Source organism: Dipodomys merriami, unplaced genomic scaffold (genome assembly GCF_024711535.1).
Source record: "Dipodomys merriami isolate MVZ:Mamm:240054 unplaced genomic scaffold, mDipMer1.0.p SCAF_12, whole genome shotgun sequence".
In the NCBI taxonomy this organism is placed as follows: Eukaryota; Metazoa; Chordata; class Mammalia; order Rodentia; family Heteromyidae; genus Dipodomys; species Dipodomys merriami.
In genome coordinates this window covers 39,456,146-39,585,765 of record NW_027202493.1, presented here as the reverse complement: position 1 = coordinate 39,585,765, position 129,620 = coordinate 39,456,146, and the positions used below count along the sequence as shown (strand labels likewise).

The following is a 129,620-nucleotide window of genomic DNA, read 5'->3' as shown; positions in this document are numbered from 1 at the left end:
GGCTTTTTATTAAAGTAATACAAAGAAAAAGGAGACAAATAGAATAAAATCAGCCTATTTGCAACACAATTTCAAATTTGGAATGGTACAGTTTGTCAGTATACATTGTCTGTTCTTTATCTGGATTATGAAAACAAGCACTTTCTTAGTTGAAGTAATTCTATACTGGTTTAAAAAAAAAAAACCATAATGGCATTATTGTGGGAAATCTTATTTTTTTTCCCCTGTGCCAGTGCTAAGGCTTGATCTCAGGCCCTGGACACTGTCCCTTCACTTTTTCCACTCAAAGCTGGTGCTGTACCACTCCAGACACACCTTCACTTCTGGCTTGTTGCTAGTTAATTGGGCAGGAAAATCTGTGAGAACTCTTTATCTCCAATTAATCACCAAAAAGCCAGATTATAGAGTTGTGTCTTGCACAGTGGAGCTCTAGTCTTGAGCATAAAAAGGTTTGACTTCAAACCACAGGACCTGCATACACACTCAGCCTCCTGAGTAGCTAGGATTACAGGCATGAGCCACCCCTGCCCACCAATCCTGTGAAATTCTTTCTCCAATAAACTACTCAGAAAAAGCCTGAAGTGGCTCTGTGGCTCAAGTGGTAGAGTGCCAGCCTTGAGCACAAAGAAGCTAAGGGACTGTGCCCAGGCCCTGAGTTCAAGCCCTAGGACTGGCAAACAAAAGGTGGGGGGTGGGGAGAAGAGCTGTGCTTGTGGAGCCAGGCATATTCAAACTCATGGAGACTCCCAGAGAGCAAAATTTCAACTCAGGGTACTGAGACGGTGGCACAGGGGCCATGTCAGCCCCTTCTTGACACCATCCCAGAAAAGGATTTGTGTACTAGTCAGGTAAAAAGTCTAAAGGGAGGGGTAGTGCACACAAACATGCCCATGCTGGGGCTTGAACTCGGGATCTTGTACTCTTTGCCTGGCTTTTTCTGCCCAAGGCTAGCACTCTACTACTTGAGCCACACTTGTGCTTTAGCTTTTTCGTGCTTCACTGAAGATAAGTTTTTCAGTGATTTTCTCTGTCTGTGCTCACTTTGAATAGCAATCCTCAGATGTCAGTCTCCTGAATAGCTAAGGATTACAGTGTAAGCCATCAGCACCTGGCAGAAGTGGACTTTTTCATTGTCAAAGTAGGCTAGAGATAAGACATATTAGCAAAAACAGAAAGACGACTTTGTCATGAGCAAAAGCACAATTTACCAGAATAACATTGTTAGGTTTATGAAAAGAGGTAGCTGAGTAAGTAAATACCACGCTCGTGGTATTCAGGTAAGGGGTAGGTTTATTCATCGTTCTGGCTGGCACCAGGCTATGTTGGCCCTCCACGTGGGTGGGAAAGGCCTGGGAAAGAGAGAGGTGGGAAAGAGAGGGAGAGAGAGAACTGTGAAAGAGCTGAGAAGGAAAGAGCTGAGAGAGATCATCTGGCCAGGGCTAGGCCTTATCTAGGGTATGGGTGGAGAAAGGTGTGGCCACAACAAATCAGACATGACCTCAACCAATGCAGATGTAACCTCTACCAGTTGTGCCAGTTGCCTAGGTAATGCAAGCACTGGGTGGAGACTTCTCACCATCCAGGAGTAGACCTTACACCCAGCAACTAGGTAAAGGTAATAATAAAGATGCACTGCACACATAAATTGTCATGTGAATTCAAACCCCTTTGTACAACTAAAGAAAAAGCATTTCAACAATGTCTTCCCCTCCCTTTCCCCACCCCGGGTGGTCATAGGACCTGGGTGCTGTCCCTGAGCTTTTTTATTCAAGGCTATCCCTTTACCACTTTGAGCCAAGGCAACACTTCTGGTTTTCAGGTGGTTAATTGGAGCTACGAGTCTCCTGAAGTTTCCTGCCTAAGGTGCCTTTGAACTGTGATCCTCAGATCTCAGCCTTCTGAGTAGCTAGGATTACAGGTGTGAGCCAGCACCCTGGCAAGTTTCAATAATTTTGAGGACCAATGAATAGAACAACTAGCCAAAAAGATTTAGAAAATAACCAATGAAATAGTAGATTATGAGAAAAAACCCTTCACTTAGTATACGTTTATGTAAAGGATGTTCTATCTTTTTTGTGCCTGCACTGTCCCTTAACAGGACACTAGAGCACTCCCACTTGAGCCACACAGCCACTTCCATCCTTTCCACCTCCCTGGAGATAGTTTCAGGGACTGGTGTGGCTTTGAATCACAATCCTCAAATCTCAGTCTCTTGAGAACCAAGATTACGGTTATGAGTCACTGGCACCCGACCACGACATCTATTTAAAGACCAAAAACCTTCATAGAGACATATACACCCCAAATAAAAATATCACCTCTAAGTCTAGGTGGTGATATTGGTCAATTCTATAAAACATGTATGAAACACATATTACTGATTTTATACAACTCTCCAGAAAAGTTTAATAGAAACCAGTGTAGTCATTAATATATGAGCTGTACAGAGACATTACAGAAGAAAATCATAGGCAATGTCTGGTGAATATAGATATGAAATAGAAAGTAATACCAGCTGGGTAGTGGTGGCTGATGCCTGTAATGCTATCTACTCAGGAGACTGAGATCTGAGAATTGTGGTTTGAAGGCCCCTGGGGCAGGAAAGCCCATGAGACTCTTATCTCCAACTAACCACCAAAAAAGTAAGTGGAGCTGTGGCTCAAGTGATAGAGCACTGTCTGAGCAAAAAAGCTCAGGACATATCCAGTCCCTGAGTTCAAGCCCCAAGATCACAGAAGTAAAAAGAGAGTAGAAGGAACCAAGGAAGACAGGCAGGCAGGCCACCCAAATCACACCCAGAAATAAGTGAGAAAGTAATCATCGTGACAAGTGAAATATAGCCTAAGAATTCAGTTAACATTTGAAAGTCAAATTTATTTTATTAGCACAGAGAAGGAAAGCCCATACAATATTTTGACAAATTTCAGCCAGCTTTCCTGGTCAGAATTCTTAGTAAACTAGAAATGAAACTAGAAATTTGATCTGATAATGCTTTCTTGAAGAAAAAGTACATGAACATTGTATCCAACTGTCATAGGATATTTTCCTTCTAAGGTCAGGAGTCAGATAAGCATTTAAACATCTTAATTTATTAACATGCTCAGAGAAAACAAACTGTTGTTACTTAAGAAATCATAGTGCATACAAAATCTTAAACAATATACAAAATAACTAGAAATAATATAAACAAGATAAAAAAGTGTACTAAACTCCATTGTATTTGTGTAAAGCAGTGACACTTTGAAAATAAATCTGTCAATTCTACTAACCAAAAATATTTAGGAATGCTTTTACAAGACCTGCAAGATGCAAACATCTGCAAAAACATCCTGAAGATTAAGAATCTACATAAATCCATTTGATGATCTGGAAGACTCAAGATGGTGAAGATGTTAATTCCTCCCAATGATTTCTACATTGCACACAAGCCCTATTAAAAATCTCAGCAGGACCAGGTGCTGGTAATTCGCACCTATAATCCCAACCACTCAGAAGGCTGAGATCTGAGGATTGCAGTTAGATAACCAGTCCAGCAGGGAAGCCTAAGAGACTGCCAAAAACTAGAAGAGAACCAGTTTTGAGGGGAAAAAGTAAAATTGACACCCCTGAGTTCCAGCCCTGGTACTGGCACTGTATAAAAGATCCAGGAGGCTTTTACAAGGTGAACATTTTATTACAAATAAAATGTGTATGGAAATACAAACCACACAGGAAAGGAAGCCCCTAACTGCCTAGGCTTCAGTAAGGTGGGGGGTGGGGTGGAGGAGTAAGTTTTGGTTTTTTTCAATAGTGTTAGAAGACCGGGGTAATAGGTTTGAAGAAAAATGTGCACCATAACCCGGTCCACTCTGGACATGTGGACACGGGGACCTGCGACCGGTGCCGGGCATCCCTTCCTGGACCTGCCTCCCACCGCTGAATAACCACCCTCGGTCCCCTCCTCGGCTGTCCAGGCTTTCCCCGCAGCCGCCCTGCCGAAGTCCACCAGCGATCTCACTCTGGAGGGGACGCAAGGTCCAGTGGTAGGGCGCCTGCAAACCCCGGTACCGCCGAAAAAATAATAAAATAGGGAGAGAGAAATCCATCCAAAAGGCAAGGTCCCTGGGGCTTGCCTGAAACCCAGGAGCATGGTGACGTTTACCTGGCACTGAAACCCAACGACAGGACGTGAGCCACGGGGCACGGGTGGACCAGGGCTGCAGGGAGACCCTCACTTCAGCCTCGCCCCTCCTGGCCTTCGGCTTGTCTGCCTGTCCTTCTGCTCCCTGTGGTAGCTGAAAGCAGAAGTTGAGATGAGGCAGAAAGGAGTAGGTGTGTAGAAGAGGAAGCCAGGGGATCAGAGAGTTTTTGTTTGGTGTGTGTGTGTGTGTATGTGTGTGTGCGTGCATGCGTGCACCTGCCGGTAAGATAAGTGTTCTTAATTGCCTTTTTTTTTCCTGCTCAAAATCTGGTGCTCTACCACTTGAGCCACAGATCCATGTTAGGGCCAGGTTAAATTAAGCAGGTTGACCAAGGAAGAACGGAATTTGACTGGGATAATGAAGTCTCAGGACCTAAGTGCAAACTTGAGAAAGAAGAACAAAATTGCGGCTTGCCCTTTGCCGAGAATTGCAAAGTGAGTAAAAACAGGACCGAGAGTCTGCAAGGCTGACCACCAATGTCCCAACGTTTTCTGTGTGATTATGCTTGCTCAGCAAATATACCAAAACATGAAACTTGACCCTTTGCAGTCAGCTTTGATTGATAAGAATAAGGCCAAACTTGAAAGGTAGGATCTCCCTTTGAAGAAAACCTCCAGGTTAGTCAAAAACCCGGAGATAAAGGCTTTTTTGGATTGTCCAGGAATCAATCGACAGTAGGACTCCAAAACCACTGATGAGTTGTAGCTTTAAATTTTATTTGAGCAAAAGAATAAAGCACTGACGCGTCAGGACCATGCCCAAGGATCTTAGGGCAAGGCCTTGGGTGCCAGCCTGCACCAGCTGCTAAGCATTTTTGGCTGGAAGGGGAGAGGACTTAAATCTGCACAGTTGGGGTCTTTGTCCATTTTGGCCAATGGTCACTCCGAATGTTTTCACAATTTCCGCCAGGGCCTTCTGCCTAGGGACTCTTGACAGGAAGCTTGGGGAACAGAACAAAAGATGGGAATGACACATTTAGTTAGTAACAGAATCAGAGTTACAGTTCCATTTACAACCACAAAAAGTTACAAAATCATTCATTATTGATAAGCAGAGGCTTCTAATTGTTACATGGCCCAAGTACCTAAATCAAATATTATATCTTCAATTTTCATACAACAATAGCTTGAGTAAATCAGGGGGTTAAACACCAGGTTCCTGAGATTCTATAACAGAAAAACTAGGGCGGATTTAGGAGTATGTTCTGGTCAATGTCAGCTAAACCCAAAACTAGGAACAAAGGGAAGATCTAGGATGAGAACTATGCATTAATTGATTATTAAAATTGTAATCACCATTTATAAAATCGTTCTGCTTTGTAACTTGCTTTCTTGCTGATTTTGAAATTACCACTGACCCCCTGTAAGAGGCCTCTGTGGTTTTTGCCTTTATATTCCCTGACCTATTTGAGTTTGGGGCTGTTCTTTGTCCCTCGAAATGACAGAGTGGTCCCTGTGCATGAGAAATAAAATATCCTAGCTTCATTGTGTCTGGATCTCATTCTGGTATTCAGGAAACGTTCTGGATAAAACAATCCACTTCTGGGATTTTCCTGGTTGATCATAGATAATTCTTCTAGACTTAACTGGCCAAGCTGACATCAAATCACGAAGCTCAGATTCAGTTTCCTGAGTAGCTGTGATTACAAGTGTAATTATTTTAAGGACCTGGCTTAAAATGACTTTTTAAAATTGTCACTATGAAGGTGCTGTACAGAGAGAGGTTACAATTACATACGCAGTTCATCCAACCCTAAAGAGTCGGACCGGATGCGTGCCCATTCCATAGGAGGGCCCAGTGGCCCATCTTTGTGTTGTCCCTTTTCCCTGCAGATAGACACTGGAAACATGATGGTAAAAATTACTGATGTGGTGATCTGATTAGTATTGCCAAAACTGCCCCTTGGATGTGTTAAAATTAAGACCTTAAAAACAGGGTTAAAAAGTTTATTTGTATAATGTGACTTGCTTTTAATGATGTTTTACAATTCGGATGTGTTTAAAAGTTATAAAGGTGTTAAGTCTAGCTTCTTGGTACAGTTATGATGATTGTAATTTTTGCATTAAGGAAAAATTGTTATTTGAGTTTAAAATTTTTAGTGTGTATCTGTTTTAAAACAAGCAGCCAAGAGACAATGAGTACACTTAGCCTCAAGATTTTAAGGGATTTTTTCAGAACATTTCAGCAAATGAAACTAAAGTATAAAGTATTAAAAGAGATTAATAAAAGGCTTTAAGAAATTAGGAATGGATTTTTGGATATGAAATTTAAAAGGAAAATTGTTTTTAATACTTGCCTCAAAGTGTACAAATTAAAAATTAGGATTACCAAAAGAATTGCTATTCCAGTTTGCTCTGACAGTTTTTTTTTTTTTTTTTATCAGTTTCCAGCAGGCCCAGAGCAAAGCACAGAGGATTCTTACAAGTTTGTCAGATGTAACTTTGGCTCTTAATAAGCTTCAAGTAAGAGTATGCTTAAAAGCTACTTCTATGTTGACCACCTTGTTGCTTTTAATTGCAGTAAAGTGGCCTTTTTATAAGAGTCATTGATCTGCAAACTGGTTCGAAGCCAGCCTGGGCAGAAAAAAGGTCCCTGTGAGACTGTCACCTCTAATCAGCCAGCAGAGTGCTGAAAGAGCAAGCAGAGTTGCTTTGGGACTCAAAGTGGCAGAGTGCTAGCCTTGAGCTGTAGAGCTGAGGGACAGCACTCAGGGCCCGAGTTCAAGTCCAGCGACCAGCTAAGGGAAATGCCAATGAGGCATTTATCTCAGTGTAGAGAAGACACTCCCCGGGACAAGAGCAGTAAAGGAGCATCCAGAGGCAGTAAGCCACTGCTTGGATGGCAGAAATGTCAGATCCTAGAGTCATTTCTGTGTGGCCCTTCAAAAATTGGTCAGAGCCAGGAGGTCATGGGAAGATAGTTGGTAAGCATGCCTAATGGCCATGACTATCTACCTTGTAAGGGACAGGAACTTGCCAGTCCTCTGTGATAGTAGTAAAAAGCTAATGTTACAAAATTTGGAGGATAGTTTAAATCTCAACCCCTTTATGTGCCAAAAGCTCTAATTGGCAGTAACTTTTGAGCTGACACCAGCTACATGAAATTCGTCTGGTCAGGAAAAAAGTTTGTAAACCTGAGAGTGTGTTTCTACTGATATCTTCCTGAAGGTCTACATAGGTAACTTAGGCATTGTTAGGGTCACTAGAGATTGCATTCCTAAGTCATCCAGAAAGATGCTTTTACAAACCAGAGTGCTAAACAAGCTACACTGCTGTAGTCAGAGAAAAGTTCTGTGCAGTTGTAAAAAGTTAAAATATTGTTCTTAATGACATCTAATACATCTAACCCTGATAACCTCTTTGTAAAATAGACTAAGGTTATAAGTTCCTGGCTAGGTAGGATCAACACCCCTGAAGTCAGCTTGAAGAAGTTACAGAAGATGGGCCTTCACCCATCAACCCCCTTTAAGATCAAGAGTCCAGAGTCAGTTTTGGAAAAACGAGGCAAAATAGATAAAAATAATTAATAGTGTTAACAGGTGTGCAAGTGTGGAGACTGCATCTATCAGAGATAGTTACAAGACTAAGCTTTCTGTGCTTATTTACAAAAATATCTGGTTAGAAAGAAAGTTATTTTGTTAAATTGCCCAGGGCTATTGTCTAAACGGTCCTAAAAATCAGTGGGTCCAAGGCCTGCCAAACCTATGTAATGTATCCTTAACCAGTCTGTGTAGAAATTTGCAGCCCAGCACCAGGTGTGACAGTTCCTTGGGGCCACTGAGAAAGTTCAATGACAGCCTGACAATCACCTGGAGGAAATCTACATCTTCACACAGACCACCTCCATCCACCTCCACCAGTGGTAAAAGTAGACTGAACTCCTGCCTGCCTTATTCCATCACCTAAGACTGCTTCCCGGTTGAAAGCTGCTAAAGCTAAGATCTTGTGGGACATTCTTTTGGGTGATATCCAGAAACCCTCTCTATTCCCACAGTGGATACTGGGGGCAAGTATATCACTGGCTTGCTTGCCTTAGGCACTTCAGTGCATAGTGACTGGAAATCTACTCTATAGTCACAGCCTAGTTTGGCTCTGGTAATAACCTGAGTGTGTTATCAATGCAGGTAGTACCTTTGGGCCTTATTTGCTTAATAAAAACTAGATTGGGGGGCCATAATCATGTTACACAGAACTTACAAATACTCTTCCGTGCATGTTTCTGGCTCAGGAGTATGATATTTCCAAGATTGAGAATATGATCTAAACAGAGGGGGGGAATGAGAGAACAAGGTAACTCTTATCTTGCTCAGGCGACATTTTATGTTTAACTTTCTGCCTTTGTCCTAAGCCCTGTTGACCAAGATGTTTCTGAGAAGTGTCATTGTGCTGAGAGGTATTATTATGTGTTGAAATTGAACAGAACTTGTACAAATTACCACAACTACCCCCCCAAACAGATGGTCCATCCCGTTCTGTAACTCCCTGCTGTCACTAACTGCCCTGGAATGTTCCTAGCCCTAGCCCGGAGCCAATCAGTTTTGTATTCACATGTAATTCTGTTTGAACACCTGGATAATGTCTCTTTTTGTCACTTTGTGTTTTTTGCCTTTATAAACCCCACTGAAATGTTGCTGGGGGGGTCTCCTCCCTCTGTCTGCTGTGTCAGAGTATATGGGACTAGGCGGAGCCTAGGCTTGTTCTGAATAAACCTTGCATTTTGCAGTTCGAGTGTCTGAGTCTCTGGTGGTCTTTGAGGAGTGGGCACTTCACATCAATTTAAAAGACTTAATTGGCTTATACTAATTGTCCAAGTGGGGTTTTCATTTTTATATTTCCATATAGTCACACTGTAGGGGGGAGGGGCAGTGAGATTATTCAGTCCGCAGTGAAAATGTAAAACATTTTACTGAGCAAGTGCCAGGACCACACCTGGAGTTGGGATCCTAGGAAACAGCCCCCAGTGCCAGCCCACAGGGGCTTTTAAGCATTTGGGGACATGTGGGGGAGGGGGAGGATGGTATTGGTTTTAGCCAAGGATTGTTACAAGAAATGCACACTTTAAGTTTAAATTTCCCTGCCAAGATTTTCCCGCCAAGGTTTTGCTTGTGGGAAGCAGGGGAATAGAACAAAAGGTGGTGATGGTCCCCTGGGTTAGGGCTCCCAGTGCTCAGAAAACAGCAGAAGCAGAGTCACAAAGTTACAATTACAGTTACTAGCTAAAGTAATGGGTTACCAGGGAAGTCTTATCCACAGCACACTTACATTTGTATCTTAAAATCATTCATTATCCATTTTACACAATCCAAGTCAAATATCCTATTCCATCATCCCGTCCTCCACCATGTGGACACAATGGGCTCTAAGCAGACTCACTCCCTCTCTTGGCTGCCTCCTCCTCCTCCTAATTCCAACAGATTTTATGGTTCCATTTTCATACAAATATATTCCTTGATCTGGCCGCCAGAGGCTCATGCCCTGTAAGTCTAGCTACTCAGGAGGCTGAGATCTAAGGTTGGGGGTTTCGGAGGGAGGGAGAGGGAGAGGCAGAGGGAGGAAGAGGAGAGCGGGGAGAGGCGGAGGGAGAGGGAGGAGAGAGAGAGAGAGAGAGAGAGAGAGAGAGAGAGAGAGAGAGAGAGAGAGAGAGAGAGAGAGAGAGAGAGAGAGAGAGAGAGAGAGAGAGATGTAGAGAGAGGGAGGGGCAGATTGAGGGGAGGGGGAGATTGAGGTGAAGTGGGAGGGGAGGGAGAGGAGACAACCGGGAAACACGGGAAAGCTGGTAGGTACTGCACATGCCTCTCCGGGTCTTCTGGGCGGGATCTCCGAAGATGTTGCAACACCACTCGCGCAGACTCTCGCGCTGCTTTAAGAGGGCACGGCGAGTGCACCTGGCGTTCAGTTGCACGCGCGGCGCACGGAGAACGCTTCTCCTAGCTCCCGCCACCCTTACGGAAGAGCCGAAGCACCCCACCCTGCTGACCCCGCCGACCCCACGGAAGAGCCGAAGCACCCCACCCTGCTGACCCCGCCGACCCCACGGAAGAGCCGAAGCACCCCACCCCGGGGGCCAGGCCCGGACCATGGCCCTCGTCGTCTTCGCCCAGCTGCTGCTGCTGCTGCTGGTGAGTCCTGAGCCGGCCCGGAATGTAGCGGGGAGCGGGATGCCCAGGGGCCCGGCCGTGCGCCGCCGCCGCCGGGCATGTGCGGGCACCGCGGAGCCTGCCGTCGACGGAGGCCCGGGACGACCCGCCGCGGCTGGGGAGAAGCCCACCGGGCAGGAGGGGGGGCCGGGGCCTGCACCCTGACACCCCCCTCCACACATTTCTTTCCTGCCGCGGATTCCCCCCCCCCGGGTGGGGTACTGTAGCTCCCGCGTCGGGGCGCCATGTCGGGCAGGGTGGAGAAGGTGTGAGTGTGCCACCACCTCCGCGGGTGTGCGTGAGTGTGCCCACCCAACTCCGTGGATGTGTGTTTGTGTGCCCACCACCTCCGTGGATGTGCGTGAGTGTGCGGATGTGTGAGTGTGCGCCCAGGCACTTCCAGGAAGAAGCTTGGCTGAGGAAGTGGAGATCAGGGTGTCACGGATTCTTTTCCGGACCAGATCTGAACTTCCATCCTCAGCTCGCAGCACCCTTCCCCGCCCCCCCTTTCCTGCCGGTGCTGGGGACGGAGGCCTCGCGCCCTGGCTCAGCTTCCTCTCTCGGGGCTGGTGCCCTGCTGGTTAACTTGAGACCCGTCGCCTGGATTGTCTGGGTTGTCTACCCAGGCTGCTTTGATTTGTTAGATGGCTTTTGGTTTTTCGATTTTACGGCCATAGAATTACCAACAGGAGCCACCCACACGCTGGCTAGGGGAATTTTTGTCACTCTTTTTTGTTTTTCTTTAGTCGCTAAACTGTACCCAAACAGACATGTTGAATGGAAACCTCTCTGGACAATTACAACTTTGAAAAAAACACTTTTTTTAAACTTTTTAATTTTTTTTTTCAAACCATTTCCTGGTGTCCGAGGAACAAGAGAGACTGACAGAGAGCAAAGGAGCGAAAGGCAAAGTGGGGGGAGAGATGCCTGGCTTTTAGTTAAGTTGAAGGCCCAAGTAATGATGTTTTTATTTATATTTATTATTTATTTACTTTTATTGTTTACATATTATATACCATATATTTATTTTATTTCTATTTTATTATATATAACATAACACGTTTATATATTATATTTATATATTATTTATATGTTTATATTTATTATTTATTTTTGCCAGCATTGAGGCTTGAACTCTGAGCTTCTTCTCTGAGCTTTTTTTGTTGTTTTATTTATTTATTATTTATTTTTATTTTGAAAATACCGTATAGAGGGTTACAATTACATGGGTAAGGTAATGAGTGAATTTCTTTTTTTTTTTTTTTTTTGGGTCCGGTCCTGGGGCCTGAACTCTGGGCCTGCTTGCTGTCACTCAGCTCTTCAGCTCAAGGCTAGCGCTCTACCACTTGAGCCACAGCGCCACTTCTGGCTTTTTTTTCTTTCTACTTATGTGGTGCTGAGGAATCCAACCCAGGGCCTCATGCATGCAAGGCAAGCACTCTATCATTGAGTCACCTTCCCAGTCCTTGAGTGAATTTCTTATCAAGCATTGTTGCCTCCTCCTTTGTTTGTCTCTGAGTTTCTTTGTGCTCAAGGCTAGTGCCACTTCTAGCCTTTTCTGGGCAGTTTATTGGAGATGGGAGTCTCATGGGCTTTTCCTACAAGGGCTGCCTTCCAACTCCTGATCCTCAGAGTTCAGCCTCCTGAGTAACTAGGATTACAGGCATGAGCCGCCAGTGTCAGTGAATCAGTGTTTTTATAGAACAAAAGCAATTTCCAAGTCCCTGTTGTAGAAGCACTGGCCAATTCTACCTTCCCAGGATACGGGCCTGTGAAACAAAACAGTGCCTAAAAACCCAAGCAACAAAGCAACCTGTTTTCATTGCTGCAACAAAATGCCTGAAGCAGGGTCAGGTGTAAAGAGGTGTATTTTTAGCTCACTGTTCTGGAAGGTCCAGGGCAGTGCCCCAGGTCTCACCAGAGACCTGTTGACTGTGTGGCATCTTGGGTAGGAAAGGTGGGAACCACAGGGGCGGAGTCTGAAGAGGAGGAAGGTGTGGACTGGAGAGCACTGGGGTGAATCCTGACTCAGGCCTTTTAAGATCAGGCTGGCAATGATGTAAAATCACCTCACCAGTGCCTCCTAACCCCTTAAAGTCCCACTGTTCTTAACATTGCCAACCACACAGGATCTCTTGGAGGACTCACTCAAACCTATCCAAATCTGTGCAAAATCCTTATAGGATTTACATTATTATTATCTAGGAGGACTCACTCAAACCTATCCAAACCTGAGCAAAATCCTTATAGGATTTACATTATTATTATTATTAGTGTGTGTGTGTGTGTGTGTGTGTGTGTGTGTGTAGGCGCGCGCACACGCGCGCACGCGTGCATGCATGCTGGCCCTGGGGCTTGACTTCAGAGTAGCTTTGTTCAAGTAATCTATGGTTTAGCAGTTTCAGCACAAACAAGATGGTTTCTGAAATTCAGGTGTGCCCAAGGTTAATATGAGCAGCAGAAGGGTTACTGCTTTAAAATGAAGTTATTTTTAGCTTTTCAGTTTATGGGACAGACACAGAAGTGACACAAAGAAACCATAAAGTTTATCTGGTTTGCAAAACATTTTCACTTGGGAACACAGCCCCATACTTTCCCCCTAAAGAACAGGTAGTTGTATAAAGGTTCTAAGCAAACCTTAAAATTAGACATGAGAAAATACATGATTTGACTTTTACTTATACAACTATCTGTGGGGCTGGGAAGGTGACTCAGTGGTAGAGAGCTTGCCTTGCATGCATGAGGCCCTAGGTTCGATTCCTCAGCACCACATAAGCAAAAAGAAAAAAGCCAGAGGTGGCACTTTGGCTCAAGTGGTATAGTGCTAGCCTTGAGCTGAAGAGCTGAGGGACAGCGCCCAGGCCCAGAGTTTAGGCTCCACAACCGGCCCCCCCCCAAAAAAAAAACCAAGAACATACTATCTGTATACATGATTTTACATGTGCAGTTTTAGATACACCCAAGAATATGCACACACACACACACACACACACACACACACGTATACCTTGCTTAACAGAAACTAAAGACATTGAAAAAGAACACTTAGCATTATTACAGATAATGTCCTTTTCTGTTTGTTTTTTGTTTCGTTTTTGTCGGTGGCAGGGCTAGAACTCTGGGCATGGACAAAGTCCCTTAGACTTTTCTGCTCAAGAATCGCACTTTACTGCTTGAGCTATAGCTCTACTTCTGGCTTTTTGCTGGTTAAATTAGAGATAAGACTCTCACCTCGGATTTTCTTCTGGCTGGCTTCAGAGCTGGCTTCAAAGGAGGATCCTCAGTTCCTTTGCCTCCTGAGTAGGTGGGGTTACAGATGTGAGCCGCTGGCGCCTGTCTAGAACGGGCATCTAAGAACCCAGGTTACTCATTTATTGTGTAAAGATCGGTGGAGAATCAGATACAAGACACAGCACTTCCTTTTGCACCCCTTCCCTCCTAGGGCAATATGATTTAGCAGCAGGTGGGGTGCACATAAATGACTCAAGGTCAATGACAGTGAAGAGACTGGAGGGACCATGCCAGCACAGGTGATGGATCATGGAGGCAAGAACCCTAGCAAAGTCTGGCCTGGGGGAGGGACGCAAGTGAAGGGTGGAAGACTCTGGAAGGCTCTAGAAGGCTCTGAAGGCTCTGCTCTCTCAGCACCTGTTAGGGTAGGGTGGGGACTAGCAGTCTTGTGACTAGAGGGCTTGTGGCTTTGTACTCAGATGAGTACTTCCGCCAGCTCACACAGATTAGGATCCCGCTAGGTTAATTTACAACTTCTGCACTGCACTTTTCCTGCAGCCAGCCCAGGCCACACCATGAGCCTGAGGGCTTGTCTCAGACCCAACACTAAAGAAAAAAAAAAAAAAAAGAACCAAGTCTGGTGGTTCGTACCTGTAATCCTAACTACTCAACAGGTGAAGATCTGAGGATTGTGTTGTGAAGTCAGCCAGGGCAGGAAAGTCCATGAGACTTGGATCTCAAAGCTGGAAGTCGAGCTGTGGCTCAAGTAGCAGAATTTCAGCTTTGAGCATCAAAAGCTAAGGGACAGCCTCAGGCCCTGAATTTTTTAAGTCCCAGTACCAGCCCCAGAAACAAACAAACTCCTCAAAGGAACAGGTTTTGGTGGAGATATGGAAAGACTGAAACCCTTGTGCTATATTGTAACACTGTGGAAAACAGTATAGCAACTCCTTAAATCATTACAAGTAGGATTGCCATATGATCTCAAAGCTGGCTCTACCACTTGAGCCGTGCCCTCCACTTCCAGCTTTTTGCTGGTCAGAGCCTCTTGGATTTGTCTGCCTGGGCTGGCTTTGAACCATGATCCTCAGCTCTCAGCCTCCTGAGTAACTAGGATTACAGGCATTAGTCACTGGTGCTCATCTTCAATGAGATTTCATATAGGTATGGCCTTAGGAACATTATTCCCAGCAGCCAAAGAGCAGGAGCAACTCAATTGTCTATCCACAAGTGAATAGAGAAACATTGTGGTCAACACAAACAATAGAAAAGCACACAGCTTTAAAAAGGAAGGACTTTCTAACACTAGGCACTCTATGGATGAGTCATACAGACTTTAGGCTGACTGAAAAAACACCAGCTACAAAACCATGAACACTTTCCACTTACATAAGGTAACAAGAGGAAGTAAGGTTTGGGCCTAGGGTATGGAGAAACAGTGGTTTAATGAATTTTGACTGTTTTACATAACAAAAGGCGTTGCAGATATTGTTTGCTCATGGGTGTGTGAATGTGCTAAGCCTCTTTAACCTATTTAAACCTAGTTAACCTATTTAAAATCATTTAGATAGGAATTTTGTCTGATTTATATTTGGCTGCAATTTTTTTTTTTTTCTGGGAGGTGTCCAGTTCTGGGGCCTGATCTCTGGGCCTGGGCGCTGTCCCTCAGCTCTTCAGCTCAAGCCTAGTGCTCTATCACTTGAGCCTCATCACCACTTCCGGCCTTTTTCTTTTTTTGCTTATGTGGTGCTGAGGAATTGAACCCAGGGCCCCATGCATGCAAGGCAAGCGCTCTACCACTGAGCCACCTTCCCAGCCCCGATTGGCTGCAATTTCTTAAGTGTATTTACATGAGACAGAGACATCCACATATGTGGTCAGCTAGTAGAATTATATATGATAATATACTGTAAATGCAATCTAATTTGTGATACTGGGGACTGAATACTGATACTCGGGGCCTGGTATTCTAGCAATTAGACTGTGCCCCTGTCATTTGGGTTGTTAGTATTTATTTATATATTTGTATATTGGTTGGTTGGTTGAAAGTTTTAGAATAGGGAAAATGATCCAAGTTCTGTGTTAGTTTGAAGGCTGAGGGTGGGGGAGGGAAGGAGTGTGAGACAGAAGTGAGAGGAGGCCTAGAAGACACTAACACCAGCTCTGTGTTTTCTCCACAAATCAAGCCTAACCTAGCCACAGCCGTTCCACTGCCCCATCAACCAGCCACCCTGCAAGACTTGAAGCAGAGACCCATGGAAGAATGTCCACCAGGTACCTCCTAAGACTGACCCCCTTCCTAGCCTTCTACACTACCCTGGCTCCGTGTTCTTCCAGTCTCTGTTCCCTGCAATTCCTAGCTCCTTTATCCAACAAGTAGTTATTGACCCGTTGTCAAATCCAGGGTTATGAAGACTTATCTCCATTTTTACTGCTAAGATTCATCTATTTTGATTGATCTAAGGGTCTAGAGATTTTTAAAAAATATTTTAATTATTATTGAGGCTGGGAAGGTGGCTCAGTGGTAGAATGCTTGCCTCACATGCTTGCATGCATGAGGCCCTGGGTTCGATTCCAGCACTACATAAGCAGAAAAAGCCAGAAGTGGCACTGTGACTCAAGTGGTAGAGCAATAGCCTTGAGCTGAAGAGCTGAGGGACAGTGCCCAGGTCCATAGTTCAGGCCCACAACCAACAAAAAATAAAAAAAATTTTAGTGTGTGTGTGTGTGTGTGTGCGTGTGTGCGTGTGTGCGTGTGTGCGTGTGTGCGTGTGTGCGTGTGTTCGTGCATGTGTGCATATGCTGGGGCCTGGGCACTTTCCTTGGGCTTTTTTTGTTCAAGGCTAGCACTCTACCACTTTGAACTACAGCACCACTTCCAGTTTTCTGGTGGTTAATTGGAGATATGAGTCTCACAGACTTTCCTGTCTGGGCTGGTTTCAAACTGTGATCCTCAGATCTCAGCCTCCTGAGTAGCTAGGATTACAAGTGTGAGCCACAAGTTTCTGGTCAGTGCATACTTTTTCAAAGACATACCCAAGAGATCACTTGAGAAGGGTTTTTGGTTCCTGAATGAAGTAGTCCATCCTGCCTGCTAGCTTTGTCACTTACTCAAATCATCAGCAGACAGCAAATTCTGATCATTATCAAAGGCTAGCTTGTTCCTTTCCAGGAATTGACAAGCTCAGGAGACATTTCACTCTTGTAATCCATAATTCAAGTTGTTTCATGAATCTTACAATATGCTTCATTTAGTAATTCATTCCAAGGCAAAGAAAAACAGAAAAAGGAAACACTATCCAAACCAAAAAAAAATTACTAGCACCATCCTAAGATTATTCTCTCTTCAGAGTGTAAAATTATAATCAGAGTTCTACAGGATCAAACAATTCTTTTTTGGGGAGCGGTCATAGGTCTTGAACTCAGGGCCTTGGTGCAGTCCCTGAGCTTTTTTTTTTTTGTTCAAAGCTAGCACCCTACCATTTGAGTGAGCCACAGCTCAAAGTCCAGCTTTTTGCTGGTTAATTAGAGATAAGGGTCTCATGGACTTTCATGTTCAGGCAGGTTTTCAACTTAGTTCCTCACTTTCCTGAGGAGCTCGGATTACAGGTGTGAGCCACTGGTACCCAACTACTTGATCTTTTTTAGCAAGAAGTTGCTGCATAGTCACAGTGACTAATTTCATAGGCATGATCCCCTGGCACTGGAAAGAACACAGTTTTTTTTCAAAAATAGCATGTTCCAGGAATTTAATACAATTATAGCTATGACACATGGCCTTCCTCAATGGGGTGAGGCACCGGATGGGTTAATTACAGTCACTTAAATCTCCATCCTCCCCACATGAGATCCCAGATGTCTGTGTAGAGTTTCATAGAATTGTGCACCCTTTCATTTATGTGATTCAGTAGGAATGGCCTTCCTCTTATTTTGGATTCTAATAATTTGTTTATCTTTCAAAACCTTCCCCTGGAGCCTTGTGCTGATGGCTCACACCTGTAATCTTAGCTACTTAGGAGGCTGAGATCTGAGGATCGCTGTTCAAAGCCAGCCCAGGCAGAAAAGTCCCCATGAGACTCTCATCTCCAATTAACCACTCAAAAACCAGAAGTGGTGCTGTGGCTCAAGTGGTAGAGTGCTATCCTAGAGTACAAAGAAGCTCAAGGACAGCACCCAGGCCCTGAGTTCAAGCCCTACAATTAATCAAAAAGAAAACCTTTCCCTGCTCCATTGGCTGGTATAAGTTTGTTGATCTGGTCAGAGAACTAACTTTTGGTCTCATTAATTTTCTTGGTGGTTTTTCTAGTCTCTATTTTGTTGACTTCTGCTCTGACCTAGGTTATTTCCTTCCCTTGGCCTGCTTCACCTTAAGCATTTGCTTATTTTTTCAGTGTGTTACATTAATTCTAGGTTGCCAATATTATGAGTATATTAGATTTTGAAAACAGTATTTTAAAAAACCTTCAGTGTTTTATATTGGCTTTAGGTTGAAAGGGTAACATTTGGGAGATTTGAGGCCAAAAAATACATTGTGAAGGGAACTTGGCTTTTTTTTTTTCTGTGTTGATACAGACACTAAGAATTTGAACCTCTCATGTCCCTTCCCTTATTTTCTGGTCAGCAGGGCTTTCATAAGGTGTATAGTAGATGCAGAAGCAATAATCCACTCACCTACTGCTTTTTCACCTGCATTTCAGGCTTCTATCTATCAGGGAAGGTTTGCTTGTCGTGTAAAGCTGGTGAGGAGTACACCAGTCACAATAATTCCCTCGATAGATGCAGGAGCTGCTTAGTCTGTAAAGGAGGTAAGAGCCAGAGGCCCCGGGGCATGGTGGAGTGGGATGTTGGAGTGGGAATTTCAACTGATGTGTTCCCAGAGACCTGGCTTCCAGCTTACCACAGGGCGGGCAGGCAGCGCTCCAGGAGGGCCAGCTGTGTCAGGACGCAGGCAGCCGTGAGCTACTGTGGAGAGAGGCCATCCAACATGGCTGAGGCAGGCTGCAGTGGAAGGGGAAAGCTCAAGAGACCAGGGCATTCAGAAGCGCTGCCCACTGAACTCAGTTATGGATCTGCCCTGAGTCTCCTGTACACTGCCAGGGATTTTGGATACGTTGGCAGATTACAAGTCACCTCCAACATTGGTCTGCTTAGCATTTGACCAGAATCCATTTGGACACAGAGGGGGAGGATACAGGGATATGGAAGAAGAGACCCTCATTAGGTCAGACTCTTGCTTGGTGCTGGTAGCTCAAACCTGTAATCCTAGTTACTCAGTAGGCTAAGATCTGAGGATTGTGGTTTGAAGCCAGCCCAAGCAGGGAAGTCTATGGGAGTATGGGAGTCTTGACTTGACTAGCAAAGAGCCGAAGTGGCACTGTGGCTCTAGTGGTTGAGTTTTAGCCTTGAGTTAAGCCCAAGGAGTACTGGGAATGTGGCTTAGTGGGTAGAGTGCTTGCCTAACATGCATGAAGCCTGGAGTTCGCTTGCTCAGTAGCATGTAAACAGAAAAAGCCAGAATTGGCACTGGGTCTTAAGTGGGAGAGTCCTAGCCTTGAGCAAAAGCTCAGGGAAAGTGTGCAGGCCCTGAGTTCAAGGCCCAGGACTGGTCCTAAAACAAAGCCTAGGGACATGGGTTGGAGCAGTCATAGTTGGTAGAGTACTAGCCAATGAGCAAAAGCAAATGCAGCAACAGCAACAAAAACAGAAAAAAAGACTCTCCCTAACCTCAGGCCTCTCTTTGCAAAAACCTTCCATAGAAACTCCCATCTTAGGCCTACATATGTATATCTGTTGGAGTGGAAAGGGCTGGGTCTCACAGCTGTCCCTGAGCCAGGCTGTCTTCAGTCTCTGGCAGGTGCAAGGCTCTCTTTACCTCGGTGCCTTCATATCCTAAGGTCTATCTCTCCCTGATCTCCAGCAGTGCTAGGCTGTAGAGAGGTCACCTGAGGGCATTTCTCTTTCCTGGAGCTCAGAGATGATTTGTGTTAGACCTTGTGGTCTGTCTAAAAGACTTCCTACAAGAGGCAACACAGTAAATAATAATCATTCCTTTTGTGTAGCCCTGCATATACTGGTGATAGCAGAGAGGGACTGTCCATTGTGTACCCTCTATGTGTGAGTTGCTGCAGAAAGTGGCCCTAAGAATTATTTCCTATGGGGCTGGGAAGGTGACTCAGTGGTAGAGCGCTTGCCTTGTATGCATGAGGCCCTGGGTTCGATTCCTCAGCACCATATAAGCAAAAAGAAAAAAGCTGGAAGTGGTGCTGTGGTTCAAATGGTAGATCGCTAGCCTTGAGCTGAAGAGCTGAGGGACAGCGCCCAGGCCCAGAGTTCAGGCCCCAATACGGGACCCCCCCCCAAAAATGAAAAGAATTATTTCTATGTTCAGCTGAGCTGAATGGGGGATGGTGGGGAATGCCTTGAGGAAGGGCATGGAGGCAACCAGAGAAGCTCATCCTTCATACTTTTGCCCTGTCTCCAGATCAAGTACAGAAGAGTCCTTGCACCACAACCTCTAATACAGTGTGCGAATGCAAACCTGGCACTTTCTGGACACAAAACACCCCTGAATTCTGCCAGAGATGTCGAGATAAGTAAGATGGAGGAGTTGGGGGCTCTTATAATCCTGGAGTTTTATACAACCCACATTTCCTTATTACCCCTTTCCCTGACCCCCTGGAGTTCTTCTGAGCCTGGAACCCTCTACTTGCCATTTCCCTTTTGACCAAGTGACTTGTTCCTTAGCTACAGGAGGCTAGGACTTAAGGCTCCCTAAACTTTGGATGAGCCCTAAGACATGGTTTAATTGCCTTCAAAAAGAATGAGTAGAGCTAGGTACCACCTGTCATCCTAGCTATTCAGGGGCTGAGATCTGAGGATTGTGATTTGAAGCCAGCCAGAGCAGAAAAGTCCGTAACATTCTTTTTTTTTTGTCGGCCGTGGGGCTTGAACTCTGGGCCTGGGCGCTGTCCCTCAGCTCTTCAGCTCAAGGCGAGCGCTCTACCACTTGAGCTACAGCGCCACTTCCGGTTTTCTGGTGGTTTATTGGAGATAGGAGTCTCACGGTCTCTCCTGCCCTGGCTGGCTTTGAACCGCGATCCTCAGATCTCAGCCTCCTGAGTAGCTAGGATTACAGGCTTGAGCCACCAGCGCCCGGCCGTAACATTCTTATCTTCAGTTAATCACCTAAAAGTTGTGGCTCCAGTGGTAGAATGCCAACCTTGAGCAAAAACAGCTGAGGCCCAGGCCCTGAGTTCAAACCCCAGTACTGGCATAGGCATGCGTACACACAGAATGAGCAGAATACTGCTGGTGTTCTGTTAATATGTACACCAATTCCATTGGAATATGTGATTTTTAACCCTTCCTTGTATATACAGAGGACTATGAAGATAGCTATGATAAAAGTCATAATAAGGCTTTGTGTTCACATCCCTCAAGGTTTTCAGAAGAACCTGATCCATTGAGGCAGCCTCACTCCAGGCTCCCAATCCCTTAAGATGTATCTTGTTCCTGTTTTTGACATTAGGGGCCAAAAGTTAATTACTTTTTTGACCCTTTGGTGTTTGTGTGGAAGATCAACTGTACTACAAGTTGACGAGGGCCATGTATGTACCAGGGGCTCATGCCTGTAATCCTGGCTACTTAGGAGGCTGCAATCTGAGGGTTGCTGTTTGAAGCCAGCCCCAGGCAGGAAAGTCCATTAACTCTAATCTCCAATTAACTACCAGAACAGCCAGAAGTGGAGCTGTGGCTCATGAGGTAAAGTGATAGCCTTGAGCAGTAAAGCTCAAGGACTATGGTCAGTCCCTGAGTTCAAGTCCCAGGACTAGCACGCACACACACAACACTGAGGCAGGGGCTGTATCTAAATGGTGGTCAAAAGTGCCTGTGATCTCCCCCTGGAGTGAGACAGCTCTTATCTCAGGGTCTGCTGCAGAGAAGGATTGAAAGCTGAGGAACCCATGGACCCAGAGCTCCGAGGGATTCAGCCCTCCTTTCTCAGTCTCCAGGGTGGGGGGCACCGTGCAGACATGAGGAGTCTACCCTCCTCTATGGACATTGGGCAGGCAGAGTGACTTTCTCTTCTGTCCCGCCTGGCTGGTCTTTGCTCATGGAATCCCACCATTTCCTTCCTGTGTGTACGCAGGTGCACTGATGAGGAGGATGAGGAGATCCCCTGTACCCCTTTGAGTGACCGCAAGTGTGTCCCCAAGGCCACCTGGGGCACCAGAGCTCTTGAAGAGCCAGTGACCAACACCACGAAAACTCCTTCTTCTAATAATTCCTCTAACATGATATGTATCATATCCATAATACTTGGGATCATATCTATCATATGCACAATAGCTATGATAATGATTGTCGTTTGGAAGAGAAAAATATGTCCTTATATTATGGTCTTCCGTCCAGGTAAGTGTTGCTCCCAGATTTCTCGCCACCCTTCCCACCGCCCCCCTTCGCCGCCCCCCCGCCGTCCTGCTCCATGTCTCCCCTATAAGTACCCTCCCTTTTGTTTCAAACCCATGTCCTCTCAGCCTGACTCTCTCCTATTCTTTGTGATCGGCCACACAGTCACTACCCAAAAAACAATACACCAGAATCTCACCAGACCCTTCTGAACCAGGTCTTGGAGGGAAGACCCCCAGCTAGGTCAGAGAAGTGGTCAGCTTGTAAGGCAGCGTTGCTCAAACCAGAGATAGGGCTTGTTTGTTTGTTTGTCAGTCTGGGAGCTTGAACTTAAGGGCTAGGTGCTGTCCCTGAGCTTGTTTTTACTCAAAGCTAGCACTCTACCACTTGGAGCCATAGCTTTACTCCCAGTTTTCTGGTGGATAATTGTAAGTAAGACTCTTACGGTTCTTGCCCAGGCTGACTTTGAACCTTAATCCTGAGATCTCTGCCTCCTGTGTAGCTAGGATTGTAGGTGTAAGCCACCAGTGCCCAACTTTTATTTATTGCCAGTACTGGGGCTTAAACGCAGGGCCTCCTATTCTCCATCAGTTTTTTTGCTCAAGGCTGGCTCTCTACCACTTGAGCCACACCTCCCCTTTTTGCCTTTTGGGTGGCTAATTGGAGAGAAGAATCTCATAGACTTCGGCCCAAGCTGGCTCTAAACCACAATCGTCAGATCTCAGCCTCCCTAGTAGTTAGGATTACAGACATGAGTCACGGGTGCCTAGCTTGCCTGTGTTACTTCTACTCCCAGTTTCTCTCCCATCTCCTTCCCATTTGGAAGCTAACCCAGAGTGGGTGGGCCCACTCTGCCTAGGGAGGGGGCGGGGTCTGTGGAGGCCCCGCCCACCCACTAAGGGCGGTTCCCCCTTTCTGTTGCAGGCCAGGGTGAAATGGATAGCGTGCGCCTGCTGATGTGGAGCTCAGGAATTACTTCCCGCCTTAGCAGAGTGAGTCCTGGGGGAAAAGCTGCTGCTCCACAGTCCCAGCTCAGAGGAGGGCTTGGCACCGTGCGTCCTATGCTGCTGACCTGCCAACCTGCCGCCCTGCTGCCCCTCTCATGGGTGGCCTGAGGCTCTGGAGGACTTTTTTGAGCTCCCAGCGGGCTGTCATGGTGTCCTCTTGCTAGGGGGGAGACATGAGGACACAATCCCGCCCTTGGGAGTTGGGCAGGGGGTTTACAGCCCCAGGGTCCTGGTGACAGCAGCAAACCATGCATGGCTAGCTGAGCATGTCCTCATTTCACGTGGCCCACGTGGGAGGGGGTGGAGACCCAGCATGGAGCCCTAGATGTGGAATTCTGAGTCACCTCTTTATTTTCCCAAGATCTGTTGCCGGCGTTCCACAGGAAAATCTGCTGTTGAGGATAATAACAACAATGAGACCCTAAGCAGCGGACCTTTGCCCTCTAGCCTGCCTGTTGAGCAAGAAACGAGAGGAGAAAACCCAATGACAAATGCTGATGAACAGTCCCCAGGGGAGGCAGATGGTTTGCTGGTAAGTGGTGGGCAGGAGGTGCTAGTCTGAGGGAGCCAAGGACTGGGCAGGTTGGCTGCGGGTGGCATAGTGGGTGGCTGAGGTGCTCTGCAGAACCGTCTACCTCGGGTTTGTGCCCAGGCCTAGAGCAGTGCAGGCATGCCCTGGCTGTGCATGTTTGTTCATGATTAATGCTTGAGAGCCGGGCGCGGGTGGCTCATGCCTGTTATCCTAGCTACTCAGCAGGCTAAGATCTGAGGATAACGGTTCAAAGCCAGCCTGGACAGGAAAGTCCTAGACATTCTTTATCTCCAATAAACTACCAGAAAACCGGTGACGCTGTGGCTCAAGTGGTAGAGCTCTTGCTTGAGCTGAGGAGCTGAGGGACAGAGCCCAGGCCCAGAGTTCAAGCCCCACAACCACCACCACCACCACCACCAACAACAAAACAACAACAGAGTTCTCATGCCCATAGCTGACAAGACCCCCATGACAGTCAGTGTGGGGTGTTGAGGGTTCCCTGCTGGACATTGGGAACCGTAAGTCTCCTGTCCTCCTCTTTCTGGTCCCTCCAATCTCTCACAGCCCCTTCTGCTGGGGTTTAGCCCCAGTGAAAGCTGGTCTGTTCTCTGTGGTACCGCTGTTCCCAGGAGGCGTCTGAGTTCCTGACTGACCTGTGGCTAGGCCCAGTTGAGTGAGCTGCAGGGTAAGCCACAAACCAGATTCCAAAGACTTGAGGCAAAAACAAAGAAAGGAAACTACCACCTGGATCTCAATGCTGGTCACAGGATGGAATGATAACATTTTGGATGTATTGAGTCAAGGAAGATGTCAGGTCCAAATGAATGCCCCTGTTGCCTGGCACTGATTCAGGGAGGCTGTTGGAAAATGTCAGCTCCATTTCCATGCCACGGTGACGTCCTCTGCCCCCCCCCCCCGTGTTTCTGACTTCCTCCAAGTCGCATTTCCTCCATCAAAGCCTCTGAGCTCCTCATGAACAGATCATTCAATAAGGGTCTGCGTGCTGTCCCTTACCTTTTTCACTCAAGGCTGGCATTCTCCCCTTCCATCTTTTTGCTGGTTAATTGGAGATAACAGTCTCATGGACTATCCTGCCTGGGCTGGCTTCAAACCACAATCCTCAGATCTCAGCCTCCTGAGTAGCTGGCATGAGCCACTGGTGTTTGGACACACATTTTTTCCCCCCTCATGCTGTACATGCATCTTGGGGCAGGATTATTTCCTCAGATCCTGAGTACAGGTGTAGCTGGGGGAGGGGTTGTGTCAGCAGGTTCACATGCTCTAGAAGCTCATACATTTCCACCTTTTCTCTCCCTCGACCTGATGTAGCATTGTCCATGTGATTCCAGCTCACCTGTCCGTTCTTCTAGCTTGACGTGGCCCTACCTCTACTGTCGAAAAGTCCTTTCATTGAACACCTGGGACAGGCTCATGAGGCAGAGGAGCTTCTCTGACAATGACATCCTCATGGCCAAAGCTTGAGCAGCGGCTGATGTGTTATATGAAATGCTGCTCAAGTGGCTACAATGGGCAGGGCAGCGTACCTCCATCAATGCCCTGCTAGATGCCTTGGAAACCCTGGAAGAGAAATTCGCCCGGGAAGCTGGGCGCCGGTGGCTCACGCCTGTAATCCTAGCTACTCAGGAGGCTGAGATCTGAGAATCGCGGTTCAAAGCCAGCCCGGGCAGGAAAGTCCATGAGACTCCTATCTCCAATAAACCACTAGAAAGCCAGAAGTGGTGCTGTAGCTCCAGTGGTAGAGTGCTCGCCTTGAGCTGAAGAGCTGAGAGACAGCGCCCAAGCTGAGTTCAAGGCCCATGACCTACAAAAAAAAAAGAAAAAAGAAAGAAAGAAATTCGCCAGGGACACAATTGAGAACCACTTGGTTCTCTCTGGGAAGTTCATCTATGGAGATGATGTGAGCTCTGCTAACTCACAGAAGTGAAAGAATTTCCTCAGGAAGGTGCATATTCCCTAGTGTGCCTTTTTTTTCTTGGAGAAACCAAAAACAACCTCTTAGGAACAATATCTAAAGTTTACATGAACGGGACTTAAAGAAACTATCCTAGTATAGATCCACCAGATATCCCACTGGAATGGATGTTATCACTTTTTCAAGAAGTTACTGAGCAAACTGAAAATGAAGTCTTTTTTTTTTCTTTTTAGTGGGGAGAGCACCCTTGTATGAATGTAAATGTGTCGGATGTAGTGTTGGCGTTTTTTCATAGTACTTTTTATCTGAATAGAAATTACGGATTGCGTTTGGTGTCATGCCTGTAATCCCAGCACTTGGAAGGCTGAGGCAGGGGCTACTTAATGACAACCTGTCTAGGAAAACAAAACAACCCTCAGGTGCTGGTAGATCATCCCTTAATTTTAACTTAACTATTGGTGAGGCTGAGCTACAGAAGATTGTGGCATGTGAGATTTATCTTATTTTTTATTTGTCTATTATTTATGGATGGATATGTATGTTGCCTATTGATTCCTTATGTTTTCTGTATTTGTATGAACAGGTGTATTAAAATACAGTTGCTGCGTTGTTTACAGGGTTACTTAGCAAGCTTCAGTAACAATAGAAGCAGAAAATATAGAAGGGAGAAAGCAGTAGCTTCCTCCTCTGTAGTATTTTACTGTTTTCATCCAGTTTTCTTCAACTCTAGCTGGATAACTTGAGACCAGTATTACAAAACGGACAATTTTATATTAATTCATTATGGGTTGGTTGTATTGGGGCTTACCTTATTCCTATCTCAGCCTCGAAAATCTGCTGGGATTACAGGTGTGTGTCACATTTCACAAAATGATGTGTTTTTGGCTCTCTACCTCTAGAGAGCTAATGTAACTGTTCTTGAACTTCCACTCTTCCTCTGTTGCCGAGCTGGGGAGGTGGGAGAAGGATCCGATTGGAAGTGCTAAGTAATCTCCGTGTTATATGCTGTACCCAATGTGTGTTCGTGAACTGGTTCTGTCTGGCCTCCCACTAAAGAGCCAGGGATCTGTTCCCAACAACTGCCATGGTCCCAACTGGGAAGGCTTGTAAATGTGAAGTGTTTGCTAACACAGGACCAAGATGGTGCTTCCCATCTGAACCCCAGAGCCATTCTTGGTTCCTATTTGGGGACCATATCCCTCTGTAGCCAAATGACTTCTGTGAACAACACTGAAACATCAATTCTTAAATACTATGACGGTGAGACTCAGAATGGCCAACATGTTCAGATTCTGATGTTTCTCCTTTCTTTCATTTATGCCTACCCTAAGGTTTGAACTCAGGATCTGGATACTGTCCCTGAGCTTTTTTGCTTAAAGCTAGCACTCTACCACTTGAAGCAGAGCTCTTATTTTCAGCCCCCCCCCTTCCTTTTTTTTGATATATGTGATTAATTGCAGAGTCTCACTGACTTTCATATCTGGGCTGGCTTTGAACCTCAATCCTCAAGTCTCAGCCTCCTGAGTAGGATGACTCATGAGCCATCAGGTCCTGGCTCTTTCTTCTATTTTTACATCTCATTCAGCACCAGTTGCAGGGATCATACCTGGAATCCAGCTCCTAGGGGGAGAGAGAGACTATGACATGATGGTTGCTTGAGGCTAGCCCTAGCAAAAAATGAAATCAGTGAGAATTCATCTCAGTCGATAAGAACAGTATATACTTGCAGTTCAAGTGGTAGAGCCTGCCTAGCAAATTCAACTCTGAATTCAAACCCTACTATCACCCTCTTAAAAAATAACAAGATAAAGTACATCTGTGTTCAGTATCAGCCCTTCCAGCGAAGTCTTATCTTACTCGGTTTTATGGAAATGACTGTTCCCAGGGCTTGTGGAACCTTTCTAGCCCCAAGTGTCCAAAGCCTGGCCCCAACTGGAAGGGGCTGACAAGATGAGACCATAAAGTATTAGTCTCCATGGCGGATCGTGCTTCACAATGACAATGGAATCCCCAGTCCGTGGCTGTCCGTGTAGCTACGTGATTTTGCACCCCAGCTTTGCTGTTCCCTGTACCCACAGCAGGCTTTGTGCTCCCCCTGCTGTTTACCAGCCTCAGAGTCTAACCTCAGGACCATGTCCAGGATGTTACACAATAAAAGGCAGGCCAGTGCATACAAAATACTCAATGTATTTATGAATTCATGACCAAATTAAATATGAAACCTTATATAAAAAGAGGTGTGTTCTTTGTTATTTTTTTAACCCCAGCACTGAGTCCGGGGGACGTGAGTGTCCTGGTGGTGGTTACTGCTCCCCCCCTTCGTCCCTCCTGTCCCTCCGTCTCGCCCTGCACTGGGGCGTCTACTGCTTCTGCCTCCCTGGAATCCAGAGCACCCGTTTCTGGGGGAGATAGAGTTCTGCATTCTGCACCTCCTCTCTCTCCCATCTGGTTTCCCCCCAGCCCCACTGGGCTGCAGGGGTCCCCAAGGTGCAGGTTGGCTATGGAGCTGTGGGGCAGAGGGTGGCGAGTTCCTGAGGGGGCGAGCTGGCCCTGGTTGCGGGGAGATGGGAGTTTTATGGCCTCTTTTCTGGCTTCTCAACCTTGCTGATAACTACTACATTTTCTGAGAGTCCTTCCATCTTCATCAGTGGTGCCAGGTTGCTCAGTCCTTGTAAGCACCTGAGACCACCCCCACCCCCAACACTGTGCTTTCAACCCACAACTTCCTGGAGGCCAGATATATCCCCAACTCTTCCCCCAAGGAAGGCATGGGCACTACACTGGTCTCCTTCCCCTATGGTCCTTTTTCCTGCCAGGAGTCTTGAAGCCATGGGCAGGGAGGCTGTCCAGCCAGCAGAGGGCAGCACACAACCAGCTCCCAAGCCAGCCACCTCAAGGGACTTGGGAGGAAGCTATAAGCCTTGCAGAGTTCCCTGCACAGACATAGCAACCTGCTTGAGCTACCACCACGGGGTCCTCCTGACAAGGACTGAACCTCAGATCTCTAGATCTTGGTACTACATGACTGTTGCAGGGCTGCCTTTCTTTCTGAGTTTGCTCTTCCCAGACCAGACAGTCTGGCCCCCTAGGATCCAGCCAGTCCACACGCCCAGCCTCTTTTTTTTTTTTTTTTGTCGGTCATGGGACTTGAACTCTGGGCCTGGGCGCTGTCCCTCAGCTCTTCAGCTCAAGGCGAGCGCTCTACCACTTGAGCTACAGCGCCACTTCCGGTTTTCTGGTGGTTTATTGGAGATAGGAGTCTCACGGTCTCTCCTGCCCGGGCTGGCTTTGAACCGCGATCCTCAGATCTCAGCCTCCTAAGTAGCTAGGATTACAGGCGTGAGCCACCAGCGCCCGGCTCGCCCAGCCTCTTAAGCATCTTCTCACAAGTGGGCCACCTGAGCTCGTACCTAAGGCTCCATCACCTGTGTCTCAAAGGATGCTGGGTGGTAAGGAACAGATTAGGAAACAAACAGTCAACTTTAGGCCCTATTTTTGTCTTGATGGTGCCAAGCTCCAGTTTTGATCTTCTAGTCACATCCTGCCTCCTCTTTGATTAACCTTGTTTTCCTTTCTCTCCTATCCAGCTGTGTCCTTTCTCCTGATACCTGATCCTTGCCCCAGGATTCCCCAAAGTGTACACTCCACAAGCATCTGTGGGATCACCCTTAGAAAGGGGGCGGGGCAGCCTGCGGCAAGATGGGCAGACAAGGGCTCTGAACCCAGAAGCCGAGCCTTCCATTGACCAAGGCCAACTCAGGCTACCAGGAAGCAGAGGCCAGGATCTGGAACTGCCTGAGGGTCAGGACCACCCCCAGGTGAAAGGCAAGGAGCTGATTGGACAGCCTAACCCTCCTGCTCCTCAAGGCCTCTGATCTGCTTTATAAATACGTCAGCTATGCTGGGTCCTTTTTTCTTTTTCTGATTTTCCTTCTTTGGGAAAGCAGAGGGTAGAGTGGTTTTGTTGGTGGTGGTGTTGTGTTTGGTTTTCTTTCTGTCCTTGGGATTGGTGGTGGTTTTTTGCTCATTTTGCCCCATCCCCTAATAAGCAGTCCTGCCCAGAGGTGGAGGAAGGGCCCCGTGGAGACCCCACCCTTCCTCCTCTCCACCCCAGCTGATGGCTGCTGCTGTCATTTCCAAATCTTGATGCGTGCAGGAGGGGACAGAGGTTTCTCACTGCACCAAGAGGTAACAACACCTCCACAGCCTAGAGCTCTGAACCACCTCTGCACCTCCCCAGGCCCGCGGCAGCCAGCCAGGAGAGACGCTGGCGGAATGAATACCAGTCTCCACATGTCCTCTAGCAGCTCAGCTCCAGAATGCAGACGCTGTGCTTGGAAGCCTTCACCTCTACCCTGACTTCTCCACGGAGAACCGGAGTAGGCTCGGTGGGGATGTGCTCCCGGAGCTTCCGGAACCTTCAAGTCCACGGATGGAAAGACATGGCGGGAGACAGGCAGGACCCTCACGCTCACGGGGAAGGGGACGGCTCCCTGCCCCGAGCAGAGACCAAAACACACAGACAAGCCCTCTGCTGGAGGCTCTCTCCTTGGACTCCATAACATCCTTGGGCCCCCAGAAGAACACCAGAGCTCTTAGCTCATTCCTGCAGCCCACCTCCTGGCAGGTGTCTCCTGTCTGCCTGGATGTGGGAACTCTGCAGGCAGGCCCTGGGCTGAGCCCGCTCCTCTCTGGCACAGCCATGTTGGCTGGTGAGGCCAGCTCTGCCCCTAGGGTCCTGGTTACGTGCGTCCCCTTGTCCCCGTCAGGTGGAAGGGGTGATGCAGAAGAGCAGAGGGCCAGGGGCAAACGGGGACAACAGCAGCGGGGTCAGAAGAAGGTGGCGACACCTCAGACCACAGCCGAGGAGGAAGACGGGGAGGTTGAGCTGGCTGCGGAGGAGGATGGGGAGGAGGGACTGTTCCAGAACAGCCACCGCCGCTTGGGCTGCCGCCTCAGATGCAAATAGTCCTCCTTCTCCCGCTCCTTCCGTGCCCTCTGGTAGTGATCCTCTTCCTTCAGGTACCAGACAGGCGGCCACCGGTGCTTCTCAAAGTACTCCTGGTTTTCTGGGGGCAGAATGCAGGGCGATGGGTCAGGAGGACCAGAGGAGGAGGGCCAGGGGAGGAAGAGCACCGGATGCGGATGCACACTGCAGGGAAGTCCTGCCACAGGACCCTGGACCAGCACAGAGTCTATCCTGCCATGATCCAGGCCAGCAAATGATGCCGGGGATGAGGGAGGCATGAACTCCACGAGCCTGTGCAGATATATCTGCACCCCAGTTTACATCTGAGCTGAGTCACTCCCCAGCAGCCCATCCCCAGTGGAAAATACATCAACTGAAAATGCATTGAAACTAGGTACAGTAATACATGTCTGTATTCCCAGCTAATCAGGAGGCAGAGATTGGCGGATCACAGTCCAAATGCAGGCCTAAGAAAAAGGGATCATGATCCTAGCTGAAAAACAAACTAAATACAGAGGTGCTAGGGTGTGGCTCAAGGGGTAGAACACTCGCCTAGCAGTCACCAGTACCAAAGAAAGAAAAGAAGACAATGGACTGGCTCCCCTGACCTCTGAACATCCTGGCTTAGTACAGTTCCCTATAGAGCATCCCTTGTTTCCCCTGAGATCACAGGAGCCCAGTGGGAGCTGTAGCTGTGGCTGCAACCCAGCATCACCAGAGAGGATTAGACCTTGTAGGCCAGCCTGGGAAAAGATCCAAATTCAAAATACAGTTTCTACTTAACTCATATTGCTTTTGCACCATGGGGATCCTTTGTGTTAAGAATAAAGCAGGTTGCCAGGCACTAGTAACTCATGCCTGTAATCCTAGCTCCACAAGAGGCTGAGACTTGATGGTCAAAGGTAAGCCTGGGCAGCAAAGTCCCTAGATGCTTAACCACCCAAAAGCCAAAGGCAAAGGTGTGGCTCAAGTGGTAGAGCATCAACCTGGAGTGTTGTTAAAGATAGGGAACAGCACTCAGGTGCTAAGTTCAGGTCCCAGTACTGGTCACAAAGAAAGGAAGAAAGGAAGAAAGGAAGGAAGAAGAAGAAGAAGGAGGAGGAGGAGGAGGAGGAGGAGGAGGAGGAGGAGGCGAAGGCGGCAGAGGAGGAGGGGGGAGAGGAGGAAGAGGAGGAGGAAGGAAGGAAAGAGGGAAAGAGAAAGAGAGGGAGGGAGGAAGGGAGGGAGGGAAGGAGGGAAAGAAGGAAAGAAAGGAGAAAGAAGGAAAGTAAATAAATAATGGGGGAGGAGGGGGGAGGGGAGAGGGAAAGGAAAAAAGAAGGGAAAGGGAAAGGGAAAGGGAAAAGGAAAGGAAAGAGTAAAGATCCAGAAACAAGGAAAGGGGCAGCAAAGCCATCAGAAGAATCCACAAGGACAGCGATGAGAGTTGCGAATTTTCCAGAAGTTTCCAGACAGAGCAGAAACTCCTAAGGAAATCTAGAGGTACAGGCCATCTGGAACTGGCTAGACCAGAGGGAGGGCTGGTCTTATTCTGGAAGACCTGGGAAACCATGCAAAGTATAGAACCAAGAGAGTAGTATGGATGTACCTAGACTTCAGTGAGGAAAATTCTGGGAGACAAGGAGACAATGTGGAGACAAAGAGAGACAGGGCTGAGAGGAAGGAGGGTGCAGTGCGCCCCACAGAGGGGAGAAGGGGGGAGCAGGGCGGGAACCCCACAGAGCACGGAGGGGCATGTCTCCCTGGAGCCCCTGCAGTGCACCTGAGAACTTCATTAAGAAGGGAAAGAATGGCACCATGGAGGACCTCTGGACCCAGGCAGATCAAGCTGTGCACCGTGCCTGTTCTGGGGTGGGAACATCGGCACAGTGGATCGTGACTGCTAAACAGAAAAGTATGTGTGTCCTAGGCTGCAGCAGGGAATGGATTTATTTTCAGTGTGCTACCCATGAGTCTGAACACCCTAGCCCGACACCCACTTTGCACCACTAAGAAAACAGAAGCCCAGATAGGTAGAATGAGCTGTCCCAGGCCCCCCGCTGTCCACCCAGTGCTTGTCCCAGCTGCCCCTCTGCTTGGCTGGAGTCACCTTGGCAGACTGTCCCCCTCCCTGAGGTCAAGGGAGGTCAAGGCGGCTTAGAGATCCCTGGGGTTCAGCCAGAGCTCAAGCTGAGTTCCCTCCCACAGGAGCTGAGATCCCCAGGGGGCGGCTAGGGCTACCCGCGTGCTCACCTGGGGACATGGCCTTCATGTCTCGCGGGAACTTGCGGCACACGTTGTTGTAGTTGGTGCAGATGTGGTGGAGACACCAGTCGGCCAGCTGGTAGGCACAGTGGAACTGGAAGGGAAAGAAACACAGGTGGTCTACAGCGACGTCTGCGGTCGCCCACGGAACTGCAGCTCTAAGGTGCAGGGCAGGCAAGCGGGCAGGAGCCAGAAGGAGCTGACCCAGAAGTACAAAAGCCGACCTGGGATCCTGGGCATCACTACCAAACCCTCCATCAGCTCACTCTGGTCCTGCCCATGGCGTTCACAGCTACCAGATCTCCACAGCCATTGAGCCTCTTCCCTCCTCTGATCATACCCCACACGACTTCCTTCCCCTCCCATCGGTCCCCTAAAGTGGTCTCCACCAAGCTGAGTGGTAAGAGTTAGTGGTAAGAGTCTCACCAACTTTTCCACCCTCAGCTGAGATTACAGGCATGAGCTACCGGTGTTTAGCTGGTTTTCTTTTTAACAACCACTGGAAAAGTGAAAGGACTGCTCTAGCCTGCTGGTTCAACTATAATTCCAGAGCTGGGAATGTGGCTCAGTGGTAGAGTGCTTGCCTTGCATGCATGAAACCCTGGGTTTGATTCCTCAGTACCACATACACAGAAAAAGTCAGAAGTAGTGTTGTGCTAGCCTTGAGCAAAAGAAGCACAGGGACAGTTCAAGCCCAGGACTGGCAAAAACATAACAAAACAAAAAAAAACTACTTATAATTCCAATACTGAAGAGACAGGCAGAGGGATGAAGTTTGAGAACAGCTAGAACCACATTGTCACACCCTGTTTCACAAAACAAACCAACTTGCCCTTAAAAGAAAGTGGGTAAAGGAATTTCCTTTTTACTTTCAGTTTAAATAACAGTATCTGTGCTTAAAAACTGGTCTTTATGGCACCACTCACTGGCTGTGTGACCACAATCAACTTGTAACCTTTTCAAGACTAGTACTGTCTTTCCTAATATGTACTGTGTGGTTTACTAGATGCTATCACCCATTCATTTGAATAAGCATTTGAGGGTGAAGGAATCTGATTAATTTTAATTCCCTACGCTTGTGCAGGATTTCTCAATGCTCTTCTCCAAGCACTTTGATGATCAATATTTTATTTAATACAGCAACCTTTAGCTAGAAGTGGGAAAAGAATTTGTCATCAACAGATAATGTGAATGACCTCTATGAAGAAATACTATTACAGCGGGTGCTGGTGGCTCATGCCTGTAATCCTAGCTACTCAGGAGGGTGAGATCTGAGGATCATGGTTAAAAGTTTACCCACGGAGGAAAATCCCTGAGACTCTTATTTCCAATAAACCACTCAGAAAACCTGAAGTGGCGCTGTGCCCAAGCCCAGAGTTCAAGCCCCACTACCAACAACAGCAACAAAAAAAGAAATGCTATTACAGATGTGTCTTGTTTGTGGTCCCATGAACCACAATGGTGGTGTTTAGTAAGATTAAATGCTGAAATAACCCAAAATCAACTTATCATTGATGACAGGACATGACCTCACTTTTTTATTCTTACAAGATTTAGAAATAGGGCTGGAGCCGGGCGCTGGTGGCTCACGCCTGTAATCCTAGCTACTCAGGAGGCTGAGATCTGAGGATCGCGGTTCAAAGCCAGCCCGGGCAGGAAAGACCGTGAGACTCCTATCTCCAATAAACCACCAGAAAACCGGAAGTGGCGCTGTAGCTCAAGTGGTAGAGCGCTCGCCTTGAGCTGAAGAGCTGAGGGACAGCGCCCAGGCCCAGAGTTCAAGCCCCACGACCGACAAAAAAAAAAAAAAAAAAAAAAAAAAAAAAGAAATAGGGCTGGAGAGATGGCTTAGTGGTAGAGTGCTTCCCTAGTATGCATGAAGCCCTGGGTTTGATTCTCCAGTACCACATAAACAAAAAGCTGGAAGTGGCGCCATGGCTTAAGTGGTAGGGTGTTAGCCTTGAGCAAAAGAAAGCTTAGGGACAATGCCCAAGCCCTGAGTTCAAGCCCCAGGAGTGGTCAAAAAAAAAAAAATAGAAATAGTGTCTATTTCTTAGTAATGTCTTGTTTTTTAAGTAAACACACTATGCCATGCAGCTATACTACACAAGTTCACTTTTTCCCAGAATTATATTTAATAAGGAAAAACCTAAACTGCAGTGTCTTCCTCAAACTGTCTGTTGTATATTAATGACCGATAGTACTTAAGTCCATACTAACTTAGCTTTTTATTTATTTATTTTTTTTTTTGGGTCTGGTCGTGGGGCCTGAACTCTGGGCCTGGGTGCTCTCCCTCAGCTCTTCAGCTCAAGGCTAGTGCAATACCATTTGAGCCAGAGGGCCACTTCCGGCTTTTTTCTTTCTTTCTTTTTTTTTTTTTTTTGCTTATGTGGTGCTGAGGAATCAAACCCAGGGCCTCATGCATGCAAGGCATGCACTGAGCCACCTTCCCAGCCCCAGCTTTTTATTATTTTGTATACATTGCATGCCTTGTTTTTGAAGAATCTGAGGATCCTTTGTCACATTCTCACATTCAGTATCTGGAATTGTGACTTTTGTACACATTGGAACTAAGCAATCCAAAAAATGTACAACTACTCTTTTATCTTTCATTCAAATTAATTTTTATTTGTTCTACAGTAGGTGATTTTTTTTTTTTTTTTTTTTTTTTTTTTTTGGTCAGTTGCAGGGCTTGAACTCGGCCTGGGCACTGTCCCTCAGCTCTTCAGCTCAAGGCTAGCCCTCTACCACTTGAGCCACAGCACCACTTCAGTTTTCTGAGTATTTTATTGCAGATAAGAGTCTGATGGACTTTCCTGCCCTGGCTGGCTTTGAACCATGATCCTCAGATCTCAGCTTCCTCAGTAACTAGGATTACAGGCATGAGCCACCAGTACCCAGCTACCTTAGATGAATTTAAGGAAGCATCAGACATTTTATGAAATGCTAAAATCAAAACTTACATTGGGACTGGGAGGGCAGCTCAGTGGTAGAGCGCTTGCCTTGCATGCATGAGGCACTGGGTTAGATTCCTCAACACCACATAAGCAGAAAAATAAAAGCCGGAAGTGGTGCAGTGGTTCAAGTGGTAGAGTGCTAGCCTTGAGCTGAAGAGCTGAGGGATACCACCCAGGCCCAGAGTTCAGGACCCATGACCGGACCCAAAACAAAAACAAAAACTTACGTTGGTAACTTGAGAAATGAAGTATTTAGTCATATTAAACTTAAGACTTTCTGAAAGTAGAATCATGGTGAGTTGCTTTGAAAGGTATGAAATCTCAGCCTTCTTAGGTAAAGAGGCTTTTTATTAAAGTAATACAAAGAAAAAGGAGACAAATAGAATAAAATCAGCCTATTTGCAACACAATTACAAATTTGGAATGGTACAGTTTGTCAGTTTACATTGTCTGTTCTTTATCTGGATTATGAAAACAAGCAATTTTTTAGTTGAAGTAATTCTATACTGGTTTTAAAAAAAAAAACATAATGTCATTATTGTGGGAAATCTTTTTTTTTTTTTTTCTGTGCCAGTGCTAGGGCTTGATCTCAGGACCTGGACAATGTCCCTTCACTTTTTCCACTCAAAGCTGGTGCTGTACCACTCAAGACACACCTTCACTTCTGGCTTGTTGCTAGTTAATTGGGCAGGAAAGTTTGTGAGAACTCTTTATCTCCAATTAATCACTAAAAAGCCAGATTGTAGAGTTGTGTCTTGCACATTGGAGCTCTAGCCTTAAGCAAAAAGTTTGACTTCAAACCACAGGACCTGCACACACACTCAGCCTCCTGAGTAGCTAGGATTACAGGCATGAGCCACCCCTGCCCACCAATCCTGTGAAATTCTTTCTCCAATAAACTACTCAGAAAAAGCCTGAAGTGGCTCTGTGGCTCAAGTGGTAGAGTGCCAGCCTTGAGCACAAAGAAGCTAAGGGACTGTGCCCAGGCCCTGAGTTCAAGCCCTAGGACTGGCAAACAAAAGGTGGCGTAGGGAGAAGAGCTGTGCTTGTAGAGCCAGGAATATTCAAACTCATGGAGACTCCCAGAGAGCAAAATTTCAACTCAGGGTACTGAGACGGTGGCATAGGGGCCATGTCAGCCCCTTCTTGACACCATCCCAGAAAAGGATTTGTGTACTAGTCAGGTAAAAAGTCTAAAGGGAGGGGTAGTGCACACACACATGCCCATGCTGGGGCTTGAACTCGGGATCTTGTACTCTTTGATTGGCTTTTTCTGCCCAAGGCTAGCACTCTACTACTTGAGCCATACTTCTGCTTTAGCTTTTTCGTGCTTCACTGAAGATAAGATTTTCAGTGATTTTCCCTGTCTGGGCTCACTTTGAATAGCAATCCTCAGAGGTCAGTCTCCTGAATAGCTAAGGATTACAGTGTAAGCCATCAGCACCTGGCAGAAGTGGACGTTTTCATTGTCAAAGTAGGCTAGAGATAAGACATATTAGCAAAAACATAAAAACCACTTTGTCGGGCTGGGAAGTTGGCTCAGTGGTAGAGCATTTGCCTTGCATGCCTGAGGTCCTGGGTTCGATTCCTCAGCACCACATAAGCAAAAAGAAAAAAGCCAGAAGTGGCTCTGTGGCTCAAGTGGTAGAGCGCTAGCCTTGAGCTGAAGAGCTGAGGGACAGCGCTCAGGCCCAGAGTTCAGGCCCCACGACCAGACCCCCCCAAAAAAAAAAAAAAACTACTTTGTCATGAGCAAAAGCACAATTTACCAGAATAACATTGTTAGGTTTATGAAAAGAGGTAGCTGAGTAAGAACAGCACCACGCCCGTGGTATTCAGGTAAGGGGTAGGTTTATTCATTCTTCTGGCTGGCACCAGGCTATGGCCCTCCACGTGGGTGGGAAAGGCCTGGGAAACAGAGAGCTGGGAAAGGGAGAGAGAGAGAGAGAGAGAGAGAGAGAGAGAGAGAGAGAGAGAGAGAGAGAGAGAGAGAGAGAGAGAGAGAGAGAGAGAGAGAGAGAGAGAGAACTGTGAAAGAGCTGAGAAGGAAAGAGCTGAGAGCCAGGGCTAGGCCTTATCTAGGGTATGGGTGGAGAAAGATGTGGCCACAACAAATCAGACAGGACCTCAACCGATGCAGATGTGACCTCTTCCAGTTGTGCCAGTTGCCTAGGTAATGCAAGCACTGGGTGGAGACTTCTCACCATCCAGGAGCCGACCTTACACCCAGGAACTAGGTAAAGGTAATAATAAAGATGCACTGCACACATAAATTGTCATGTGAATTCAAACCCCTTTGTACAACTAAAGAAAAAGCATTTCAACAATGTCTTCCCCTCCCTTTCCCCACCCCGGTTGGTCATAGGACCTGGGTGCTGTCCCTGAGCTTTTTTATTCAAGGCTATCCCTCTACCACTTTGAGCCAAGGCAACACTTCTGGTTTTCAGGTGGTTAATTGGAGTTAAGAGTCTCCTGAAGTTTCCTGCCTAAGGTGGCTTTGAACTGTGATCCTCAGATCTCAGCCTTCTGAGTAGCTAGGATTACAGGTGTGAGCCAGCACCCTGGCAAGTTTCAATAATTTTGAGGACCAATGAATAGAACAACTAGAGAAAAAGATTTAGAAAATAACCAATGAAATAGTAGATTATGAGAAAAAACCCTTCACTTAGTATACGTTTATGTAAAGGATGTTCTATCTTTTTTGTGCCTGCACTGTCCCTTAACTGGACACTAGAGCACTCCTACTTGAGCCACACAGCCACTTCCATCCTTTCCACCTCCCTGGAGATAGTTTCAGGGACTGGTGTGGCTTTGAATCACAATCCTCAAATCTCAGTCTCTTGAGAACCAAGATTACGGTTATGAGTCACTGGCACCCGACCACGACATCTATTTAAAGACCAAAAACCTTCATAGAGACATATACACCCCAAATAAAAATATCACCTCTAAGCCAGGCACTGGTGGCTCTCGCCTGTAATCCTAGCTACTCAGGAGGCTGAGATCTGAGGATCGCGGTTCAAAGCCAGCCCGGGCAGGAGAGACCGTGAGACTCCTATCTCCAATAAACCACCAGAAAACCGGAAGTGGCGCTGTAGCTCAAGTGGTAGAGCGCTCGCCTTGAGCTGAAGAGCTGAGGGACAGCGCCCAGGCCCAGAGTTCAAGCCCCACGGCCGACAAAAAAAAAAAAAAAAAAAAATATCACCTCTAAGTCTAGGTGGTGATATTGGTCAATTCTATAAAACATGTATGAAACACATATTACTGATTTTATACAACTCTCCAGAAAAGTTTAATAGAAACCAGTGTAGTCATTAATATATGAGCTGTACAGAGACATTACAGAAGAAAATCATAGGCAATGTCTGGTGAATATAGATATGAAATAGAAAGTAATACCAGCTGGGTGGTGGTGGCTGATGCCTGTAATGCTATCTACTCAGGAGACTGAGATCTGAGAATTGTGGTTTGAAGGCCCCTGGGGCAGGAAAGCCCATGAGACTCTTATCTCCAACTAACCACCAAAAAAGTAAGTGGAGCTATGGCTCAAGTGATAGAGCACTGTCTTTGAGCAAAAATGCTCAGGACATATCCAGTCCCTGAGTTCAAGCCCCAAGATCACAGAAGTAAAAAGAGAGTAGAAGGAACCAAGGAAGACAGGCAGGCAGGCCACCCAAATCACACGCAGAAATAAGTGAGAAAGTAATCATCGTGACAAGTGAAATATAGCCTAAGAATTCAGTTAACATTTGAAAGTCAAATTTATTTTATTAGCACAGAGAAGGAAAGCCCATACAATATTTTGACAAATTTCAGCCAGCTTTCCTGGTCAGAATTCTTAGTAAACTAGAAATGAAACTAGAAATTTGATCTGATAATGCTTTCTTGAAGAAAAAGTACATGATCATTGTATCCAACTGTCATAGGATATTTTCCTTCTAAGGTCAGGAGTCAGATAAGCATTTAAACATCTTAATTTATTAACGTGCTCAGAGAAAACAAACTGTTGTTACTTAAGAAATCATAGTGCATACAAAATCTTAAACAATATACAAAATAACTAGAAATAATATAAACAAGATAAAAAAGTGTACTAAACTCCATTGTATTTCTGTAAAGCAGTGACACTTTGAAAATAAATCTGTCAATTCTACTAACCAAAAATATTTAGGAATGTTTTTACAAGACCTGCAAGATGCAAACATCTGCAAAAACATCCTGAAGATTAAGAGAATCTACATAAATCCATTTGATGATCTGGAAGACTCAAGATGGTGAAGATGTTAATTCCTCCCAATGATTTCTACATTGCACACAAGCCCTATTAAAAATCTCAGCAGGACCAGGTGCTGGTAATTCGCACCTATAATCCCAACCACTCAGAAGGCTGAGATCTGAGGATTGCAGTTAGATAACCAGTCCAGCAGGGAAGCCTAAGAGACTGCCAAAAACTAGAAGAGAACCAGTTTTGAGGGGAAAAAGTAAAATTGACACCCCTGAGTTCCAGCTCTGGTACTGGCACTGTATAAAAGATCCAGGAGGCTTTTACAAGGTGAACATTTTATTACAAATAAAATGTGTATGGAAATACAAACCACAGGAAAGGAAGCCCCTAACTGCCTAGGCTTCAGTAAGGTGGGGGGTGGGGTGGAGGAGTAAGTTTTGGTTTTTTTCAATAGTGTTAGAAGACCGGGGTAATAGGTTTGAAGAAAAATGTGCACCATAACCCGGTCCACTCTGGACATGTGGACACGAGGATGTGCGACCGGTGCCGGGCATCCCTTCCTGGACCTGCCTCCCACCGCTGAATAACCACCCTCGGTCCCGTCCTCGGCTGTCCAGGCTTTCCCCACAGCCGCCCTGCCCAAGTCCACCAGCGATCTCACTCTGGAGGGGACGCAAGGTCCAGTGGTAGGGCGCCTGCAAACCCCGGTACCGCCGAAAAAATAATAAAATAGGGAGAGAGAAATCCATCCAAAAGGCAAGGTCCCTGGGGCTTGCCTGAAACCCAGGAGCATGGTGACGTTTACCTGGCACTGAAACCCAACGACAGGACGTGAGCCACGGGGCACGGGTGGACCAGGGCTGCAGGGAGACCCTCACTTCAGCCTCGCCCCTCCTGGCCTTCGGCTTGTCTGCCTGTCCTTCTGCTCCCTGTGGTAGCTGAAAGCAGAAGTTGAGATGAGGCAGAAAGGAGTGGGTGTGTAGAAGAGGAAGCCAGGGGTTCAGAGAGTTTTTGTTTGGTGTGTGTGTGTGTGTGTGTGTGTGCGTGTGTGTGTGTGTGTGTGTGTGTGTGTGTGTAAGCACGCGTGCACCTGCCGGTAAGATAAGTGTTCTTAATTGCCTTTTTTTTTCCTGCTCAAAATCTGGTGCTCTACCACTTGAGCCACAGATCCATGTTAGGACCAGGTTAAATTAAGCAGGTGGACCAAGGAAGAATGGAATTTGACTGGGATAATGAAGTCTCAGGACCTACGTGCAAACTTGAGAAAGAGGAACAAAATTGCGGCTTACCCTTTGCGGAGAATTGCAAAGTGAGTAAAAACAGGACCGACAGTCTGCAAGGCTGACCACCAACGTCCCAACGTTTTTCTGTGTGATTATGCTTGCTCAGCAAATATACCAAAACATGGAACTTGACCCTTTGCAGTCAGCTTTGATTGATAAGAATAAGGCCAAACTTGAAAGGTAGGATCTCCCTTTGGAAGAAAACCACCTCCAGGTTAGTCAAAAACCCGGAGATAAAGGCTTTTTTGGATTGTCCAGGAATCAATCGACAGTAGGACCCCAAAACTACTGATTAGTTGTAGCTTAAAATTTTATTTGAGCAAAAGAATAAAGCACTGACGTGTCAGGGCCATGCCCAAGGATCTTAGGGCAAGGCCTTGGGTGCCAGCCTGCACCAGCTGCTAAGCATTTTTGGCTGGAAGGGGAGAGGACTTAAATCTGCACAGTTGGTGTCTTTGTCCATTTTGGCCAATGGTCACTCCGGATGTTTTCACAATTTCTGCCAGGGCCTTCTGCCTAGAGACTCTTGACAGGAAGCTTGGGGAACAGAACAAAAGATGGGAATGACGCATTTAGTTAGTAACGGAAGCAGAGTTACAGTTCCATTTACAACCACAAAAGGTTACAAAAGCATTCATTATTGATAAGCAGAGGCTTCTAATTGTTACATGGCCCAAGTACCTAAATCAAATATTATATCTTCAATTTTCATACAACAATAGCTTGAGTAAATCAGGGGGTTAAACACCAGGTTCCTGAGATTCTATAACAGAAAAACTAGGGCGGATTTAGGAGTATGTTCTGGTCAATGTCAGCTAAACCCAAAACTAGGAACAAAGGGAAGATCTAGGATGAGAACTATGCATTAATTGATTATTAAAATAGTAATCACCATTTATAATATCATTCTGCTTTGTAACTTGCTTTCTTGCTGATTTTGAAATTACCACTGACCCCTGTAAGAGGCCTCTGTGGTTTTTGCCTTTATATTCCCTGAGCTATTTGAGTTTGGGGCTGCTCTTTGTCCCCCGAAATGACAGAGTGGTCCCTGTGCATGAGAAATAAAATATCCTATCTTCATTGTGTCTGGATCTCATTCTGGTATTCAGGAAACGTTCTGGATAAAACAATCCACTTCTGGGATTTTGCTGGTTGATCAGAGATAAGTCTTCTAGACTTAACTGGCCAAGCTGAGATTCAGTTTCCTGAGTAGCTGTGATTACAAGTGTAATTATTTTAAGGACCTGGCTTAAAATGACTTTTTAAAATTGTCACTATGAAGGTGCTGTACAGAGAGGGGTTACAATTACATACACAGTTCATCTAACCCTAAAGAGTCAGATTGAATGCGTGCCCATTCCATAGGAGGGGCCGAGTGGCCCATCTTTGTGTTGTCCCTTTTCCCTGCAGATAGACACTGGAAACATGATGGTAAAAATTACTGATGTGGTGATCTGATTAGTATTGCTAAAACTGCCCCTTGGATGTGTTAAAATTAAGACCTTAAAAAGAGGGTTAAAAAGTTTATTTGTATAATGTGACTTGCTTTTAATGATGTTTTACAATTCGGATGTGTTTAAAAGTTATAAAGGTGTTAAGTCTAGCTTCTTGGTACAGTTATGATGATTGTAATTTTTGCATTAAGGAAAAATTGTTATTTGAGTTTAAAATTTTTAGTGTGTATCTGGTTTTTTTTTTTTTTGTCGGTCGTGGGGCTTGAACTCTGGGTCTGGGCACTGTCCCTCAGCTCTTCAGCTCAAGGCGAGCGCTCTACCACTTGAGCTACAGCACCACTTCCGGTTTTCTGGTGGTTTATTGGAGATAGGAGTCTCATGGTCTCTCCTGCCCGGGCTGGCTTTGAACCACGATCCTCAGATCTCAGCCTCCTGAGTAGCTAGGATTACAGGCGTGAGCCACCAGCGCCCGGCTGTGTATCTGTTTTAAAACAAGCAGCCAAGAGACAATGGGTACACTTAGCGTCAAGATTTTAAGGAATTTTTTCAAAATGCAAATGAAACTAAAGTATAAAGTATTAGAAGAGATTAATAAAAGGCTTTAAGAAATTAGGAATGGATATTTGGATATGAAATTTAAAAGGAAAATTGTTTTTAATACTTGCCTCAAAGAGCACAAATTAAAAATTAGGATTACCAAAAGAATTGCTATTCCAGTTTGCTCTTATAGGTATTTTTTTTTTTTTATCAGTTTCCAGCAGGCCCAGAGCAAAGCACAGAGGATTCTTACAAGTTTGTCAGATGTAACTTTGGCTCTTAATAAGCTTCAAGTAAGAGCATGCTTAAAAGCTACTTCTATGTTGACCACCTTGTTGCTTTTAATTGGAGTAAAGTGGCCTTTTTATAAGACTCATTGATCTGCAAACTGGTTCGAAGGCAGCCTGGGCAGAAAAAGGTCCCTGTGAGACTGTCACCTCTAATCAGCCAGCAGAGTGCTGAAAGAGCAAGCAGAGTTGCTTTGGGACTCAAAGTGGCAGAGTGCTAGCCTTGAGCTGTAGAGCTGAGGGACAGCACTCAGGGCCCGAGTTCAAGTCCAGCGACCAGCTAAGGGAAATGCCAATGAGGCATTTATCTCAGTGTAGAGAAGACACTCCCCGGGACAAGAGCAATAGAGGATCATCCAGAGGCAGTAAGCCACTGCTTGGATGGCAGAAATGTCAGATCCTAGAGTCATTTCTGTGTGGCCCTTCAAAAATTGGTCAGAGCCAGGAGGTCATGGGAAGATAGTTTGTAAGCATGCCTAATGTCCATGACTATCTACCTTGTAAGGGACAGGAACTTGCCAGTCCTCTGTGATAGTAGTAAAAAGCTAATGTTACAAAATTTGGAGGATAGTTTAAATCTCAACCCCTTTATGTGCCAAAAGCTCTAGCTGGTAGTAACTTTTGAGCTGACACCAGTTACATGAAATTCATCTGCTCAGGAAAAAAGTTTGTAAACCTGAGGTTGTGTTTCTACTGATATCTTCCTGAAGGTCTACATAGGTAACTTAGGCATATTTAGGGTCACTAGAGATTGCATTCCTAAGTCATCCAGAAAGATGCTTTTACAAACCAGAGTGCTAAACAAGCTACACTGCTGTAGTCAGAGAAAAGTTCTGTGCAGTTGTAAAAAGTTAAAATATTGTTCTTAATGACATCTAATACATCTAACCCTGATAACCTCTTTGTAAAATAGACTAAGGTTATAAGTTCCTGGCCAGGTAGGATCAACACCCCTGAAGTCAGCTTGAAGAAGTTACAGAAGATGGACCTTCACCCATCAACCCCCTTTAAGATCAAGAGTCCAGAGTCAGTTTTGGAAAAACAAGGCAAAATAGATAAAAAATAATTAATAGTGTTAACAGGTGTGCAAGTGTGGAGACTGCATCTGTCAGAGGTAGTGACAAGACTAAGCTTTCTGTGTTTATTTACAAAAATATCTGGTTAGAGAGAAAGTTGTTATTTTGGTAAGTTGTCCAGGGCTATTGTCTAAACGGTCCTAAAAATCAGTGGGGCCACAGCCTGCCAAGCCTAGGTAATGTATCCTTAACCAGTCTGTGTAGAAATTTGCAGCCCAGCACCAGGTGTGACAGTTCCTTGGGGCCACTGAGAAAGTTCAATGACAGCCTGACAATCACCTGGAGGAAATCTACATCTTCACACAGACCAGCTCCATCCACCTCCACTGTGGTAAAAGTAGACTGAACTCCTGCCTGCCTTATTCCATCACCTAAGACTGCTTCCCGGTTGAAAGCTGCTAAAGCTAAGATCTTGTGGGACATTCTTTTGGGTGATATCCAGAAACCCTCTCTATTCCCACAGTGGATACTGGGGGCAAGGATATCACTGGCTTGCTCGCCTTAGGGACTTCAGTGCATAGTGACTCTCTGGTAATAACCTGAGTGTGTTATCAATGCAGGTAGTACCTTTGGGCCTTATTTGCTTAATAAAAACTAGATTGGGGGGCCATAATCATGTTACACAGAACTTACAAATACTCTTCCGTGCATGTTTCTGGCTCAGGAGTATGATATTTCCAAGATTGAGAATATGATCAAAAGAGAGGGGGGAATGACAAAACAAGAGTAACTCTTATCTTGCTCAGGCGACATTTTATGTTTAACTTTCTGCCTTTGTCCTAAGCCCTGTTGACCAAGATGTTTCTGAGAAGTGTCATTGTGCTGAGAGGTATTATTATGTGTTGAAATTGACCAGAACTTGTACAAATTACCACAACTACCCCCCCCCAAATAGATGGTCCATCCCGTTCTGTAACTCCTTGCTGACACTAACTGCCCTGGAATGTTCCTAGCCCTAGCCCGGAGCCAATCAGATTTGTATTCACATGTAATTCTGTTTGAACACCTGGATAATGTATCTTTTTGTCACTTTGTGTTTTTTGCCTTTATAAACCCCACTGAAATGTTGCTTGGGGGGTCTCCTCCCTCTGTCTGCTGTGTCAGAGTATATGGGACTAGGCGGAGCCTAGGCTTGTTCTGAATAAACCTTGCATTTTGCACTTTGAGTGTCTGAGTCTCTTGTGGTCTCCGGTGGTCTTTGAGGAGTGGGCACTTCACATCAATTTAAAAGACTTAATTGGCTTATACTAATTGTCCAAGTGGGGTTTTCATTTTTATATTTCCATATAGTCACACTGTAGGGGGGAGGGGCAGTGAGATTATTCAGTCCGCAGTGAAAATGTAAAACATTTTACTGAGCAAGTGCCAGGACCACACCTGGAGTTGGGATCCTAGGAAACAGCCCCCAGTGCCAGCCCACAGGGGCTTTTAAGCATTTGGGGACGTGTGGGGGAGGGGGAGGATGGTATTGGTTTTAGCCAAGGATTGTTACAAGAAATGCACACTTTAAGTTTAAATTTCCCTGCCAAGATTTTCCCGCCAAGGTTTTGCTTGTGGGAAGCAGGGGAATAGAACAAAAGGTGGTGATGGTCCCCTGGGTTAGGGCTCCCAGTGCTCAGAAAACAGCAGAAGCAGAGTCACAAAGTTACAATTACAGTTACTAGCTAAAGTAATGGGTTACCAGGGAAGTCTTATCCACAGCACACTTACATTTGTATCTTAAAATCATTCATTATCCATTTTACACAATCCAAGTCAAATATCCTATTCCATCATCCCGTCCTCCACCATGTGGACACAATGGGCTCTAAGGAGACTCACTCCCTCTCTTGGCTGCCTCCTCCTCCTCCTAATTCCAACAGATTTTATGGTTCCATTTTCATACAAATATATTCCTTGATCTGGCCGCCAGAGGCTCATGCCCTGTAAGTCTAGCTACTCAGGAGGCTGAGATCTAAGGTTGGGGGTTTCGGAGGGAGGGAGAGGGAGAGGCAGAGGGAGGAAGAGGAGAGCGGGGAGAGGCGGAGGGAGGGAGAGAGAGAGAGAGAGAGAGAGAGAGAGAGAGAGAGAGAGAGAGAGAGAGAGAGAGAGAGAGAGAGAGAGAGAGAGAGAGAGAGAGAGAGGAGAGAGAGAGAGAGGTAGAGAGAGGGAGGGGCAGATTGAGGGGAGAGGGAGATTGAGGTGAAGTGGGAGGGGAGGGAGAGAGGAGACAACCGGGAAACGCGGGAAAGCTGGTAGGTACTGCACACGCCTCTCCGGGTCTTCTGGGCGGGATCTCCGAAGATGTTGCAATACCACTCGCGCAGACTCTCGCGCTGCTTTAAGAGGGCACGGCGAGTGCACCGGGCGTTCAGTTGCACGCGCGGCGCACGGAGAGCGCTTCTCCTAGCTCCCGCCGCCCTTACGGAAGAGCCGAAGCACCCCACCCTGCTGACCCCGCCGACCTCACGGAAGAGCCGAAGCACCCCACCCCGGGGGCCAGTCCCGGACCATGGCCCTGGTCGTCTTCGCCCAGCTGCTGCTGCTGCTGCTGGTGAGTCCTAAGCCGGCCCGGCCCGGCCGTCGGGGCACGCGCGCGGCGGAATGTAGCCGGGAGCGGGATGCCCAGGGGCCCGGCCTTGCGCTGCCGCCGCCGGGCATGTGCGGGCACCGCGGAGCCTGCCGTCGACGGAGGCCCGGGACGACCCGCCGCGGCTGGGGAGAAGCCCACCGGGCAGGAGGGGGGGCCGGGGCCTGCACCCTGACACCCCCCTCCACACATTTCTTTCCTGCCGCGGATTCCCCCCCCCCGGGTGGGGTACTGTAGAGCCCGCCTCAGGGCGCCATGTCGGGCAGGGTGGAGAAGGTGTGAGTGTGCCACCACCTCCGCGGGTGTGCGTGAGTGTGCCCACCCAACTCCGTGGATGTGTGTTTGTGTGCCCACCACCTCCGTGGATGTGCGTGAGTGTGCGGATGTGTGAGTGTGCGCCCAGGCACTTCCAGGAAGAAGCTTGGCTGAGGAAGTGGAGATCAGGGTGTCACGGATTCTTTTCCGGACCAGATCTGAACTTCCATCCTCAGCTCGCAGCACCCTTCCCCGCCCCCCCTTTCCTGCCGGTGCTGGGGGACGGAGGCCTCGCGCCCTGGCTCAGCTTCCTCTCTCGGGGCTGGTGCCCTGCTGGTTAACTTGAGACCCGTCGCCTGGATTGTCTGGGTTGTCTACCCAGGCTGCTTTGATTTGTTAGATGGCTTTTGGTTTTTCGATTTTACGGCCATAGAATTACCAACAGGAGCCACCCACACGTTGGCTAGGGGAATTTTTGTCACTCTTTTTTGTTTTTCTTAAGTCGCTAAACTGTACCCAAACAGACATGTTGAATGGAAACCTCTCTGGACAATTACAACTTTAAAGAAACACTTTTTTTAAACTTTTTAAACTTTTTAATTTTTTTTTTCAAACCATTTCCTGGTGTCCGAGGAACAAGAGAGACTGACAGAGAGCAAAGGAGCGAAAGGCAAAGTGGGGGGAGAGATGCCTGGCTTTTAGTTAAGTTGAAGGCCCAAGTAATGATGTTTTTATTTATATTTATTATTTATTTACTTTTATTGTTTACATATTCTATACCATATATTTATTTTATTTCTATTTTATTATATATAACATAACATGTTTATATATTATATTTATATATTATTTATATGTTTATATTTATTATTTATTTTTGCCAGTATTGAGGCTTGAACTCTGAGCTTCTTCTCTGAGCTTTTTTTGTTGTTTTATTTATTTATTATTTATTTTTATTTTGAAAATACCGTATAGAGGGTTACAATTACATGGGTAAGGTAATGAGTGAATTTCTTTTTTTTTTTTTTTTTTGGGTCCGGTCCTGGGGCCTGAACTCTGGGCCTGCTTGCTGTCACTCAGCTCTTCAGCTCAAGGCTAGCGCTCTACCACTTGAGCCACAGCGCCACTTCTGGCTTTTTTTTCTTTCTACTTATGTGGTGCTGAGGAATCCAACCCAGGGCCTCATGCATGCAAGGCAAGCACTCTATCATTGAGTCACCTTCCCAGCCCTTGAGTGAATTTCTTATCAAGCATTGTTGCCTCCTCCTTTGTTAGTCTCTGAGCTTCTTTGTGCTCAAGGCTAGTGCCACTTCTAGCCTTTTCTGGGTAGTTTATTGGAGATGGGAGTCTCATGGGCTTTTCCTACAAGGGCTGCCTTCCAACTCCTGATCCTCAGAGTTCAGCCTCCTGAGTAACTAGGATTACAGGCATGAGCCGCCAGTGTCAGTGAATCAGTGTTTTTATAGAACAAAAGCAATTTCCAAGTCCCTGTTGTAGAAGCACTGGCCAATTCCACCTTCCCAGGATACGGGCCTGTGAAACAAAACAGTGCCTAAAAACCCAAGCAACAAAGCAACCTGTTTTCATTGCTGCAACAAAATGCCTGAAGCAGGGTCAGGTGTAAAGAGGTGTATTTTTAGCTCACTGTTCTGGAAGGTCCAGGGCAGTGCCCCAGGTCTCACCAGAGACCTGTTGACTGTGTGGCATCTTGGGTAGGAAAGGTGGGAACCACAGGGGCGGAGTCTGAAGAGGAGGAAGGTGTGGACTGGAGAGCACTGGGGTGAATCCTGACTCAGGCCTTTTAAGATCAGGCTGGCAATGATGTAAAATCACCTCACCAGTGCCTCCTAACCCCTTAAAGTCCCACTGTTCTTAACATTGCCAACCACACAGGATCTCTTGGAGGACTCACTCAAACCTATCCAAATCTGTGCAAAATCCTTATAGGATTTACATTATTATTATCTAGGAGGACTCACTCAAACCTATCCAAACCTGAGCAAAATCCTTATAGGATTTACATTATTATTATTATTAGTGTGTGTGTGTGTGTGTGTGTGTGTGTGTGTATGCGCGCGCACACGTGCATGCATGCTGGCCCTGGGGCTTGACTTCAGAGTAGCTTTGTTCAAGTAATCTATGGTTTAGCAGTTTCAGCACAAACAAGATGGTTTCTGAAATTCAGGTGTGCCCAAGGTTAATATGAGCAGCAGAAGGGTTACTGCTTTAAAATGCAGTTATTTTTAGCTTTTCAGTTTATGGGACAGACACAGAAGTGACACAAAGAAACCATAAAGTTTATCTGGTTTGCAAAACATTTTCACTTGGGAACACAGCCCCATACTTTCCCCCTAAAGAACAGGTAGTTGTATAAAGGTTCTAAGCAAACCTTAAAATTAGACATGAGAAAATACATGATTTGACTTTTACTTATACAACTATCTGTGGGGCTGGGAAGGTGACTCAGTGGTAGAGAGCTTGCCTTGCATGCATGAGGCCCTAGGTTCGATTCCTCAGCACCACATAAGCAAAAAGAAAAAAGCCAGAGGTGGCACTTTGGCTCAAGTGGTATAGTGCTAGCCTTGAGCTGAAGAGCTGAGGGACAGCGCCCAGGCCCAGAGTTTAGGCTCCACGACTGGCCCCCCCCCCAAAAAAAAAAACCAAGAACATACTATCTGTATACATGATTTTACATGTGCAGTTTTAGATACACCCATGAATATGCACACACACACACACACACACACACACACGTATACCTTGCTTAACAGAAACTAAAGACATTGAAAAAGAACACTTAGTATTATTACAGATAATGTCCTTTTCTGTTTGTTTTTTGTTTCGTTTTTGTCGGTGGCAGGGCTAGAACTCTGGACATGGACAAAGTCCCTTAGACTTTTCTGCTCAAGAATCGCACTTTACTGCTTGAGCTATAGCTCTACTTCTGGCTTTTTGCTGGTTAAATTAGAGATAAGACTCTCACCTCGGATTTTCTTCTGGCTGGCTTCAAAGCTGGCTTCAAAGGAGGATCCTCAGTTCCTTTGCCTCCTGAGTAGGTGGGGTTACAGATGTGAGCCGCTGGCGTCTGTCTAGAACGGGCATCTAAGAACCCAGGTTACTCATTTATTGTGTAAAGATCGGTGGAGAATCAGATACAGGACACAGCACTTCCTGTGGAACCCCTTCCCTCTTAGGGCAATATGATTTAGCAGCAGGTGGGGTGCACATCAATGACTCAAGGTCAATGACAGTGAAGAGACTGGAGGGACCATGCCAGCACAGGTGATGGATCATGGAGGCAAGAACCCTAGGAAAGTCTGGCCTGGGGGAGGGACACAAGTGAAGAGTGGAAGACTCTGGAAGGCTCTAGAAGGCTCTGAAGGCTCTGCTCTCTCAGCACCTGTTAGGGTAGGATGGGGACTAGCAGTCTTGTGACTAGAGGGCTTGTGGCTTTGTACTCAGATGAGTACTTCCGCCAGCTCACACAGATTAGGATCCCGCTAGGTTAATTTACAACTTCTGCACTGCACTTTTCCTGCAGCCAGCCCAGGCCACACCATGAGCCTGAGGGCTTGTCTCAGACCCAACACTAAAGAAAAAAAAAAAAAAAAAGAACCAAGTGTGGTGGTTCATACCTGTAATCCTAACTACTCAACAGGTGAAGATCTGAGGATTGTGTTGTGAAGTCAGCCAGGGCAGGAAAGTCCATGAGACTTGGATCTCAAAGCTGAAAGTTGAGCTGTGGCTCAAGTAGCAGAATTTCAGCTTTGAGCATCAAAAGCTAAGGGACAGCCTCAGGCCCTGAATTTAAGTCCCAGTACCAGCCCCAGAAACAAACAAACTCCTCAAAGGAACAGGTTTTGGTGGAGATATGGAAAGACTGAAACCCTTGTGCTATATTGTAACACTGTGGAAAACAGTATAGCAACTCCTTAAATCATTACAAGTAGGATTGCCATATGATCTCAAAGCTGGCTCTACCACTTGATCCGTGCCCTCCACTTCCAGCTTTTTGCTGGTCAGAGCCTCTTGGATTTGTCTGCCTGGGCTGGCTTTGAACCATGATCCTCAGCTCTCAGCCTCCTAAGTAGCTAGGAATACAGGCATTAGTCACTGGTGCTCATCTTCAATGAGATTTCATATACCTATGGCCTTAGGAACATTATTCCCAGCAGCCAAAGAGCAGGAGCAACTCAATTGTCTATCCACAAGTGAATAGAGAAACATTGTGGTCAACACAAACAGCTTTAAAAAGGAAGGACATTCTAACACAAGGCACTCTATGTATGAGTCATACAGACCTTAGGCTGACTGAAAAAACACCAGCTACAAAACCATGAACACTTTCCACTTACATAAGGTAACAAGAGGAAGTAAGGTTTGGCCTAGGGTATGGAGAAACAGTGGTTTAATTAATGTTGACTGTTTTACATAACAAAAGGCGTTGCAGATATTGTTTGCTCATGGGTGTGTGAATGTGCTAAGCCTCTTTAACCTATTTAAACCTAGTTAACCTATTTAAAATCATTTAGATAGGTATTTTGTCTGATTTATATTTGGCTGCAATTTTTTTTTTTTTCTGGGAGGTGTCCAGTTCTGGGGCCTGATCTCTGGGCCTGGGCGCTGTCCCTCAGCTCTTCAGCTCAAGCCTAGTGCTCTATCACTTGAGCCTCATCACCACTTCCGGCCTTTTTCTTTTTTTGCTTATGTGGTGCTGAGGAATTGAACGCAGGGCCCCATGCATGCAAGGCAAGCGCTCTACCACTGAGCCACCTTCCCAGCCCCGATTGGCTGCAATTTCTTAAGTGTATTTACATGAGACAGAGACATCCACATATGTGGTCAGCTAGTAGAATTATATATGATAATATACTGTAAATGCAATCTAATTTGTGATACTGGGGACTGAATACTGATACTCGGGGCCTGGTATTCTAGCAATTAGACTGTGCCCCTGTCATTTGGGTTGTTGGTATTTATTTATATATTTGTATATTGGTTGGTTGGTTGAAAGTTTTAGAATAGGGAAAATGATCCAAGTTCTGTGTTAGTTTTAAGGCTGAGGGTGGGGGAGGGAAGGAGTGTGAGACAGAAGTGAGAGGAGGCCTAGAAGACACTAACACCAGCTCTGTGTTTTCTCCACAAATCAAGCCTAACCTAGCCACAGCCGTTCCACTGCCCCATCAACCAGCCGCCCTGCAAGACTTGAAGCAGAGACCCATGGAAGAATGTCCACCAGGTACCTCCTAAGACTGACCCCCTAGCCTTCTACACTACCCTGGCTCCGTGTTCTTCCAGTCTCTGTTCCCTGCAATTCCTAGCTCCTTTATCCAACAAGTAGTTATTGACCCGTTGTCAAATCCAGGGTTATGAAGACTTATCTCCATTTTTACTGCTAAGATTCATCTATTTTGATTGATCTAAGGGTCTAGAGATTTTTTTAAAATATTTTAATTATTATTGGGGCTGGGAAGGTGGCTCAGGGTAGAATGCTTGCCTCACATGCTTGCATGCATGAGGCCCTGGGTTCGATTCCTCACCACTACATAAGCAGAAAAAGCCAGAAGTGCACTGTGACTCAAGTGGTAGAGCAATAGCCTTGAGCTGAAGAGCTGAGGGACAGTGCCCAGGTCCATAGTTCAGGCCCACAACCAACAAAAAAAATAAAAAAAATTTTAGTGTGTGTGTGTGTGAGTGTGTGCGTGTGTGCGTGCATGTGTGCATATGCTGGGGCCTGGGCACTTTCCTTGGGCTTTTTTTGTTCAAGGCTAGCACTCTACCACTTTGAACTACAGCACCACTTCCAGTTTTCTGGTGTTTAATTGGAGATATGAGTCTCACAGACTTTCCTGTCTGGGCTGGTTTCAAACTGTGATCCTCAGATCTCAGCCTCCTGAGTAGCTAGGATTACAAGTGTGAGCCACAAGTTTCTGGTCAGTGCATACTTTTTCAAAGACATACCCAAGAGATCACTTGAGAAGGGTTTTTGGTTCCTGAATGAAGTAGTCCATCCTGCCTGCTAGCTTTGTCACTTACTCAAATCATCAGCAGACAGCAAATTCTGATCATTATCAAAGGCTAGCTTGTTCCTTTCCAGGAATTGACAAGCTCAGGAGACATTTCACTCTTGTAATCCATAATTCAAGTTGTTTCATGAATCTTACAATATGCTTCATTTAGTAATTCATTCCAAGGCAAAGAAAAACAGAAAAAGGAAACACTATCCAAACCAAAAAAAAATTACTACCACCATCTTAAGATTATTCTCTCTTCAGAGTGTAAAATTATAATCAGAGTTCTACAGGATCAAACAATTCTTTTTTGGGAGGAAGAGGGGAGCGGTCATAGGGCTTGAACTCAGGGCCTGGGTGCAGTCCCTGAGTTTTTTTTTTCTGTTCAAAGCTAGCACCCTACCATTTGAGCTAGCCACAGCTCAAGGTCCAGCTTTTTGCTGGTTAATTGGCGATAAGGGTCTCATGGACTTTCATGTTCAGGCAGGATTTCAACCTAGTTCGTCACTTTCCTGAGGAGCTAGGATTACAGGTGTGAGCCACTGGTACCCAACTACTTGATCTTTTTTAGCAAGAAGTAGCTGCATAGTCACAGTGACTAATTTTATAGGCATGAGCCCCTGGCACTGGAAAGAACCCAGTTTTTTTCAAAAATAGCATGTTCCAGGAATTTAATACAATTGTAGCTATCACAGATGGCCTTCCTCAATGGGGTGAGGCACCGGATGGGTTAATTACAGTCACTTAAATCTCCATCCTCCCCACATGAGATCCCAGATGTCTGTGTAGAGTTTCATAGAATTGTGCACCCTTTCATTTATGTGATTCAGTAGGAATGGCCTTCCTCTTATTTTGGATTCTAATAATTTGTATTTTTCAAAACCTTCCCCTGGAGCCTTGTGCTGATGGCTCACACCTGTAATCTTAGCTACTTAGGAGGCTGAGATCTGAGGATCGCTGTTCAAAGCCAGCCCAGGCAGAAAAGTCCCCATGAGACTCTCATCTCCAATTAACCACTCAAAAACCAGAAGTGGTGCTGTGGCTCAAGTGGTAGAGTGCTATCCTAGAGTACAAGGAAGCTCAAGGACAGCACCCAGGCCCTGAGTTCAAGCCCTACAATTAATCAAAAAGAAAACCTTTCCCTGCTCCATTGGCTGGTATAAGTTCGTTGATCTGGTCAGAGAACTAACTTTTGGTCTCATTAATTTTCTTGGTGGTTTTTCTAGTCTCTATTTTGTTGACTTCTGCTCTGACCTAGGTTATTTCCTTCCCTTGGCCTGCTTCACCTTAAGCATTTGCTTCTTTTTTCAGTGTGTTACATTAATTCTAGGTTGCCAATATTATGAGTATATTAGATTTTGAAAACAGTATTTAAAAAAACCTTCAGTGTTTTATATTGGCTTTAGGTTGAAAGGGTAACATTTGGGAGATTTGAGGCCAAAAAATACATTGTGAAGGGAACTTGGCTTTTTTTTTTTCTGTGTTGATACAGACGCTAAGAATTGGAACCTCTCATGTCCCTTCCCTTGTTTTCTGGTCAGCAGGGCTTTCATAAGGTGTATAGTAGATGCAGAAGCAATAATCTACTAACCCACTGCTTTTTCTCCTGCATTTCAGGCTCCTATCTATCAGGGAAGGTTTGCTTGTCGTGTACAGCTGGCGAGGACTACACCAGTCACAATAATTCCCTGGATAGATGCAGGAGCTGCTTAGTCTGTAAAGGAGGTAAGAGCCAGAGGCCCCGGGGCATGGTGGAGTGGGATGTTGGAGTGGGAATTTCAACTGATGTGTTCCCAGAGACCTGGCTTCCAGCTTACCACAGGGCGGGCAGGCAGCGCTCCAGGAGGGCCAGCTGTGTCAGGACGCAGGCAGCCGTGAGCTACTGTGGAGAGAGGCCATCCAACATGGCTGAGGCAGGCTGCAGTGGAAGGGGAAAGCTTAACAGACCACGGAATTCAGAAGCGCTGCCCACTGAACTCAGTTATGGATCTGCCCTGAGTCTCCTGTACACTGCCAGGGATTTTGGATACGTTGGCAGATTACAAGTCACCTCCAACATTGGTCTGCTTAGCATTTGACCAGAATCCATTTGAACACAGAGGGGGAGGATACAGGGTTATGGAAGAAGAGACCCTCATTAGGTCAGACTCTTGCTTGGTGCTGGTAGCTCAAACCTGTAATCCTAGTTACTCAGTAGGCTAAGATCTGAGGATTGTGGTTGGAAGCCAGCCCAAGCAGGGAAGTCTATGGGAGTATGGGAGTCTTGACTTGACTAGCAAAGAGTAGAAGTGGCACTGTGGCTCTAGTGTTTGAGTTTTAGCCTTGAGTTAAGCCCAAGGAGTACTGGGAATGTGGCTTAGTGGGTAGAGTGCTTGCCTAACATGCATGAAGCCTGGAGTTCCCTTGCTCAGTAGCATGTAAACAGAAAAAGCCAGAAGTGGCACTGGGTCTTAAGTGGGAGAGTCCTAGCCTTGAGCAAAAGCTCAGGGAAAGTGTGCAGGCCCTGAGTTCAAGGCCCAGGACTGGTCCTAAAACAAAGCCTAGGGACATGGGTTGGAGCAGTCATAGTTAGTTGGTAGAGTACTAGCCAATGAGCAAAAGCAAATGCAGCAACAGCAACAAAAACAGAAAAAAAGACTCTCCCTAACCTCAGGCCTCTCTTTCCAAAAACCTTCCATAGAAACTCCCATCTTAGGCCTACATATGTATATCTGTTGGAGTGGAAAGGGCTGGGTCTCACAGTTGTCCCTGAGCCAGGCTGTCTTCAGTCTCTGGCAGGTTCAAGGCTCTCTTTACCTCGGTGCCTTCATATCCTAAGGTCTATCTCTCCCTGATCTCCAGCAGTGCTAGGCTGTAGAGAGGTCACCTGAGGGCATTTCTCTTTCCTGGAGCTCAGAGATGATTTGTGTTAGACCTTGTGGTCCGTCTAAAAGACTTCCTACAAGAGGCAACACAGTAAATAATAATCATTCCTTTTGTGTAGCCCTGCATACTGGTGATAGCAGAGAGGGACGGTCCTTTGTGTACCCTCTATGTGTGAGTTGCTGCAGAAAGTGGCCCTAAGAATTATTTCCTATGGGGCTGGGAAGGTGACTCAGTGGTAGAGCGCTTGCCTTGTATTCATGAGGCCCTGGGTTCGATTCCTCAGCACCACATAAACAAAAAGAAAAAAGCTGGAAGTGGTGCTGTGGTTCAAATGGTAGAGCGCTAGCCTTGAGCTGAAGAGCTGAGGGACAGTGCCCAGGCCCAGAGTTCAGGCCCCAATACGGGACCCCCCCCAAAAAAAATGGAAAGAATTATTTCTATGTTCAGCTGAGCTGAATGGGGGATGGTGGGGAATGCCTTGAGGAAGGGCATGGAGGCAACCAGAGAAGCTCATCCTTCATACTTTTGCCCTGTCTCCAGATCAAGTACAGAAGAGTCCTTGCACCACAACCTCTAATACAGTGTGCGAATGCAAACCTGGCACTTTCTGGACACAAAACACCCCTGAATTCTGCCAGAGATGTCGAGATAAGTAAGATGGAGGAGCTGGGGGCTCTTATAATCCTGGAGTTCTATAAGACCCACATCTCCTTATACCCCTTTCCCTGACCCCCTGGAGTTCTTCTGAGCCTGGAACCCTCCACCTGCCATTTCCCTTTTGACCAAGTGACTTGTTCCTTAGCTACAGGAGGCTAGGACTTAAGGCTCCCTAAACTTTGGATGAGCCCTAAGACATGGTTTAATTGCCTTCAAAAAGAATGAGTAGAGCTAGGTACCACCTGTCATCCTAGCTATTCAGGGGGCTGAGATCTGAGGATTGTGATTTGAAGCCAGCCAGTGCAGAAAAGTCCGTAACATTCTTTTTTTTTTTTTTTTTTTTGTCGGCCGTGGGGCTTGAACTCTGGGCCTGGGCGCTGTCCCTCAGCTCTTCAGCTCAAGGCGAGCGCTCTACCACTTGAGCTACAGCGCCACTTCCGGTTTTCTGGTGGTTTATTGGAGATAGGAGTCTCACGGTCTCTCCTGCCCGGGCTGGCTTTGAACCGCGATCCTCAGATCTCAGCCTCCTGAGTAGCTAGGATTACAGGCTTGAGCCACCAGCGCCCGGCCGTAACATTCTTATCTTCAGTTAATCACCTAAAAGTTGTGGCTCCAGTGGTAGAATGCCAACCTTGAGCAAAAACAGCTGAGGCCCAGGCCCTGAGTTCAAACCCCAGTACTGGCATAGGCATGCGTACACACAGAATGAGCAGAATACTGCTGGTGTTCTGTTAATATGTACACCAATTCCATTGGAATATGTGATTTTTAACCCTTCCTTGTATATACAGAGGACTATGAAGATAGCTATGATAAAAGTCATAATAAGGCTTTGTGTTCACATCCCTCAAGGTTTTCAGAAGAACCTGATCCATTGAGGCAGCCTCACTCCAGGCTCCCAATCCCTTAAGATGTATCTTGTTCCTGTTTTTGACATTAGGGGCCAAAAGTTAATTACTTTTTTGACCCTTTGGTGTTTGTGTGGAAGATCAACTGTACTACAAGTTGACGAGGGCCATGTATGTACCAGGGGCTCATGCCTGTAATCCTGGCTACTTAGGAGGCTGCAATCTGAGGGTTGCTGTTTGAAGCCAGCCCCAGGCAGGAAAGTCCATTAACTCTAATCTCCAATTAACTACCAAAACAGCCAGAAGTGGAGCTGTGGCTCATGAGGTAAAGTGATAGCCTTGAGCAGTAAAGCTCAAGGACTATGGTCAGTCCCTGAGTTCAAGTCCCAGGACTAGCACGCACACACACAACACTGAGGCAGGGGCTGTATCTAAATGGTGGTCAAAAGTGCCTGTGATCTCCCCCTGGAGTGAGACAGCTCTTATCTCAGGGTCTGCTGCAGAGAAGGATTGAAAGCTGAAGAAACCATGGACCCAGAGTTCCAAGGGATTCCGCCCTCCTTTCTCAGTCTCCAGGGTGGGGGGCACCGTGCAGGCATGAGGAGTCTGCCCCTCTTCTATGGACATTGGGCAGGCAGAGTGACTTTCTCTTCTGTCCCGCCTGGCTGGTCTTTGCTCATGGAATCCCACCATTTCCTTCCTGTGTGTACCCAGGTGCACTGATGAGGAGGATGAGGAGATCCCCTGTACCCCCTTGAGTGACCGCAAGTGTGTCCCCAAGGCCACCTGGGGCACCAGAGCTCTTGAAGAGCCAGTGACCAACACCACGAAAACTCCTTCTTCTAATAATTCCTCTAACATGATATGTATCATATCCATAATACTTGGGATCATATCTATCATATGCACAATAGCTATGATAATGATTGTCGTTTGGAAGAGAAAAATATGTCCTTATATTATGGTCTTCCGTCCAGGTAAGTGTTGCTCCCAGATTTCTCGCCACCCTTCCCACCGCCCCCCTTCGCCGCCCCCCCGCCGTCCTGCTCCATGTCTCCCCTATAAGTACCCTCCCTTTTGTTTCAAACCCATGTCCTCTCAGCCTGACTCTCTCCTATTCTTTGTGATCGGCCACACAGTCACTACCCAAAAAACAATACACCAGAATCTCACCAGACCCTTCTGAACCAGGTCTTGGAGGGAAGACCCCCAGCTAGGTCAGAGAAGTGGTCAGCTTGTAAGGCAGCGTTGCTCAAACCAGAGATAGGGCTTGTTTGTTTGTTTGTCAGTCTGGGAGCTTGAACTTAAGGGCTAGGTGCTGTCCCTGAGCTTGTTTTTACTCAAAGCTAGCACTCTACCACTTGGAGCCATAGCTTTACTCCCAGTTTTCTGGTGGATAATTGTAAGTAAGACTCTTACGGTTCTTGCCCAGGCTGACTTTGAACCTTAATCCTGAGATCTCTGCCTCCTGTGTAGCTAGGATTGTAGGTGTAAGCCACCAGTGCCCAACTTTTATTTATTGCCAGTACTGGGGCTTAAACGCAGGGCCTCCTATTCTCCATCAGTTTTTTTGCTCAAGGCTGGCTCTCTACCACTTGAGCCACACCTCCCCTTTTTGCCTTTTGGGTGGCTAATTGGAGAGAAGAATCTCATAGACTTCGGCCCAAGCTGGCTCTAAACCACAATCGTCAGATCTCAGCCTCCCTAGTAGTTAGGATTACAGACATGAGTCACGGGTGCCTAGCTTGCCTGTGTTACTTCTACTCCCAGTTTCTCTCCCATCTCCTTCCCATTTGGAAGCTAACCCAGAGTGGGTGGGCCCACTCTGCCTAGGGAGGGGGCGGGGTCTGTGGAGGCCCCGCCCACCCACTAAGGGCCATTTCCCCTTTCTGTTGCAGGCCAGGGTGAAACGGATAGCGTGCGCCTGCTGATGTGGAGCTCAGGAATTACTTCCCGCCTTAGCACAGTGAGTCTTGGGGGAAAAGCTGCTGCTCCACAGTCCCAGCTCAGAGGAGGGCTTGGCACCGTGCGTCCTATGCTGCTGACCTGCCAACCTGCCGCCCTGCTGCCCCTCTCATGGGTGGCCTGAGGCTCTGGAGGACTTTTTTGAGCTCCCAGCGGGCAGTCATGGTGTCCTCTTGCTAGGGGGGAGACATGAGGACACAATCCCGCCCTTGGGAGTTGGGGAGGGGGTTTACAGCCCCAGGGTCCTGGTGACAGCAGCAAACCATGCATGGCTAGCTGAGCATGTCCTCATTTCACGTGGCCCACGTGGGAGGGGGTGGAGACCCAGCATGGAGCCCTAGATGTGGAATTCTGAGTCACCTCTTTATTTTCCCAAGATCTGTTGCCGGCGTTCCACAGGAAAATCTGCTGTTGAGGATAATAACAACAATGAGACCCTAAGCAGCGGACCTTTGCCCTCTAGCCTGCCTGTTGAGCAAGAAACGAGAGGAGAAAACCCAATGACAAATGCTGATGAACAGTCCCCAGGGGAGGCAGATGGTTTGCTGGTAAGTGGTGGGCAGGAGGTGCTAGTCTGAGGGAGCCAAGGACTGGGCAGGTTGGCTGCGGGTGGCATAGTGGGTGGCTGAGGTGCTCTGCAGAACCGTCTACCTCGGGTTTGTGCCCAGGCCTAGAACAGTGCAGGCATGCCCTGGCTGTGCATGTTTGTTCATGATTAATGCTTGAGAGCTGGGCGCGGGTGGCTCATGCCTGTTATCCTAGCTACTCAGCAGGCTAAGATCTGAGGATAACGGTTCAAAGCCAGCCTGGACAGGAAAGTCCTAGACATTCTTTATCTCCAATAAACTACCAGAAAACCGGTGACGCTGTGGCTCAAGTGGTAGAGCTCTTGCTTGAGCTGAGGAGCTGAGGGACAGAGCCCAGGCCCAGAGTTCAAGCCCCACAACCACCACCACCACCACCAACAACAACAAAACAACAACAGAGTTCTCATGCCCATAGCTGACAAGACCCCCATGACAGTCAGTGTGGGGTGTTGAGGGTTCCCTGCTGGACATTGGGAACCGTAAGTCTCCTGTCCTCCTCTTTCTGGTCCCTCCAATCTCTCACAGCCCCTTCTGCTGGGGTTTAGCCCCAGTGAAAGCTGGTCTGTTCTCTGTGGTACCGCTGTTCCCAGGAGGCGTCTGAGTTCCTGACTGACCTGTGGCTAGGCCCAGTTGAGTGAGCTGCAGGGTAAGCCACAAACCAGATTCCAAAGACTTGAGGCAAAAACAAAGAAAGGAAACTACCACCTGGATCTCAATGCTGGTCACAGGATGGAATGATAACATTTTGGATGTATTGAGTCAAGGAAGATGTCAGGTCCAAATGAATGCCCCTGTTGCCTGGCACTGATTCAGGGAGGCTGTTGGAAAATGTCAGCTCCATTTCCATGCCACGGTGACGTCCTCTGCGCCCCCCCCCCCCGTGTTTCTGACTTCCTCCAAGTCGCATTTCCTCCATCAAAGCCTCTGAGCTCCTCATGAACAGATCATTCAATAAGGGTCTGCGTGCTGTCCCTTACCTTTTTCACTCAAGGCTGGCATTCTCCCCTTCCAGCTTTTTGCTGGTTAATTGGAGATAACAGTCTCATGGACTATCCTGCCTGGGCTGGCTTCAAACCACAATCCTCAGATCTCAGCCTCCTGAGTAGCTGGCATGAGCCACTGGTGTTTGGACACACATTTTTTCCCCCCTCATGCTGTACATGCATCTTGGGGCAGGATTATTTCCTCAGATCCTGAGTACAGGTGTAGCTGGGGGAGGGGTTGTGTCAGCAGGTTCACATGCTCTAGAAGCTCATACATTTCCACCTTTTCTCTCCCTCGACCTGATGTAGCATTGTCCATGTGATTCCAGCTCACCTGTCCGTTCTTCTAGCTTGACGTGGCCCTACCTCTACTGTCGAAAAGTCCTTTCATTGAACACCTGGGACAGGCTCATGAGGCAGAGGAGCTTCTCTGACAATGACATCCTCATGGCCAAAGCTTGAGCAGCGGCTGATGTGTTATATGAAATGCTGCTCAAGTGGCTACAATGGGCAGGGCAGCGTACCTCCATCAATGCCCTGCTAGATGCCTTGGAAACCCTGGAAGAGAAATTCGCCCGGGAAGCTGGGCGCCGGTGGCTCACGCCTGTAATCCTAGCTACTCAGGAGGCTGAGATCTGAGAATCGCGGTTCAAAGCCAGCCCGGGCAGGAAAGTCCATGAGACTCCTATCTCCAATAAACCACTAGAAAACCAGAAGTGGTGCTGTAGCTCCAGTGGTAGAGTGCTCGCCTTGAGCTGAAGAGCTGAGAGACAGCGCCCAAGCTGAGTTCAAGGCCCATGACCTACAAAAAAAAAAGAAAAAAGAAAGAAAGAAATTCGCCAGGGACACAATTGAGAACCACTTGGTTCTCTCTGGGAAGTTCATCTATGGAGATGATGTGAGCTCTGCTAACTCACAGAAGTGAAAGAATTTCCTCAGGAAGGTGCATATTCCCTAGTGTGCCTTTTTTTTCTTGGAGAAACCAAAAACAACCTCTTAGGAACAATATCTAAAGTTTACATGAACGGGACTTAAAGAAACTATCCTAGTATAGATCCAACAGATATCCCACTGGAATGGATGTTATCACTTTTTCAAGAAGTTACTGAGCAAACTGAAAATGAAGTCTTTTTTTTTTCTTTTTAGTGGGGAGAGCACCCTTGTATGAATGTAAATGTGTCGGATGTAGTGTTGGCGTTTTTTCATAGTACTTTTTATCTGAATAGAAATTACGGATTGCGTTTGGTGTCATGCCTGTAATCCCAGCACTTGGAAGGCTGAGGCAGGGGCTACTTAATGACAACCTGTCTAGGAAAACAAAACAACCCTCAGGTGCTGGTAGATCATCCCTTAATTTTAACTTAACTATTGGTGAGGCTGAGCTACAGAAGATTGTGGCATGTGAGATTTATCTTATTTTTTATTTGTCTATTATTTATGGATGGATATGTATGTTGCCTATTGATTACTTATGTTTTCTGTATTTGTATGAACAGGTGTATTGAAATACAGTTGCTGCATTGTTTACAGGGTTACTTAGCAAGCTTAAGTAACAATAGAAGCAGAAAATATTGAAGGGAGAAAGCAGTAGCTTCCTCCTCTGTAGTATTTTACTGTTTTCATCCAGTTTTCTTCAACTCTAGCTGGATAACTTGAGACCAGTATTACAAAACGGACAATTTTATATTAATTCATTATGGGTTGGTTGTATTGGGCCTTACCTTATTCCTATCTCAGCCTCGAAAATCTGCTGGGATTACAGGTGTGTGTCACATTTCACAAAATGATGTGTTTTTGGCTCTCTACCTCTAGAGAGCTAATGTAACTGTTCTTGAACTTCCACTCTTCCTCTGTTGCCGAGCTGGGGAGGTGGGAGAAGGATCCGATTGGAAGTGCTAAGTAATCTCCGTGTTATATGCTGTACCCAATGTGTGTTCATGAACTGGTTCTGTCTGGCCTCCCAGAAAAGAGCCAGGGATCTGTTCCCGACAACTGCCGTGGTCCCAACTGGGAAGGCTTGTAAATGTGAAGTGTTTGCTAACACAGGACCAAGATGGTGCTTCCCATCTGAACCCCAGAGCCATTCTTGGTTCCTATTTGGGGACCATATCCCTCTGTAGCCAAATGACTTCTGTGAACAACACTGAAACATCAATTCTTAAATACTATGACGGTGAGACTCAGAATGGCCAACATGTTCAGAATCTGATGTTTCTCCTTTCTTTTATTTATACCTACCCTAAGGTTTGAACTCAGGATCTGGATACTGTCCCTGAGCTTTTTTGCTTAAAGCTAGCACTCTACCACTTGAAGCAGAGCTCTTATTTTCAGCTCCCCCCCTTCCTTTTTTTTGATATATGTGATTAATTGCAGAGTCTCACTGACTTTCATATCTGGGCTGGCTTTGAACCTCAATCCTCAAGTCTCAGCCTCCTGAGTAGGATGACTCATGAGCCATCAGGTCCTGGCTCTTTCTTCTATTTTTACATCTCATTCAGCACCAGTTGCAGGGATCATACCTGGAATCCAGCTTCTAGGGGGAGAGAGAGACCATGACATGATGGTTGCTTGAGGCTAGCCCTAGCAAAAAATGAAATCAGTGAGAATTCATCTCAGTCGATAAGAACAGTCTACACTATGGTATATACTTGCAGTTCAAGTGGTAGAGCCTGCCTAGCAAATTCAACTCTGAATTCAAACCCTACTATCACCCTCTTAAAAAAATAACACGATAAACTAAAACTGTGTTCAGTATCAGCCCTTCCAGCAAAGTCTTGTCTTACTCGGTTTTATGGAAATTATTGTCCCTGGGCTTGTGGAACCTTTCTAGCCCCAAGTGTCCGAAGCCTGGCCCCAACTGGAAGGGGCTGACAAGATGAGACCATAAAGTATTAGCCTCCGTGGCGGTTCGTGCTTCACAATGACGATGGAATCCCCAGTCCGTGGCTGTCCGTGTAGCTACGTGATTTTGCACCCCAGCTTTGCTGTTCCCTGTACCCACAGCAGGCTTTGTGCTCCCCCTGCTGTTTACCAGCCTCAGAGTCTAACGTGGGGACCACGTCCAGGATGTTACACAATAAAAGGCAGGCCAGTGCATACAAAATACTCAATGTATTTATGAATTCATGACCAAATTAAATATGAAACCTTATATAAAAAGAGGTGTGTTCTTTGTTATTTTTTTTAACCCCAGCACTGAGTCCGGGGGACGTGAGTGTCCTGGTGGTGGTTACTGCTCCCCCCTTCGTCCCTCCTGTCCCTCCGTCTCGCCCTGCACTGGGGCGTCTACTGCTTCTGCCTCCCTGGAATCCAGAGCACCCGTTTCTGGGGGAGATAGAGTTCTGCATTCTGCACCTCCTCTCTCTCCCATCTGGTTTCCCCCCAGCCCCACTGGGCTGCAGGGGTCCCCGAGGTGCAGGTTGGCTATGGAGCTGTGGGGCAGAGGGTGGCGGGTTCCTGAGGGGGCGAGCTGGCCCTGGTTGTGGGGAGATGGGAGTTTTATGGCCTCTTTTCTGGCTTCTCAACCTTGCTGATAACTACTACATTTTCCGAGAGTCTTTCCATCTTCATCAGTGGTGCCAGGTTGCTCAGTCCTTGTAAGCACCTGAGACCACCCCCACCCCCAACACTGTGCTCTCAACCCACAACTTCCTGGAGGCCAGATATATCCCCAACTCTTCCCCCAAGGAAGGCATGGTCCTACACTGGTCTCCTTGCCCTATGGTCCTTTTTCCTGCCAGGAGTCTTGAAGCCATGGGCAGGGAGGCTGTCCAGCCAGCAGAGGGCAGCACACAACCAGCTCCCAAGCCAGCCACCTCAAGGGACTTGGGAGGAAGCTATAAGCCTTGCAGAGTTCCCTGCACAGACATAGAGACCTGCTTGAGCTACCACCACGGGGTCCTTCTGACAAGGACTGAACCTCAGATCTCTAGATCTTGGTACTACATGACTGTTGCAGGGCTGCCTTTCTTTCTGAGTTTGCTCTTCCCAGACCAGACAGTCTGGTACCCTAGGATCCAGCCAGTCCACACGCCCAGCCTCTTAAGCATCTTCTCACAAGTGGGCCACCTGAGCTCGTACCTAAGGCTCCATCACCTGTGTCTGAAAGGATGCTGGGTGGTAAGGTACAGATTAGGAAACAAACAGTCAACTTTAGGCCCTATTTTTTCTTGATGGTGCCAAGCTCTAGTTTTGATCTTCTAGTCACATCCTGCCTCCTCTGTGGACTAACCTTGTTTTCCTTTCTCTCCTGTCCAGCTGTGTCCTTTCTCCTGATACCTGATCCTTGCCCCAGGATTCCCCAAAGTGTGCACTCCACAAGCATCTGTGGGATCACCCTTAGAAAGGGGGCGGGGCAGCCTGCGGCAAGATGGGCAGACAAGGGCTCTGAACCCAGAAGCCAAGCCTTCCATTGACCAAGGCCAACTCAGGCTACCAGGAAGCAGAGGCCAGGATCTGGAACTGCCTGAGGGTCAGGACCACCCCCAGGTGAAAGGCAAGGAGCTGATTGGACAGCCTAACCCTCCCGCTCCTCAAGGACTCTGATCTGCTTTATAAATACGTAAGGTATGCTGGGTCCTTTTTTCTTTTTCTGATTTTCCTTCTTTGGGAAAGCAGAGGGTAGAGTGGTTTTGTTGGTGGTGGTGTTGTGTTTGGTTTTCATTCTGTCCTTGGGATTGGTGGTGGTTTTTTGCTCATTTTGCCCCATCCCCTAACAAGCAGTACTGCCCAGAGGTGGAGGAAGGGCCATGTGGAGACCCCACCCTTCCTCCTCTCCACCCCAGCTGATGGCTGCTGCCGTCATTTCCAAATCTTGAGGAGTGCAGGAGGGGACAGAGGTTTCTCACTGCACCAAGAGGTAACAACACCTCCACAGCCTTGAGCTCTGAACCACCTCTGCACCTCCCCAGGCCCGCGGCAGCCAGCCAGGAGAGACGCTGGCGGAATGAATACCAGTCTCCACATGTCCTCTAGCAGCTCAGCTCCAGAATGCAGACGCTGTGCTCAGAAGCCTTCACCTCTACCCTGACTTCTCCACGGAGAACCGGAGTAGGCTCAGTGGGGATGTGCTCCCGGAGCTTCTGGAACCTTCAAGTCCACGGATGGAAAGACATGGCGGGAGACAGGCAGGACCCTCACGCTCACAGGGAAGGGGACGGCTCCCTGCCCCGAGCAGAGACCAAAACACACAGACAAGCCCTCTGCTGGAGGCTCTCTCCTTGGACTCCATAAAATCCTTGGGCCCCCAGAAGAACACCAGAGCTCTTAGCTCATTCCTGCAGCCCACCTCCTGGCAGGTGTCTCCTGTCTGCCTGGATGTGGGAACTCTGCAGGCAGGCCCTGGGCTGAGCCCGCTCCTCTGTGGCACAGCCATGTTGGCTGGTGAGGCCAGCTCTGCCCCTTGGGTCCTGGTTACGTGCGTCCCCTTGTCCCCGTCAGGTGGAAGGGGTGATGCAGAAGAGCAGAGGCCAGGGGCTAATGGGGACAACAGCAGCGGGATCAGAAGAAGGTGGCGACACCTCAGACCACAGCCGAGGAGGAAGACGGGGAGGCTGAGCTGGCTGCGGAGGAGGATGGGGAGGAGGGACTGTTCCAGAACAGCCACCGCCGCTTGGGCTGCCGCCTCAGATGCAAATAGTCCTCCTTCTCCCGCTCCTTCCGTGCCCTCTGGTAGTGATCCTCTTCCTTCAGGTACCAGACAGGCGGCCACCGGTGCTTCTCAAAGTACTCCTGGTTTTCTGGGGGCAGAATGCAGGGCGATGGGTCAGGAGGACCAGAGGAGGAGGGCCAGGGGAGGAAGAGCACCGGATGCGGATGCACACTGCAGGGAAGCCCTGCCACAGGACCCTGGACCAGCACAGAGTCTATCCTGCCACGATCCAGGCCAGCAAATGATGCCGGGGATGAGGGAGGCATGAACTCCACGAGCCTGTGCAGATATATCTGCACCCCAGTTTACATCTGAGCTGAGTCACTCCCCAGCAGCCCATCCCCAGTGGAAAATACATCAACTGAAAATGCATTGAAACTAGGTACAGTAATACATGTCTGTATTCCCAGCTAATCAGGAGGCAGAGATTGGCGGATCACAGTCCAAATGCAGGCCTAAGAAAAAGTGATCATGATCCTAGCTGAAAAACAAACTAAATACAGAGGTGCTAGGGTGTGGCTCAAGGGGTAGAACACTCGCCTAGCAGTCACCAGTACCAAAGAAAGAAAAGAAGACAATGGACTGGCTCCCCTGACCTCTGAACATCCTGGCTTAGTACAGTTCCCTATAGAGCACCCCTTGTTTCCCCTGAGATCACAGGAGCCCAGTGGGAGCTGTAGCTGTGGCTGCAACCCAGCATCACCAGAGAGGATTAGACCTTGTAGGCCAGCCTGGGAAAAGATCCAAATTCAAAATACAGTTTCTACTCAACTCATATTGCTTTTGCACCATGGGGATCCTTTGTGTTAAGAATAAAGCAGGTTGCCAGGCACTAGTAACTCATGCCTGTAATCCTAGCTCCACAAGAGGCTGAGACTTGATGGTCAAAGGTAAGCCTGGGCAGCAAAGTCCCTAGATGCTTAACCACCCAAAAGCCAAAGGCAAAGGTGTGGCTCAAGTGGTAGAGCATCAACCTGGAGTGTTGTTAAAGATAGGGAACAGCACTCAGGTGCTAAGTTCAGGTCCCAGTACTGGTCACAAAGAAAGGAAGAAAGGAAGAAAGGAAGGAAGAAGAAGAAGAAGGAGGAGGAGGAGGAGGAGGAGGAGGAGGAGGAGGAGGAGGAGGCGAAGGCGGCAGAGGAGGAGGGGGGAGAGGAGGAAGAGGAGGAGGAAGGAAGGAAAGAGGGAAAGAGAAAGGGAGGGAGGAAGGGAGGGAGGGAAGGAGGGAAAGAAGGAAAGAAAGGAGAAAGAAGGAAAGTAAATAAATAATGGGGGAGGAGGGGGGAGGGGAGAGGGAAAGGAAAAAAGAAGGGAAAGGGAAAGGGAAAGGGAAAAGGAAAGGAAAGAGTAAAGATCCAGAAACAAGGAAAGGGGCAGCAAAGCCATCAGAAGAATCCACAAGGACAGCGATGAGAGTTGCGAAGTTTCCAGAAGTTTCCAGACAGAGCAGAAACTCCTAAGGAAATCTAGAGGTACAGGCCATCTGGAACTGGCTAGACCAGAGGGAGGGCTGGTCTTATTCTGGAAGACCTGGGAAACCATGCAAAGTATAGAACCAAGAGAGTAGTATGGATGTACCTAGACTTCAGTGAGGAAAATTCTGGGAGACAAGGAGACAATGTGGAGACAAAGAGAGACAGGGCTGAGAGGAAGGAGGGTGCAGTGCGCCCCACAGAGGGGAGAAGGGGGGAGCAGGGCGGGAACCCCACAGAGCACGGAGGGGCATGTCTCCCTGGAGCCCCTGCAGTGCACCTGAGAACTTCATTAAGAAGGGAAAGAATGGCACCAGTGGAGGATCTCTGGGCCCAGGCAGATCAAGCTGTGGACCGTGCCTGTTCTGGGGTGAGAACATCGGCACAGTGGATCGTGTCTGCTAAACAGAAAAGTATGTGTGTCCTGTGCCGCAGCACGGAATGGATTTATTTTCAGTGTGCTACCCATGAGTCTGAACACCCTAGCCCAACACCCACTTTGTACCTCTAAGAAAACAGAAGCCCAGATAGGTAGAATGAGCTGTCCCAGGCCCCCCGCTGTCCACCCAGTGCTTGTCCCAGCTGCCCCTCTGCTTGGCTGGAGTCACCTTGGCAGACTGTCCCCCTCCCTGAGGTCAAGGCGGCTTAGAGATCCCTGGGGTTCAGCCAGAGCTCAAGCTGAGTTCCCTCCCACAGGAGCTGAGATCCCCAGGGGGTGGCTAGTGCTACCTGCGTGCTCACCTGGGGACATGGCCTTCATGTCTCGCGGGAATTTGCGGCACACGTTGTTGTAGTTGGTGCAGATGTGGTGGAGACACCAGTCAGCCAGCTGGTAGGCACAGTGGAACTGGGAGGGAAAGAAACACAGGTGGTCTACAGCGACGTCTGCGGTCGCCCACGGAACTGCAGCTCTAAGGTGCAGGGCAGGCAAGCGGGCAGGAGCCATAAGGAGCTGACCAAGAAGTACAAAAGCCGACCTGGGATCCTGGGCATCACTACCAAACCTTCCATCAGCTCACTCTGGTCCTGCCCATGGCGTTCACAGCTACCAGATCTCCACAGCCATTGAGCCTCTGCCCTCCTCTGATCATACCCCACACGACTTCCTTCCCCTCCCATCGGTCCCCTAAAGTGATCTGCACCAAGCTGTGGGCATCTCAGCCTGCAGGACTGATCTTCCCAGGCCTGTCCACAGGCTTGGCATCAGCCATGCGTTAATAGAGACTACCATGTGGGGGGTGTACTCCTGCTATATTTTGTTTGGAAATGAGGAGTTGGTGACTTGATTTCAGAGGGAGAGTCTTTAATGCCCCTTAGATAACCCCAGACAAGCAGCAACCTTGTCTCTGTCTGAATCTCGGGTCCCTTCTGCTGCCCAATGGTAACTACGATCTGTCCCCACTCTACCGGGTGCCCCATGGATGCTGGGAGTTCTCTAGCTGCTTCCTGGCATGGAAGATGACAGGGTCAGTCCACCCAGTGAGGCCTTTCCTACGCATGGCCTCCCAGCCCACGCTTTGTGGTCCCTTCTCTCCTCTGTCATGGTACCTGTGCCAGCTCCAGGAACACAAGGACGTCCCCGTCGATGTCCACCATCATCTGGGTTGCTTCCATCAGCCCGGTCACTGTGTACTGCTCTGTGACACACACAGCAGCCATCAGCTGAAGAACCACAGGAAAGGACCACACTTCTTACACCCACAGCAGGGGCTCCCCACGCGGGCAGGGAGAGACCAGCGCAAGTTCCGACAGGCCAGGAAAGACCACAGCTGGCTGAAGTCTGGACACAGTCTTCTCAGTGGGGGGCAGTGAAGAAGGATGCTAAACTCCCTGAGAGGATTTATTATTTTTTTTTCAAACTAAATCGGTCCCACTGTGTAATCTGATGTAGAGAGTCTAAGTCCTCAACCGGATTAGCCACTGACAGAAGAAAGAGGCCAGCACTGGTGGTTTTCACCTGAAATGCGAGCTGTTCAGGAGGCTGGCTTCAGAGGATTCATGTTCAAAGCCAGCCTGGGCAGATACATCTGAGAAACTCTTATCTTCAGTTACCTAGTAAAATGCCAGAAGTAAAAGTGTCGAGTGCCAAGCTTAAGTAAAAAAGCTAAGGAAGAGTGTGAAGTCCTAATAAGACAAAAGAAAGGAAGAAAGGAGGAAGGGAAGGGAAGAAAGGAAGAAGGGAAGGAAGGGAAGGAAAGGAAAGGGAAGGGAAGGGAAGGAAAGGAAAGGGATTTAAAGCCATATGTTTGTTTAAACAAACCACATAGCTAAAAACTAGGGAGTCTATGAGCTCAACAATGGGTTTAAAACTTCCTTGTTTGTATTAATTTGAGTCTTGTAATAAAATGTGTACTGACCATGCATTTTACATTAAGACATTTGTAGTCAGGAAGTGAACAGCCTTGGATCTGAATTTGAATGAGGAATGCCAGTATAAACTCACAAGGCATTTAATCTTACAAAAGATGAATGCATTTCCCAGCTTCATCCACAGACAAGACCAGGAGCAATGTGAGCTCCAGGGGCATGCTGCCATTTCCAGCTCTGAGAAAGCAGGACTTGGAGAAGTGGACTCCAGGTGTGGTACATGAAATGCACCAGCAGAAGCTAAAGCATCTCAGCAACCCAGATAACAAGGAGGCCTTAAGAGCCTGGAGACACACCAAAGGATCTTCCTGGCTTAAAAGGACAGTATTGGACTTTAATAAGGACCACTGTAATTTATCAAAAATACTCAAATATGTTCAAACCTAAGAATTGATAAAAATATTCTTTAAAAAATACATATAAACTAGTTGGTCACTCTTATAGGTGATAGGAAACAAATGATTCTTTCAAAAGTTGGTAAATAAAAGAAAAGAATTAAAACCTGTACCAATTGTACCACTGGGCGACCAAACAGTGGGTGAGGGAAGTTTCTCTCGGAAGACAGAATGAGTTGTAGTACTGATGGATCTGGGCAATGATACTTGATGGCTACTAATATCAGAAGAAGGGAGTAAAGTAGGCAATACACACCTATGAAGAGTTTTATACAAAACACTGTGTATCTGGTCCTGTCTCTTGGTCCAGACAACAGTTTATAGGAAATATGGGCAGACAGAGGACTATATTGAACTATGCCATAAAAAAAATGCAATAGCAAAAACCCAGATCACAGAGAACTCTACAGGAAAAAAAGATCAGCATCTTTTTTCTTTTTTAACAAAAAATTTCAGGAGAGATTTGGGGCTTGAACTCTGGGCCTGGGCATTGTCCCTAGGCCCCTTTTGCTCAAGTCTAGCATTCTACCACCTTGAGCCACAGCCACTTCCAGCTTTCTCTGATTAATTGGAGATAAAAGTCTCATGGACTTTCATGCCTGAGCTGGCTTTGAATCACAATCCTCAGATCTCAGCCTCCTGAGTAGCTGAGATTACAGGTGTGAGCCACTGGTACCTGGTACTCTCTGTAGATTCTTAATAGGGCTGTGGCTGCCATGAGGAAATCAGCTATGTGGACTTTAACGTTAACGGTATGGCTTTGGGCTTTGACTCATTTCCAATTGCATATTCTAGTGAAATGAACTTATTGAAATTCCATTATGTGATTGGTTTTTCCTCGGGGGTCTTTATTTGGTGACTCTTTTAAAAACAGGATTACTTCCTCTAAATTTTGAAATTTTATGTGCTCTGGGAAGACTATTTTTCCTGGCAGCAAAGAATGCCACACAGTTACAGCTGTCATCTTGAGATGTGCTTTGCTTGCTACACTAAGGCTCCTTTAGCCACAACTTGGGGCCCCTGGAGTCCCACTATAGTCTTAGCTTCTAATATTCTGTGTAATCTGATGTAGAGAGTCTAAGTCCTCAACCGGATTAGCCACTGACAGAAGAAAGAGGTCAGCACTGGTGGTTTTCACCTGTAATGTGAGCTGCTCAGGAGGCTGGCTTCAGAGAATCCATGTTCAAAGCCAGCCTGGGCAGATACATCTGAGAAACTCTTACCCTCAGTTACCTAGCAAAATGCCAGAAGTAAAAGTGTCGAGTGCCAAGCTTAAGTAAAAAAGCTAAGAAGAGTGTGAAGTCCTAATAAGACAAAAGAAAGGAAGGAAGGGAGGGAGGAGGCACGAAGGGAGGGAGGGCGGGAGGAAGCAAAGAAGGGAAGGGAATGAGGATTTCTGCATTCATCCTATAATGCCTTGTAATTCTTTTCCTTTATGTCTGTATCTCAATCTTGATCATTTTCCCAGGGCCCCGGTACTCTGACATTGGCCTTTGACTGAATCCCAATCAAGACCTGAGGATCTCCTCTCTCCCTGCAACCTGCCCTCAGTACCACCACTGGTACCAAGGCCAACAACAACACAGATGCCAACTCCAACATCAACAGCTGTCTGCCTGGGTCACTGGCCCCAGTCTCCTTCCACAGCCAGAGCCCTAGGCTCGAGGACCCAGACTGCCTCTTCCTGGATCTTTCTCTACTCCAAGGGGCTTCTGGGATTGGCTTATCCTAAAAGCTGGGATGAGTGTTCCAATTGTGTTTGCTTTGTGTTTCCGGAAGGAGGAAGAGAAGGTAAAATCAACAGTAGTGGAAGAAGAGAAAAATGAAAAGAAGGAGGAAGAGGTGGATAAGGAGGAGAGTCAGAGGATAAAGACATGGAATTGTGTTCTATTTCTTGACTTTTAAGCGTGTCTGAGACCACAATGAGCCCAGGGGCGATCTACTAAACACATTTCTCAGAGTCAACTCTCAGCCATGTCCTTATCAAAAACTCTATCCACATCAGCAGATCTCATTCCAGAAAAGCTTCTTCCCTTGGTACTGTAGTCTGTCCCCAGGAGAACACAGGGGCCAGAAGACCTGTAATCAGTCCCCAGGGTCTTCCTGATCTTCCCCCAGGGAGGTGCCTGAGCGCTCCGGCTAGTTACCTGTGAGAGCAACCAAGTGTGGCAGGCAGAGGCGGTTGGCCAAGATGATGAGCTTCATGTCATCCAGGTCAGGGCTGGAGGTGAACATGCCAGTGTACAGGTACTCCAGCACGGCCCGCATGCAGCTCTTGCTGGTGTAGGGAAACACCACCTGGAGTGGGAAGAAGAGGGCAGGTGGCACTGAGGTCCACTGAAGGGCAACAGGAACTCAGAAGCTGAAAAGGCCTGATCCACACAGCTGATCTCGATAGGTGGCTTTTTCTCAGCCTCTATCTGTATCGGTTTAGGAGACAACCCCCTCCGCTCTCCCAAAGTCCTGACCCCTTCTCTGCAACAACTGGCACTGAGCCCCAGCTTTGCTGAGAGTACTTTTTTTTTTTTTTGCCAGTCCTGGGGCTTGAACTCTGGGCCTGCGCACTGTCCCTGGGCTCCTTTTGCTCAAGTCTAGTGCTCTACCAGTCTACCACTTGGAGCCATAGCGCCACTTCCCGTTTTCTGGTGGTTAACTGGAGATAAGATTCTCATGGACTTTCCTGCCCGAGCTGGCTTTGAACTGCAATCCTCAGATCTCAGCTTCCTGAGTAGCTAGGATTACAGGCGTGAGCCACTGGCACCAGGCTTGCTGACAGTATCTTTTGAAGAGACCTGGATACTTCCTGAACTCCTCCTGAAGCTACAGGATGCTGGAAGGAGTTATTTCGGTCAAGAACACAGTCCCAGCCCCACTGTGCCTGCCAGGGAGCCACCAAAATGAGATAGAGAATGAGTAAAGGGAACACCAGTGCTGGCTCGGAGTGGCTGCTTTGAGCCTTTGGGATCTCTTCAGTGCAGAACTGCCACAAAAACTGCTTTCTCATCAGACGCAACTCTCACGAGATTTGCTGGGAATTAGCTGGAGCTTTCAAGGTCCAGAGCGGGCTGGCCTCGGGGCCTTCGGAGAATCCTAGTCTCTTACTGCATATCCACATCCTGCAGAGAACAGCCCCAACTCTGCCGCCCATAAACACTTCCCAGAAATCTCAAGGAGCTCACATTCTAGACCCCGGGAAGCAATGCTGGTGAGCATTTACTAAGAGGCAGGTACTTAGCGGGAGCACTCAGCAGAAGTCAACTACCTCATCCCCACACTCAACAGCAATTACAGGCCAGCTGGGAACGCCACATAGAGATGCCCAGTGCGAAGTAGAACTTGGTTACTACAAGGGGGAGTGATGAGCAATTGATGTTCCCAGACTCAGGGATGATGGAGAACACCAAGGCCTGTGGCCTGGCCTACTCTGCTGTCTAGATGTATGGAAAGGAGAGAGGAGCATGTGGGAGAACATTTCAAAGCACATACTGATAGGCCTTGTCTACGCTTCCAGTCTAGGAGCCTGCGAAAGTGGAGCGTGAGGGAGAAGGGCAGGTGAGATGGAGCACGGACTAGAGGGAAAGCTGGCGGCATTCAGCATGCTCTCTCATGTTATGTATTCTGGTTCCCTGATACCTAGACCCCTGCTGGCCTTCAGCATACTTCCTCTTCCAAGGCTTTGCCTGCAAATAGCTAATGAGTTGCCCTTAACTGACCTTTGCACAAACAGACCAACCAATCCAGAGCCAACGGCCTCCTCCTTGACTGCTGTCAGCCCCCCTCCCGCCCACCTCGCACCCCATTATTTCCCCAACCTAATCATCCCAGAGCCAAGTACCAGACAACCAGGCCAGTTACCTCAGCCAATGCTAAACCTGCTTACCCTGCCTCACCGGCCCGTTCCCACAGAAACCATCAGCTTCCCCGCCAACCCTGCTGTTTCCCTGGGTGGTTCCTCATGGATGCATCTCACCTGGGGATTGAACTCGGGGTCTGGGTGACATCCCGTAACTCTTTTGTTTAAGGCTAATACTCTACCACTGAGCCACAGCTCTGTTTCTGGCTTTTGGGTATTTATTTGGAGATAGAGTCTGACAGATTTTTCTGCCCAGGATGGCTTTGAACCATGATCCTCAGATCTCAGCCTACTGAGTAGCTAGGATTACAGGCATGAGCTGCCAGTGCCCAGCCTGGACTGCTTTACTTTTGTTTTTTTTTTTTTGGTCCAGTCGTGGGGCCTGAACTCTGGGCCTGGGCGCTGTCCCTCAGCTCTTCAGCTCAAGGCTAGTGCTCTACCACTTGAGCCACAGCACCACTTCCGGCTTTTTCTTTTTGCTTATGTGGTGCTGAGGAATCGAACCCAAGGCCTCATGTATGCAAGGCAAGCGCTCTACCACTGAGCCACCCTCCCAGCCCCTGGACTGCTTTTCAATAGCAGCCATCTCCTGATTTGTCACCATAGTCCTTAATTATAAAACCTACCTTTGAAGACACTGGTAAGTGTGGTTTGGACCCCTGACGTTCTTCTAGTTGTTCATGTGTCTCAGGGAGGCCACACGATACAAGGCCAAGAGCCAAAAAGTTCCAACTCTAACCTCTCTTTCCCATTCAGACAATTTCTTAGGGTCTCCATTTCCTACACACAACATGGGAATATACTGTGTATAAGACTTATGTGTGGGGCTGGGAAGGTGGCTCAGTGGTAGAGCGCTTGCCTTGCATGCCCGAGGCCCTGGGTTTGATTCCTCAGCACCACATAAGCAAAAAGAAAAAAAGCCGGAAGTGGCGCTGTGGCTCAAGTGGTAGAGTGCTAACCTTGAGCTGAAGAGCTGAGGGACAGTGCCCAGGCCCAGAGTTCAGGCCCCACGACCGGACCCCCCCCCAAAAAAAAAGACTTATGTGTGGACTAAATTGTGTGCGTGTGTGCGTGTGTGTGTGTGTGTGTATGTGTGTGTGTGTGTGTGTGTGTGTGTACTTCCTACCAAATGCAGATGTTTATTTAATTCCCTTTCCTGGAATGTTGTAAAATCCTTGGCTATAGGCAGTATCCTCTTACTCCCTTAGTCGAAGCTGCAAAAAAAGGCCCATTACTGATGAACCCTAGAACACCAACAGCGTAGAACCCTCTTGTGCCCCTACTCTTCCCATGCTCAGGGAGCCAGTTCTCACCTCCCTGGTAGAACTCTCCACAAATGGCCCCCCAAACATGGCAGCCATCCAGTCACAGCTGGAAATCAACAGGGGCTTGTGGGCGCTGATGGTACCATCGTCCAGGATGAAGGTCACATCTGTCCAGGAGGAAAGAGGCATCATGTGAGAATACAGTGGGTATGTGGGACAATCAGCCCCGAGAGTGGTCAATGGACCCCCACTACCCAACTCCTTCTGAAGCCACACAACATGAGCATCAGGTGGCAAAGCGCTTAGTTTCAAGAGCTGGGTGGCCATGTACATCACCAGGAGACCAGGAGCTGAGACCAACTGGCAATGCTACCAGGACTTACCCAACCCCCTCTGAAAACTTGGAAAGAAGCCCCTGTCTTCTAAGCGTGCCCCATACCTGAGAAGGTGCCTTTTGCCAAGCATTCCTTGACCCGATTGGTCCGGCGGACGTGGAAGGCCTTGGTGATCTCCTGGTTCATGAAGGCCTCATTGTTGAGAATGTTGGCTACCATCATGCGCAGATCAAAGACCTCCAGCAGCTCAGCGATGTGGGCAATGTGCATGAGGTCCCGCTCGTTCTCACCCAGCTCTCCTGTGTACAGGTACTTGAGAACAGCCCGGAAGGGCCCTGGCTGGATGGAGTTGTCCATCTTCACTACCACCATCAGCCGAGACTTGAAGGTCAGAGGGTCTTCTGCCATCTCTTCCTGGATGCTCACAAAAGCTCGGCTCCAGGAAGACAGCACACGACCCCTGCCTGGCAGGTACCCTGTGCCATTGCCCCGTAAGATCCCATCACTGGTCGAGGCCCGGAGACCAGCAGGCCCGGAACCCCCAGCCTCATCCACACTCTCACACACGTCAAAGCTGGCTGCCCGTAACAGGAAGTCCCGCCCATGATGGTGGTGGTGATGGTGGTGGTGTGGGTCAGGGTGACCCCGGTGGTCCTCAGGGCGGGGGCCTCCTGGCCCCGAGGGGCCTCCCAGCTCCCCCTCGCTCAGGTCCATGAGGAACAGGTCATAGAACTTGGAGGAGGAGGTGGAGAGGTAGATCTTGTGCGCAAAGATGCGCACCCGCTCCTGCAGCACCAGGATGACGTCCGCGCAGAGCGGGTCCTCCAGGAGGTGGGCGGGGCACTCCTCACTGCTGGACGGGGGATCGGGCACCACGATGATGGGAGGCGGCGGCTTGGGAGGCAGGAAGGGAGCCTGCAGCAGGGGCCGCTGCACATTGCGGAGATGAGACTTCCAGAACTGCAGGTGGCGGCGGGAGATGAGGGCAGCCCGAATAGCATTGTCAAAGACGTCCTTGATGCCAAACTGGGCCACCACGCTGGTCTCGTAGTAAGGGATGCCCAGCTCCTTGGCCACCTCCCGGCCCTTCTCCGGGGCAAGGATCTCATTGGGCTTGATGGGCCTGGTGAGTTTAAAAGAGGAAACGTGCATCGGTAGTGGGGAGAGCTTCCCGTTCTTCCCCATGCAGGAGGGGCTCTGTTCAGAAGCCACGTCATTGGTCCCCCTCCTGCCCTGCCTTTTCCCTTCTGCCTGACAAATTCCTATAAGGTCCTTCAGGAGGACTTCCTTATCTATGCCAGGCCTCCCCATATGAACTTACAAAAGCTATACATTTAATAAAGCTGTGATAACAGTGTCTTTCTACTTGCATGCAATTGAATGGAATTATCATGCAATGCTTCACATTGGAATGTAACTTGATCATATACACTGATCCCTCAGAATTTAAGGGAGTTTGGTCCCAAGATCCACCTCAGATACCAAAATCCATGGAAGCTCAAGCCCCTTAAATAAAATGTCCTCAAGTTTGTATAAAATGTGGGGCAGGGCTGGGAAGGTGGCTCAGTGGTAGAGCGCTTGCCTTGCATGCATGAGGCCCTGGGTTCGATTCCCCAGCACCACATAAGCAAAAAGAAAAAAAGCCGGAAGTGGTGCTGTGGCTCAAATGGTAGAGCACTAGTCTTGACCTGAAGAGCTGAGGGACAGCGCCCAGGCCCAGAGTTCAGGCCCCATGACCGGAACCCCCCAAAAAACAAAAAAAATGTAGGGGCATCCTCCTCCTCATTCTTAGAATCATCTCTAGATTGCCTCTAATACCTAATACAGTGTCATACTAGGCCAATGGTTGTTACAATGTCTTGTTGGTGGCAAAATGGCAAGATCAAAAGTCCATATGCATTCATAAAAAAGAGTTTTTAAAGAGATATTTTCTAGCTGGGTGCCAGTGGCCTGTAATCCTAGTTACTTAGGAGGCTGAAATCTGAGGATGGCGGTTCAAAGCCAGCCCGGGCAGGAAAGTCTGTGAGACTCTTATCTCCAATAAACCACCAGAAAACTGAAGTGGCACTGTGGCTCAAGTGGTAGAGCACTAGCCTTGAGCTGAAGAACTGAGAGACAGCACCCAGGCCCAGAGTTCAAGGCCCATGACTGACGAGAGAGAGAGACAGAGAGAGAGACAGAGAAAGAGAGGGAGAGAGATTTTTCCATTTGCACTGGTCAAATTCATAGGTAGAAGCTACAGATCCAAAGAGCCAACTGTCTGTCTCCAACAAAATGACCTTTTTTATGCGAATATCACCTTCTCCTCCCTGATTTTCCTCCACAGTGTTTAGCACAAGTACTGTTCACACAGTAGGTGTACAGTCAGTACATGGCGGGGTGACTCAATGAATGAATGAATGAGCATACGTGTTGGCTCTGATGTGAGCCTGTGCCACCTGGAGGAGAGGTGAGGTGCTCACTTAGGGCTGTGTGGGGAACCGTGGTGCTGAGCCATCCCCATGCGTCGCGGTCCTCTCCCCAGGCAGCAGCCCTCTTACCTAGCCAAGGGCCTCCGGGCCCTGTTGACGGCCTCCAGGTCGGCATAGCGCAGGTCCAGCTGGCAGCCCACCAGGATGACAGGTGCTCGGGGGCAGAAGTGCTTGATCTCTGGGTACCACATGGTCTTAACATGGTGGAGGGAATTGGGGTTGGCAATGGAGAAACACAGAACCACCACATCCGATCTGGGGGAGTGACAGGAGAGCTTATGGGCAAGAGAAAGCTGGTGGGAGGTTACCTGCCCCCGGGAACAAAGGAAACAAGCACTCCTACTTCACACCTGGCTTGTGAACCCATGATCCTCCCATGATCCTCCACATAACTTGTAAGAACAGTAACTCTATTTGATGGAGCGTTTCAGAACTTAGAGGCTCCTGGCCTCTTAGCCAGTTTAAGACTTACAAAATGACCATTTTAACCCTCTCCCAGTGAGAATATGATCTGAGAGCTGCTAGGCGGCAGAGCTGGGATACAAATCAGGCCTCCGGACTCCCAAGTTGAGGGGCCTCCGTCACCCAGGGCATCTGCCATGCTGTTTTATCTCTGCCCCCTTCCTCCCGGCTTCAGCTGCAAGGAGCTGCTCAGTTCCTTGGGAAAGCAGGGAAAATCCACTCATGAGGCCTCCTGCAGGCAGCCAAGGCCTTTCCTACCTCCCATAAGCAAAGCGGCGGTCTTTGTGGTGGTCGCCAAAGGTGTCCCAAAGGCGCAGGGAGACACTGACGTCATCTACCACATCCCGCGAGCGTTCCAACACCTGAGAGGGGTAGATGGGGGAGAGAAGGGCACTGATCCTTAGGGAAGGGGGCCAGCTCATCCTGGAGGCTCCAGGGCTGGCATGGCTTATTGTTTGCTATTGGACCACATGAAATCTCAGGAGAATCAATAACAAGACAGTTGACAAGCTGAGCAGAAGCAGGAGACACCATAAGGGGGAGACTGCTCCTGGTATAGAAGGGATTTCCTCAGAAGCCCACCCTTGCTCCCAGCTATCCTTGCTTCATTTTCTTATGAGCCTCTGATCTCTTGCTATTAGATCTCCCCCCACACACACTTAGTTCTTACCCCTTTCTCAACCTGGCCCTGGCCCCCAACTCCCCAATATCATTACTATGATGGCACAAGATGCACTGTCCACACAAAGCTGGGGTCCCAGGAGTTAGTTCATTGAAATTAAAAAATGGTCTGAGGTCCCCCTAAGGGGTGGGCTCCCCACAGACCTCCCTCCAGAGGCTCTTTCTGCTTCCTCCACTCCAACTCCACCCCGAAGGGGCTCCTGAACACTTTGCAGACAACCCCAAGCCCAGGCAAAAGAAGAAAGTCCCAGGGCTAGGAAGGTGGCTCAGTGGTAGAGCGCTTGCCTTGCATACATGAGGCCCTGGGTTCGATTCCTCAGCACCACATAAGCAGGGGAAAAAAAGCCAGAAGTGGTGCTATGGCTCAAGTGGTAGCGTGCTAGCCTTGAGCTGAAGAGCTGAGGGACAGCGCCCAGGCCCAGAGTTCAGGCCCCACGACCGGACACCCCCGCCCCCCAAAAAAGAAGAAAGTCCCAGATGTGCCAAATGGCCTTGCAAACCTTACCTCCTGACACACACGATACTGGTCGATGGCCCACACTGTGGGCACATGGGTGGCGAGCAGCTGGTACTGAGTAAGGGTGGCATTGCAGGCCCGGGCACAGATGAGCCTGGTCTTGCCTACTGCGTTGTCCCCCACCACCACGCACTTGATGGTCTCTACGTTTGGCCTTTCATAATCCATGTCAGAATCCATTAATTGGGACCTGAGGGGCAGGAAGGAAGCAGTCAGGACAGCCTGGCATGCCCGCGCACTGTGGACCTGGGCCAGGATAGGCAGCCTTTCTCAGCGGAGGCTGTGCGTGTATCAGGCATTGGTGCTGCTGCCCGGAGGAGAGAGAAGTGGGCAACTCTCAAGGCAGACGCTCTGCAGGGACCCCCGGGAGGCAGGATCCCACTCAGACTGAGATGGGCAGTGCCACCAAGGAGGCTGCATATCTCCCTTCAGGCCCACCATCCTCCAGCCGGGCTTCTGAGTGGAGGAGACCCATGAGAGATCCCACGGCGGAGCCTGCACAGGGCCTGTCCCATCCCCACACGCTCAGAGAGGGCAGCCTCTGCCTAGAGCTCACTCCTGCTCTGCCCACCCCCGCCCCCCTTCCTGGGGCTGTGGCAGCAGCAGAACAAACAGCTGACAGAAGCAGAGTTAGGGCCAGGTCCCCACCCCTTCCCAGCATGCCCCAGGGCAGGGCCACTTTAAAATTTAATGGACTTGTCAGGGCTGGGTGGCAGCTCTCCCAGACTCCCTTCTTTCCCCCCTAGTCCTCGCTAGTAGTGAATTTCCAAGCCCCAGGCTGCTCATGCCCATCCTCTAAGCTCAGCCCCCTCTATGGGACGGAAGAGGGAGGCTTCTAGGTGCCCATGCCCAGCCCTTGGGCCTCTCCTCCTCTCCTCTCATTCTAGCACGTTGTCCACGTGCCTTGCTCAGCTGAAAGCCCACTTTGAGATGTGGGTGGAGAGAACCACAGGCTGTGGCCATGCACTCCATGGGCCTTCCCATTGGTGCAGAGAGAAAGAGAGAGAAAGAGAGGGGGAGGAGGGAACTGCCTCCTTTGAACCTCCCACTCCTAATGAAGGAGGATGCTCATTCAGGCTGGAAGACTCTAGACCACTGGTGCTCCTGGGAGAAGCTGGCTCTAATATGTATGTGAGGAACTAGTTGTTGGAGGAAGCAGAAGGTAAAAGCTTCTGCCTGAATTTCTGCCTCAGTTTCCTTCAATGCTGACCAGAGAGGAAACAGCTTGTCCACCTCCAGAGAAAGATGGCTCAAATGAATACACAGAAGGGTGTTCTGCAGTCAAAATGTCATGGCAGTGTTTAAGAAGCTGTTACCAGAAGGCCCTGGGCTTGATTGGGGCTTTGGCTGGCAACCTCCCTGTTGGCCTCCACTCTTCTAGAAGGGTTAAGAAAGAAGGTAGTAGGGGCGGAGCAGGTCATCAGCCTGGGGGTAAGACCACAGGAAGTAAACCATCCCAGACTGACAGGCCAGTGCAGAGCTGCCCAGTCACCCCGCTGCTGAGCCAGGCCACCACCAGCAGCAGAGCAGCTCCATTCCTGCTGGGCTGTAACTGGATGCCAGCATGCAGGAATGCAGAACTGAAATATCCAAGTAATGGTGGCAACTGGGATTTGCTCAAGTGGATGCAACACTGGCAACCTAAGCAAAAAAGTGCAGCAAGGGCTTTTCAATGAGAGAGCTTCCTTCTCCTCCTTGGGATCTTACGGGATCTGAACCCTTCAACTCCAAGGGCTCTCTTGCCCCAATTCGCAGGACAATGAACATATAATTCACCCCCTGCTCCTTCTGGCTCTTTCTACCAGGCAACCATTCTAACCACCAACTTCTGATTCCCTCTTCTCTCTTCTGATCTGAGAACTAGGAACCCCATTTCTATGGTGGTCTCAACTCAAGTTGTAGGATATGTGGGTACCAGAGGAGTTATCTGAGTGTGGTTTATCAAATAAATAACAAATTCCAAAGAAAAAATATAGATTCCCCACCAATATTGTATGTGCACCTGTAAAATAAAGACAGAAACTCTTCTTTCTTAAGTTTGGATTCTGGTGGCAGTCACGTGGATCTGCGGGGCAGCGAGGAGAGGAGGCACAGAGGAGGGGCCTCAGTTGTTAAATCCAGGAGCATCTTATCTTGATAGTGGAGATGACACCAGGATACCAGCAGAACAACCAAGCTCAGCCTTTAGTATGAGTACACCCCTGAGCACCCTGTTATGCCACCTCCAGCCAACCGACAAGTCAGAAAGTAACAAAGAGAGGACCATGAGATTAGGACGCCAGACTGGCTGGAATGGTACTCACAATGAACTGTCCCTCACCACCCATACCCAGGCTGCCCTTCTCCTGTCCTCTGTGTCCAGAGTTAAAAAAAATTATCCTTGCCCATTCCACCCAACGGAGTGGTAAATTTCATTTCCTGACCAGGAAAGGGCAATCACTCCACTTTTGTGGGCATCAGTCTTCCCTTCTGGAAAATGGGTATAAAGGCGTTGGGGGGAAAATTTTTGCTTGAATTTTCGTTAATTCATGCCAAGTGAGCCTGGGTGGAAGGAGGTATTTGTCTTCTTATGTAATGTAGTATTATATAATGCTAGATTGCATATCTATATGTGTAATTATCTCTCTCTTTAAGATACAGACTGGCCCAATTAAGCCAACAGAACTCTTTGTCTAATCAGGCTTGTTTTAAATGAGAATACTGTCCTGGAGACAGCCTGCCAGCAGTAATATAATTTCTGCTCTAGAATATGGTCACTTTTCTCTATCAGTGCTGATGCAAGATAACACAATTCATGAAGCTCCCCAACTTCCCCTTTCTGACACACCCTTCTTCAATCTCTCCAGACTTTTCTGCACAATTGCCTCATCCCTATTCCTTCAGATCCTCCCAACCACCATCTATCAACTATGATTTCCTTGCCACTCTGCCCTGGGTATAACAATTCACTGCTCTCCCGTGGCAATCCCAAAGTTGCGGATGTATCTTCCCCCAACTCGTGTCCCAAGATCACCTTCCCCCTCTTCAAAACCAGTCTGCTGCCCAACTGCTATGTAAGTCCAGGCAGGATCCAAAGGTGTGCTCAGACTAGCTACAAACCTCAAGGGCTCCCATTGCCACCCCCATATCTCTACACACACTCTCTGCAGAGCTCAAAAAGGCCCCCTTTCCCTCCCACAACTGATAGGAGGCTTGTTCATCTGTGGCTGCACTAGTCTGGTTGTCAAGGAAACGACAGAATCTCTCTGGGAGCCTGGCTTGTCTCCTAGCAACCGATATCCCACATCCTGCATCTTCCGAAAAAACGTGAAAGGGAGGAAAACCCAGAAAATGAAGGTAAAAATCAGGGAGGATGAATAGGAAGGGAGATTCAGGGGAAGGGGGAGAGAGAGGACTCTGAACTAAAGGCGCTCGCACTGGCATTGTCAAAGCAGAGAAGGTGGAAGGCTGGATTGCCCACCGCGCAGACCCAGCGGAAAGCTAGGCCCAAAGGGATCGTGAATGGTCATATCCACAGCAACCACAGCAACCAAAAGCTCAAGGCTAAACACCACGTAAAGCCTCGGAGGTGGAAACATTAGCAAAGCTTCAGATTTCCACCAGTACTCAGTTGGCCTGACTGCAATGGAGTTGACTTCAAAGGAACATCTCTGCCGCAAGCAAAACGCCCAAATCCCACTGGTTTAAACAACCAGATCAATCACCACCACCACCACCACAAAAAAGCCCCGCAGAAACAGATGCGCTGCCATCACTCCGGAATTCTCCCCCCCCCCCGACCCCCCCCCCGGCCCCCTAACACCCCGCTCCGCACAAGCGATATAAAACAAAAAATAAAACGGGGAAGGGGGAGGGGCACGGCTCGCCGTAGCAAGTCATCTTCCCTGCCTGGGAGACCCCGGCAGGGGTGAGTCCCTCGCCCCTCCAAACCCAGCAACCGCAGCAGGAGCGCAAGAACCGAGTGGGACCCGGAGACAGGCCCGGGAGGGGCGCGCGCAGGGCCGGGCGGGGTGCGGGAGGAGGGCGAGGCGGCACGCCGCCCCGGCCATGATAGAAATTAAAATCATTTACTTACACCACTACATGTGACGGGGTAATTTCTAGCGTAAGGAACACATCTCTTCCTGCCAGGCACGCTCATTTTAGTAGGATGTCTGGGGGTCACTCCGCGCGTGCGAGTGGGCCCGACGCCGGGGTGCCGTCGCGCAGGGCTGGGGCTCCAGCCGCCGGGCCGGGTCCCCCGTTGGATTAGAAACTCTGACCGCTCCGCCCGGGCCGGCCGGCCGGCCCCGAGCAGCCTCGCCAGCCGCACCGCCGCCGCGGCCTCTTCCGGATCAGCATCGCCCCGCGCCCCGGGCGCCCAATGTCATGGAGGCGCTGGGCCGCGCCGGGCTCCGCGGCGGACGCTGCGGGGCGGCGCGCGCGAGTGGAAGGCGCGGGGCGAGGCCGCCGCCTCTACGCGGGCCCGCGGCTCCGGCGCTGCCAAGGAGACGCCTGGCGCTGCAGTCCCGGGGACCGCCGGCGACCTCCTTTTTTCATTCACAAAAAGAGAAAAAAAAGAAAAACGGGGAGGAAAAAAAAGGGAGGAGGAAACAGACATTCGCACCCGAGAGCAGCCGCCGTAGCGGGGACCGCCCACCGCGGCGCGCCGTTGGTGGAAAGAGGGCAGGGGCGGGGAAGAGGCGGGGAAAGACGGGGATTGGGCGCGCCGAGGTCCCGCCCCCGCCACGCCCCCTCCGGGCCCCGCCCCGCCGCTCCTGCCTGCTCCACTTCGCTTCCCCACCCCTCCGCGAGCCCTGGGAGGGTCTAGGCTGGTCCTACCTGACCAGGCCTCTGATGCCTCAGATGCAGTTTTCTCTTTTGAGAAGGATCTCAACAGCATGCTAAGTGCGTCCTGGAAGGGATGCAAGTGGAGGACATCCTGTCTTTCCCCTTAGACCCTGGCCTCCACCCCTTGCACCATCCTCTGCTGTCTACGGGGGGTGTTCTTGGTCCTTAAAAGCTTTGACGTCTCCATCAGCCTTGAAGACCTTGATCTCTGGCTGCTGCGATCCTTGTAAGCTTCAGGTTACTTCCTTACCCGTGCCCCACCTGGACCTTCTTCACCTGTCCACCTCCCCATCTGGTGGCCATCAGGGCTTCACTAGTATCTCTGACCTCTGAAAGGAATGCTACGAAAATACCAGCCACAGAAACAGTGTCTCTGTCCCTTTGGTCTCTCTGTCTCAATCTACCCCTTTGGAAAAAGCATGATTTTAACACCTGTCATAGGAGTGACCCTCAGAAGGAAGCATCCATCTGCAAGGTTGGTTTATTTACACTGAGCTGGACAGTTGGAACTATAACATTCAGCTCCTTCTGGTTTTATCGATTCTGTTAATTACCTCTGGACGTGTGTGCACACTTGTACAAGGGTGCTTGAACTCATGTCTTTGTTGTACTTGCTTGAGTGTTTTGCCCAAGGATGGTACTCTTTCACTTGAGCCACACCCCCACTTTATGGTGGTTTTGTTTGTTTGTTTGTTTTTTTCCTACTTGTTAATTGGAGAATTAAGAATCTCTTAGAGGGGCTGGGAAGGTGGCTCAGTGGTAGAGCGCTTGCCTTGCATGCATGAAGCCCTGGGTTCAATTCCTCAGCACCACATAAGCAAAAGGAAAAAAGCCGAAAGTGGCGCTATGACTCAAATGGTAGAGCGTTAGCCTTGAGCTGAAGAGCTGAGGGATAGCGCCCAGGCCCAGAGTTCAGGCCCCATGACTGGACCCCCCCCTCCCAAAAAAAAAATCAAGAATCTCTTAGAGTTGTCTGTCTGGGCTGGCTGCAAATCTTGATTCTCAGATCTCAACCTCCAGAGTTGATAGGATTACAGGTGTGAGCCACCAGCACCTGACTAGACATTTTTTAAAGGCCAGTCTACCACAGCTACTATCTCAACCCACTCTGTCACATCTCTGGCTTATGCTCTGAGGATGCAAATTCACTGTCGTTTCCTATTTTTGGAAGTCTGCTTCTCACCTGTTAATGCAGGTAGCTGGAACGTAGGTATTCATGATACATGCATTTCTGCTTGTTCAATCCATCCAGAGCTGGAGAGGAAGTTGCCAACGACTAAGGGTGCCCACTTCACACTTCTGGCTAGTGCTAGTTCAAATGCATATTTAGCAAAGAAATTAGACCATGCTCAGGTGTTTTCTTCCCCTGAAGGTATGGTACCCTTTTGTGTGCCAAAGAATGACCCATACCAAAGTCTAGTACCATATGAGCTCTCTCAATGTTCTCATGACCAGGCCTTTCCTGGCCATATCCTCTTCTCTTTCACCCAGATCCAGACAGCCACCTGAGCACTGGATGCCTACTGGGTTCCTAATGGTATAATCTATCATGTCTCCTGACAGTAGTACAGACCCAGTGCCTTGCAGAATAAAAAATAAGTAAGGCTCCCACAGGCACCGGGAGGGTGGGGTAAGGGGAGGGCATTATTCAGCCTTTATCTATTGCCCTTTCCTTTCTGTGAAGACAGTTCAGCCTAAGAATATCAACTAGCCTGAACTGTGGGATGCCAAGGTACAGCTTTGAGGGTGGGGGGGGGGTGGAGAATCTTGGACCAGTACAGGTGTCAATGAAGTTGCATACTCATACTACATGAAGTGGCTCATGCAGGCCCTTGGTGCAAGAGTTGGTCTCCATTCTCAGCTCTGCTTCTGTACCAGTCCCTTCTTTCAGCTTTCCTTCAAACCAAAGTCTATCCACGATTTCAGCTCTCAGGCCCTTCACTCCTTACCAATTGTGGCAATTTCCCCCCCAGTCCCAGCTTCCTCCAAAGCCAAGGCTCCTTTCTTCTCAGGCTCCAGGCCCCTGTCAGGTTGCCCTACCTGCATTTCATTCCGCGATGTCAAGGAATTGCTGTGGCCCTTTCTATCAGAGCGGCTTGTATGGGCCTCCAAGACCCCTCACTCCCCTCAGTATCTGGGCCTCCACACACAAGCTCCTAGCTTTTACTGGATACCAGGGCAATGGAAGAGTCACAACCCAAGGGGCGGACTGTCCTCAAGCCCTGACCCTCCCTGAGCCCCCACTGTGGCTGATTTTAGGCCCCTCTCCAGCCAGCCCTCGCCGGGACTACCTCCAGACCCTACCTCCGTTCTCCCTGCTGCTCAGGACAGTGTCCCACCCACTCTGCACCTGAGATCTTCTACCACTCTTCCTCCACTTTTGCCCAGCCCTCCATGACCAGATCCTGGAAATGGCCGTTCCAGAGGCGGCTGCAAGCAAGGGGCTGCCCTGGCCCATTCATGCGCCTCCCTGTCCCTCTCAGCGCTCTCAGCCTCCCACCCTGCTCACATGGGGCTGCCCAGCCCCAGGTTGCTTCATTTCTTTGCTTCTGGATGGGAAATGGAAAGGCTCCTGGAGCCAGTCAGTCTGTCTCTTTCCCCCACTGCCCCTGTGTAGTTGAGGAAGCCTTCAGAATTACTTGTCATTCTACCACCTGGCTGCCTATCTGGGTTTCTATGCCACCCTGCCAAGTAGCCTGGGCACTGCCCTGGCCTGGCCTGGCTTACTCGCTGGGGGATCGGCAGTGTGTGGCTAAGGTGCTCCTGCTGGCCTGCAGGTAGGTTTGATCCTACAGTATCGAGCTCCAGCATCTCTCCCACACCAGCAACTGTCTGTGACATAAGCCTCTTGAGCCAGGCCCCCAAAAACAGCTCCTCCAGGCCTTCCTGTCCTCCAGGCTGTCATGTAGCTGCTGTCTTCCTGACACCAGACAGACACCTGCCGTGAGCAGGAAGCTTAGTCTGGGAAGAGAAGTATCCACTAGCACCGCGGTTCACTTCCTGCGGCTCTGCTGGCCCCACCCAGGGCAGTCCAGCTTGTGCAGACTTCTCTGTCCACTGCCTCCGTCCCCACCCCCACATTTCAGGTGCTTCACTGAGTGGCTTAGCTCCTGCAGCTCTGCAGGTTGCACACACACACACACACACACACACACACACACACACACACACACACACACACACACACACACACACACACACACACACACACCTTCCCTAGCAGTATGCAGTCATCTGGGGCAGTCAGCATCCTTGTCCACCTTGCACTGGGGTGAAGTTCAGACCCAATCCTGAGCAAAATCAGAGACATTTCAAGATACAGAATGTGGGCAAGGTTTGCAAGTTGAGTCAGGAAAGACCTAGCAGCTGTCAGTCCCCTGCCAGAGCCTGTGTGGTGCCACCACATCCCCACAAGGAGAAAGGACACCTGTAGGCCTTTACTCACGGTCCTCTCAGTATGAACATGCTTGCGACTCCCTTCTCCAAAATGATTAGCCATCTGTCAGTCAGTCCATACTTCATTTCCTCCAGGAAACCTTCCATGAGTACCCTCTGTCAAATCTGATAGCAGCCGCACCGAGTCTCTGGATGGGACTCTCACTTTCCCTTGTGGTAGGAGAACTCATTTAGGGGAGTGGTGGTGCCCATTCCCAGGAATATTTGCCATGCGAGTCTGGTGCCTGTGTCTTACACTCCAACGAGCACAAAACAGATTCTCAACAAGCACTTGATGGATGCATGAGTGAGGGTCTGGAGAGAAGATGTGTGTGGGGGAGGGGGTATAGTACCACAGAGTGTCTACTCACATGCTGTTCTGAGAGGTCTTCCATGGGCTGTACCAGCCTTTTCTTCGACCTTCCATGGCCCTGTGTCTCCTACAGCCTCCTGGTTGGGGTGGACAGAGGGAAGGAGGTAAGATGAGAAGGGGGATGAAAACACCCTGAGATACTCAGAGGTCCATCAACCTGAATGGAGGGCAAGAAGATGACTTCTGCTATCCAAGCACAGAGGGCTGAGGTTGCAGCCTAGGAGCAGACGAGGCCGCTCTGGGGAGTCGTGGGATCAAGCTACGAGGCTGGCACCTAGGTCGAGGCCCAGCTCAGGATGGAGGCATTGCACACTCGGTGGCTGGGTAGCTTGGGAAAGAACAGGGGCTTGGATTCTTGTCCTCACATCCCTGTCCTCTTTGGGCTCACTCTCTCCTGGGCAAGGGATCCATTCAGATGACCTTCAAGGTTCATTCCACCACTGACATATGACACAGAAGGGCTTGATTTGATTGGTCATCTTCTCATCAGAGCAATTCTTGATCCAAATACGGCCCCAGCAAGTATCCGCTGACCTTGAGAATCTCCACAAGCATTCTCCCATGTGTGTTCTTTGGCCCGTCCTCCCCAGTGTCAACTTTGTTTTCTCAAGTAAGCCCCAGGGCATCGAGGTTGCAGACCTGTGATTCTTCCACCCAGGTGGATTAGCCTGTCAGAATTCTATCTTCCTAGACTGGCTATGCTGGAAGAGGAAAAGTAGAGTCTTCACCCCCCACCCCAACCCCATGGTCTTCTCTACCCCAGCCTCGCCCCAGGAAGCTAGGAAGCCAGCCCAAGCCCCCTTGAAACATTCTGTGTATGTGTGTGAAGCGGCTCTTCATTCAGCAAAGGAACTTGAGTTCTTGATGACTTATGTCTTTAAGGAGCTACAAGTACCACCACCAATGCCAGGGAGTAAGACACACAAGGCAATGCCCAAGTCCTAGCAATGGAATAAATCCAGCCCAAGCCTCCTGGGAGGTAGATTTCCCAGGACAGAGCCCCCACAGAGGTCCACGGCAACCAGAGAGAAGTGGATGGTGTTGCTTCTGTCCTGTTACATAGACTGAGAAGGTAGCAGAGGGGCATAAACATACCAGACAGTACATTGAGGCCCAAGAATACTTAGCTTCCAGCAAGCCGCAGACCTCAGGAGCAAGGGCAGGCCTCCTCCCCTGAGCTTGGCAAAGGTGGGGGAATGAGGCTTTGAGGAGGCTGATCGTCCCAAAATAGACTTGTGTTTTTCACAAGTTTTCATGAGATATCGACATCTTTTGCAGCATGGGGGGAAAAATAGCCTGAACTGTTAACAAATAAAGATTATAAAAAGCCCCAAATGTTCTCTCATGGTGCCCATGTGGTTGCAGTGTTTGTGGGGAGCCGAGGCAGTGTGAATCAGGGAGCCCCAGGCTCCCTTTGTGAGTGTGTGTGTGTGTGTGTGTGTGTGTGTGTGTGTGTGTATGCATGTGTGAACCAGAGCTTTAGGTGCTGTCCCTTCACTTTCCCGCTCAAGGCTTAAGTAACAGGATTGTCAAGGGCTCCCCAGGAAGGGTCTAGTCATCTTTTCCTGGGCTCTGAGTTTCTCCTACAGTGCTCTGAGTGAACCCCCCTTCCAACCCCCTGTATAGCCATTCAAATAGCTTTGCCCCAGTCCTGAGAGCCTTCTTTGTGTTGGAACTTTGAAAGCCAGGATGGTTCGGCATAAATGGCCCTCATGCCATCAGGAACGGAGTTTCTATGGGCAAATGGGGTCCTTGGAAAAGGAAAGTGGTTGGCCTTTTCTGAAGGGTCCCTGGCTCTTTCTCCTAGCTAGGAGAAGAACATTCCCCCAGGTCTTCCCAGTACCATCCTGGAACCATCAAAGACTTGCTTCATCCACTTTTATAGACACTTTCCCCTTCCTCCGTCCCTCTCCTCCCTTTTTCTCCCCTATTCTTTTCGGTCTCTTTCCCTCATTAACACACATGGCTACAGTTTCGTCGACTTAAAAAAAAAAAAGCCATCCTAGTGGTGACCCATGAGGACCCCAGGGAATTCAAAAGGCATTATTCAACCCAGAGAGTCCTCAAGTGAGGGGCAGGGGATGTGGACCAGAAGTTTCTTGAGGTGGTGATGGGGGCCCATGGGGGTGCCTGTGCCATCTTGGATTCCTTGGGGCCACAGAGCCCTCTCCCAGCCTCCAGCCAGGTAGCAGCCATTTCTCTGGCCACTCAGCTAGCCAGGTGAATCCTAACCTTTCCCTAGAGTATGGTTTGCAAATGGCTTAAAAAATAAGAGGAAGGAAGGCTGCGCAGAGAATGCTGAGCCCACTTTGATATCACAGCCAAAGCTTCGCAGTGTGGTCATGTCTAACTTACTGTCCCCATCCACCCAGCCACAGCTATGAGATGAAGACAGAGCCCCAAGCCCAGGTGGGGGGCAAAACAAGGGCCCAGGAACCTGGGAGCTTTCCATGGGACAGGCAGGAAGATATGGGGCTGGACCATCCATTGGAAACACTGTTTGGAGGACCTCAAAGTCCACTTCGGTTGTTGCAAAATTTGCTATCAGTTGCATGACTTCTCAACCTCTCTTCTTCCTCCTGGGGGAGTCTGTGCTGTGGGTGGAAGGCTTAGGGCTAAAGGCAGCTCCAGAAGAGGCCAGAGTGGAGACTGTACTGCCAGTCTCACCCCCCACAGGGAGTCTCAGACATTTGTGCTTGGATTGCACCATTTTACAGACCCAGAATCAAGAGATACGGAGCTGGAGGCAGAACCCAGAACCCAGAACCCAGGTTGATGGCTGCCTCAGGACCTCCAGAGCTGGACAGGCCTCCTTGAAAGCCTGAGGTCAGTGGTATTATAGGCAGATGTGGTGTAGGGCACCAACAGCCCTACACATCCAAAGACACCTGATCCAGCCATACAACTCGATTCATATTGTCTGCTTTCCTGAAAATAATGAGTTATTGATCATTCATTGATTTCTGCATTTGTCCTCCCATTTTAAGATAGGCTCTTTCACGTAGATCAGGCTGGCCTCAAACTCATGATCCTTCTGCCTCAGCCTCTCCTTTCATTCATCAAATGCATGTTAATCTCTGACTAGTGACAGACAGTGTTGAAGACTAATGACAGTGTCATCCATGTCATCAAGAAGGAAGTTGAGCCAGACGACAATGGCTCATACCTATAATTGTAGCTACTCAGGAGGCTTAGATCTGAAGATCAAGGTTCAAAGCCAATCCCAGGTAGAAAAGTCATGAGATTCTTATGTTCAGTTAATCACCAAAAAAAAGGGGGGGCTGGGAAGGTGGCTCAGTGGTAGAGCACTTGCCTTGCATGCTTGAGGCCCTGGGTTCGATTCCTCAGCACCACATAAGAAAAAAGCCGGAAGCTCAAGTGGTAGAGCGCTAGCCTTGAGCTGAAGAGCTGAGGGACAGCGCCCAGGCCCAGAGTTCAGGCCCCACTACCGGACCCTCCCCCCCCCCCAAAAAAAAAAGAAAGAAAAGAAAAGAAAAGCCAGAAGTGGAGCTGTGGCTCAAGTGGTAGAGTGCTAGCCTTGACCAAGAAAGCTCAGGGTCAGCACCCAGATGCTGAGTTCAAGCCCCAGGACTGGCACTGAAGAAAAAGAAGAGGAGGAGGAGGAGGAGGAGGAGGAGGAGGAGGAGGAGGAGGAGGAGGAGGAGGAGGAGGAGGAGGAGGAAGAGAAAGAGAGAGAAGGAGAAAGGGGAGGAGGAGGGGGAAGGGGAAGAGGGGGACTGTGACTTGATGGGGTTTCAAAGTGAGCAGTCAGCAGGAGGATTTTCAGCAGGCACTGGGCTCCAAGCCTCCCAGAGGAAACTGCCTAGCCCTAAGCCTCTCTCAGCATTGTACCTAATGTGTTTTTCTTAACAGATGCCAAAACCAAGGCCCAGAGTGGACTGTGAGAAACTAGATAGTTAGTTTGCAGTTGTGGGTGACTCAGATTGTATTTCCAGCTTTCAGTTTCCTGCAGGAAAGTAGGCGCTTTTGTTACCACCCCCCATTTCGGGAACTCTTGAAGTGTGGTGCAGTCTCACAGGGAGTCAATGGTGTGGCAAGGGTTTCCTACATCCAGGGGAGAGGTTTGAACTCAGTGTCCGCAAGGCCACAAGGACTTGACTGGCCTGAACATTACCCATGAGGTGCTGTGCCTGCAAGGTGGGGCAGAGGACTGGCACAGAAAATTCTTAGACTTGAATCAAGCATGGTGGTCTAAGCCTGCATTCCCAGCTATCGAAGAGGCAGAGGTAGGAGGGTCTGGGTGAGTGTTAGTGAGAAATAGCTGAAATTACCTGAAAAGTAAAAACAAAAATAAAAGAGGATGGGCAGGATCAGGGAAGAGGAGAGAAAGAGGTGACATTGATCAAGATGTACATGTAAATTGACACATTGAACTAAAACCCTTTGTAAACTACTTAAAGATAATTATATATATAAACATATATATATATATAATATAAAATAAAACTAAAACTAAAGAGCTGGGAACATGGCTCAAGTAGAAGCCTTGGGTTTTGAGTAAAAGGGGGAAAAAAAAAAAGAAACTTCCTGAACTTAGAGCTTGGATTCAAGATAAGTGAACACAGTAAGATCTTTAAATGTCACTTCAGAGAGCTCATCTCAGCCAGCCTGAAGCCAGAGCGAGGCCTGGCCCTTCTCCCCTTTGCCCACCCTCAGGGCTGCCTGGCTGGCAGCTGAATCCCCTCATCGGCCTTGTTCTACTTTGCCGGGAAACCCAGAGGCTCCAGACGCAGCCCTGCCCTTTCTAAAAGCCAAAGGTGCCTCTCACTGAGCTACTGCGTGGTGACATTAGCTTTGGGAGAGGGGGCGGACCTGCTTCCCCCCCTCCCGAAGATATTTCTAGAGCTAGAACAAACCCGAAAGGCTCCTGAGCAGGTGACACTGAAAAGAGGAACCAAATTTAGGGGCTGGTGAGAGACAGGGAGAGAATTAAGAACAGGACTGCCCGCTTCGATTCTTTTGGCTCAGCAGTCAGGGTCCGGGGCATGGTGGACTAAGCTCAGAGACCACCCAGCACCTAGGGGGTCAGGAGGTGCAGGATATCAAGCAATCTGAGGCTACAGGCAGGGCCAAGTGACAGTGCAGTGAACATGAGGGCACAGGTGGCCCCAGGTCACAAACTGTCACTATCCTAGTCAATGGCCCCTGTGACAGATAAGAAGTCAGTAGGAGACAGATGCCTGTGGCTCACGCCTGTAATCCTCACTACTCAAGAGGCTGAGATCGGAGGATCACCATTTGAAGCCAGCCTGGGCAAGGAAAGTCCACGAGACTCTCATCTCCAATGACCCACCAGAAAAGGGAATGGAGCTGTGGTTCGAGTGGTACGAGTGCCAGACTTGAGTGAAGAAGCTAAGAACAGTACCAGTACCAAAAGGAAAAAAAAATCCAGTGGGCAGGGGTGGGGGGATGTGGCATTTTCTTCCCCACCACCAGGCCTCTTTTTCCAGGTACCCAAGGGAGAAGAGGGCTGAGATGGCAGGAGTCTCCCTCTTGGTGGAGGCAAGCCTCTGCCTCCTTCCCCTGGCTGGCCTGGCCACAGCCAGGGGTGTGCTTCCCCTTGCTGGGCGAGACGCCTGGCTCCTCAGCCCCTCGGCTCCCTGTCCTGCCTTGCACTCTTCAGAAGAGCGTGACCCCTGCCAGCCGCAATCGTATGGAGGGCGGTAAGTGCAGGGGCAGCCAGGGCAAGGAGAGCAGAGCAAAAGCCTGGAGGGAGGGGGGTGCAGAGGGGGGGCCTCACACTTACTTGTGTCTCTTCTTTGGGGTCCAGGGGCCTGTTACACAATTCCCTGCTCCGAGTCAGCGCCAGAGCCAGGTTGGTGGGAAGGACGGTGTGGGAGGGGAGGTGTGAGGAAGTAACAGGCAGATTTTAAGGCTGGAATCCAAAGCCCAGCCTATAGAGAACCAGGTGAGTGCCTTGGATACTGTATCCAGGGGTGTGACCAGGAGGCTGGCCCCTCCCTGTCTCCAGGACCGCGCAGAACCCATAGGTCAGCAACCTGTCCTCACGTTTGAACAGGTAAACCTTCTGCACGCTTGACCCAGCCCTGCTCTCTGGAGCGAGCAGGCAGTTTTGCTGCCTTCGGGTTCCTATTCCTACTTGGGCCCCAGCCTGTCCTTCTCTGGTCTCTGGTGACTCACACTGCTTTGGAATTTCACTCACTGGTGTTTTCTGACGCACATCCTGAGAGCTTGGCCGAGAGCCAGCGAGCTGAGCTGTTGTGCCCCGTGATCCATTTGGGCTACCTGAGCTCCAAGCCATTGAGAACAGACTGGGGAGAGGGAAGGAAGCCAGGCCCTAGAAGAGAGGTGGGGACCACAGAGGCTTTGTGCGTGCTTGGGCTCAACTGCACCCAGGAAGAAAACAGCCACCAGGAAACATAAGAACATAGAGTGTCCAGACTGGAAACCTAGACAGGCCACTGAGCTTCTAGTGAGGTGTTTGCAGCGAAGAAAATTCTAGATCTTGATCATCACCATCACCAATTCATAGGCCTTCTAGCCACATCCCTGGTCAGGAAGAGACTGTACTTTAGCATTTCATGAGGGGGACCTATACATCCCAATGCAATTCTAAACAATCCTATTCTAATGCCAGGGGGAAAAATCATAGTGTTGAATGTCTAGTGGATCCATACAATACATGTGAAGTTATTTATTGTTTGGTGGAACTGAGGTTTGAACTCAGGGCTTTGTGCTTGCTAGGCAGGTGCTTTACTGCTTGAACCATGCCTCTAGCCTGAAATCAGTCATTTAAACAATGAAAAGTCATGTTTCTATTTCTTCTATACACTAAAAACATTCCCCCTCTCCTCCTCAAGTGGCTCATGCCTATAATCCTAGCTATTCAGAAGGCTGAGATATGAGAATCGCAGTTTGAAGCCAGCCCAAACAGGAAAGTCCTTGAGACTCTTATCTCCAACTAACCACCAGAAAACAAGAAGTGATGCTATGGCTTGAAGTGGAAGGGTACTAGCCTTGAGCAAAAGAGCTCTGGGACAGTGCCCAGGCCCTAAGTTCAAGCCCCGTGACTGACAAAAAAAAAAAAAAAGTGTGTGTGTGTGTGTGTGTGTGTGTGTGTGTGTGTGTGTGTGTGTGGGTGTGTGTGTGTGTGTGTGTTATGGCTACTATCACTGAAATAGAATGTGTTCTACCCACATTTTAACCATGCTTTATTAATTTTATCTTTAGTAATTATCTTTAAGTAGTTGTTGGTTATGCTTTATTATGGCTAAACTGCTGAACTTTTTTGTTTTTGTTTTTAGCTAACTTATTTGCCCTGTTTCGTTGCATGGGTGAAAAAGAGCCTGCCCACCTGTGCAAACTCATTTTCACATTGGCACCCTGGCTCACACGTGTGGTAGGAAAACCCCATTAACCACATCTCCATTTTTGTTAATGGAGCCCCAAAGTGCCCAACATGTGAGAGGGAGTTTGTGCCAATTGACTGGAGTTCACACAATCCCAAACTCCAGCCTGCTAGAGAGTTCCCCCTGGGTACACACTAAAATCTGAACTTGTCCCTCCAAAATGCATGTGTGGAAAAGCCATCTGTGGGGGTGGCAGTATTAAGAGGTAGAGCTCAAGGGCTGGGACGGTGGCTCAAGTGGAACACCTTCCTGGCAAGTGAAAGATCCTGAGTTCAAGTCCCAGTGTGGGAGGCAGAACTTGAACTTGAGACAAGGGGTTAACCAGGTCATGAGGCTATCCTTATAAATGGAATTAGTGCCTTGCTTGCCCTTCCTCCATCTCAAAAACCCCAGCCCTCACCAGACACCAAATCTACAGGTACCTTGATCATGGACTTTCCAGCCTCCAGAACCTTGGGCAATGACTTTGTACTATTTATAACTTACCCAGTCTGTTTTGTTTCAGCAGCCCAGATGGACCAAGCCAGTGGATAAGAATGATGAGAGACCTGGTGGCTCACACCTGTCATCCTAGCTACTCAGGAGGCTGAAATCTGAGGATCTCAATTTGAAGTCAACCCAGGCAGAAGAGTCCATGAGATGCTTATCTCCAATTAACCAACAAAAAACGGAAAGTGGACCTGGGGCTCAAGTGGTAGAGCTCTAGCCTTGAGTGGAAAAGCTAAGGGAGAACATGAGGTCCTGAGTCCCAAGTCCCAGTATTGGCATAATTGTTTTTTTAACAATGACAAGAGACCTAGATAGAGATGGGAGGGAAGGAATGGCAGAGAATGAGGGAGCAGGTGACACTGCATGAAAGGAAATGTACTCATTACCTGATACGTGCAAATGTAACCCCTCTGTATATCACCTCTATAATAACAATAAAGTAAGTTAAAACAAACAAATGACAAGAGGGCCAGTGAATGGTTAGTAGGAGATGGTGGAGCGGAGATCTCAAGAGTAGGTCCAAAGACCAGGAGATGGGAGACAGGAGGCTCCAAAGTCAGCCCTGCCATTGTGGCCAGGGCTTCCCTTGGCCTGTGCGGTGGTTGCTAGGTGATGCCCTGACCAATGACCTAGGTCTTCCTGTACTCCAGTTAGCTGGGATGGCAGGAGGGCGGAGCCTGAGATCATTCAAGCCATGGAGTTCTATCTCCTAGCCCACTGCAAAAGCTACTTTCTCCTCCACTGAGGGCTCTAAGACTCAGGGGGGAGGTGCAGGCAGAGGGCCAGCGCCACCTGAGCAGAAAGTGGAGCCCACACCGGCCGCCTGGGCAGTGGCCGTGAGGCGGCTTGCAGCTGGCGCTCAGCTGATCTGGGCTGCGGGCCAGACGGAGGGCTGGCCAGGCTGAGGCCCTGCGCTGCAGATGCAGCCCTGCTGGAGCCTGCTGGGTGAAGCTGAAGTGGCCCACTGCTGTAGGACAGCCCAGGGCCGTGGGGGTGTGGGGGGTGCTCTGGAGTCCCCTGCCCCCTGTCCCCTTGCACCTCCTCCCCATCAAGGCTTCTCAGAAGAAGCACTGGCTGCCAATGCCCGCTGATTCCCAGCAGGGACCTGGTGGTGTGTTCAAATGACTGGTTGGTGAAAGAGTTAGCTCTTAAAAGCAGCCTACTTGGAACAGTCTCCAGGGGCCTGTCCTAGTCAGACTGTCTCTGGGCTCCATGGAAGCAAAGAAAGGCAGATGGGGGGGGGGACCGAAAGAGGGGGAGGAGGGGGAAGGGGGGAGGGGATCCCTACTGTTGGGGAGGGTCCCACACTGGCCACTCAAGGAACTCGGAATGAGCTGTCATTCTTTGAGCCAGCAATAAAATTCAGCCTGTGTGTATAAATAATTGTCACCATAACTCATACTGACCTCTCTCTGTCGATAAGAATTTATTGTAGGGGTGTCAGAAGATGCCAGGCCAGGCCCTGGTCCTGGTGATTTGCTTTATAATGGGAAATAAGATTGCAAGAGGGGGAAGAAAAATCTAATCTCACCAGCCCATCTTTCATGTAGAAAGGTAGAATGTCAGAAACTGCATTTGGAAATCACAGAGAAACACCAGCAGGAGATTTGCAATTGGAAAATTTGTGAATAATTTTTCTGTGGTGGTGGTTGAAGTACTGGGGCTTGAACTCATGGCCTGGGTGCTGTCCCTTAGCTTTTCTTTTACTCAAGACTGGCTCCCTACCCCATGAGCCTCTGCTCTACTTCTAGCTTTTTGGCAGCAAAGTCCATGAAATGTGAGTCTCACGGCCTTTCCTGCTTGGGCTAACTTCAAACCACCATCTTTAGATCTCAGCCTCCTGAGTAGCTAAGATTATAGATATGAGCCACCAGTTGGTTGCCCAGCTGAATTCTTTTGGGTTAATTTCTGTTAAAACAGATAAGAAATCACACTGGAAGTAAAAGGGACCCAGAACAATTGAGCGTTTTTTGTTTTGTTTTCTTGATTGGCTGTTGCTATACAAAAAGAACTTAAATATAGGAGATATGAACAAATTTAAAAATACTGTCATGGCTTTGGAGTTGGATAGATTTAATGTAATCCAAGTTGAATGATGGAGTTATAATTTGGGATTTCTGAAGTATTTGGGACATGACACAAAAGCTGTGGGGAGATGAGAGTCTTTGGAATGTAGAGTTCTAATTTTAAATATCCACAGAGTTTGTTTTGTAAAACAACTTGGTATTGCACGTTGACTCAGAAATTTCACTTTGAAGATAGCTAGGATAACAATCCAAATTGTCCTGATTAAGTGAACTGACCCTTATGTTTTTTCAAAATTAGTGAGGAATTTGGTGATTAAATGAATTCTCTTTTCTCCCCATGCTGCTAAGATAAACACCCAAGTTTTGTTTTGGTTTTTCCTGTTTGTCCTGGTCACTATTCTAATGTGACCGCTGAGCATTTGAAGTCTGAAGGATTTGCATCAACTAGTAAATTATTTTACCAAATAAAATAGGCACAATACATGCAGATATAATTATTGCAAAAGGCAATCAGTGTGGAAACACTTTAAGTGGTTTTCCCATAATTAGAAATAAAAAGGTGGTGGGCTGGGAAGTTGGCTCAGTGGTAGAGCGCTTGCCTTGCATGCCTGAGGCCCTGGGTTCGATTCCTCAGCACTACATAAGCAAAAAGAAAGAAAAAAAAAAGAAATAAAAAGGTGGGGGGCTGGGAAGGTGGCTCAGTGGGAGAGCGCTTGCCTTGCATGCATGAGGCCCTGGGTTCAATTCCTTAGCACCACATAAGCAAAAAGAAAAAAGCCAGAAGTGGCACTGTGGCTCAAGTGGTAGAGCGCTAGCCTTGAGCTGAAGAGCTGAGGGACAGCGCCCAGGCCCAGAGTTCAGGTCCACGACCAGACCCCTCCCCCCCCAAAAAAAAGAAATAAAAAGGTTGAAATTAGACAACTTCTAATGCATCAAATGAATAAGAATCTCTGCTCTGATGTGATTATGCTAGAATTCGAACCTCAGACTTTATGCATACTAAGTAACAAAACGGCATGTGTACGTGTGCATGTGTATGCAGGTGCTAGTTGTGGAGTTGAAGTCAGGGCCTTGAATTTGTCCAGCTTACTTGCTCAACCTGCACTCTACCACTTGATCCATGCCTCCAGATCAATCTTTTGCTGGTTATCTTGGAGATGGAGTTTCTCCAGGATGGTTTTAGACCTCCATTTTGCAGAGCCTCCTGAGTAGCTAGGTTGACAGGCATGAGCCAGGGTGCAGGTGCGCAGCAGGTAGCCCAATGATGTGTTAACAACTATGACATCACTAGGCAACAGGGATTGTTCAGCTCCATTACAATCCCGAGGGACCCTGTCATACATGGGGTCTGTGGGTGGCTGGAGTGCTATGTGATATGTGACAAAATACAGATATAAACATAGATCAGGTCAACCTATAATACAAAGGAAGTTAGGCAGTGTCTAACTTATATATAGCTTTACACATGTTTTTCAAAGATAAGAAAACATAAACAGAAGTTGAGTTAAAAAAAATCCCCTCCTTTACACATGCTTTTCAAAGATAAGAAAAAATAAACAGAAGTTGAGTTTTTTTTTTAAACAAAAAACAAAAATCCTCTTTAGCTGGGTGCTGTTGGCTCATGCCTGTAATCTTAGCTACTTAGAGGCTGAGATGGAAGGATTGAGGTTCGAAGCCAGCCCAAGCAGGAAAATCCATGAGTCTCTTATCTCTGATAAACTATTCAGAAAAAACTGGAGGTGATGCTGTGGTTCAGGTAGTAGAGTACTAGCCTTGTGCAAAAAGAAGTTCAAGGACAGATCCCAGGCCCTAAGTTTAAGCCTCAGGATCCACACACACACACACACACACACACACACACACACACACACACACACACACACACACACACACACACACACACACACAATCCTCCTTGATTTCTCTGTCAGACTGCCAATTATTTTCAGTTCTTCGATTCTCTCAAGCAGAAGTATTCTGTGTCACTGAAGTAGGATGCCTTGGGAGACAGCTGCTGGTTCAGCCACAGCCTATGTGGGACTTGTCCCTCCTCCCCTTCCCCAGTGACTGACCCAAGGTAAAGATAACACACACTGTGGAAAGTGAACCACGAACAGGGGGACCACTGTCCCTCCTCCCTGTATCATGTGTTTTGCCCTGCCCTGCCTCAGGCTGTGTCCTGCCGAGATGCTCTGCCCATCCTCTGCTCCCAATTTAGGTTTGCTATTCTCAAGGCTAAGCTCAAGTTCTAGTGCTTTTTTTAAATCTCCTCTCACTTTTTATTCTTTTGGTTTGAACTTAGGCCCTCACACTTGCTAGGCAAGTGCTCTACCACTTGAGGCAACACCCCCTCAGCCCCCCCCCTTCCACCTCAGCCTGCCAGCACTTGCATCATAGAAAACCCACACCAACTCACACCCCACTTCCTGGGGTGCTTCCAGCCCTCAGCAGCCCTGCTGGAAGTCACATGGCTGATTTGGTATGCATGACAAACTCAGTATCTCAATGCCAGCCATGCACCAAAGCCTATGCCTTCTGCCTGCAGTCCTTCCTGGCAGGTCCTAGGCAATGTGACTTCAGATTCTCCCTGAGGGCTGGAGAAGTCCTTGTTCTGCCCTTTTGAGGTGAACTGAGTAGGGCTGGTGGAAGGGCCTGGCCCACACAGTACCCTAGCAGAGGGAGTGCAGGAAGTTTTCAGTTCCCCAGTAGGACAGCAAGGGGCTTCACTCTCAAGAGGGGGAGGGTACCAGAGACGTAGGTTTTGGGGTTAGCATTTGTGGGGCTGATGTTTGGATCCAGGAAAGGGGCAGCCTACTACTTAAGGACCCCATAGAAAGAGGCCCTAGAGGCAAAATTGAGCCAGGCACTGGTGGCTCATGCCTGCAATCCTAGCTATTCAGGAGACAGAGATCTGAGGATCACAGTTTGTAGCCAGCCCAGGCAGGAAAATCTGTGAGATGCGAATCCCCAATAAACTAACAAGAAAGCTGAGGTGGCGCTGTGGCTCAAATGGTAGAGCACTAGCCTTGAGCAAAAAGAGCTTAGGGACAGTGCTCAGGTCCTGAGTTCAAGTCCCAGGACTGGAGTGGTGAGAGACAAAATTGAGGTACCTCAACTGAAGAGCTGTAGCTGGTTCACTTAACAGGTGATCCAGCTTCGTGGCTATCTTATCCATAGGTCTTCAAAGTAGTGGGCACTGGGGGAAGTTACTCTGTGCATGGTACCTGGGTCAGATGGCTCTCAGCTGCTCTTTCTTGCCCCCTGCTGGTCATGGAAGGGGTCACACTGGAGGGCTGCAAGGCCAGTTCAAACTCGGCTGCTAATTCTTGCCTTGGCCAAGAGAGCTTCTAGGCCTTGAGGAAACCCAACTCCCTCCCTTATCTTTAAACAGAGCCTCAGGAGGAGAAAAATAAGTATTATGAAATAAACAGGGTGGAGTCGTGGGCCTACTCATGTTTTTTCCCCCTCTTGTACTGGGGCTTGAACTTAGGCCATCCCTTAGCTTTTTTGCTGGTGTTCTAGCACTGGAGCTGCAATTCTACTTCTGGCTTTTTGGTGGTTAATTGGGGATAAGAATCTCATCAACTTTCCTGCCTAGACTCACTTCAAACCATGATCCTCAGATCTCAACCTTCTGAGTAGCTAGGATTAGGCACGCAGGCCTACCATTATTAAAGAGAAGTCACCCAGCTTCCAACTTTTTGCTGTCATTTGGCTGTGGCAAGAGAGCCACGGCCACTTGAGTCTCAGCTCTAGAGCTACTTTCCCCGCCCCCCCCCCCCCCCCCCGGCTGGTTGCCTCACCTCTGACACTAAAAGAGGCACAAAGAGCCCGCAGGCCACCCTGCACCCGCACCTTGCCTCTGCCTTGTGACTGTGCTTAATTTAGGCCAAATGAAAACAACTCCCAAAATAGACGTGCTCCAAGAGGCAGCTGCAGCTGTGAAGCGCCACCAAAAGGGAAATGTGCAGGTGACACGGAGCCTACTTCTCCTCAGGTGTTACGTAACCCAGGCTGGGAAACTGGGGCCCCATCTCTGCAGAGGGAAGCCAGCCTGCCCCGCCCCTCCCTCAGCCTTCCCCCTCCTCACTGTGCCAGCCAGCCCAACGCATCTCCCCCCGCCCCAGCCTGTCCTGCGTGCCTGAGAGATCACATGGCTCCCAGAGAGGATTTCATCTGACCCTAGGGATGGGGGTCAGGAGGGGAGGAGAGGGGGGGACAAGATGGACAGCTGCAAAGCCGGAGGAAGTCTGGGCAGAAGGGACAGCCCTGTGGCTGCTCACTTCCTTTGCCTTCTTCATGTCTGCCACAAGCAGGGGAGGGGTCTCGGTGATGTGGAGTGTTGCTTCCCACCTGTCACTCATTGCTCTGGGGCTCAGTTACGCGGCTGCCCTTGGGCCAGGCCGCGCACTGGGCACCATGGGCTCCACTGGGAAAAAGAGTCACTTCTTGCCCTATGAGCTTAGCAAGGGGGAAAGTCAAGGACGCGGGTAGGTAGAGGACAGTGAAGACCACCAGAGGAAGGTAGGGGGTGGGGTGGGAGACCAGGGGAAGGCACAGAAGCATCTCCAGGGCACAGGTACAGGTTCAAGACACCCTTCCTGAAGAAGTCATGTGGAAGCACACATAGCGAAGCTGAAAAGAAGGCAGCTGGGTGAGAGGAAGGGAGCAAAGGCTCTAGATGGTCCAGATGAAGGAGAAAAAGCATGTGCAAAGGCCCAGAGGCCAAATGGAGACTATGCTTTCATGAAAACCTGCAATTCCTGCAGAATGGCTGGCAGACAGATTGTGAACGGGGGTGGCAGGAGAAGGCTGATGGAGTAACAGAAGTCTCATCCAGAAGGGCCTTTCAAGGAAGCCACCACTTCAAACTGACAGCACTGGGAGTCAGCTAAGACAAGGCCATCTGAAAAGCACAGGCAGCCAGGAGCAGGCAAGGAAAGCAAAAAAGCCCCACCCCAGGTTTATTGCATCTGTGAGTCTGGGTGTGAGTGCGGTACTTCGCTTTCACGAGGTCCTCTGCGTGCTTCAATAGACACAAACGTATGACAACCACTGGGCAGAAGGCTTGTGGAGAGAACAACGGATCTCTCTGATTTCAGGGCAGATAATGCTTTGGATATGAGGAAGCCTGGATACAGGGCAAGCCGAGGGTATCCCAGGAGCTGCCAACACCCAAGAGAGTGTGGGAATGGCAAACATGCCCATGGTGAGAAGCGCTAGGATGAAGGCATGATGGTTTTGGTGGGCCCTGCTGGGTGACTTTACCTCGGGTTTGGTGGGTCAGGGCTATGATTCCAGCTTGGAGGAAGCTAAGGGAGGAGGATCTCAAGTGCAAGGTCAGCCTGTGCTACATAAGATTCATCATCATCATCATCATCATCATAGACTATACTGGTGGGCTCACACCTGTAATCCTAGTGACTCAGGAGGCTAAGATTTGAGAGTTGCAGTTCGAAGCCAGCCCAGGCAGGAAAGTCTATGAGACTCTTATTAATTAGCCACCAAAAGGCCCAGAGTGATACAGCATTACCATTGAGCAAAATAACTCAAATTCAAGCCTAAGGACCAATACCACACACACACACACACACACACACACACACACACACACACACACACGTGCTGATGCTCACTCCTGTAATCCTAGCTATTCAGGAGGCTGAGAATCATGGTTCCAAGTCAGCTTGAGCAGAAAGGTCCATGAGACTCTTATTTCCAATGAATCAGAAAAAAGAAAAAGAAAAAAAAGCTGGAAGAAGAAGAGTGGTCCAAGAAGGAGAGCATCACTTTGAGCAAAAAAGGTGAATAAGAACGTAAGGTCCTGAGTTCAAGCCGCAGTTCTAGCATACACACACACACACACACACACACACACACACACACACACACACACACACACACACACACACACACACACACAATATTAAACATTAAATAAGGATTCTCCAAATTGGGAGATGTCAGGGATAGGTACACAGGGGGATAATTATGTAAGAATCCTAGCAAAGAGGCCAGCCATGTTTAAGCCATGGAGAGAGACCAAGGGAGATGCTAGCCTGACAACAACCTGAAAAAACATACATGATAATAAATTTTGGTTGTTTGAGTCTCCTCAAATAAACAAGTTAGTTGGGCACTGGTGGTTCTCACCTGTAATTCTACCTATTCGGGAGGATGAGATCTGAGGGATCACCATTCAAAGCCAGCCTAGGCAGGAAAGTCAGTGAGACTCTTATCTCCAATTAACCACCAGAAAACCGGCAGCGGTGCTGTGGCTCAAAGTGGTAAAGTAGTAGACTTGAGCAAAGGCACTCAGAGACAGTGCCCAGGCCTCGAGTTCAAGCCTCATGACCAGCCAAAAAAAATTATGTTTGAATCAGGTGTGTTTGAACCATGACTGTAATCTCGGCACTGGGAAAGTTGTGGCAGGAGGGTCAGGAGTTCTAGGCCAGGCTGGTCGACATGGAAAGAGGCTGTTTAACACATAATGTTGGATGACTATTTTGGGTAGAAAGATGAACCTACTCAACCTGGATGATGTTAATTTTTCTTTTAATTTAAAAAGAAATGGAAACATTTCCGAGGGCTCCAAAAAGCTTTGTGACATCTCCACACGGTGTCTAGTGGTGCCTTATCTGTGAATGCTAGGTGGGAGTCAGTGGTTTGGGGGTGAATGGAGAAGGAGAGGAGGCACGGCTGACACGCGGCCTCTGGGCTGGGCGTGCTGAGCCACTGAAACCAAGCTCAAGTTCAAGGTGACTGGGGAACATTCTAGGTGGGAATGTCCAGATGGTCAGGCAGGAACTGGCTACAGTGTAGGCTGCAGCCTACACAGGGGTGGCGGAAGGGATGGGGCAGTGTGTGACAGGGAAAGGATGCGCCCAGGAAGAGCAACGTGTGCAAGAGATGAGAAAAAACAACAAACAGCTGAGGTGAAAGAAACATGCAGGGTCACCAAAGGGGGGGCCGCCGAGAGGGGCGCTGCCAATGGAGTCAGAAGTAGAGAGGCCCACACAGGGGCGGCCATGCCTGGGCCCTGTGCTGAGGGCTCACAGGCAGCGTGGCATTGGCTTCGATTTGGGGGTGATTGGAGGTGTAGAGACAGGGAGCGGGGTATCTGCCTGAAAGAGGCTGTGAGGGGATGGGGACAGTTTGGGGGGGTGGCTAATGGCGGGCATGTGGGGGTGCTTCAGTGTTTTCCTGAGGCCCAGGTTGGGGGTGTGCAGACAAGAGGGGGGCTTTGGGAATGGGGGGAAGCAGGATGGAACCAATGGGAGGTGGCCTGAGATGCTGTGGTTACAGAGCTGGGGTGGCTCCTCAGAGAGGTCCCATAATCCCCTGGGCCTTCAGCCCCCCTGTGAATCATGCCTTTCCGGTGTCGGAATCTTCCGATGCATTCACAGGGAAGATCCTGCTGGTCCCGGGGAGCATGTAGGCGCCCTGGGATGGAAAACTGTGGAGGAGGCAAACGATTGCCTATAAGTTGTTTTCTCCTTTTCAAAAAAATTTAAACTAATTTTATTTTTTTTGGAGACAGGGTCTCAGTATGTAACCAGACTGGCCTCAAACTCTAGATCTTCCTGTCTTAGCCTCCAGAGGATATTTGTCACCCAGGCCCATCTAAGCATTACCATTGAAAGCATTCATACTAATTCTGATCTCCTTTACTGGTGTTAAGCCACTATTAACCTGTTCTAGTGATGGAAGGGTCAGATACAGACAATGAGGGAGATCCCTTCACTACAAAGCTCACAGGAATTATTCAAATCAATCTGAATGACCCTACTTGACCATATGCTTCCAGTGGAAATCATAATAAAGGCTCTCCATCCCTCTGTCCCTTCCCTTCTCTGCCTCCTGGTTGGGCTACCCTGTGTGTCCCTGCTTGGTGTATCTCCTACACTTGCCATACTGCCCTTTATGTCATTTCTGGGGGTTGAAACACAAGGCCTCGTGCATTTTTAAGCCCATGCTTAAGCCACCAAGCTGCACTCCCAATGCCTCCTACTTTTTTCCTAAGGGATACTTGAATATAAGAAGTCTCATGATAGTCATTCCTGAGCCTGCATGATGTACCATACCTGATTAAAATAAATCCCAGGTACACTTAAAATAGCTCCTGACAAACCCAGTCATTGGATATGGCCTGCTCCTTGAGAACGGATGTCACCTTGGATGAGGCAGCTGACATTGGCAATTCCCAGCAGGGGACCGAGCTGTGAGCTGTCAGCTGGAGCCTTGAGTCTACCATGCAGAAGGGGGCTCCTGGATGAAAGATGAAAGATACTTAGAACATACTGTTTGTAGGAAGGAACAAGCCAAAGGGAAGGATTGAAGATGCAGTAAAGGGAAAGAGTAGAATGGAGCTGGGGGAGTGTGAGGACTCAGGAAGAGGGAGGAGCCTTGGACTCTGGGAAGGACGATGTTTCCATTGTGCTGGAAGGAAGAAGGAGGGAATCAGGAGACTGCTACCCATGGCTTGTTTCTTCCCCGCCTCCCCCAACCCCAGACACAAAAGAGAAAGGATTAAGAAAGAGAGATAGGAAGGTTTATTGGGAGCAAGGAAGTTGTGTAAGTATGGGAGAATGGGAAGGCTAGAACTTCCCTAGAGAATTGCCAATCAAACTGTGTGACTTTGAGGACTCAATAGAAGGGTACAGACTGTCACTTTTCTGTGGTCACCAGTTGCTTGGCATTATGTGTTTCCTCAGCAGTGGAAAGACAGATAAAGGCAAGATGGATCCCTTGAGGACTGTGCGTCCGTCAACTGGGGCCAAGGTAAAAGATGGTGCTGAGCTGGTTTTGAAAATGGTAGGCTGGAGGAGTCTCAACATGAAGGGAGGGAATGACAGAAGGGGAAAGCAGAATACAGGACTTGCTGGGGTTGAACAGAGTAATGGAAAGAAATAGATGAATGGGGGAGGAAGAGCCTGAAGTCTATGAGTTCTCTCTCTCTCTCTCTCTCTCTCTCTCTCTCTCTCTCTCTCTCTCTCTCTCTCTCTCTCTCTCTCTTTCCCTCTCTCCCTCTCTCCTTCTTTCTTTTTTTATGCTGGTAATGGGGCTTGAACTCAGGGCCTGAGCATTGTCCTTGAGGTTTGTTTTTTTTTGTTTTTTGCTCAAAACTAATGCTCTACCACTTGAGCTTTTCTACTTCTGGATATTTTGATAATTAATTGGAGAAAAGAGTCTCACCAACTTTCTCGTCAGGCTGGCTTTGAATCACATTCCTCAGATATCAGCCTCCTGAGTAGCTGGGATTACAGGTGTGAGCGACAGACATCCAGCTTTTATGAGATTTCTGGTTGCAGAAGTGAAGGTTCTGGGCGATGCTCGGTATCAGGGTGAGCCTTGAGGAGTGGAACAGGATCACAGAGGAGTGTGTGGCTCTTAGGAAGGGAGGGCATCAAAGAACTAAGTGATTGAGAGTATTAGATACTCAGACTGGGTCCACCTATCAGGGGTAAGCAACCATTTCTCTCCCAAAGGCCACTTGGAAATTTATATCATCATTCAAAAGCCACACAAAACTATCAGAATAAGCAGATGCGTCTCAGGCAACCAATAGAAGCCAACGAGATGTATATGTGTCTGCCTTGTCATGTACCAAATGATTTTTATTGATTATACAGCCCACAGGGTGAAGGTTTTCTAGCTCTGCTAGAGGATGCTGACACCTGAGTAAAGAACATGGAGTCAGGAGCTCTCCACATGGGGATTTTCATTGAGTCTCAAAGTCATGGGGGAAGTGGGACCAAGTGGACCATAGATGGCCCTGATAGGAGCGTATAGAAAACTGCGTCCTAGGGAGCTGGAACAAGTCCTTTCATGTCAGCTGTAATGACTGTGCCCCAGGAGGGTGACTTTCCACTCCTCTCCTACATTCATAGCTCACTTATTTAAGTCATGTGTTATTCTACCTTGTCTCCTCTTACAAGGTCTTCAAGATAAGAATGGGGTTTCTTCTTTAAAATGAATTTTAGAACAAAGTGAGCTTGAGAAACTGTCATGTCATTTCACAGAGCTGAATGGAATCTGCAAATAAATATAGCTGGGCTGAGGATGACAGCCTCCTGAAGGACATTGTGGCCACGTAGAGAGATTCTTAGTGTTTCTTCTTTTTCTTTGTCTTATGGCTACCTATTCTCTTCTCTTCCAATCTATTTCATCTATTATATCTTCTGACTTGTGATAGCAATGCATGTTAATTTTAGAATATTTTGAGGGAAAAGAATAAAGGAGCAAGCACAAAAACAAGACTCTAATGTTCTTCCAAAATAATCACTCAGAGCTCCAGTACTCTGTAAAAACATCACTTGTTTGTATTCAGGATCTTTAATTTCATCTTCTTAAGTCAACTATCTAAATATAATTATGTTTTTGTTGGTCATGAGGCTTGAACTCAAGGCCCAGGCACCCGTCTCTGAGCTCTTCAGCTCAAGGCTAGTGCTCTACCACTTTCAGCCACAGTGCCACTTCTGGCTTTCTGGTGGTTAACTGGAGATACGTCTCACTGACTTTCCTGCCCGACTTGGCTTTGAACCACAACCTTTAGATCTCAGCCTCCTGAATAGGTAGGATTACAGGCATGAACCACCAGCACCCAGCTAATTTATTTATTTGAGGGGGCTCAAACAACCAAAATTTATTATCTTGTATAAGTTTTGTCAGGTTGTTGTTGGGGCTGGCATCTCCCTCAGTCTCTCTATGGCTTACACATGGGTGCCTCTTTGCTAGGATTCTTACATAATTATCATCTGATATCTCTGATGTCTCTCAATTTGTAGTATCCTTATTAGTTTGTGTTGTGTGTGTGTGTGCACGTGTATATGCTAGAACTGCAGCTTGAACTCAAGAACTTATGTTCTTATTCAGCTTTTGGGCTCAAAGTGTTGCTCTCCCTCTTTAGCCACTCTTCTACTTCTATTTTTTTCTTTTTTTCTTCCTGATTCATTGGGTTTTTTTTTTTTGGGTCTGGTCGTGGGGCCTGAACTCTGGGCCTGGGCGCTGTCCCTCAGCTCTTCAGCTCAAGGCTAGCGCTCTACCACTTGAGCCACAGCACCACTCCCGGCTTTTTTCTTTTTGCTTATGTGGTGCTGAGGAATCGAACCCAGGACCTCATGCATGCAAGGCAAGTGCTCTACCACTGAGCCACCTTCCCAGCCCCCTTCCTGATACATTGGAAATGAGAGTCTCATGGACTTTTCTGCTCAAGCTAACTTGGAACCATGATTCTCAGCCTCTTGAATAGCTAGGATTACAGGAGTGAGCATCAGCACCTCTGTGTGTATGTGTGTGTGTGTGTGTGTGTGTGTGTGTGTGTGTCTGTGTCTGTGTCTGTGTCTGTGTTGGTCCTTGGGCTTGAATTCGAGCTATTTTGCTCAATGGTAATACTGTATCACTTTGGGCCTTTTGGTGGTTAATTAGGCATAAGAGTCTCACAGACTTTCCTGCCTAGGCTGGCTTTGAATTATGATCTTTGTATTTCAACCTCCTGAGTAATGCCTGCCTTTCCATGAGACTCTTACTCTTATTTTTAAATAACTTTTTTTCTAGGGGCTGGGAAGGTGGCTCAGTGGTAATGCGCTTGTCTTGCATGCCTGAGGCCCTGGGTTCGATTCCTCAGCACCACATAAGCAAAAAGAAAAAAGCCGGAAGTGGCGCTGTGACTCAAGTGGTAGAGCGCTAGCCTTGAGCTGAAGAGCTGAGAGACAGCGCCCAGGCCCAGAGTCCAGGCCCCACGACCGGAACCAAAAAAAAAACCAAAAAACTTTTTTTCTATTAAATTTAAGAAATTTATGAGAATATAATCATATAGAAATAGAATCAGCAAATACTGTCGCTTTAGCTCGTGCTTTGTAACCTTCTCATTGTGTTTAACTTGATGCTGTTCTGCAGATGTCATCTGGGATGACCCTATGCGTCCCTTCCCTACCTTCTCTGCCCTACAGGCACCCCCCGGAGGCTGACTAGGAGAAACCCATCCTCTGACTTCCTTTGGGTCTGCAGATAAAGAGGACAGAGAGCGTGAGGACAGGGTATTTGTTTCAAGCCACCTACTCACCTTGAGCTGCCTCTGGCCAACCCAACAAAGGTCACTACAGGTTATCTTTTTTCTCAAGGCCTTTGGAACACCCTCTGTCTGTGATGGGAGTGGGCAGGTGGGACAGTGTGACCTCTTTGTGTCTGTAGCAGGGGAGGATGAGGAGCAGTGAGTGTTCTTTCTCCAATGAGCAGTCAAGCAGTGCTGACTGTCAGATGTAATCTAACTTAGAAGTACAACACATGGACACATTAAAAATACAACAATCCATGGCTAAATGGAAGTGGAAAACAGGACATGTACATAATCTCAAAGATTTTTTCCTCCTGAATACCGAGTGATCACACAGAGAAAAGTAGTGAGTTTATATATAGAGTCCTGGCAGACAGAAGCTCAACCATGAGATAAAGGTCAGCACTGGTTATGTGCTCTGACATAGTGCACCCCATAGTACCCCTGCTCAGTGCACCCCTCCCCAGCAATGGGGCAGCCCCTCCCTAGGACTGTGGAAGAATATTCTGACCACCATATTTTGGAAGTATCAAGGTCATAGGAAACAAAGCAAGACCCAGAAACTCATGGATCGGGGCTGAGGATGTGTGGTAATGAATACAACATAGGTTCTGAATTCAATCCTAAAACAAAGAAAGGCAACACTTGTGAAATCTGCATGAATTCTGTAGTTCCACCAAGAGTAGAGTACCAGCTAGATGCTAGTGGCTCACGCCTGTCGTCCTAGGTACTCAGGAGTCTGAGATCAGAGAGGATGAAGGTTCAAAGCCAGCCCAGGCAGAAAAGTCCACGAGAGCCTTGTCTACAATTAACTACCAAAAAAGCCGGAAGTGGAGGTGCAACTTAAGTAGTAGAACATGTCAGCCTTGAATGAAAAAAAGCTGAGGGACAATGCCCAGGACCTGAGTTTAAGGCCCAGCACCAGTACAAGAACCAAAACCAAAAACAAAACAGAATGGGGTCTGAGATTTAGTTTTTATTCTGGTAGCAGAATTGGCTTCTGCAAAAACTATCTTCAGGACAGCTGGGATTGTTAGAGACTGTGAGTTGGTCTAGGGTCTGGGGAAACTGTGCATGGAGTCAGGAGATTAACTTGGCTTGGAGCCACAGTTGCCCTACTAGGTTCCACTGAGTAATTTGGGATGCTGCTGCTCTTCTGAGAGGCATTTAATGGGCCCTGGGAATGCTATTCTCCTAGTCTCCTTACATCCTCCCTTTCCCACATGTACTTCTGGGATGTTGGTGGTTTTCTAACTTGATTTGTAGGAATGCTTTACAAACTCCAAATGTGGATTCTTTACTGCAAATATGATACAGTATTATCTAGATATATATTTATAACATATTATATGCATGCAATATATGGTCCCAATGAGAGAAAATATTTTTGTCAAACCTATGGATCATTCCTTATATAATTTATGGTTTATTTGTTGGTTTTTTCCTCCCCCCACCAACAAATTTCTTTCTTTGCCTTAAGGTCATGGAGATAATCCTCCTCCTCCTCCCCCTCCTCCTCCCCCTCCTCCTCCTCCTCCTCCTCCTCCTCCTCCTCCTCCTCCTCCTCCTCCTCCTCCTCCTCCACCTCCTCCTTCTCCTCCTCTTCTTTTTCTTTTTGTTGTTGTTGTTGGTCATGGGCCTTGAACTTTGGGCCTGGGTGCTGTCCCTGAGCTCTTCAGCTCAAGGTGAGTGCTCTATCACTTGAGCTACAGTGCCACTTCAGGTTTTCTGGTGGTTAATTGGAGATAAGAATCTTATGGACTTTTCTGCCTATGCTGGTTTTGCTGTGATCCTCAGATCTCAGCCTTCTGAGTAGCTAGGATTACAGGTGTGAGCCACAGCACCCAGCCTCTGGGTTTTTTTTTTCTAAAGGTACAAAAGGATCTTATCTTAGTATTTTATTTTTTAATCTACCTGAAATTTGTTCTGGGTACAATATGGCTTCACCATCTAATTTTACTTTTTCCAGTGAAATTCCATTGTCCCAGCACTACTTATCAGGCTGTCCTTCCTCTGATGTCACATGTCACCTCTGTCAGGTAAGAAGGTTTGTAATAGGAAGCATAAAACAGTTCTGGGTATCTGCAACAGAAACCTTTATACTGGCCAGGCACTCGGGGCTCATGCCTGTAAAACTAACTACACAAGAGGCTGAAATCCTAGGATTGTGGTTTGAAGTCAACCCAGGCAGAGAAGAGTCCATAAGGCTCTTATCTCCGATGATCTTCCAAAAGATTGGAAGGGGAACTGTGGCTCAAATGGTAGAGCACTAGAAGCTCAGGGACAGTGCCCTGACTCTGAGTTCAAGCCCCAGATCGGCACACACGCACACACACATGCACACACACATGCACACACACGCACACACACATGCACACACATACACACACAAATCTTTATATTGTTCAGCATATATTTTATTTCAGGTTCTCTGTTTCTTTTATTAGATCAAAGTATTTCAAAGCTTCATAAGTAACAAATAACTATTCTTGTATCAGACATGTAAAACTATCCTGTCTGGTAAAGGTGTGTTGGAAGTCTGTCTTCCACTGTGAAACAAGCCATCATTGCCGCCATTTTCCCGTTCATGTCAACATCCTTGATCTAGCCACAGACGCTTCCTTGGATTGCCCTGTGGACTTGTGGAAAGATCTTTCCAATTCCTCATTAAGAGCAAGTTAAATGAAGATTTTAACGTGTGTGTGTGTGCATCTATATCTATGTCTATATATCTGTGAGTGGCGCCTGAACTCTGGGCCTGGGCACTGTCCCTCAGCTCTACCACTTGAGCCACAGTGCCACTTCTGGTTTTTTTGCTTATGTGGTGCTGAGGAATTGAACCTAGGGCCTCATGCATGCAAGGCAATCACTCTACCACTGATCTACCTTCCCAGCCCTGAAAAGCTGTTTCTTTAGCAGTTACAGATCAATACCCTGTGGCTTTTAAGAAATACAAAGAGAGGGGCTGGGAAGGTGGCTCAGTGGTAGAGTGCTTGCCTTGCACGCATAAGGCCCTGGGTTCGATTCCTCAGCACCACATAAGCAGAAAAAGCTGGAAGTGGTGCTGTGGCTCAAATGGTAGAGCACTAGCCTTGAGCTGAAGAGCTGAGGGACAGTGCCCAGGCCCAGAGTTCAGGCACCATGACTGGCAAAAAAAAAAAAAAAAGAAATACAAAGAGATCCCTTTAGAACTGTCATTGACTTCTGTATATACACACACACATCTTGTGTGTGTGTGTTTGGCTTAACCCAATCCTATGCCACACCAGGACACACAGGCCTATTACCCACTACTTAGTTTATTCCTTTATCGCAGCTCTTACCTCAGGTTCTCTTGTCTTACTGTTGGGTCTTTTCCATGAAGACCCAAAGGCATACCAGGTGCTGCCTGTATCATGGTGATAACCACCAGAGCTCAGACCACTGCTCTGTGTGTGGCTGTCCCAGCGGCTGTTTAAATGCAAAAGCACCTACTCTTCTCACCTTCCCCAGAGAGATGCAGGAAAAGCCCACACTAACCCCAGCTGAGGCCACATTTTTTTTTCTGACAGTCCCTGGAAGGTGGTAAGGGGCCAAACACCCTCAGACATTGGTTGCAACTGGCCTGGAAAAGACTTTAGGGATAGATCTATCAATTGGATGAGAGAAACGAATGGAAAGAACTCTAGGGATTATCTACCAATAGATTATCTATTCATTAATGAATGGCAAGAACTCTAGGAGACAAGGTAGTGTCCAAGAGCATCAAGAGGGTGGCTCCAACATGTGCTGTGACTGCTGCAGTTCAGAGGAGCCGTGACTGGAACAGACAGAGCTTTCTGCATGGGGGGGGGCGGGCACCTGTGTCCACAGGCCTTTGAGGAAAGGCTCAGCGAATCCTCTTGCAAGAGCTGAGAACACAGGCTTAGGAGGCAGAGCAGTTGGGCTAGGATCCAGCTCTTCTACTTACTAGCTGTGTGGCCTTGGAGGATCTACATTCTCAGTCCCACAGAGCTTCAGGTGAGCACATGGTGTCAGGCGGGTCATGTGCTCACCTGCATTTGGTATGTGGCAAGTGCTCAAAAATCAATGCTGCTGTTGTCATGGGAACAGCCAGAGTGGCACAAGCTGCCGGTGGAGCAGGACCCCTGGAGGCTGAGAGCAGAGGTGAGAGGGCGCTCTACCTTCACCCTTCCTTTCTACACGGCTCCTTGCAGACAGCCAGCCCCGGCAGCCTGCTAGACCACTGTCTGCATTGCAGCTTCCTCTGGAAGCGCTTCTAGAAGAAAGCTGACCTTACCTAACTGCCTCTGTGGATCCATAGCCCCAAGGACCCCTGGATGGCAGGAAGCATCCTGAAGAGATGTCCTTCCGCACTGTACTGGGCACCAACTGGTACCTTATGAGCTGCCGCCTGCCATCTTGGAGTTTTGTTTTATTCTTCTTGTGGAGCTAAGGATTGACATCAAGTACTACCCACGCCGGGCAAATTCCACACCCAGCTACACCTGGAAGGAACGTGTATCTTATGTAACTTGGTTCCCAGTTTATTTAACACTCTTCCTGGGTTTTTTTGTTTTGTTTTCGATGTATATGTGTGTGCAAGGAATGAGACTTGAACTCAGGGCCCGGGGTGCTGTCCCTTAGTTTTTTTCCACTCCAGGCTGGCACTCTACCACTTGAGCCACACGTCCACTTCTGGCTTTTTGTAGAGCCATTGGCCTAGTGAGTACAAAGCCCTGGGTTCAAACTCCAGGACCACCAAGGAGAAGGGGGAGATGGAGAATAAAAAGCATGATCAACACGCCCTCCCCTCTCCCCTGGAGCCCTCTGTGTCTGGCTGCCCGGCTGCATGGCAGGTGCATCTGGCTGCTCGCCTCCCTTGCTCTGGGGTGAGCTCCCAGCAGGAAGCGCTCATCCTGTCATCTTTGTGCCTTTGCCCCTCGCCGGTGCATGTCACTCATCTGTGTTTCTGACACTGTCAGGCCTGGTGGCTCATGAGAGTCCCTGGGGAAGCATTGAAAAGCACAGAGACAGCGAGCATGGCCCTCAGGGTCACACTGGCATTGCTGGGGGTTGAAGCCAGGTGGGTGGGTGATGGGGCCTGCAGCCCCGAGCCAGTGTGTGCACGTCCATGGATACCTGGCTGTTTCCCTCCGGAGGAGTTCTCTGAAGGGAAAACAAGGTTGGGAGTCCAGGTGTGGTTCCTTAAACCACAGCAGGAGATGCAGGTCCTGAATCCAGGAACTGGTCCGGACTTGGTCACCTGCTGCAGGGATCTTGCCCACGTGGGTGGAGCCTTCTCTGCAGATTCCCTCAGCATGGGCTGGCGCCCTGAGCTGGCTTGAGCTCAGCCAGCTGTCCTGTGGTTGCTCCTTTTCTTCTGTAGACGCTGGCCACACTGTTGGGGGAGGGGAGGTTCCAAATCCTCCCAGATTGGGAACTCGGGGCAAGCTCATCGTTCCTATCTTTTGAGCTCAAATATTGGACACCCATCTCCTGACACTAGTCCCTGGGTACGCTTCATGTCCCTTCTGCCTGCCAACCTCCCATTGTCCCTGGAAAAGCAAGAGGGACAGGGAGAGAAACAGCTTCGCTGCTCTACACTTTAATTCAGAATTCAAAAGAGGAATGCTGGGAAATCCTCCCATGCTTCTTTTCTGATTCTCTCCCACCCGATGTATGTACTCCTCCCTTCTGGAACTTTCTCCAACTGCCTTCCCAACAGCCAACTGCCGTCCCCTCTCCTGTGCTCCCTCAGGAATAGTCCCTGACACTCCCAGACTCACAACACCAGCAGACCCTGCCTGCCATAAGGGTCCAAACTGAGGGGCACCCTGGAGGAAACGCCCCGGCCGCCCCCAGCCTGGACGCCTGCTGCCGGCTCTGGGTAAGTGTCAACTCTTCTTGACTGTGATATGAGGTAAGGAGAGAGAGAGAGACAGACATACAGACAGGCAGACAGACAGGCAGAGACACAGACAGAGGTGCCTTGGCCCGAGAGCTGGCATCAACTAGTGTGAGGTGCCCATTGTATCGCCACACTAATAGTTTGAGGACGTCATCATGGCATGTCTGGGTGCATGTCTCTGGAAGTAAACATTTCTGCCCTCAAGACTCAAGTGTGTTTCTCCCTGCTCAGGTTCTGGGCTGTATTGAGCATTGCTGGCCTTAGCAGGCCTTTGTTTTTGTCAGTCTTGGGGCTTGAACTCTGGGCCTAGGCACTATCCCTGAGCTCTTTTGCCCACAGCTAACGTGCTACCACTTTGAACCATCAGTTCCACTTGTAGTTTTCTGGTGGTTTATTGGAGATAAGAGTCTCACAGGCTTTCCTGCCCTAGCTGGCTTCGAACTTCAATCAGATCTCAGTCTCTCGAGTAGCTTGGATTACAGGTGTGAGCCACTGGGGCCCAGCCAGGCTTTACTTCTGACAGACTCATCAAGCATTTTCTGTGTGTGTGTGTGTGTGTGTGTGTGTGTGTGTGTGTGTGTGTGTGTGTGTGTGTGTGTGTGTGTGTGTGTGTGTGTGTGTGTATGTGCCCTAATTTTCTTTTCCATGAGAGAGGAACAAGAATCTCTATTTCCTCTCATCTTTTGAGGTGTGAGGAGCAAGATATTGGATCTGTACTTGACCAAAGAACAAGGTTTAATTTTGGTGAAGTCCAATTTATCTACATTTGCTTTCATTGCCTGTGCTTTGGGTGTCATATATAAATCATTACCCAGCCCAATGCCTTGAATGTTTCCCCTATGTTTTCTTCTAGGAGTCGTATAATTTTAGCCCTTAACATTTAGATCCTTGGTGCATTTTGAGTATGGTGTTTGGGGAGTTCTTCTGCATGTGGCTGTCCATTTGTACCAGTACCCTGCGTTGAAATGTCTGTCCTTCCCTCATCCAGTGTTCCCTGCACCTACTAACATTACTGAAAATATTTTGAACATGATATATGAAAAGTTTATGTATGGGTTTTCTGTTCTATTCCAAGGACCTCTTTGTCTTTGTTAGTATCACATCAAAGACTCTAGCTCTGTTGGAAATTTTGAAATTAAAAAATGCTAGTCCTCCAACTATGTTCTTTTTCTTCAGTGCTAAGGATAGAGCCCAGGACTTTGCTCATGCTAGACAGGTGCTGTGCCACTGAGCTACATGCCCAACCAACGTCCGTTGATGTTCTTTTCATGACTGTTTGGCAACTTGAAATCCTTGAGATTACATGCAGATTTTAGGATAGACTTTTCTGTAACAAACACCATTGGGAATTTGATAGAGCTTGCATCTGTGAACCTCTGTGGATAATTTGTCATCTCTAATAAAATTGTCTCCCGACCTGTGCACCTGGTTAATCTTTACATTTATCCCTTTAATTTCTTTCAGCAACATTTTGTAGCTTGCAGTGTGCAAGTCTTTTACTTCCTTGGTTCAGTTTATCCCTGGTGTGTTATTTTTGGTGCTATTGTAAATAGAATTGTTTCACTAATTTCCTATTGAGTTTCTTTATTGTTAGAGACCCAAAATGCATTTGATTTTTGAATGTTGATTTTGTATTCAACTTTGTTGAATTTGCTTATTAGCTCTAGCACAGCTTTTCTCTTTTTTTTTGAATTATTAGGATCTTTTCTAAGATTATTTCAGCAGTAGACAGAAATGATTGTATTTCTTAGGGTCTTTTCCTTCCTTCTAGCCCTGTCTTCCTTTTTTCCTTGCTTGCTTGTTTGTTTGTTTCCTTCCTTCCTTCCTTCCTTTCCTTCCTTTCCTTCCTCCCTTCCTCCCTCCCTCCTTCCTTCCTTCCTTCCTTCCTTCCTTCCTTCCTTTCTTCCTTTCTTCCTTCCTTCTTTCCTTCCTTTCCTTCCTCCCTCCCTCTCTCTCTCCCTCCTTCCCTTCCTTCCTCTTTCCCTCCCTCCCTCCCTTTCTTCCTCCCTGCCTTCTTCCCTCCCTCCCTTTCTTCCTCCCTGCCTTCTTCCCTCCCTCCCTCCCTCCCTCTCTCCCTTCCTCCCTCCCTCCTTCCTTCCTTCTTTCCTTCCTTTCCTTCCTCCCTTCCTTCCTCCCTCCCTTTCTCCCTCCCTCCCTCCTTCCTTCCTTCCTTTCTTCCTTCCTTCTTTCCTTCCTTTCCTCCCTCCCTTTCTCCCTCCCTCCCTCCTTCCCTTCCTTCCTCTTTCCCTCCCTCCCTCTCTTTCTTCCTCTCTGCCTTCTTCCCTCCCTCCCTCCCTCTCCCCCTCCCTCTTTCCCTAGTGCTGAGCACTCATGCCCTCCTTCCCTCCCTCCCTTCCTTGTACTGAATGCTCATGCTCTCCAGGCGGGTGCTCAGTTCATTGTTGGAAGGGTTTTGATTACTGCTTCAATCTCCTTACTAGACACAGGCCTGTTTCTATTTCATTCAATTCCTTCATGATTTAGTTTTCAGTGGGTGTTATGCTTCTGGGAACTGGTCTATGTTATCTAGATCATCCAGTTTGTTAAATAACCAATGGCTTTGTTACATTGATCATACCAATCTTCTAAAAAACCTTTTCATCTCCGTAAAATGGCATTTATTTAATTTCTTCATTTCTGAAAATTGTGTTGTCAGGCCCCAGCTTTCACTTCTGATTTTTAGGAATTTGAGTGTTCTAAAGTTGGTCTGTTTCGTGGATGTTTTTCAAAGAGCCACCTCTTGGTTTTGTTGATTTTTCCCTATTGTTTGTCTTTTCCCTGTTTTATTTAGGAACAACTACTTCCTCTCTCCCTCCCTCCCCACCCCCTTTGGAGATTCTTAGAGCTTGCTAGGCAAGGTGCTCTATCACTTGAGCCATACCTCCAGCCTTTTTTTGCTTTAGTTTTTTTTTCCCCCAGATAGGGTCTTATTTTTCTTGCCTGGACCAGCCGAGGCTGAAATAGTTATTTTATGGCTTCTGCATAGCTGGGGTGACAGATGCACATCTTTTTTTATTTTTATAGCTTCAGCCTTTGAAGTTTCTGAAGGCTTGTTCTGTGACCTAACATATGCTCTGATTTGGGAACTGACCAGGAGGTCATGTGCATGCTACATTCTGCCACTGCGTCCACTCATCTGCCCGTGTCTGCTCCATCCACTTGGTTCTCCGTGTTGTTTAATTCTTCTATTTCTTTATTGATTTTTCTGGTTACTCTAGCTGTATTTCAGAATAGACTATGGAAGGCTGGGCATGATGGCACACGCGTGTGATCCTGGGCGTTTGTCTGGGCTTGGGAGTCACAGAGAGTCCCTGAGGAACTGACAGCAGAGGGTGTGGGCCTGAGAGCCACGCCTTGAAGGCTCTGGTGTGAGAAGAGCCCCCACAGACCAGGTAGCAAGTGGCTAGAGAGGCAGGAAGAAGCACACTGTGCAGGGCATTGTGGGCCACATGGAGGATTCTGGGCCTTCTCCCTTGATGGAGGGAAATACAGGGGTAGAAATGGGAGGATAGCAGCACAGCAGGAGACAGTAGAAAGGGATTAAGAGTGCGTGACTGAAGTGGTCGAGCACCTGCCTAGCAAGCACCAGGCACTGAATTCAATCAAATGAATGGCTAAGAGTGTGTACCCTCCCTAAGTTCAAATCCCGGCTCTGTCCTTTACCAGAGGTCAGGTGAGCTAACCTCTCTGTGCCTGTCTCCTCCCGTGTATAAAGGGGTGACGATGTGCAGGACATTTGGCATCCGGATGATGAGTCTGTGGGGTCACATGGTGAGGGGGACTCGCTGTGGCCAGTGGGCCTGGCAGGAGTGACCCCACCCCCCCAGGACTCCTCCACGCCAGGCAGCTGTTGTACATCCGGGCTAAGAGCCATTGGCACCCAGCGAAAGTCCTGGCTTTGGGAGCGGCTATGTCAGCGGAAGCTCTGGGCCTTGGCGGTTGGTCTAGCAGCGCTGCCTCTGGCTTGGGCTGTCCTGGGAGCTGCCTGTCGCTGGTGTCTGGGAGCTGCCTGAGGACCCAGTTCGCAGGGCCCGGCCTAGAACCAGGTGACAGGTGAAGTACTTGGATGAACCGGAAGTTATGGAGGCCTGACTGTGTGCCTAGCACCCGAGCCCTGGTTTTATACAACCCATTGCATTCTCTCACTGGGGACGTGGGGGGGAGGATCCTGAGGAGTGGGGGCAACTGGTCATGCTCCCAGGAGACTGCTGATGGAGAAGGAAACGTAATTTGTGGCTCCAAACAGGGCCTGTCCTCATCTGTCCCTGTGTCTGTCTGACTCTGTCTCTGTGTCTGTCTCTCTGTATGAGAGTTTGAACCCGGGGCTTCTCACGTCGTAGGCAAGTACTCAGCCACTTATGCCACGGCCCTTTTGTTTGTATTTTCTTTGTGAAATAAGATCTCACTCAGGACGTCCAGGCCCAGGCCGGGGAGGTGGGTGGTTCTTCGCGGCAGGTGTCCACACAGCTGTCTGCCTTCCCTGCCCCGCCCCCAGGTGAGGACAGGTCAGGTTTCACTCTGGCTTTTGTTCCAGGTGCCAGCGCGCTGGACAATGAGGCTGCTGGCGGCAGCCCTGTGGCTGGGTCTGGTGCTGGTGGTCTCTGGGAACAAGGATGTCCCGTGCGTCTATGAGGCTCTGGCAGAGGCAGACACTGAGTTATGCAAGTAAGGAGGGGTGAGGCGGGCAGGGGGAGGAGGCTTGGGGAGGGACCCCCCCCACCGGGAGCAGGGAGCACCATGGGTCAGACAGGAAGCACTGCCTTGTGGTGGAGCAGTATTCAAGAGGGTGACACCCGATGGCGGACTTGGAAGCAAGCTTTGTCTTGCTTTCCAGAGACCAGTAAACACAGCAGGAGGTGGCGCCCGCTGGGACTCAGGAGAGAGGCCACCCGGCCTGCAGTCCAGAGATCTTTGCAACCAAGCTGGGCTTTTAGTGAGATGTTGGAAGCCATCTGTAATCAGAACCTCCCCGGGAGAGAGAGTTTCTCCCCTGTCATGGGCCAGGCATGTTTGGCCAGGTAGCCATGTCTCCTTGGAACCAAACCAGCGTCTGTCCCAGGAGTCTGTGGCTCAGCCTCTCCTTTGCTCAAACACCCTGGGTTAGAAAAGCCAGTCTTCCCTAGTTTACTTGCACGTGTGAAACTCGGACAATGGAAAGTGTTAGGGTCGTTTTAAGGAGGGGGTGGGGATGGGAGAGGATAATGGAGTGAGGGGAATTAGGATACATTGCAAGCAATTGTGGGAATGCACAGCGAAACCTCCCCTCCTCCTGCTAGGGGAGGGAAGGAAGGCCAGTCTTCTCCCTTCTCAGCTCACCTGCCCGGAGACCCCGTGCTAATCATTCACTTGCCTCTGGGCCTTAGTTGACTCATCCGAGAGATGAGGCTGATAATAGCCATCTTGAATGATCACTGGGCGAGTGTAAGTGCATCACATGCCTGATCTGTGCGGATGGCCCCAAAGTTTCCATTCCTTGCACACACACCCCTCCCGGTCCTTTATGCAACACAGGGTCCTGCTCTTCTTGCTCTATTCTCTAGGGCTCCCCCAAATCTATCAAGGGGAGCAGGAGAGCCCCTCAGATCTCAGGATGGAATTGACAAAGTGTCCTGTCTGGGGAAGCGGGGTACAGCAGGGCTCCTGAGCAGGCAGGTTCCCTTGGACTCGAACCCAAGTTTTCATGGGTTTACACACTCGATGTAACTTCCATGTGGGCCATCCCAGGCTTCTCCTGACCTCCTTCTAGGTCAACTCGATCCTCTGACTTGGTGGTCAGCAGCTCTGGGCCATCTACAGATCTAATGAACTGTGCCTTTGATGAGGCTGCCAGACAGGCCGGGCGGTCCCTCCATGCTTGGCTGGCTGTGCCCCACAGACACGATGCGGGCAGGGGGCCGGGCCACGCACCCCATCCCTGTGCCCTTTGGGGCCCCCTCACCAGACAGTGATTTGCTGATGTCAGTTGTTCAGTGTGCCCACATGTGTGACCGTGTGCGGCTGGTGCTGGGGATGGAACCCAGGCCTCGGTCTCCCTAGGCAGCTGCCCTATTGCTCAAGCCGCATCCTCGGGCCTTTTGTTTGTTTGTGTGTTTAATTTTTGAGACAGGGTCTCACTGACTTTACTCAGACTGGCTTCAAACTCGCAATCCTCCTCTTCCTGCCTCCTGAGTCGATAGTATTACAGGTGTATCCACCCTGCCCGGTTTAGTTAACTGTTTCAACATTTGCAGTAGTCCTACTGAGATAGAAAGATAGAGGGGGGAGGGGGAGGGAGGACTTCTATGGAGGTAGGGAAGCCCCTCTGTCCTCCTCCACCCCTCCTCCCAGAGCCTCAGTTTCCCCCAGCCCCTGCTTGGGTGCTGACTCTCTTTCTACCCACGGAAGGACCTCTGTCTGCCTCTGTCATATCTGCCTACGGTGACTGGGAATAACCCAGCCGCACGATCCTTAAAACCCCACTAAGCAGAGTGAGAACCAGTGTGCAAACATGTCTTCAAAACAGGAAGTGCCGTGCCCACGTGCCAGCAAGCTGGGGTTCCAAGCATCCTGGATCGGTCGCGTGCTGCCCGTGCGGTTCCCGCCCCCTTGGCTGGACCCTCTGGAGCTGTGGGAAGGGCAGAGGCAGAGAGCAGGACAGGGAGCAAAGCAGGACTTCCCACCAGGAAGCTGGCTTGGGCTTCCTCCTATCACCATGCCTCATTAACACCTTTAAAGACATGGCCCAAGCTGGCCTGATGACGCACCATCAGCCCACGGCGTCCACCACCCTGCGTCCATGAACTCAACCGAACACAGACAGAAAACGGTGGCGGCAGGTGGGGGGGGGGCGGCGCATGTGTACTGAACATGTGCAGATTGCCTTTTGGCCTAATCCCTTCCATAGTATAACAACAAGTGTCCTAAGATGACCGAACTCAGCCGGGGCGAGGTGCGGTGTGGCTCGGTGATCAGGCCCTGGTCACTCCAAAAATAAAGTGTCCAGGAGGACTGCATATGCTCTATGTAGTCGCCATGGCGCTTTATATGCGAGACGGGAGCGTCTGAGAATCTGTATCCACGGGGGTGTTGGAACCCATCCCCGGTGAGGCTGAGAGACGTCGCTCTATTCTTAGGAAGTAAACACTGGTGATGGCTGGCCCCCTTAACAGAACGCCAGCCTCCATTCTAAATACTGGCCGGGGCCTCGCTCCTCGCGCTACCCCTGTGAGCCTGGCCCTGTGTCCCCAGTTTACAGCTAAGGAGACTGAGGCACGGGGGAGGCCAACCACTCTTGGGTCACACGACCAGCGAGGGCCAGGTGTTAGTTCGACTCTTCGTTCAGATGGAAGCCTTCCCGCGCCCCAGGCTCAGCGAAAACCCAGCATCGGGTGACCCCCTTCCCTCACTCCTCTCCTCAGGGGCCTTGAAGTTTTCTACCCGGAGTTGGGGAACGTTGGCTGCATGGTTGTTCCTAAATGCAACAACTTTAGACGTAAGATCACCAGCTGGACAGAGCCGGTAGTCAAGTTCGCCGGTGCCTCAGAGGTGAGTGTGTTGGGGCTCCCCCTGGAGCCTTGAGATGGGGGGAGGTGTCTGCGGGTACCAGGGGCTGTGGATGGAAGGCTTTTCTTCCTCCTCCTCCTACCAGGGCCTGGGTGCTGTCCCTGAGCTTATTTTGCTCAAGCCTAGCATTCTACCACTTGAGCCACAGCACCACTTCCGGCTTTTTCTATGTATGTGGTACTGAGGAATCGAACCCAGGGCTTCATGCAGACTAGGCATAAGCGCTCTACCGCTAAGCCACCTTCCCAGCCCCGAGATGAGTTCTTCTTGTGCTCAGAGTCATCTGAAGTCAACCAGAGTGTTTTGGTAATTGGCAGCTATCTGTTTATTTTCCTGAGAAATGGTCAGTATTATCCTGTTCTGGAATCTTCCCTGGGCTTGGAGAAGGAAGCGGGACTGTCCCGGAAGCTTCCTTCTGGTCTCCAGTTTCCTTGGTCCTCAACTCCTAAGTGGGTCTCAGTGCCCAAAGCCCGGGTGGAGGCGGACACTCGCTTTGTGCGGAGCAATGTCAGGAGTCGCTATGCCAAGCAAGCACCAGGACTGCAGGGCCCAGGTCACGAATGGAGGAGCCACGGTCTGGATGGGACTTCTAGTTCTTTCTGGGTGACGGAGCAGGAGAGGCCCCAGGGTTCTAACGGTCTCACGACAGCGAGAGGGCACAGGGCCCCTGGTCAGCCCAGGCCCAGTCTGGAGGCCAGCTTGATGGACGAGCACCCTCACCTGGGTTACTAAGAAGGGTGGGGTCTGTTGGTCTTTCTCCCTCTGAACATGTTTCACTGTTTTTGTTTTCATTCTGTGCTGGTCCGGGGGCTGTCCCCAAGCTTCTTTGCTTAAGGCTAGCGCTCTACCACTTGAGCCACAGCTCCTCTTTCAACTTTTGGGAAGTTCACTGGAGATAGAGTCCCATGGACGTGCCTGTCCAGGCTGGCTTAGAACCACTATCCTCAGATCTCAGCCTCCTGAGTAGCTAGGATGACAGGCGTGAGCCACCGGCGCCCAGTGAGTCTCACTGTTAGAGAACAAACGCGTTGTGACATGTCTGACCATTTATGTGGCTGAGGTGGAACTTTGCCAGATTGTCCTGTTTGTAATTGTGACAGAGGATTTCCTCTGGGAAGCTAGTTAGGAATGAACACACACACACACGTGCACACACACGCACACGCGCGTGCGCGCGCGCGCGCACACACACACACACACACACACACACACACACACGCCCTCCTCCCTAGAGACCCTCAGCTGTGTCGTATCCACGAACAGACAAGAGGATGGCAGTTGTGACTCCCGCTCTAGGGATGGGAGGTGGAGGGTCACAGATGCAGGGCAGCCCTCAGTCCCTAAGGACCAATGAATGCTTTCCAGAGGGACAGGGCTCTTGATCTCATCATTAATTTACTTGTGATGGAGGAGGTGGGGACAGATGCTGTTTCAGTGATGGTCCTGAGGGAGAGTCTTAAACTGGTGCCTTCCCAGCTCTGCAATTGCTAATGACATCCACTAGGTGGCAGCATCGACTTTCCTAACTCTGGGAGTCTCTCCTGGGAAGACTTGGGAAAATCTGGTTGATTGAGTTGTTACTAATTGTCCTGGAGTGTGGACACATAATACATCATTTCCCCGAAAACTGCCATGGTCTCATCTCATGGGTGAGACTTAATGAAAGGCACAGAGCTGTAATCAAGAAGGCCAAGGAGAATAGAAACAGGGAAGAAGGGAGGAAGGGAGGAAAGGAAGGGAGGAAGGGAGGAAGGGAGGAAGGAAGGAAGGAAGGAAGGAAGGAAGGAAGGAAGGAAGGAAGGAAGGAAGGAAGGAAGGAAGGAAGGAAGGAAGGAAGGAAGGAAGGAAGAGGGAGGCAGGCAGGCTCATAAAATTGAAAACTCCAAGGATAGCTTCAGGCCTGGCTGGACCCAGGTGCTCCAACAATGCAACCAGAAATCTATTCCTGAGCTGCGCCTGGTTTTCTTTTTTTTTTTCTTTTTTTTTTGGGTCCGGTCGTGGGGCCTGAACTCTGGGCCTGGGCGCTGTCCTTCAGCTCTTCAGCTCAAGGCTAGCACTCTACCACTTGAGCCACAGCGCCACTTCCGGCTTTTTTCTTTTTGCTTATGTGGGGCTGAGGAATCGAACCCAGAGCCTCGAGCATGCAAGGCAAGCGCTCTACCACTGAGCCACCTTCCCAGCCCCGCACCTGGTTTTCTTTTGTCACCACTCTTCTGGTTGTGATCAAGGTGACACCAACAGCTTCAGGTTTGCATTTGACTAGTTTCTTCCTCCCTTGGAAAAAGATGGACTTTGTGTCCTACCATTGAATGTCCCAGATTTGTCCTGCCTGGGTCGCATACTCATCCTCAATCCAAACAGACCCATTCATTACAAGGACGAGTCTCTCTCCCTCCCAAGAACCAGGGCTGTAAAGTGGTCGTGTAGGGCTTCAAACCCAGATCTACCCCACTGCAGAGCCTGCAGGCTCCCAAGGGCTGTAAGGTTGGTGGAAGGGAAGGAGGAGACCGGAGGAGGGGTGGGTGGGCGGGATAGAGAGCTAGGATTACAGGCAGGAGCCATCAGCACCTGGCTTTGGGTTCTTCAATGTCCCCTATCCTCGGAATGGGTGTTTACTTCTGTCTACTTTGCACCATAGCAGCCCGTTCCCCTCTCCTAGCTCTGTGAACCTGGTCTGCTGTATTTCCTGGACTCACGTGCATCTCATGCTGGCTGGGGGCCAGGCCAGGGGTTGGGTGAAGAAGTAGATTCATTGCTAGAGCTGGGTGAGCCCCGCAGTTTACCCTGTACATGATAGGGAGCCTGCTGAAAAGCTCAGAAAAGCTGCATAGTGGACCCCAGAAGGTTCTCTTTCCTCTGCCCAGGGTGGGGGAGGGGAGAAGAGCAGGAGAGAAAAGAGAGGAAGCCAAGGCTCAGAGGCTGGGCAGCTTGTGTGCATTGGAGGTGGGGAGCTGGGAGGACTTGGGGGGGTGAAGCTTCCCTGCGCCCAGCACTCCCTCCGACAAACGTCAACAGCCCAACGTTTCTAAGTGCATACTGTTCTCAAGCCAACGAGAAGAGAAAAGTCCCCGAGGAGCGTCTTGACTGGGGCTTATTCCTCCCGTCAAATGCAGCCAGCTGGAATCCTTTTGAGGGGAAGAAATTGCCTTTAAGTGGGAATTATGCGGCGCAGTAGAGGCGGGAACAAATGCCACGAGGCTATTCCTGCTGCCCCCCAGGTTTCCAAGCAGGCTCTGGGAAGTAGGTGACCCCGAGTGACCCAGCAGGTGGAGGGAACAACCCCCCCCCACACCCCTAGGCACCTTGAGGGCCTACGCTGCTGCCCCCTAGTGGCCACATCCTTGCCTGCACTGGTCCAGGGTGGTAGACATGCAAATCCAATCCTCCCCTCCCCTCCCCTCTCCTCTTCTCTGACCTTCCATTCCCTTCCTTTCCCTTCCATTCCCTTCTTCTCCTTTTCTTCCATGCCTCCCTGGCCATCTATTGGGCAAGGGTACCTCTGGGCACAGCAGATCCCAGGTGGACCTGGGAGGGCTGGACAGGTGGGAGGGGAGGGCTGATGATCAGGTTGCAAGGAAACTTTCTGCACAAGGCCTGACCGTCCGGGGCACCTTGGCCTTGGCCGCAAAGCTGCAGGCGACGGAGGCTGTTTAGCTCACACTAGTCACAGCAAGCAACCGCAGAGCACACCTCTGGGTCCCCTGCTCTTTCCCATGTACTATTTTGCCTCTCAGTTCACTCCACAAACAGCTCCGCAGGTCCACGCTGGGCGCATGGCGTCGTTCACTTGTTCCTTTGTCCAATCACTGGAGCAGATCTTGATGGAGCTCCACTCTTGGTTCCCCCTGCGAGACACTGTACAGGGCTGAGGGACACACAGCACCTCCCTACCCTCGGTGGGCTTCTCAGAATATCGACAGTGTTCACCACACACCCGTGAAACTGTGAGCAGAAGGAGAGAAAACATACACAAATCAAGCAAGTGTTGGCGTTGGTGTCCAATGTCTCGCAGGCGGCTTTGTTAGGAAACTTCACCATCTTGACTTTCAGATTGGGTCTTGATCTCCAGCCTCTTTTCCTGGGGATGCATTCTCTGCTTCAGAGCTCACAGAACTTCCGGTCAGCCCCAAGCCTGACCCCAGAGGCCTTTCCAAAAGCTGCCAACACAAAGAGAACAGGTAGAAGCTAGGCGCAGCCAGCTGGTGCTTGTTCACTGACAGAGGATCCGAGGCTGGCCATGGCTTCCAGTCCCAGGGCTGGGGAAAGAGTTCCAGATGTTTCTCAGATCAAATAGTATTTCTCTGGGGGAAAAAAAAAACCTGTGTAGATTGTTGCACAGAGGGGGTACATAGGACCTAAAAGGAGAGTTCAGTGGGTTTGCATCTATTTGGAAAAAGTCTCCAAGCAAGTGTGTGTCTATGGGTGTGTGTGTGTGTGTCTATGGGTGTGTGCGTGTCTGTGTGCACATGCCCACTCATGTGCATGCACTAATGTTTACTTGAACTCAGGGTCTTTGTTTCTTTTGTTTTTGTTGTTGGTCATGGGGCTTGAACGGTGGGCCTGGGCAACTGTCCCTCAGCTCTTCAGCTCAAGGCTAGTGCTTTACCGCTTGAGCCACAGCATCACTTCCGGTTTTCTGGGGGTTTATTGGAGATAAGAGTCTCATGGACTTTCCTGCCTGGGCTGGTTTTGAACCATGATCCTCAGATCTCAGCCTCCTGAGTAGCTAGGATTACAGGCGTGAGCCACCAGTGCCTGGCTTGTTTTTTTTTTTTTTTTTTGTTCGTTTGTTTTTTGTTTTGGCTCCAGGCTAGCGCTCTACCCTTTGAGCCACAGCTCCACTTCCAGATTTTGGGGTAGTTCATGAAGATAAGAGTCTCATAGACTTTCCTGCCTGGACTGGCTTCAAATGGTAGTCC

General features: G+C 48.7%; 5 protein-coding genes across 6 annotated transcripts in view; 3 read left to right on the top strand and 2 right to left on the bottom strand.

Annotated features, from left to right (window-relative positions):
- Nucleotides 1–10,119: 10,119 nt before the first annotated feature.
- On the top strand, nucleotides 10,120–27,446 carry LOC138823360 (tumor necrosis factor receptor superfamily member 10B-like). Of its 2 annotated transcripts, none has more exons than XM_070016640.1 (8): nucleotides 10,120–10,299; nucleotides 15,735–15,822; nucleotides 18,246–18,353; nucleotides 20,030–20,141; nucleotides 21,698–21,960; nucleotides 22,882–22,949; nucleotides 23,326–23,496; nucleotides 24,826–27,446. In XM_070016640.1, the coding sequence occupies exons 1-8, from the start codon at nucleotides 10,258–10,260 to the stop codon at nucleotides 24,976–24,978; spliced, it is 1,005 nt and encodes a 334-aa protein (XP_069872741.1). In that variant the 5' UTR covers nucleotides 10,120–10,257; the 3' UTR covers nucleotides 24,979–27,446. The 2 variants fall into 2 exon arrangements, with proteins under 2 accessions (XP_069872741.1, XP_069872742.1); XM_070016641.1 differs by having other exon boundaries at nucleotides 24,846–24,960.
- Nucleotides 27,447–27,625: 179 nt separating this feature from the next.
- LOC138823361 (rho-related BTB domain-containing protein 2-like) lies at nucleotides 27,626–40,715 on the bottom strand. Its single transcript, XM_070016642.1, has 3 exons — nucleotides 40,630–40,715; nucleotides 32,631–32,736; nucleotides 27,626–30,498 (listed from the first exon to the last, which is right to left on the bottom strand). Exons 2-3 carry the CDS (start codon nucleotides 32,647–32,649, stop codon nucleotides 30,281–30,283), a joined length of 237 nt encoding a protein of 78 aa, XP_069872743.1. The 5' UTR covers nucleotides 32,650–32,736; nucleotides 40,630–40,715; the 3' UTR covers nucleotides 27,626–30,280.
- A 6,082-nt stretch (nucleotides 40,716–46,797) lies between these two features.
- On the top strand, nucleotides 46,798–64,353 carry LOC138823359 (tumor necrosis factor receptor superfamily member 10B-like). Its single transcript, XM_070016639.1, has 8 exons — nucleotides 46,798–46,994; nucleotides 52,437–52,524; nucleotides 54,914–55,021; nucleotides 56,702–56,813; nucleotides 58,381–58,643; nucleotides 59,565–59,632; nucleotides 60,009–60,179; nucleotides 61,511–64,353. Exons 1-8 carry the CDS (start codon nucleotides 46,953–46,955, stop codon nucleotides 61,661–61,663), a joined length of 1,005 nt encoding a protein of 334 aa, XP_069872740.1. The 5' UTR covers nucleotides 46,798–46,952; the 3' UTR covers nucleotides 61,664–64,353.
- Nucleotides 64,354–66,626: 2,273 nt separating this feature from the next.
- LOC138823358 (rho-related BTB domain-containing protein 2) lies at nucleotides 66,627–95,158 on the bottom strand. Its single transcript, XM_070016637.1, has 11 exons — nucleotides 95,075–95,158; nucleotides 89,306–89,384; nucleotides 80,658–80,859; nucleotides 79,730–79,833; nucleotides 79,079–79,264; nucleotides 76,643–77,661; nucleotides 76,252–76,370; nucleotides 73,233–73,383; nucleotides 69,872–69,960; nucleotides 69,065–69,170; nucleotides 66,627–66,939 (listed from the first exon to the last, which is right to left on the bottom strand). Exons 2-11 carry the CDS (start codon nucleotides 89,359–89,361, stop codon nucleotides 66,722–66,724), a joined length of 2,250 nt encoding a protein of 749 aa, XP_069872738.1. The 5' UTR covers nucleotides 89,362–89,384; nucleotides 95,075–95,158; the 3' UTR covers nucleotides 66,627–66,721.
- A 21,815-nt stretch (nucleotides 95,159–116,973) lies between these two features.
- Pebp4 (phosphatidylethanolamine binding protein 4) overlaps nucleotides 116,974–129,620 on the top strand; it is a 169,123-nt gene continuing 156,476 nt past the window's right edge. Inside the window, exons 1-3 of the mRNA XM_070016005.1 lie at nucleotides 116,974–117,138; nucleotides 121,694–121,824; nucleotides 124,557–124,683. Of these exons, the coding sequence (XP_069872106.1) occupies nucleotides 121,712–121,824; nucleotides 124,557–124,683 (240 nt within the window). The 5' untranslated portion in view covers nucleotides 116,974–117,138; nucleotides 121,694–121,711. The remainder of the gene's footprint in view (nucleotides 117,139–121,693; nucleotides 121,825–124,556; nucleotides 124,684–129,620) is intronic.

What these genes read in the sequence shown, in the direction of transcription:
- LOC138823360 (XM_070016640.1), top strand. Translation starts at nt 10,258, where the DNA reads ATGGCCCTCGTCGTCTTCGCCCAGCTGCTGCTGCTGCTGCTG. An exon ending in AGCTGCTGCTGCTGCTGCTG is followed by an intron (nt 10,300 to 15,734) that starts GTGAGTCCTGAG and finishes CCACAAATCAAG; the next exon opens with CCTAACCTAGCCACAGCCGT. An exon ending in GGGAGGCAGATGGTTTGCTG is followed by an intron (nt 23,497 to 24,825) that starts GTAAGTGGTGGG and finishes GACCTGATGTAG; the next exon opens with CATTGTCCATGTGATTCCAG.
- LOC138823359 (XM_070016639.1), top strand. Translation starts at nt 46,953, where the DNA reads ATGGCCCTGGTCGTCTTCGCCCAGCTGCTGCTGCTGCTGCTG. An exon ending in TGCCAGAGATGTCGAGATAA is followed by an intron (nt 56,814 to 58,380) that starts GTAAGATGGAGG and finishes GTGTGTACCCAG; the next exon opens with GTGCACTGATGAGGAGGATG. An exon ending in GGGAGGCAGATGGTTTGCTG is followed by an intron (nt 60,180 to 61,510) that starts GTAAGTGGTGGG and finishes GACCTGATGTAG; the next exon opens with CATTGTCCATGTGATTCCAG.
- LOC138823358 (XM_070016637.1), bottom strand. Translation starts at nt 89,361, where the DNA reads ATGGAAGGTCGAAGAAAAGGCTGGTACAGCCCATGGAAGACCTCTCAG. An exon ending in TGGAGAGTTCTACCAGGGAG is followed by an intron (nt 73,384 to 76,251) that starts GTGAGAACTGGC and finishes TTCCCACTCCAG; the next exon opens with GTGGTGTTTCCCTACACCAG. An exon ending in CATGAAGGCCATGTCCCCAG is followed by an intron (nt 66,940 to 69,064) that starts GTGAGCACGCAG and finishes TTCTGCCCCCAG; the next exon opens with AAAACCAGGAGTACTTTGAG.